The sequence below is a fragment of the Hippopotamus amphibius genome, chromosome 3 (assembly GCF_030028045.1).
Source record: "Hippopotamus amphibius kiboko isolate mHipAmp2 chromosome 3, mHipAmp2.hap2, whole genome shotgun sequence".
Classification (NCBI taxonomy): domain Eukaryota; kingdom Metazoa; phylum Chordata; class Mammalia; order Artiodactyla; family Hippopotamidae; genus Hippopotamus; species Hippopotamus amphibius.
Window position 1 is genome coordinate 153,189,729 of NC_080188.1, and position 121,896 is coordinate 153,311,624.

The following is a 121,896-nucleotide window of genomic DNA, read 5'->3' on the forward strand; positions in this document are numbered from 1 at the left end:
TTACTAAATGGAATGACCTTGTTTTGGTGACACATACTCATTATTTTGAATTGTCCGTTTTTATATAATGTTGAAAAGCCTGATTAATATTAATAAACAGTGTCTTTTTAGTTCTTGTGTCTTCTTTTAGGGATTTCCCCCCTCTTCTCTTCTTTTAGGCTATCAGCTGCCACTTCATTCTAATGTCCACATAACTATCCACAGCAATCTTCTGCATGTTGCTTGGCCTCTTCACTTCTCCCCAGCCACTTCACAATGTTTCCCCCTATTTTATTGTACAGAGCAATTGTGTTCTTTCTAACCCCTGCCTCCAAACTCAGCTTGTGTCTTCACTTTGAAAACCTACAGTATTATTCACATGCTCTAGTACTCAATGGGGTATCTCTTTTGACTTGTTTTCTTTTTCCTAGCAGTTCAGCAAACAGAAAGAAATGGTATAGAAATTTCTTTCCTTATTGATATAAATCATGCTACTATATTAGTGAGACTTGTGTCTGAGTCCTAATAATAAAGGCCCAAATTAAACAGCTTAATCTAATGAAAGCTTTTTTTACCCCCACATAAATAAACCTCATAGGTAGGCATTTTGAGGCTAATATTGTAGTTCTTCCGTCATCAGGGACCCAAGCATTTTCTATTTTTCTGTTTGGCTTTCCTTTACAGAAGGCTTTCAAACTCCCTTCATGGTCCCTTCATGGTTTCAAAATGGGTGCTAGATCTCTAGCCATCACAACCACATTCCAGCCAGGTCAAAGAGGAAGGTGGGAAAGACAAAAAGGTATGCCCCTTTAGGAGGAGTTCCCAGATACCTCACCTATTCCACTTATGTTTCATTGGCCATCCCTAGCTACAAGGGAAATATTTTAGTCTCAAATAAATTGAATATATTGCCTGTACACCATCACTTTTGGTTGCTCTACAGTGTACTTTAGCTTACAATGGTGGAACAGACTCGATTCTTTCCCTTAAGGCAGGGGAAATTATTTTTGCTCCTCTTTATGCTTAAGAGTATTAAGAATTTAGAGCTAATTTTGGCTGGAGAAGGGGAATGGGGCCAAAGGCAGGGCAAGAACTAGAACAAAGAGCAGTGTTGGATTGAGTATAGTGAAATCAGGAGGGCAAATTTGTCCTCAGGGTCCAGTAGTAGTTTTCCCTAACCCCAGACTGCCCCCTCCTCTTCCTTTTCCCCTTCCTCCTCCTCTTCTTCCTCCTCCTGTCTCCTCTCAGCCAAGTTGGCTTCCATTCAAACTTTCCGGAAATCCCCTAACCAATTTCCAGCTTTTGAAACAATGACTCTCTGGAGACTATTCCCATTGTCCTTGGAACTAGAACAATGAGAGAGTAGAGTCTCCTCTCTGGCTTCAGGCTACCTCCCTACTCCCAGCCTTCCCCCAAAGTAAAAGCTTCCTCAACTCTCCAATCATTCGTCCTCTTCTGTATAGAGGCAGGAAGTTGGGGGAGGTAGATAAAAAGCACTTTCTATCAACTGCTTCTGAAGCCGAAAATCAATGCCAGCTCCTTAAGGACAGCCTGGGGCCTGTCCTCTCTTAGCTGAAACTAAGGAGTCTCTTTGCAGGGCTGCAGTTGGACACCTGAGCATGCTGGGGGTTGGCGGGCAAACTCAGCTCTCCAGTTCTGTATTTTCTAAGTCTCTTTTGATGACTTAGTTTCCCTGTCATTGAATTGAGAGGACCAGAAGCCATTCTAAAGGAATAGGCAGTTTTACCTCACTGCCAGCCTCTCTTCTGCTCTCAACTCTGACCCTAAGAGACTCCATCCCCTTCCTTACCCAGTTCTGCCAAAAGGGCTGTTAGAGGGGGGAGGGGTGCAGGCGGGGCTTTTCTCGCACCATCCTGGCGCCTGACTGGATCGGGTTACTGGAGGCAGTCTGGATTTGAATGTGCAAATAAACAGAAGTCGCTTTGATCCACGAGGTTGAGAGGGAGGGGGAAGAAAAATGAGTGCCCTGGTCAGAGACGCGCACACAGGGCACTTGAGAGAGGGTTTGGCTGAGGTGGAGTGTGAGCATGTCCTTATTTCTTTGACTGGACCCAAAACCTATTTTTAAAAAAAGAGAACGAGAGAGAGAGAGAGAGAGAGAGAGAGAGAGAGAGAGAGAGACAGAGAGAGACAGAGAGACAGAGAGAGACAGAGAGAGGCAGGGACCTACTTTAGGCATTTCAGACTACCTCCTGGAACCAAATATGCCACTGGCCTTTCCTCACTGTTACCAGGAGGGGAATGAGTAGCTTGGACCCCACCCTCCCTCAAGGCTCTCCCGCCTTTGGGACATCTTGGGTGCCACTTGGGAGAGGGAGAATGGAATGGAACTATGGGGTGTGTGGGGTTCAGGGTGGGGACATAGGTTGGGAGTGGTAGGGCCTATTGTCTCCCTGGGCACCAATCCACAGCCACAGGCAGGCTTAGAGAGGGAGAGACAAAGGAGGGAATGGGAGAACACAAAGGGAGCAAGGAATGAAATGGTAAGTAAAGGCAAACAAAAGTGAACCGGGGGAGACAAAAGCCGGGAACAATATTCCCCAGGCAATAGGCTCGGGAACAATAGGGACACTGACAGCACCACAAAGACACCAGTGTCTCCAAGTAGACGTTATCTCAGGCAGTGGTTGGCAGCCCCGCTCTGGCTGCAGCTATTTTCAGTGCTGCTTTTGTGCCATGCTGAACAATATTCCTTGCATGGCTGCTGATAGAAAGATGAGAAGGTTTCTGTTTGATTCTCCTCTTCCTTCCCTCCCCCTTTCCCCCTTTCCAACCCCCACCAGCTCAGGCATTCTGAGCTCAAGCCACTGGCCTGGTTAGGGAGGTTTGTGCATGTGTGTGTGTGTGTGTGTGTGTGTGTGTGTGTGTGTGTATGTGAGTGAGAGAGAGACACACACACACTGAAAGGCTGGGGCGGGAGTGGGGAGGGTGGAGGGGGTTCTCTATCAGGCTTTCCAGTTGCCCTCAACCTTACCAGGGCCGCCATGGAGGGAAGAGAGTGGAGGTTAGGGCTGGGCAAGTAGGGACTGGAGAATTGGGGTGTGTGGGGAGGATTGTTCAGGGAAGTGGATTCTGCTTTCACCAACAGTCACAAGACTAGCCCAAGCGATTCACTGTAAAAAGGCCAACTCAGCAAGTGTTTTGCTTGCTGTGGCCAGCTATGCATTTCATAGCCAAGGCTATAAGGGGTCTCAGCTGGTCCTCCTGCCGCCTTCTCCTCTGGGCCAGCAAGTGTTCCCTGCCCCACCCCTCACAGCCATTGCATTCTCCCGTCTTTGTCTATAGTTTTACCTGTTTTTTGACTACGTCTCAACTCCTCCCTCCCCCACCTTTGCCACTCCAAGTTAAACCTGAGGGATCAAGGTCTTTAGCTTGAAAGGCTATTTGACAGCCCTGGACCTTCTGGAGGCCCCATGACCGTTCTCATCTGAGCACACATGACCCCAATCCTCAGTGTTAGCCGTTCCCCACTAAGGATCTCCCGTATTCCTTCTTATGGGAACTCTGACCCTAGACTATTGGGTCAAAGATGTCCTTTCCCAGAGCTACCTTGCGCAGAAGGCTGTGTACTCTTAGTTTTCTCAGGGATGTAGCCCAATACAGCTGACCTTGTGGGATTAAAAAGAACAGTACACTTTTTCATTAAACTGATTTTCTTCTTGTCCTTATTCTTATTCATCTTTTCAGGTTAGGTTTGTAGGTGGCTAAACTACTATGTTTTGGATTCCTGACTTCCTCAAAACTACTGAGACCAAACTTCTTGAGAAGGCATTGATATAAAAACTTCAGGATATAAAAACTTCAGGAAGAATGCCTTCCTAAGAGCCCAGACACTCAGAGGTGGACCCAGAAGTTTGAGCCATCACTTAATTTGTGAGACTGTGGCTATTTGTTCAGATTTCTCAGTATAAGTTAACACTTTGAAGGCAGGAAACACATTTTATACCTCTATTGGCTACCCTATAGCATCATGGCACACAATAAGTTCTCAGTGAACCCTTGCTGAGCTGGACCAAATTTTGAGAAACAGAAGGGACTTTAAAGCTCATCTAGTACCTTGCTATTCAAAGTGTGGTCCCTAAACCAGCAGCATTAGCATCACCTGGGAGTTTATTAGAAATGCAGAATCTCAAGCTTTAGTTCATGACTGCTGAGTCAGAATCTGCATTTTGATGAGCTACCCAAGTACTTCATATACTTTTTGAGAAGCACTGATCTAGCACAGCATCTCCTTCCTTGCCTCCTCACAACTGCTGCCCATTTCATGGTAGTATTGCCATCCATAGCCTACAATCACTGAAACTGTGAGCTACACCATGACATCCAGTCCACACCTATGGGAAGACCTCTGTAGAGGTGAGCTTATCATCTGTGGTAACAATCTAGTCCACATTTGGAATGAAATCAGATTGAACAGAATTAAATTGGCATTTAAAGAGTTTTAGGAATGGGACCTTGTACATAGCATATACTCAATCAAAGCTTATTAAGGGAAAGGTTTAAAAAGTCTATTATGACCTCCCTGGGTGATCCCTGTAGTAGGTAATTTTATGGACCAACTTGACTGAGACATGGTTACCTAGACATTTGGACAAACGTTATTCTAGTTGTGTCTGTGAGGGTATTTTTGGATGAGATTAACATTTGAATGGATAGACTAAGTAAATCAGATTGCCCTCCCTAATGTGAGTGGACCTCATCCAATCAATTGAAGACCTGAATAGAAGAAAAAAGCTGAATAAGACGAAACTCTTTTTGCCTGACAACCTTGAGGTAGGACATTGGTCTTCTCCTGTCTTTGGATTCGAACTGAAACATCAGCTCTTCTTGGGTCTCAATACTGCCAGCTTTTGGACTGAAATTTACACCATCAACTCTCCTGGTTTTCAGGCCTTTGGACTTGGACTGGAACTTAAGGGTGATTCTGGTGAGATTTAAGATGGAACTGAGGAACGTTGTTGGAAACTAGAGGAAAAGTTATCCTTGTTATAAAGTGGCAAAGAGCTTGGCTAAACTTATGTTCTGATATTTTGTGGAAAGTAGAACTTGTGAACTATAAAATTAGATATTTAACTGAGGAGATTTTCAAGCAAAGTATTGAAGGAGTGGCTTGGTTCCTCCTGACTCATAGTAAAATGTGAAAGGAGAGAGATGAATTGAAGAAGGAATAATTAAGCAAAAGGAAGCAGAACTTGAAGATTTAGAAAATTATCAGCCTATTCATATTGTAAAAAAATGAGAAAGCTTGTTGTGAAGAGAATACCAAGGGTGTGTGAACAACCATTTGATAAAGAGATCATGGGTGCAACTCATGGACTTAATCAGCCATCTCAGCAGAAGCCAAGAATACAGATGTGATTTTCTTTTTTAATTTTATTTGTTTTTGGCTGCATTTGGGTCTTCACTGCAGAATGCAGAGAGCTGGGCTACTCTTTGTTGCGGTGTGTGGGCTTCTCAGTGCAGTGGCTTTTCTTGCTGCACAGCATGGGTTCTAGAGCACAGGCTCAGTAGTTGTGGCGTGTGGGTTTAGTTGCTCCACGGCATGTGAGCTCTTCCTGGAGCGGGGATTGAACCAGTGTCCCCTGCATTGGTAGGCGGATTCTTAACCGCTGCACTACTAGGGAAGTCCCTACAGATGTAATTATACCAGCAAAGACACTGCCAATGTGAACTAAAGGAGGCAGAAAAAAATGAGACAAAATGAAGGAAGGCTGTTGGACTTTTTTAGGTTCTAAGAACAGGACCACAGAGCTGTTAGGCTGTAAATGTCTCCTATTCTTCAAGAAAAGAGAAGAATGACTACTCAGGTAATTCAGAGATCTTCAGGGCTACCTCCTTGGTTTCAAAGAGTGGGGTCATTGTCCTGGTTTCAACAGGCCAGAAAGCCTCTGACTGAGCCTTGAGGGTGTGGCTGCCCAGAGCCTTGGGGGTAGGATCCCCAGTAGCAGAGCTGTGGAGGTGGGACCACTGTCCTTAGGAGTCCTGAAGGCAGGACACCCACCCCAGTGGGTCTAGCAGTCAGGGCAATGAGCCAAAGTGGATTGTTCTCAAACCTTAAGAGCTAATGAAATTTACCTTGCTAGGTTTTTGTGTTTGTTTTATTTAGTTAGTTACTTAGTTATTTATTGGCTGCGGTTGCGTCTTCATTGCTGCCTGTGGACTTTCTCTAGTTGCAGTGAGTAGGGGCTACTCTTTGTTGTAGTGTGTAGGCTTCTCATTGTGGTGGCTTCTCTTGTTGTGGAGCACAGGATCTAGGCACGTGGGCTTCAATAGTTGTTATGTTATGGGGCACAGGCTTAGTTGCTCCGCAGCATGTGGGATCTTCCCAGACCAGAAATCAAACCCGTGTCCCCTGAATTGGCAGGCAGATTCTTAACCACTGTGCCACCAGGGAAGTCCCATCTTGCTAGGTTTTAGACTTGCTTGGGACCCATCAACATTTCTTCCTTTGGGTCTCTCCCATTTGGAATGGGAATGTCTATCCTATGCCTGCCCACCATTGTATTTTGGAAGTACATAACTTGTCTGGTTTCACAGGATTATAGCTGGAAGAATTTTGCCTTATGATGAATATACCCCTCAAATGTCATGCATACCTGCTTTCAATGATATTTAGCTGAGACTTTAAACTTCAGGGTTGATACTGGAATGAGTTAAGACTTTAGGAGCTGTTGGGATGGAGCAAATGTATTTTGCAGGCAATAAGACATGAATTTGGGGGGCCAAGAGTGGAATGCTATGGGTTAAGTTGTGTCCCCTCCGAATTCATATGCTGAAGCCCTAACTCCCAGAGTGACTGTATTTAGAGTAATGAAGTGACTAAGGTTAAATGAGGTCATAAGGGTGGGACCCTGGTAAGTTCATATAAGAGGAGACACCACAGAGCTTGTTCTCTCTCCCCACTCTGTGAGGACACAGTGAGAAGGCAGCCATCTACAAGCCAGTAAGAGAGCCTTTATCAGAAACTGACCCTGCTGGACCTTGATCTGGGAATTCCCAGCCTTCAGAACTATGAGAAAATATATTTCTGTCTAAGCTACCCAGTCTATAGTATTTTGTTATGGCAGCCCAAGCTGGTTAATGTAATCCCTACTGATGGGAGAAAGGAGACGTCTCTAGATCGGCACAGGTTGGACTGAAGGGCTGTGGAAGGGCCTCACACGGTAGAGGACACACAGAATCCCATCATTCCTCCAAAGAGAGATGGTAACATTCTTCCTTTCCTCTGACGTCCTTGGTGCAAACAGGACAACCACAAAGTGAGCCCATTGGGGCTGCTGCATGCCCTATAACTAACTCAAAGCAATTCCTGGGCAGGGCTGGACACTCAAAACCATGATGATTATCCCAATTCAAAAGTCTTTTCTTAGACTGAAAGATTTTGCTGCTGTTGTTCAGCCAATAGTGCTATCTTCCCAATTTGTGGAAAGTAACAAACAAATAGGAGCCAAATTTTTACAATTACGATTTAAATTTTTTTCTCCCATAGGTTAGAAAAAAAACCTCAAAACACCTTTAATGATGTCTACTTATAAAAAGCATTATTCGTGTGGTTGTTCTAATCCTAGTATATTAAATTTTGTCATCCTCTATACGGATCATCATGACTCCTATGTACTCAACCGATCTAAACAAATGTATAAACCATTGCAGAGGGTTTATTTGACAGTATTCCTTCACCAAATCAGTCAATTCCCTTCCATGATTGAATAACAGTGTAATTTCTGATCTGTGGGTTAGTCAAGTTTTGGGAGGAAGGGAGAGTGGCTGGGGCTGGCAATCTGCTGGTCAGCCAAACTGGAAAAATAGCTTTTCAGAAGTTTTCTCTTGACTTCTCCCAGGCCATTTATCTCAGATATCCTCCACCCCCACTCCCCAGATGAGGGGAGGGCAGAGAAGAGAAAAAATATTAACATTTGCGGTGAACTACCATTGAGCGTATTTATAATTAGTTCTGAATTCTCAGCAGCAGAGGGCAGGAATAGAGGCATGATCATTTTTTTTTCAACACTCAGCAAACGGCAGCAACCACACAGCAGCTGTGTACTAGCTCTCCTAATCCACACAGCACAGCCATCGGGCAGGACTGGGCGAAAACCTCAGGTCCTCTCTCACTCCTTCTGCATGTTCACATGTCTTCTGATATGATCCGATCATCCTAGACAGGCTACCTCTGGTATATGGGAAGGTTCCCTGGCCAAAAGTGTGAGCACAGAGGATGGCATCATCTTCCAGAGTCTGAGAACAATCCCGTATGATCAAGGCAGCTGGTGCTAGGCGAAGGCTCAGAGTCCCCAAAGAAGTTTAACGAAGTGGAAATTGTTACTACAGGGATGACCTTGGATGGAGAGCTGGAGAGCCTACTCACAGAGTGTTAGTGAAGGGTAGCAGAACAGGCAGCCCTTAAATACATCACCTTGGTGTAAGGATTATTTTGGGCTGAAGGCAATTGAGAAGAATCAGACACAAGAAAAGCTCTCTGCCCTCCCCTTATTTGCCTAAAACCAGGAGCCCCCACTCCCTGTCCTACCAAGAAGGACAGAGGTAAGTTACAACTCTAGATGCTGAAGAGCCCAGAGGTGGCACCAGAGGGATCTACATCACAAGATTTACTGAAATAACACCTATCATCCATTAGTTCTTCCATATAATTACCTTCCCACCAATTGCTGCCTTAGAAGCTCAAAGCCCTTTTCCTTTGTCTTGTCACTTCTTCAAAAATTTATTGTTAAAATGCGGTATAAGCCCAAGTTCTAACCACCTCTTTGAGTTACTCAACATTGAGGGCTCGCATGTGTATGTATCATGAACATATTAATAAACTTCTGTTTGTTTTCTCTTGTTAATCTGTCTTTTATCAGTCTAATTTACAGGGTCCCAAGCAGTGAACCTGAAATCAGTAGAGGGAAAACAGTTTTTCTTCTTCTATATTAGCGAAATTTGAGGGCCTCTGGGGTGCTTAGGGAGATGATGGGGTGGTGAACCTACAAAAAAAAAAGGCTTCTGAGTTGTGGAAAGTGAAGAAGGGATTTCAGCTTCTGCAGATGAATATGTAAGACACGTGTAAAATAATTGTAAACTTGAGCTCTTATTTTTGACTTTATAATGCGGGGTTTTGTTTGTTTGTTTATTTGCTTTGCTGTAGACCTTAATTAGACCCCTAGAGTGAGTTCTAGCATTATGTACTATCTGCAACATCCCTGGCCCCATGATCTCCCCACACCTGAAAGCAGACGGTTTGTCAGTATCCCTTTTAAAGATTCATTTCAAGTTGGCTCACAGGAGGTTCACAGAGACTACCATCTGAATGATGCCTCCTGGAATGAGCAATGATGTGGCCTGACCCATTTTTGCTTCTCAAATCAACGCCCCATCAGTGAAGCACCAGTCACCCCACTCACTTACCCAAACCATAACCTTTGGTGCCTAGATTGCTCTTATCGCCCATTTTGCGGTTCTGCCTGCTGTCTTTGGAGAGAAGTGTAATGTCAGCCCTCCCTTCACTTTTCAGGAGGTATTAATTTAGGCTGTGCTGGTGGACTAGGTGTCTAATACTAAAGACTACGTTCCTTCTAGGTAAGAAGTTTTAAATTCCGAGTCAAAATTATCCCTCTTTTCTTCAAAATTCTGTTCAAAACTCAGGCATTCTAGGATTAAATCCCTGATTAAACCAGATGGGTTGTGGTCACTGAACACTGCGGCTTTCTTGGGACACATTACCTACTTAGCATCACATTCATCTTTACTCTGAGATTTTCACTTCCTGTTCTCATTCCTGGTCTGAGTTTTCTTCCTGAGTGACCCTGCTGCTGACATTAGGCATTAAGCTATGAGTTGAGAGGCCTCATCTAGTCCTGCCTCAGGATCAAAATCAAATCAGCAAATAATTCTCAATAGCCACTGTATGCAAGACACAGTCCTAGGATGAGTTCTGGGAGATGAGAAAAGAGATACGAGTTGGAGGCTACCCCTGCCCTTACGTAGTGTATAGCTAGTTAGAGAGATAGACATAATCACATGTAGAGTGCACTGATATGAGATTTCAAGATGACAATAAAATAAAAGCATAAGAATATTCAAAAAAAATAAAGTCTATGTAGGTAATAAAAGAGGCAATGGGAAATAAACCTTGAAGTAAAGGTGGAATTGGCCAGGCAAAAAGGAGAAAGAAGACTATTATGGCCTTAGGAAATGATATAAACGAAGATACAGTCAGTTCTACTGTAAGGCTTATTTTGAAAACATGACTTCTGTTCCAACCTGATTCATATATTAGGAGCAACTTTAGCAGAATGCAAATCTTGGCTTTGCTTATGCTTGATCTTACCCTGAGAAACACTGGGTAAGTGGACAAAAATGCTCTTAACTGCACCAAGCAGGGTAGGAATATACAAAATGTATATAAGCACAGCCCTCAAATTTCTACCACCTACCTAAACTCACAGAGTGTGTTGTAACTTTCTTTCCAATTTCTTCCACCACTGGTAGTAATACACCCCTTCCAACACCCATAATACTGCACCCCTTCTGACACCCACTTCCATATGCAAAATTCAGGTCTGTTTCAAGATATGGTGCCCTACTTATTGTAGTATTCATGTATTTCTTAACCACTTAATATGCATAAATTGTGCTACCCCTTTATTAGGTTCTTGCTTTTTTTGTTGCTGCTACTGACAAAGTTAAAGTTTATTAAGTTTTGTGATTTCTAACTCCATTTCCCCCATAAGCCCTGTGGTTTTTATTTCATGGCTTTTACATAATGAGGTGATTTTTACAAGCACATATGTTATGTTATAGCAGAAATGACTGCAGGTTTTGGAATATAAGTGATTCTTGGAGAACTGTGAGTAAGATTAGGATCATAACTGAATTTATGTACAAGGATTTTCAAACAGAAGGCTGAAATCAGATTCATTGATTAATTTATGCATTTATTTGACAAATATTTGTTGAGTGCTAACTGTCTGCCAGACTGTTTTAAGTGCTGGGGACAGGCAGTGAGCAAAATAGACAAAAATACCTACCCTCCAGGAGTTTACATCCTAGTTAAGGAGGGAGAAAAAATTAAGATAAATAAGTAAAATATATAGTATGTTAGACTGTAATCAATGCTAAGAAGAAAAAAATAAAGCAGAAAGTCAGTCTGATGTGTCAGGCCTTGGGTTTGGATATGATGTCTATATTACTTATTGCTGTATAACAAATCATTCCAAAACTTAACAGCTGAACACAATAAACCTTTACCATCTCACACAGCTTCTAGGGTTAGGAAGACAAGAATGACTTAACAGGAGTGGTTCTGGCTCAGGATCTCTCGTGAAATTGCAATCAACGTATTGGCTGTGAGCTTCCACGCTCAACTCACATGGCTACTGGCAAGAGGCCTAAGTTCCTTGCCTCTTCCTAGGACTGCTCATGACACAGCAGCTTGCTTTCCCCAGAGAGAATAATTCCAAGAGAGATCACATGCTCAAGATGGAAGCCACAGGCTTTTATAACCTAATCTCAAGTGGCATATCATCACGTCTGCCATCACACAAGCCAATGCTGGTACAATGTGGGAGGGGACAAAAGCACAACACAAGAGTATGAATATCAAGATGTGGGAATCACTGGGGGCCATTTTGAGGCTGGCTACCACAGTGACCAAGGAAGGCCATCTAAAATGACCTTTGGATTACTTTTGAGGGAACTGCAGGAGGATGTCTGGGAGAAGGTCATTCTATGTAGATGGAACAGCATGAGCAAATATACACACCTGGTGCATTTGAAGGGCAGCAGGGTGCTGTGCGCTAGTGCAAAGTGAATGAGAGGGAGGGGAAGAGGAGATGTCAAAGAGATCATGGGGCATGTGCTGCTTTCTTCTTTACCTTCAGTGAAATACAAATTCTGAGTCAAGAAGTGACGTGATCTGACTTAGGACTTAAAATGTATCTGCCCTTCCCTGTAAGAGGATTATAAGTCCCACCCTTGCCCTGCCTCCTGGTAGGTGGGTAGAGTTCTCAGCACCACTGCCAGGCTCAATTGTGTGAGTTTCTCTGATCAATGCTTAGCACAAGCTTTGAACACAGTTGCATGGTTCAGCTTGCTCTCTTGCCCTTTGCCCTCTGCCATGAGAATGACATATCCCAGGGAGGAGCTGATCCTTCTGAATGAGAAGACACATAGAGCAATGATACTCTGTAGTATTTCTTAGGAGAAATAAAGATTTGTTGCTGGGGGATGGTGGGGGGGGGTTGTTTGTTTTACAGCACAGCAAAAGAACAAACAAACAAAAACAAAATGTATCTGGTTGCTGTGTTAAGAATAGACCAAAGGGAAGCAAAGGCAGAAACAGGAAGATAATTTAGGAGATTGAGACATGATGGTGGTCTAATTCTGGAAACATGCTGAAGGTAGAACAGACAGATTTTGCTGATGGGTTGGCTATGGAATATGAACAGAAAAAAAGTCAAAGATGACACCATTTTTTTTTGTCAAGTAACTGAAAAAATGGAGTTGCCATTTATCTGTGCTTGGTAAGGCTGAAGGAGGAGCAGCATTAGGGTAAAGAGCAGGCGTTCACTTTTGGACATGTTAAGTTTGAAATGCCTGTTAGACATCCAAGTGAAGATGTAGAGTAAACAACTGGATAATCAAGACTGGAGCTCTGGAAAGAGGTTCAGTTTAGAAGTCCAATGCGCTATCCGTTGCGCAACGGAGCCAAGAGGTTCAGTTTAGAGATGCAAGTTGGGGAACCATTAGATGTAGACAGAGTTTAAAGCTCTGAGGTTGAGTAAAATCCCCTAAGGGGTGAGTGCAGCTCAAAAGCTGTGAGACTCAAGGACTAAGCCTTGGGGTACTCTAACCTTTAGGATGAGCAGGCGAGGGTTGTGGGGGGACCAGCAAACAGGACTGCGAAAGGATGGCCATAAAGGTAGGAATCAAACCAGGTGAGTGAAGTGTCCTATAAGTCAAATGAAGAGGTCTTTCAAGGAAGACTTAGAGAGATCCCCTTTGTCAAATGCTGCTGAAAGGATGAGACATGACCACTGGTTGTAGCATGTAGAGGGCATTAGCTACCACGACCAGAGCAGTTCCGGTGGAGTGGTGGAGAGAAAATCCCTTCTGAAGTGGGTTGAAGGTAGAATAAAAGAAGAGAAATTGAAGGCTAAATATTCTTTCAAATAATTTTGTCTGAAGGAAGGAAGGAAGTGAATTGGGGTCATAACTGAAGGGGAAAATGGAGTCGAGAAGGTTTGGTTTTTTGTTGTTGTTGTTTTAATTTTTAATGTTTTTCTGTGTAATTTTTTAAATATACTTTATTTATTTATTTATTTGATTGTGCCAGGTCTTAATTCCAGCAAGCAGGCTTCTTAGTTGTGGCTCACCAGTTCCTTAGTGGTGACATGTGAATTCTTAGTTGCAGCATGCATGTGATATCTGGTTCCCTGACCAGGGATCAAACCTGAGCCCCCTGCCTTGGGAGCTTGGAGTCTTAACCACTGCACTACCAGGGAACTCCCAAGAGAGGGTTTTTTAAAGATAGGAGATATAACAGCACATTTGTGAGCTGAGAAAATATTGATAAGGAAACACTAACGATAGGGGAAACAGAGGGGAGGACTACAGGGGCAAAATCTTGAATAGGTCAGAGTAGATAGAATCTAGTGTATTATTGGAGGGGTTGTCCTCATCAAGGAGGATAGAATGTATACACAACAGCAGGGGCGGAGAAAGAGCTCATGGGCACAGGATCAGGGAGGTGGGTAGATGGGGGTAAGGTCTTAATTCAGAGTCAGGATGAAGGAAGAGGTGCTGGCATTTTGGAGGGCAGAGGAGAGGATGTGGAAGTGCTGTACAGGAGAGTGGGAAATATGGCATGACTGCCATACAGCATAAGCATTCATACAGTGAGATGAATGGTCATGAATTTAAAGCAGAGCAGGCAATGTAGTTGTGTGTTGTTCCCAGCCATGTTCAGCTGCATGGGAGTAGGCACAGAGTGGTAGGAGAGTTGGGTTTAAACAAAGCTGTGGTTTGGCTTAGCATGACAATGAGTAAGAGGTGTCATGCTTTTCCATCAAGATGTTCCCATAGTCATGAGAACCACATGTGCTGATTTCCTAGAATCCTCCTTGTTTATGCCTGGTTTTCCAAGGTGGCTAGTAATAGTGCCCCCTTTCACTTTCAAAACTATTGATTTGGGTAATAAATGAAACGATCATTCTACCTAGAGCCAACATAGAGTCTCTGAAGTTTTCTGAACAGACTTTTCATCATTGTTTGACTTTTTAAAACACTAAATAGATTGTAAATTCCTTGAGGTCAGTGTCATGTTTCATACGTCTTGTCCCCTGTTTCTAGCATAACTTTTATGTGTGGTCTTCTTGTCTCTCAGTTAACCCAGCAAAAGCACAAGTGATTCAGAACTAGAAAAGCCATTGAGGATAATCCCAACATTAGCCAAACTCTCCTAAATCTCAAAATAAAGGAAGGGGATTGAGGCAATTTACACACCAAGAGGACCATTCATAATCCTGCCCAGGAAGATTATGGGGGCGAAGTCTTGAGTAGGTAAGAGTAGAAGAGAGGCCAATCAAGGCTGAAAACCATGCGGGGGGCAGGCTGGCCGAAGGAAGGATTTCAAACGCAAATATTCTGCTTATCTGTTGCTACATAACAAATCATTCTAAAATTTAATGACTTAAAACCATAGCAATTGTTTTACTATCTCTCACAATTTCTGTGGGTTAGGAATTTGAGTAGGGGTTGGTTGGGCAGTGGTGGCTTGGGATCAAGTCTTTCAGCGTTGCCGTCAACTGGCTAAAGCTGGAAAAGTTTGGGGCTGGCAAGGCGTCTCACTCTCTTCCTGGAGTCACAGGGCCTTTCTATGTGGCCTCCTTGCTTGGACTGATTTCAGGTTGCTCCCAGTATAGTGGCCATGTAAATTAGACTGTTTACATGGTGCCTGAAATTTTCTAGGATGAATGTGCTGGTGATTTCGCCTTGAAAGTCAGAGTGTTACTTCTGTCACAAGTCTGCCTAGTGTCAGATGAAGAGGGCATGGAAATCACTCTTCAATGAAAGAAGTGTCAAAGTCACTTTATAAGAGGATCATGTGAGATGGGCAACATTGTTTTGCCCATTTGGGGAAAATATAGTTGTGACACCAAGTTTGGGTTCTTCTACCTTACTTCTTTCCAAGGAGTCTTGTTGGAAGACTCCAGACCCCATTTTTTTTTTTGTTTATTTGTAACTTTAACCACTTTTATGTTAAAGATGCTTCCCCAAATGGAGCTTCTTACCTAGCTTCTCTTCCAGATATGTGGTGATGTGTGTAAAGGGTTTGCTTAATGTCCCAATGGGTTTTCAGGATGAAGGTTGTAAGCTGTAGAGAGAAACTTGACAGTATAATATGAACAAACTGCTCCATTTCAGCAGTTCAAAAAAGTTATCAGTATGACATCACATGATATACTAGTTTTTTTATTGATGTGTATCAAATTACCATAAGTTTAGTGGCATAAAACAACACACAGTTGTCATCTCATAGTTTCTGTGGGTCAGGAGTCTGGTATGTTTTAGCTGGGTTCTCTGCTCACAGTGTCACAGGCTTAAACCAAAGTGTCAGCTGGCTTGTTCTCATCTGGAGGCTCAGCTATGGGAAAGTCTAGTTCCAAGCTCCCTCAGGTTGTTGGCAGAGTTCATTCCTTGCAGTTGTATAACTGAGGTCTCCATATTCTTGCTAGCTGTTAGCCAGGGACTGCTCTCAGCAACTGGAGGTTACCCGCAAGTCCTTTGCCATGTAGACTATAGGCTACTTAAACATGGCAGCCTACCTCTTCAAGGCCAGCAGCAGAATCTCTTTCATACTTCAAATCTATGACTTTTAAGATGGGCCCTGTCCCTTTTAAGAGCTTATATAATTAGGTGAAGCTTATCCAGGATAACCTCCCTTTTGATTAACTCAAAATCAACAAATCTGAAACCTTAACCACATCTGCAGAATCCCTTCATCTTTGTCATATAACATAAGCTAATCTTGGGAGAGAAATCCATCCTACTCACAGGTCTCACCACACTCAAGGACAGGGGATTATACAAGACATACACTCTGGGGGATGGGAATCTTAGGGACCATCTTAGAATTCCTCTTACCACACTTGATCTCGGGGGAACTGCTGGCTGGTGGGTGTCCTATATCAATCAGGTTAAAGTTTTTTGAATCAGGAAGGGAACGTTGGGCCCATTAAAGGAAGCTGGAAGGGTAAACTGAAGGGGGAATCCCTCCAGCGTCCTTAGCTTATGGTGTGGGTCATGTATAACATAGCTCACCTTAGAACTGTATGTATAACTCCAATTTAATAACTAACAGAAAAGAAGTTATTTTTTAAAAGCAATTAAGGGACTTCCCTGGTGGTCCAGCAGGGGGCACGGGTTCTAAACCCTGGTCAGGGAACTAAGATCCTGCATGCTGAATGGTGCAGCCAAAAATAAATTAATTAATTAAATTTTTTAAAAAAAGCAATTAATAAAGAGATAAAGAAAAAAGATAGAAATAAATGAAAAATTAGAACCATAATAAAAGACAAGATAAAAGAGTGTAACTATAGAGTTAAAAGTGATAAAGAGAAACAAACAAAAATGTAATCGAGAACAAAAAGTTTAAATGAAATGAAAGAGGTATAAAATAGTAAGAAAAGACAAAGTACGTTCAGAGCAATTAAACTGGCAAATCAAGTCCAAGTTAAAGACTGAATGATTAAAAGGACAAAATAACTTTTAAAAGCAAAAATGAGAAAAGTAAACAAAATGTAAGAAACAAAGAAGTAAGGACCTCATAGAAATATGTGTAAATATGGAGCAATGACACATTCAAAATTAGCAATCTCATGCTTGCTAAGTCAACCAGAATTCTTCAAGCTGAAGCAACCATGAAATCCAACATACCTATCTGAGTGTCTTTTTCAACCAGGGTTCCTCATCTGAACTCCAGAACACAGAAAATTGAGTAATGATTTTCTCAATTCTCCCAAGAATGGTACACAACTAGTACCATTTAAATGCAAAGGAGAGGGCTTAGGGAAGACCTGATGGCACAGTGGTTAAGAATCTGCCTGCCCATGCAGGGGACACGGGTTCAAGCCCTGGTCTGGGAAGATCCCACATGCCACAGAGCAACTAAGCCCGTGCACCATAACTAATGAGCCTGCACTCTAGAGCCCCATGTGCCACAACTACTGAAGCCTGCAAGCCTAGAGCCCATGCTCCACAATAAGAGAAGCCACCACAATGAGAACCCCATGCACAGCAATGAAGATGCAACACAACCAATAAAATAAGTAAATAAATAAGTTTGTAAATAAATAAATGCAAAGGAGAGAAGTTAATTTGTTGCACTCAGTGGGTGCCTAGAGCATTAGGGCTTAATTCTTTCACTAAACTGTCTAATCTATGTCAAAAAGTATGCAGCTAAGAAAGGATCAGTCTATTAGGCATAGAATCCTGTGATGCTTTGAGGGATAAGTTTTAGGTGAGAGGTGGAAACTGAAGTCAAATTCCTGGGACATTTTCCCCTCAAGAGCTGTTCATTCAGGTGGTGATTGACTAAAGTATCAATACAAGTCACTTTGGACCATTTACTGAAAATAATAAGGCCATCAACAGATGTCTTGACTTCACCCAGGGGAATTCAGAGAGGTAGCAGAGAACATTTATCTATTTGATTTTACTCTATAAGCTTCCTGGCCAAAGGCACAGAGCAGATTTGTAAGTTGGTGCCTTTTTTAAAAAAATTCACACTGTGATGGACCAAAGCTATCTTGTAAGTGAGGACTGATGCTAGACCAGCCTCCAGATGTTCCTTTCTTTCCTTCCCTTCCAGAAATATATCAGTGAAAAAACAAATGACTGTAAGTTTCCCACAATTTGAACTCATCACCGGCCAAGGTGAAACTGAGCAGGTCACTGTGGGGCCCTCCCAGGTACAAATCCTTTCTTGTCCCTTGTTTTGCCTTTGTAAGAAAAGGCTTCATTAAGCCTCCTTGACCTTCCCTGAGTTCCAAAGAACAGATTCAAACAGTTGCTAATCAGGGAAGGAAGGGAATGCAGAAAAAAAGGAGGAACAGTCAAGAAACAATAGTACAGCATAAAGCATGGTCCTGGTTCCTCCTCAAGGCATATACATAACAATTCCTTTGGGTTCTTCTGCAGGAAATAAAGCCCCCACCGAGGTGAAGGATGGTAACTTAAGGCTGAGTGCAAGATTCCTGGAACATCACCCAGTTTCCTTACCACCAACCAATCAGAAGAAAGTCTGCCCACAATGGAAGATAAGGAAAACTCTGACCCCATCCTCAAATGATTAACTGTAATTAACTTCCCCTTTCTCCCTTTAAAAACTTTCATGGTCAAGCAGAATCTTCAGAGTTGGTTCTTGGACACAAGTCCTCCTTATGCCTAGGTTGTTGGCCTCCTGAATAAAGCAATCTTTCCTTCCAACCAACACTTGTCTCTCAAGTATTGGCTTTGGAGCTGTGAGTGGCTGAACCTGACTTTGGGGACAGAGAGACTCCGACAAAAGTTAGTTAGCTTTCTTCAACTCTGGAATTTAGTACCTACCAGAAGGTAACTATGGGTACAACCTACTGATTTCTGCTTGACTTCTTTAGCTACCTGGACATGCTTGATCACTCGTCCTTGAAACATTTATTTCCTTATTGTATCTGTTCTCTGTTTTCATGTAACAAATTACTCCAAAACTTTAATCACCTAAAACAACATATATTTATTATTTCATGCTTTCTGTAAGCCAGAAATTCCAGAGCATTTTATCTGGGTGATTTTGTTCAAAGTCTCTCATGTAGTTGTGGTTGGGATGTTGGGCAGGGCTGCAATCATCTGAAAGCTTGACTAGGACTGGGAATCCACCAAGATGACTCATACACCTGGCTTTTGGCAGAAGGCCCCAGTTCCTCTCTGGTTCTCAGCTGCAAGCCTCAGTCCTTCATGATGTGGATGTTTCCATAAACTTTTGTGTGTCCTTACAACATGGCATAACTTCCCCTAAAAAGAAAGAGGAGGAATTTGCAGTCCTTTAATGACCTCACCTCCAAATTCACACACTGTCACATCCACTTAATTCTATTTCTTAGAAGTGAGTCAATAAGTCTAGCCCACACTCAAGGGTATAAGGATTAAACTCTACCTTTTACTCTTTCAATTTTATTTATTTATTTATTTATTTATTTATTTATTTATTTATTTATTTATTTATTTATTTTTGGCTGCACTGTGTGGCATGTGGGATGCGGCATGTGGGATGCTGGATCTTAGTTCCCTGACCAGGTATCAAATCTGAGTCCCCTGCAGTGGAAGCATGGAGTTCCAACCACTGGACCACCAGGGAAGTTCCTCAACTCCACCTTTTAAAGGGAGGAGTATTATAAGGGAGAAAAAAAACCTTCTTTCTCTACCCCCTTTGGTTGATTGCCTGGGGCCCTGAAAATTAGACTGACAAAAGACATTAACAAGAGAAAGACAGAGTTTATTAATGTTTGCAGACCTCATATATGTAGGAAAAACAGTCATGAGTAACTCAAAGGGGTGGTTAGAACTTGGGCTTGTAGCATCTTAATAAAAAAATAATAAATTTGTAGAGACGTGACAAGACAAAGGAAAAGGGATTCAAGCTTCCAAGAGTGGCAGACTGTGGGAAGGTAAATATATGCAGAAAATTAATGGAAGAAAGTGTTATTTTACTAAGATTTGTTATGTAGAGTCCTCTCAGTGCTATCTCTGGGCTGATAAGATTCTCTGGTAAAGAGTTCAAACCTGCTTTTAGGCAAATAGTGGGGGAGCACAGAGAGCCTTTTTTTTTTTTTTTTTTGGTGTTTGCTGTTTTTCAGTTGTCTGTAGCTCAACATAACCTTTATGCCAAAAAGGCATATTTTGGGGTGACATAGTCTGATTCCCTATAGTATCAAAGAATTTGTAGACAGGTTTTAAAACTGTCATACTAGTCTTCTGTAGCAAGACAACTCTCCTGGTTGTCTCCCTATGTCTCTGGCTACTGATTCTCAATGTCCTTCTATGGTTCCTTGTAGTATTCCTGTTCCTTGAATGCTGAGTTTCTCAGACCTACTCTACTATAGTAGGGTCACCACACTCTAACTTATGTCGCTCTCTTCAGACCCTTCTCCTGGACTTCAAATACATGCCCACCTGCCCTCGGCTGGTTCTTCTTAGATGTCTCATGGGCAGCTTAAACTCATCTCTCCCTGTTTTTTTCATCCCCACACCTGGTTTTTCTCTTGTGTTCTCTATCTTGTAAGTGACAGATATCCCTATCTGGTCAGTTCCTAGAGTCTGAACGTTAGAAGTGATCCCTGCTTATCCTTCCTCATCTCCCACATCCAATTAGTCAATAATTAGTATAATTCCTAAAGTTGTCTCAAATCTATCTTCTTGGCTCTGTCTCCATCGCTATTACTCAGTATAAGCTATTGTTATGTCCTGCCTGAAATTCCACAATAGCCTCCTGTGGTAGGCAGAACTAAGGCCCCCAAAAATGGCCATGCCCTAATCCCAGAACCTGTGAATGTGCCATGTTACATGACAAAAGGGACTTTGCAAATGTGACTAAATTAGAATCTTGAGATGGGAAGATTATCCTGGATTATCTGAGTGGCCCCAAAGTAATCACAAGGGTCCTTATAAGAGAGAGGCAGGAAGGTCAGACACGGAGATGGGATGTGACAATGGAAGCAGAGATTGCATGATACCCTTTGAATATGGAAGAAGGGGCCACAGCCCAAAGAATGCAGGTAGCCTCTGGAAGCTGAAAAAGAAAAGGAACCGGATTTTCCACTTGAACCTCCAGGGGGAACAATCCCTGCCAACATCTCAGCCTTAGCCCAGTGAGTCTGACTCTGGACTTTGGACCTCCAGAACTGCAAGATAATACAGTTGTGTTGTTTTAAGCCATCAGATTTGTGGTAATTTGTTACAGCAGTGGTAGGAAGTGAATACACATACTAATCTTTCCTCCAGTCTCGCTGCACTCCAGTCTATTCTCCATGCCACCCCAAACACAGATACCATCTGTCCACATCCCCGTTCAAAACACTTCCATGACTTCCCTGCATCCTTAGGATAAACTCCAAGCTCCTGATAAGACTGTCTCAGCCCCTTAGCAGTTTATGCCCCATACGTTAATATAATAAATTTATACCATCATGGTCTCTCCTCATTAGACTGAATGCAGTCTCTATTTAGGACCTGTTTTCTCCCCTCTCTCACCTAAGTCCTCCAAGTCAGTTCCCAGCTTAGACGTCACTTCCTCAGTAATGATCCCTGCCCCCATCATATGTTCAGGTCCTATGTTGGAGATATCTCCCTATCACACCACAACCCACTTTACTGCTATGACTTGTAAACTCAGAGACTGCACATCTGTCTTGTTTACCACTCTGTGCCCAGCACCTTGCGTGATGGCTGGCATATACTGGTGTGCAGTGAATACATAAATGAGTTCATGGTGGGTCCAGAGAGACTTAGTGGAGGTGGTGGTGAGGGGCTCCAGGACTGTCTCATCTCCCCTTAGAAAACTGGGGAAGAAAAGCCCATGAGGGAGAGAGATCTGGAGCTGACTGGGGAGCAGGTGGGAGTCTGAATTGCCCTCATTTCTCTTCCTGCTCAGCCTGGTGGGGAAGATGCTGGGAAGGGGAACAGGGCGTCACTGCCCTCCTGCTACAATTAGCTGAGCCTTTCATTCTCCCTCTACAAAGAGGAGAGAGCAAATCAAAGGAAGATAAAAGTGCACATTCCCACAAAGGACATCGAGATGAGGGGGAAGGAGGGGAGGGTGGTGGGAGAGAGAGGCAGAGGCAGAGAGAAAGCCCTGCGGCCCAAACAAAAGCCTAAAACCAGCCGATCCCAAGGATCAGACAGTGGAGACACAAGGACAGGAAGAGAACAGGCTGCATGGGGATCAGCAGCCCCATCAAGCCAAGGAGGAGAGGGAATGAAGGAAGATAAAACACCTATGTGAATGGCCAGGGAAGAGGGTGGGGACGGACCCCAAATGGAGCTGGGACAAAAGCATGAAAAGAGAAGATTGCCACCATCCCATGAGCCACTCCACCCCTGCGAAAGCAAAGAGGCGCTGGAGACAAAGGCTGAGAGAGGAAGGCAGAAAGGGAGGGAGCACAGCACCGGTGGCAGGGCTGAAAGCATGGGGGGACGTCACAGTGCATTCTCCGTGGAGGTCAGCCGAGGCTCTGAGGGGGAAGAAGTAATCAGGGTCCTGGCCTGTATTTGCTGAAAGAAATCCTACATCCTACCTGATTATGCTTCTTGTTGGAACTACAGATATAGATATAGATAGATATAATTTAAGAAATGAACAAATAAAAGCAAGTCTTGAGCCTTCCAACAGGTATGCTTTCATGTCTGGCTTCATTCTCTCAACGTGAGTTGCATGTAGTGAGATAAGCCATTGTCCTTGTTGTATAATATTCCACTGTATAAGTACACCACAGTTTATACATCCGTTCTTCTATCCTCTGGTGGAGGATTTTAATTCAGGTCCACAATCTCCTGCCTGAAACCTTGGGGCCAGATGTGTTTCAGAATTTTAGAAAGACAATGAGATGCATACATCCTATGTTATACAACTCCCTGTGTAGGGTCTGCAGTAGTCCCCTGTAATCAAACTCATCAATGCTTCTGCAAGGAAATACATGAATATTCCTCCTAGAAATAGCTTCACTTCAGTTCAGGTTGGGTTTTGCCACCAAATGAGTTCCGGACAGATCACGTTATGCCTCCAAGTAAGAGATGACAACATTCTCGGTTTTCAGGTCTTTTTGAATTTCAGAATTGAGCATTGAGCATTGTGAACCTATACTTTACTAGTTCCCAATAAAATTTGCTTTGGGAAACCCTGGCAGAAAAATAAATAGAATACCACCCTACAGATATCAGCAAGAATCAGGACAAAGGTCCAATGATGTTTAAACAGTAAGATGTAATTTAGAAGGGCTGTCAGGGTTGGCTAAATGGAGTTCAAACCCCGCCTCCGTGTGAGAGACAGGGAAGACTCCTGCTGGCTGGGTACATCCCTGATTGCCTTGGTCTGTTCGAACATTGTAAACCTTCTTTGTTTTTATAAAAGCTCCTAATCTCGTAAGTTGTTGATTATATTTTGCTCGTAATTTTAAAGCTCATTTCTTTCTTTTATCCTTGTAATCTGTTAGCCCTCTAGTTATCTTTTACTTATCCTGATCATTCCTCGTCTCTATTTTGCCCTTTATAATTTTATATTACATTCTTTTATCTCATCTTATCTTCTCATTTTTATTGTTATTGTGCTATTTTTTCAGTGATGAGGAAAAGACCCTTGGGGTTTGGAAAAGCAAGCAGTGATAACGTACCCCTCCGTCCCTCCCTTGAGGCCAGATTGCTCTGTACTCAGGAAAATTTCTTTTCCTGATGAGATTTCTAGGTGGTGGGGAGCCCTCAAAGTTTAAACTCAAGCCTTAACCAAGAAATTGGTCTCAGGATTTTGAAGCCTTGGAAAACACCTTATCTCAAAGCAGGAAGCTATTCTAAGCGGTGGGAATTTATTTCTGGGCAGATAGTTCTTTGTTCTGGAAGACCAGACCCTGGGCTTCAATAAGCTGGCATAGATACCCTTCACTGTCCCCACGTAAAGGAACTCATCATCATTTCATGTGCTGAGGATGAAGCAGGGTGTGTGTAATCTTTCCCCAAGTTGCCAAGTTTTCTATTGGGCTGTGGAAGGCATTGTTCCTGTAAATCAGAGACAAGTGAAGATGTGGCCTTTCTAGCTTTTGCTACATGGACACAGAGAGGAAGCCGCCAGAAGGAGAGCCAGGCATTATATTTTCCCCACCTGGCATGGATGCCTTTGAACAGCCAGGTGATCTTAGACCTACCCAGGGGATGGGGGGGGGGGGGGTGGGGAAGTCTTCTCATGGGGTTACCCCAGACTAAAGAACCTGACGCTGGGAAATGCATGAAATGGGGAGAAAGGCTGGTTAAACCCTTTCCTCAGAGCTAGGCCAAGTCCTCGACTAGCTCTTTTGTCCCAAAGCAGTGCATGTGTTGTCAGTTACCCAGGAATGGGCAGACCCCAAGAGGGAGACCTGGGAGAGTGGGCCTGAGAGTGCTTTGGGGCTCCAAGGATAAGAGATCCTCCCACTCCAGGAAGGAGAAGGCAGGCCTGGGGAGCAGGCAAGGGGCTGAGAATGGGGCTGGAGGCACTCAGAGAGTGTCCCTGCTCATTTCTCCACACCCCAATGCCCCTCTGAGGGTCCCAAGCCTTCATGCAGGTTTTGTCTGAACAGTCCCACCAGACGCCAGCTCAGCTGTGAGCAGTTAGGGAGCTGCCTGTGTCCTCACGCAGGACAGAGCAGTAGAGGGGAGACCCACGCCCCCAGTCCATCCTCCTGATCAGTGCCCTTGGGACAAGGGGGGCTCCACAGGACTAGTGGATGTACTCAGCAGCCTCAGGCCTGAAGGCCACTGGCGAGCTGTGGGCTGAGTTGGGGGTTATTTTTAGTTCATTTCATCATTTAGTTGCACACTGCTTTTTACATCGTCGTAATAACCTTTTTCTTTCTTTTAATGTACTTGATTTTTTTTAATGAACTGCTAGAATATTTTCTTTTCTCTTTGTTTTCTATTTCTTCAGCTTAATAAACTGGGTGCTGGGGGCCCAGGTCTCAGAGGAGGGCTGCAAGCAGCCCAAGCAAAGACGGCTGGAGCACTGCCCTCTCTGATGGAACCCCCAGGTCCCCGCACCAGAGGCCTCTTGTTCCCACGGGCCCCTCCTGACTCTTAAAAACTTCTGCCTGTGGAATTCAGGAGCCCTCAGGCCAGAATTCCTCACCAAGGCAGATAATAATACCTATGCTGATAACACCTCTGAACTAGAGAGAAGGTGGTGGCACTTATTATGTTGATAATTAGAAAGGTAATATGTGCTCATGATCAATATAAAAGAGTATGAAGGAAAAAAAAAATGTATGTCCCCCAACCCCCTCAAATTCTGCTCCAGACTAAGAGTAACTCTGTTAACATAGGTGTGGAAATATATCTGTGGCATATGCACCTTCTCGTTTAAAATTTGGTAGGTAATGTCAAATTGTTCCCCCAAAACCTCTAGGCCAATTTATATTCCTATGAGCAGTTTATCAGAGGGCCGCTCTCCCTCTTTGTCCTCACCCTCGCCAGCACAGCAGAGAGTCTAAACCAGACCTTTTGAAATTCTTTCTGTATCAGCCTTCCCCTGCCCTGCACCCCTCCTCACCCCTTTCTCAGGCTGTTTGAATTCAGGAAATGGGGTGGAGGTGAGCGCTTGTCCATTAATCACAGGAGATACAATGTCCTTGCTGGGTGAAGCTCCGGCTCCGGCTCCACCTCCGGGCAGGGTGCGTGTTGTCACCTTGAAGGTCCAGATTCTGAAGTGCTTGCCAAGGGGCTCCCTTTAGCTTAGCCAACGCAGTAACTTACCCACTCAAGCAGGGGACCCCCCAGGCATGCTTGAGGATGGGCCGGTGCCTAACTTCTTGTTCACGCAGGCAGACACCCACTGAGCACCAAGTGTGAGTCATACGTGACGGTCCATCTGGGTTCTTCGCAAATCCTAACCCTCTCCCAACGGGCGTGGGCAGAGCCTTCCCCTCCACACGCCCCCACCACATCTGATAGCATTGCATTGCTCTGGGGAGTGCGCCCATGCGTGTGTGTGCTCAGCATAAGACTGTGGCTAGGATGCTGGGTCTCCCTGCCAGCCCACCGCAGTGGGGTGGGCAGTAAGTAGGTGAGCAGGAAGGAGGTGGGTGTCAACATTGTCAGTTTCAGTGATACCCCATCTGCATGTGAGAGAGATGAATGAGAGGGCAGCCCGAACTAAGGTGTAGCTATCAGGTGGGACCAGGTGGCGGCAGAGCCAGAGATGAGGAGAGAGGGAAGAGGGCAGAGCTGGCTGGAACAAGGCCCTGATGTACCCCTGGACCTGGATACCAGCTGTCTCATCAAGGCCTAATGGCTGGTTGAAAGATGAGAACTAGTGGCCATCCCAGAGAACTGGTATGACTACTTCCTCTCTGAGTTAACTGAATGTGCATCTGTGACCTCAATAAACAGCTCTGGGACTTCCCTGGTGGTCCAGTGGTTAAGACTCTACACTTCCACTGCAGCGGGTATGGGTTCGGTCCCTTGTCGGGGAACTAAGATCCCGCATGCTGTGTGGTATGGTAAAAAATAAACAAAACAAAACAAAAAACAGCCCTAAGTTTCATTACTTGGAAGTTAAGAATGACTTCTTCTCTTGCAGTGGTGTGGCTCTGTGAGACAGGAACCTCCAGAGAGGGAGATGTTAGTGGGCTGTAGCCCATGGTGCCAGGTGCTAGATAGATCATCCAGGGTCTGCCTGTTGTGGTGGGACAGGGCAAGAGGTCTCTTATACCCCAGCTACCCTTGAATGGAACAAAATACTTCCTTTAAAAAGAGGTGATCTGACCAACTGTAAAATAGTCAGTGGGAAGTTGTTGTATAACAAAGGGAGCCCAGCTTGAGGATGGAAGATGCCTTAGAGGACTGGGGCAGGGAGGGTGGGGGGGAATCGAGGGGGGGGCGTCAAGGAAGGGAGGGAATATGGGGATATGTGTATAAAAACAGTTGATTGAACCTGGTGTACCCCCCAAAAAAAAAAAATAAAATAATAATAAAAAAAAAAAAAAAAAAAAAGAGGAGATCTGAGTCAACAAGCATCCCTTTAGTTACAGACTGGCTTATCCCACACCCATTTCAAACTTCCTTTCCCCAGCCAGCCTCCACTCTAGAGTCTGGAAAAACTAAAACCGTCTTCTTATCTTCTGTAGCTGTAGGTGACTTTTGACAATGTCCTAGCCCATTAGACATAAGCAAAAACCTGTTTGGGTTTTGGGGAACTCTTGTTTTTTAATAAATGGGATCGATATATCCCATTCTTTCCCTCTGTTGCCCACCTTGAATGGGGATATGATACCTGGAGCTATAGCAAGCATACTGTGACTCTGAGAAAAAGGCCAAGAAAAATACAAGATGTTATCCCTAATATTATAGTGCTCTAAACCAATGCCAGCTACTGACAACCTCCAGTAAGGAAAATAAATCCCAATTTATTTAAGCCTTTGTAAGTTAGCTTTTCTGTTTCTTGTTATTGAAAAGCATTCCTAAGTGAGAAACTTGTTTATGGATGTTCTCAAAGGAAGGAGGCTTAAAGGAGCGCCTCAGCCTTTACAGTTGAACAGGGGAGATGAGTCAGCACAGCCCTCCATCTAGGAGGAGAAATACCCGGAAGGATCTCTCTCCAGCATGACTTGGACATGCTAGCCCTGCTCAGGGCCCCTTGTGTGCCTCATCAACCTCCAGGTGACGGACCCTATGTTGTTCACTCAGCACAGGATAAATCTAGGCCCCTGGGCTGAATGCCAAAGAAGTGAAAAAGACAGCTTCACCCTTATTGTCCCTCTGCCCCTCTGTTCCCTGAGGATCCCACGTGTGCTCCTGAGACGTGAGCCAGGTCTTGGGCCTCACTCCCAGGTTGAAGGTGCAGCTGCGGGGGAGGCATGCTTTTGTTTGCTGTTTCCCCAGCCCTTCTCCCGGAGATCCTGGGAGCAACAAGACCCCATATCATGAGGTTTTCCAGGCACCACAAGGAATAAACAGTGAAACAAGAGTCTTCACTGTGCTATCACTTTACCACCTTTGTGAAGGGATGTTAATCCCCTAGTTAATGCTTGCTAATGGTTCCTTCTCTTTCCTTGGAGGGTTTCTCTGCTTTTCCTTCTGGGCCTGCCCTCCAAGTATCCTCCATCTTCTATTCTTCTCACTCTCATCCTTTATTCATTTTTATGGCTTCCAAATCTCCTGAAACCCCAGGTCTCTTTCTCTAGCTCAGATGTCCCTCCTAAGCTCCAGCCTCAAATACCCAGCTATTTCTTGCACATCTGCACCTGGCCTCTATAAACTTAATATAACCAAAACATAAATTTTTCTTGTCTCCAAATCTTCTCTTACCCTTTCATATTTTAATGGCACCAATACCTACTAAATTAATTTCCTGTTGCTGCTATAACAGATTACCACAAACCTAGTAGCTTATAACATCATATATTTCTCTTACAGTTCTGGGGATCAGAAATCCAAAATGGCTCTCACTGGGCTAAAATCAAGGTGTTGGTAAGGCTGCATTCCTTTTGGAGGCTCTAGGGGAAAACACATTTCTTTGCTTGTTCCAGCTTCTAGAGGCCATCTGCATTCTTTGGCTTGTGGTCCCTTTCCATCTTCAATGCCAGGAACTGTATGACATCTCCTTCTCCAAAAATCTTGCTTCACTCTTTCACTTAGAAGAATTCTTTCAATTACATTGGGCCCACCTGAATAACCCAAGATTTTCTCCCCATCTCAAATCCTTAATTTAATTACATCTGCAAAGTCCTTTTTGCCACCTAAATAACATAGTCATAGTTTCCAGGAATTGGAATGTGGAAATCTTTAGGGGGTCATTATTCTGCCTATCACATTCACCTGGGCTCTTCCTTTTAATAATAATCTCTGCCACTTACTGAACGTTTTTTGTAGTTTAGGCTCTGGCCTCTCTTTTTTTTTCCCCTCAAGTATTTGCATATACTACAGAGACAATACAAAATGAAACAAGGCTTTTGGACTCCCAAAATTCTACTGGTGGGAAGCAAGCTGAGGAAACTACTCAGCTGCAAACACATGCTAGCTTTCATGAAAGAGGAAGGATGACAAAGAGGTCAGAACCAAGAGCTCAGAGGGGAAAGCCAGCAGCCATGAAGAATTATTCCATCTGCCTGGCTGGATTTCAGAACTGCTTTGGACCACTTTCCCCCTTTTTGAATAGCTATTTTATGCCTTTCCCACATTGTATGTTGGGTGTGCATGGGGAGGGGGGAGGGCAGATAACTCATCTCTTTGTTTAACTGATCAAGAGGAACCTTTCCTGGGAGCTGTACTGAAGGAAATACACTAGAGGAGCCTCATCTTTATTTAGGTGATGAGATAGAGCTGATGCTATAATGGGGCAAGACTTTAGGGTCTTGATGGGGGGAGGTTAGCGTATTTTGCATGTGGGAGCGATGTGAACACTAGGGGCCAGAGGGCAGAGGTAGCCAGCCTCCACAATGGCCCCCAGTGATCCCAGTTTCATGAGAGTCACACCTTTGTGTAGTCCCTTGCACACTGTACCAATAGCATACAGCAAAATGATGGCATGCCACTTCTGAGATAGCTTATCAAAGACTGTGGCCATTGTTTTGGGTGTGCTATCTTTCTCTCTGTCTCTGTCTTGGATTACTCACTCTGGGCAAAGCAAGCTGCCATGTTGTGAGTAGCCCTATGGAGAGGCCCACGAAGTGAGGAAGAGAGACCCTAAGCTAGAAACACCCAGCTAAGCTGCTTCCAGAATCCCAATCCTAAGAAACTATGTGAGATAATATGTTCACTCTTTTATGTCACTAAATTTGGGGGTAATTTGTTATGCAACAATACCTATTTCAAGGGGCTAGAGAAGTAGGAATTCAGGGATCATTTAAAGAAATTCCACTGTTCAAATGTCCTCAAACAGCTCTGTTGACTGGGGCCTCATTTGTAGCTGATTCTGCTGCCTGGGATGCCTTATTTTCACATGGCCAGCTTTCTTATCCAGTTCTCTCCAGAAAGGTTCTTCTGGCTGCCCAACCCAAAGTAGTGCCTTCGTCACTCGTTTGCATGCCTTCCTGCAGTGACTCTCTGCTTGCCACTTATCACTCTGATATGTTTGTTTGCTTGGTTTTTACTGTCTGTCTCCCCTACTAGAATAGATGCCCCATGAGAACAGGGAGCTAGTCTCAAAACAGTGCTTGGCATACGTAAATGAGCCCAACCAGCTCTCATTTCCTGCCAGCGCTTCCCTACAGCCATCCCTCGTGTTTGACAGAACTGAACTGCTTGATATTTCTTTTCAGTCATTCTGTTTTACACACTGTTCTTTCTCCTAGAATGCCTCTTCCCTTCTTCAATTGACGAAAACCGACACATCTTTTAAGGAAGTTCAGCCACCTGAGTCAGGTGTCCCTGCTGGGCGCCCCGATAGCATCCAGAGCTTCCCCCACCCTAACATTTACCATCCATCAGGTGTGATCAAATGTGTCAGTGTCTGTGCCCTGCCAGAGGCTGAACTCCGAAGGGCCCGGGCTGCGTCTCCTTCACCATTGCATCGCCAGAGACCCAGCAGAGCGCTGAGCCTGCGGCAGTGCTCCGCAAACATTTGGCAAGTAGAGAGATGAATCCCAAGCGAGGGAAAAGCCCTGTGAGAGGTGGCTGGCATTGGCATGTACCCACACTGTGTCCTTGCTCCTAGGGCTTTGCTCCACCCAAGTGAAACTCACTGTGTTAAATGATCCTCGAGAGAGCCAGGTAAACTGCGGGCAATGAAAACATCCCTGGGGGTGGGCAAAGGAGCAACCTCAGTGGCCAGGCACTCAGACCCCAAGGTGGGATGTTGCTGCTTCACTAACTACCAGCCCCCAGCTCTGAATTGGATGGGTTCTGCGGAGCGTCCGGTGGTACGGAGACCTCAGTAGACTGACAGACTGCACTACTGTCTTCCCTGCTCTCCTACCACATAATGAATGATTGGAAGACCAAGTAGGGGGTGATGGCATTGGGGATAGGAGGGCAGGTATGAATTAGACAGAAACAAAGTGGGGAAGAAGAGAGGCAACTGCTGGCTTGGATGATTTAAGACTCTCCCACTTTGAAACTCCTAATAGCCCCGTGGATGTACAACATTCCTCCCAACCCCAACATAAAAAGCCCTTTCTCAGAACAAAAGCCCTGTCACCAAAAGCACTCATTTAACAACAATAACAGCGAAACACACAAGGTACAAAAACATTTTTCTCAAAAATTTTTCCACTTCAATTCAACAAATATTTATTTTCCTGAAAAAGCAGAGATATATAAAGAAATAGAAAAGTGTGGGGGTTTTTTTTCTTGTTTTTGATTGAAAAGCCTATTGGCACAACCAGGAGAACAACATTGCCCCAGTGAGCCAAAGCACAATGGGAAAGCATTTTTAAAATAGAAAAGAACTCTAATATATAAATATGCCAAGGTAATTTTAAAAACACAGTAGGGGATGCGTCCCATGCTCACAGGCAACTTGTGTCGTGACTCTCCAGTGGGCTGCTTGGGGATACAGTTTAATCCAGGGTGAGCTGCCACCATCACGTTTATAAGCCATATGATATAGGGGCACATGTAAAGCTATCAAAACAAAGATTATACCTAACTAGCAAAAACAATGTGAGATGTCATTTAGAAAGCAAGTGGGAGTTCAGACAGCCAGCTTTGGGTTAGGAAAGAACACTCAGTTTCCTCATCTGTAAAATGGATCTGGTGACCTTTACTGACACTTCAGGTATTAAGAGGCTGTGACTCTAAAAGGGTTACTCAGGAATCCAGGGGCAAACATGGTGGAGGGAACATAAAAACCCCGTTAGGGCCTTTATGGGTAACTCTGTTAGAAACAAAGGACCAGGCCGAATGAATTGCAACCCCAAAGTCCTATGAGGGAAACCCGTGGGCCTAGTCCAGATCTTAGCAGGAGTGTGTAGCCTGCGTGCCATGGTTCCATCACAGGCTTCAGTCATGGGTTCGTCTCTGCCACTGCTGCGGATATACACATATTTTAGTGATGTATGTCATGCAGAATGTGGAGGTGTGCAAGTTGTGTGAGACGGCACCAGACCTATTGCCAGGTAGAGGCTTTGTTGAACATGACAGAACTTTGCCAGGATGGTGTCAGAGAGAGAGATTGCCCCAATGGTGACAAGTCGGGGTGAGCAGGAGTTGACTGCGGATGCTTTCCTGGACTCTGTGTTGACATGGACTGCAGTGGTGAGTGCAATGATTAAGCTGACTTTAGTGCTGGTCTGAGTTCTCTCAGTCCCTTCAAGGATACTGACAACAATTGCAGTATTTGAAAAGGGGCCATTAACAGTGTAAAGAATGCCTGAGGCTCCACAGAGGGCAGCTTTCCGCAGGTACCTGCCTTACTGGGCAGAGAACAAGGACTCTGGGGGCTCACTCTGGTTTGCTTCCTGGCACGGGAGCGCTTGTTGGCCTCAGCTGCCTCTCTTCCTCTTCTCCAGTCTCTGTCCCCACCCCACACCCATCCAACACAGATGCACCGAGGGGGACCTGCCATGTCCCCTGGCCACCCTGCCCCACCCCACTCTCCACACCCACAGACACCTCTTTCGTGAAGACTATTCCCTGGCTTAATTATTTGCAGATGTTCTTTCTCTTTTGAGTCTCTCAAAGTCCAAAGACTCTTCAGATAATTAAACCTGGAAGGACAGGAGGAAGAGACCCACTCCCTGGGCCTTTGGAATGGGCTTGGTGATTAGGTTATAACTGATCTTTATTGTTGCAGCTGAAGATTATTTATCCCACTCCCAGAGGAGCGTGTGTCACCCGCCTGCCCCACCTGCAGCTCTGCGACACTGAAGCTGACCTGCCTTGGGCCTAGAGATCTGCCCTCAGCCTGCACTGAGACACAGAGACTGTGGCTGGCTTGTTTACTCATTTTCTCTCCTTGGGGTACTCTGCAGTTTTGTCCCTGCCCCCACCCCAGACTTGATTGTGTTTCTCTCTCCCCTTGTCACTGCCACACCTTTCGTCTTTCTGGCCATCTCAGCGCTGGGCCTCCTCCGCTGTTCAGCCCAGGGTCAGAGAGGAGAACTGTCCAAGCACATCCCTGCAGCAGCCTCTGAGCCCGAGTTCAGAGAGCTTTCCCAGGCATGCCCTGGAAAGGAAACCAGGGCGGGAGGAATGAGTTTCCCTAAAAATATATTTAGATTTCCCAGCGGAGGGACCAGTGGGAGGGTGGAAGACAGGACCATGAACTACACTGGACACTCGACTGCTCTCTGAACCCGATGTGCGGAGGCTCCTACTGGAAAAAAACCTCCCTGGAAAAGCACGGAAAGAGAAAAAATTCTTCTACCCACAAATAAATCTCCAAGGGTTGTCCTGGGCTATGGAGAGTAATTATATTATTATTTGTGATAATAATACACTTCACAGAGGACTCTAAAATATTTTTACTGACTTCGTTCTGCTCATCAGCATGACCTCATTCGTCTGGGGCGATGAGGCAGGTAGAGAGTAGCTCCAGGTCCTCAAAGAGAGAACTGGGAACGGGAGCAGCTCAGTGACTTGCCCAAGTGAAAACCAGAACCCTAGTGCCCTGCCTCTCCGCCTCAGATCAATTATGCAGTTTCCTTGTGACAATATGGGGGTCTTCCCTGGTAAGAATGCCTGGAGATGCAGTTTCACCTGACAGGGGATTCAAGGTCTCCTACTTCTTTTAAGTGGCAGGTCCTTCCTGGGCCCCCGCCCCCACCCCATGTCATCTTGCTTTAGAGAGCAGCAACCCCTAAGAATGAAGGACTGACTACGGCTGCCATTCATTCCTGCACACCCACTGTGTGCCACTGTCTGTCCAAGCGTTCACATGAATTATCCCACTTAATTCTCCCAAGTAACTCTGGGTTAACTCTGATGGGATCAGAGACGTCAACCTTCCCTAAGTCACACAGCTAGTAAGAGGCAAGATTTAAGCCCAGAGTCTGGAGCACATGACTTTACCTGTGAAAGATGTACTGCGGAGGACAGATGAGAAGGTGGAGGCCCACAGAGAGAGAGAGAGTTGCCGGAAGTAGAGCCCAGGTATCCTGGCTTCCAGGCCTAGAGCTGTCCCCTTGACCCATCATTGGCAGCTTCCTCCTCCAGTGTCGTAATTTTATCCCCCACCGCCTGCTATGTCAGATGATCTATGATCATTAGCTATTTTCAGTTTATAAAGAAACATCTTGCATTAAAAACTCAAGCCAACAAACAATTCCTCAAATAATTAATGAGATCTCTGAGTTGTGCTCCTGTAGGTGTCTGCAGAGATGTCTGATATGTTCAACTCACATGGTCTCCCAACCTCATTCCCCATCTTTGTTGTGTTCATACCAGGCTAAAGAAACACCCAGAGCAGGAGTGGTCCTCAGCACCCAGTTGGAGTTTTGGTTTGGCTCCCAGACCCTCCGAGCTTAGTATGGTGTAGAAGAGACAACTCTTCTCCTAGCTCCAGCTCTGACTCTAGTAACCCACATCTCACCGGCTGCTCCTGCCCCATTACTGCCTGGACAGGGGCCATTAACGGCTCAGGCTCCAATCTCCTGGGGCCTCTGTCCAGAGGGCAAACAAGCCATCCTTGCTCAGTGAGACCTGGATAGGGAGTGCAGTGGGGTCACAATAGCATTGAATAAGGCTTCCACAGACCCTGTCTGGGAAACCAGCTCTCAAAAAAATAAAATAAAATAATAACAATAATAATTTAAAACTCCTGATCTGTAGAGATTTCTGATTCCCGCTGTGTAAAAACCCCTATGGCAGCTGATTGCAAGTTACCATTGGATTTACACTCCTGAACGCTGAGCAGCTGGCTCTGGCGAGCCGGCGTGGGCTGGCTCCAGCACACCACTGGCCCCTGCTATGCTGCCCACCCTTGGCTCCCAGATGTCCTTGACGCAGGGGCAATTTTTATTTTTCATCTCAGTCTCTGGCAGGTGTCTGACAAGCAGTATAGGAAAACTGGGGCCCAGACAGGACATCTCCCCAAGCTCCCAGGTTCCAGCCACAGGGGAAAGAAGCAAACAGTGTAAAGCCTTGATGTCTAAAAGGCTTTTTCTTTCTTCCAAGGAGTTCAAAGCAGTCGCTGTGTCTGATCTTACCTTATCCTCCCAACACCCTGGGAAAGTAGAAACACAGAAGGAATGATTTTGGTATCCCTTCCTGAATGCTGGGGACACAGAGGCCCAGAAAGCTTAGCTTGGTCAAGGCCACCTGCAGTTTGGAGCAGAGGCTAGAAAGGGAAGCCCAGTTATGCCACCCATTCTCAGCCCCTTCCCCCCCTCTGCCTTCTCATGACTCCATAGCAGGAGGCAGATGGGGATGGAGAAGCATGAGATCTCCCTGTGGTTTTCCCAGACAGAACCCAGGTCTCTACTTCCCAGCTCTCCCAGTCTCAGACCACACACCCTTCGCGCCTCCAGGGGAGCTGGCCCGACAGGCTTCCCTTGGGGCTGTGCCAGCTCTGTCTCCGCTCATTAGCAGGTCTGTTTCCAGGTGGATTCACTGTGGGGTCATTAAAGCAATAAACAAGTTCCCGATTGTCGGTGGGCTGGACCTGGCACCCACTGATCCCTGCATTGTGCGGAGTTCCAGCGGGCCCACACAGCCCCCGAAACAATGCCTCACTTCCTCCCAGGAAGCCGCAGACCCGAGCCAGTCTCCTGGGCTCGCCCACGTGCTCTGGCCAAGTCATTGTCTTCAAGTCGGACGGGTCCAGCCATTCCCATGACCAGGGTAACTGCATCCTCTTTGCTGTCCAAAAGTAGGAGGAAGACAAGGGGCTGGGGCCAAGGAGACATAGCTCCGCTAAGGATGCTGTTGCCCAAACCCCCACAGTCTCTGGCCAGGAGGTCTGTGGTCCCCGCTGCCCACCTGGATTCCATGCTTTAGCCTCTCCCTGGAAGAGGGGTGTAAAGAAGACTCTAGAAACAAATGCAGGGCAGGAGCCCTAGCCAAGCCTCTCCGCCCTCCTGGCATCCTTTTTATATGTTTAGCTAGGAGTTTTTCCTATGTTCCCAAATGGTTCATATATATATCTCCCCAGGGGAGGAAGCAGTGAGTGGTGGCAGGGTCCACGAATAATGTGAACAAGGTCATCCAGCCTGGCAAGGAGTCATTCGCCTGGTGGGGAGGAACACTGGCCAGCTCAGGCTGTTCTTTCTCAAGGGATTCTGACGGGCGTCCGTGGGGCCCTAAGCCACAATCACTGCCAATCTGGATTTCTTTCTTTTAAACGGTTCTATTTGGGATTCCCTAGGTGGAATGATGTCTTAGGGGCAGGAGAGGACCTGAGACAGAGGGAGCTAGGATCCAAAGAGAGGATGAGACTCGGGTGGGGAGGAGTCCAAGAATCCTAGGCCAGGAACATCCTGCAAAGGCCAGAGAGTCTGGCCCTTGTGGTCAACGGGGTAAGTGTTGAGGACTGGATGCAGAGGTGCCAGAGACTCTACGTGCAGTCTCTCACCCTTGCCAAGACCCAGCAAGAGCTGGTGAGGCTGATGTGTTTAGTCGAGGGCCAGCTCTGCATCAGCTGAACACAACTTGCTAAGACTGCTCAGCTTTGGCCCCAAGCCCTTACCTGGGAAAACACAGACAGCTTATCCTTAAAGCCAGCTGGTTGGGGATACAGGAGGTTCTGGAGTGTGGAGGCTCATGAAGAAAGGCCTGGCTGGGGGTGGCAGGTGGGGAGGATATGCTGGGAAAGAGATCTTTCCCAGAGGAAGGAGCCCCTGCTCTAGGATGGCTTTGGGATAAAGATGTTGGAAATATGCTGACAGGGTTTAGGACCATGGAGACTGAGATCAGCCTCAAACTCCACTCCTTCAATGTAGGATGTGACCAACACTGCCTTTTTTTCTTTCTAAATTAACTTTATCGAGGTGTAACAAAGTAAAACATATCATTTTTAGGTGTGTAGTTCAATGAGTTTTGACAGATTTTTAAACCTATGAAACTACCACCAAAATCAAGATAGGGAATATTTCCATCTTCGCCAAAAGTTTCCCTCCAACCACTGGCCCCAGGCAACCACTGATCTGTTTGTTTTTGTTTTTTTTAAATATTTATTTATTTGGCTACATCAGGTCTTAGTTGCAGCGTGCAGGCTCTTCATTGCGGCATGCGGGCTCCAAAGCGACGAGGTTAGTTGCCCCACAGCATGTGGGATCTTAGTTCCCTGACCAGAGATCGAACCCACATTCCCTGCATTGGGAGGTAGGTTCTTAACCACTGGACCACCAGGGAAGTCCCACCACTGATCTGTTTTCTGTCACCATAGACTAGCTTTGTAAATTAAAGATTTTCATATAAACGGAACCATGGAGCATGGCCTCTTGTGTATGGTTTCCCCGAGATGTTGCATGAACCTGTAGTTTTTCTTTTCATTACTGAGTAGTATTCCCCTGTGTGGCTTCACCACAATTAATCTATTTATGCTTGTTCATGGACACCTGGATTATTTCCACTTTGGGGCTGTTATGCATAAAACTTCCTTTAATATTAGTATAAAAGTCTTTGTGGGTATATATTTTCATTTCTCTTGGGTATATATCTAGTAGGGGAAATTGAGGGTCATATGGTAAGATATTGAATAAGATGTATTGAATTTTTTTTTACCCCTAACATTCTTTATATATAACATTATGCTTATTTGCAGAGATCATTTGCAATAACCACTTACAGCAGTATTTACTAATATCCTCTGATGACCAACAGGCAACATATTACAAAGTGTTTTTATGTGTTCCCATAAATTGTTGAATAAAATTTATTGGCCATTCATAGATTTTCTTCAGTGAAGTGGTTGTTCAAATATTTTGTCCATTTTTTAAAAATTGGGTTGTTTGCCTTCTTATTGAAACATAAGAGTTATTTATATATTCTGAACACAAATCACTTGTCAGATACATGTATTGTAAATATGTTTCCCCAGGCTGTGGCCTGTGACTTCCTTTTTTGTTTTCCAAAGTTGTCCTTTGAAGAACAGAAGTTTCTAATTTCAATGGAGTCAAATTTATTGTTTCTTTTTTGGTGTCCTTAGAAATCTTTAATGACTCCAAGGTAACAAAGATTTTCTCCTATGTTTTCTTTTAGGATTTTATTATCTTCACTTTTATGTTTAGGTCTATGATCCATTTCTAGTTTATTTTTGTATGTGTTACCGTGTTGTGGTCAAGGTATATTTTTTTTTCCATAAGACTATACAGTTGTTCTAGCTTCATTTGTTGAAAAGATATACTTTCCTCTTTAAATTACTGTGGCACCCTTTGTCAAAATCAATTGATAAAATATGTGTAGGTCTATTTGTGGACTCTTTTATGTTTCACTGATCTATATGTCCATCCTTACACCAATACCACTCTGAGTTCATTACTATAGCTTTAGAGTAAGTCTTGAAGTCAAGTAATATATCCCATTATACTTTGCTCTTCTTTTTCAAGATAGTTTTGAATATTCTAGGTCCTTTGAATTTCCATGTAAATTTTAGAATAAGCTTGTCAATTTCTGGAAAAAATACTGGGTGATTATCTGAGTCCCTTGGGCTGCTATCATGGAATACCATGGACTTACCATAGGCTTAAACAACAGAAATTTATTTCTCAGTTCTGGAAGCCAGGCAGACAAGATTAAGGGACTAGCAGATTCAGTGTCTGGTGAGAACCTGTTTTCTGATCCATAGATATCCATCTTTTTTTCACTGTATCCTGACATAGCAGAAGGGGCAAGGGTTCTCTCTGGGAACTTTTTATAAGGGCACTAATCCCTTTTGTGAGGGCTCTGCTCTCATGACCTAATCATCTCCCAAAGACCTCACCTCCTAATGCAACCATTGGGATTAGGGGTTCAAGTGAATTTGGAGAGGGGAACACAAACATTCAGCCCATAGCAGTGATTATCATTGGGATTGCATTGAATCTCTAGGTCAATTTTGGGAGCATTACCATTTTAACAACATTGAGTCTTCCCATCAACGAACACTGCACATCTCTTCATTTAGATCTTCAATTTCTCTCAGCAATATTTTGCAGTTTTCCATGTAAATGTCTTACACAACTTTCATTAAATCTGTCTCTAAGTATTAAATGGTTATCGATGCTACTGTAAGTGGCATCTTTTCATTTCATATGCCAGTAGTTTGTTACACGTATATAGAAGTATAACTGATTTTTTTTAAAGAACTTTTATTGAGTTACAGTTAACAGACAATAAACTGCATATATTTAGAGTGTACAATTTGGTATTTTTTTCTTATTATTAATGTATATATGGCAATCCCAATCTCCCAATTCATACCTCCCCAACCCTCCCCGCGAAGTATAACTGATTTTTGTATACTGACCTTGTATTCTGCAACCTTGACTTAGTTCTAGCAGTTTTTTGGTAAATTCATTAGTTTTATACATACATATCATTGTAGCTGTGAATGAAGTCAGTTTTATTTCTTCTTTTACACTCTGTATGCCCTGCATTCCTGGACTATCCCACTTGGTCCTGTGTATTATCCTTTTGTGTATTGCTGGGTCCCATTTACAAAAATTTTGTTAAGTCTTTGTGTCTCTATTCAAGGGATATTACTCTGTAGTTTTCTTTCCTTGTAATAGCTTTGGTTGTGGCATCAGGGTAACACTGGACTCATAAAATGAGTTGGGAAATGTTCCTTCTTCCTCTGTTTTCTGAAACAATTAATGTATTACTAGTATTATTTCATCCTTAAGTGATTGATAGAATTTTGCAAGTTTTTAAAAAAATTATGAACTCAAGTCTAATAGATGGAGGGCTATTCGGATTTTCTATTTCTTCTTGGGCCAGTTTTTCTAATGTTTTTTTCAAGTAATTTGTTCATTTCATGTAAGTTGCCAAATTTATTCTTAAAAGTTGCTAATAATACTCCCTTATTATCCTTTTAATGTCTACAGGATTTGAAGTGATGCTCCCTCCCTTTTATCCCGATGTTGGTAATTTGTGCCTTTCCTCTTTTGTAGTTGATCAATCTAGCTAGAAGTTTATCGATTTTATTGATCTTCTCAAAGAACCAGCCTTTGCTTTCATTGATTTTCTTCATTGTTGGTCTGTTTCCTATTTCACTGATTTCCACTCTTTATTATTTTCTTCCCAACATTGCTTTTTGAAGGTCATAGAAGGGCAAAGGTTCCCACTGCCATTTTCAATCATAAATCATGAAAGTTCTGAATGGAAAGGGGTCTTAGTCATAAACTTGTCCAACCCCTTCATTTTATAGGTGAACAGAAATCTGAGGGGGAAGGAATTTTCCTCAGGCTACTTAGCTTTCTTCCAAGCCCAACTCATTTATTCATTTATTTATTCCTTCCTTCATTAATATATTCTTATTCATTCATGTATTTGTTGATCTTGTAGTATCAGTCAGAGACTGTTCTGTTCTAAGAACAAAGTTGAATAAGTCACAGTCTCTGCCTTCAAAAATCTCCCAGCCTAATGATGGAGATAGCAAGTAATCAGACAATTACAATGCAGTGCCAAGTGCCATACAGAGGTATTCTCAGGGTGCTATGGATGGCTGATGTGAAGATAAGGGTAGAGGTAGGGGGTGGTCAGTAAAGACTTCAGATAAGACATTTAAAATGGATTCAGCAGACAAAATAACTCTTCTTCACTCCAGCAGGAGCTTTGTGAATCTACTAAATATTTGTTTTAAGTAAGGCAAATAGAAAGCAATGCAAATCTCAATAAGCAGTCATCAGTTAATCAATTAGCTAATTTTGTGTCCAGCATCATGATATGATGTTTGGGAAAATACAAATTATGCAGATGATTCAATCATGCTTTCCAGTGAATATTCTCTCCGATGCCTGTTTTCATACTGATTTTCTTTTTTGCAGGTGGCTGATCCCATCCATAGAAGGTAAATATATGTAGAAGCTATGAAGTTATCTTACTGATATTGACACCTTATCTCCCTACCTATTGCTACATAAAAAATCACCCCCAAACTTTGCATCTCAAAATAATAAACATTGTTATCTCACACAGTTTCTGAGGTTCAGGAACCCAGATGTGCCTAGATGAGTGATTCTGGCTCAGATTCTCTTAGGAGGTCTCTCAAGAAGTTATCAGCCAGGGCTCTAATCTCTGAAGACCTGACTGGCTGGAGCATCTGCTTCCAAGCTCACTCACATGGCTGGGGGCAGGAGGCCTCAGTCCTCACCACATATGCCTTTCCACAGGGCTGCTTGACATGGCAGGTGGCTTCTCTCAGAGTGAATGATCCAAACGCCAATCTGCCTTTTATAATCTGGTCTCCAAATCACATATTGTCACTTCTACCTTATTCTGTCCATCAGAAATGAGTCACTAAGTCCAGCTCATACTCAATAGAAAGGGATTACAGCAGGGCCAGGGCATGCACACCTAGATGTGGGCATCACTGGGAATCCATCTTGGAGACTTACTACCACAGATACCCTCACAGACTGACTACAATTTTAAGAATCTGGAAGCTTAGTGACATTGAGATTGAAATGGCCAATTCACCTTTGCCTCATCTTCCACATAGAATTGTAAAAAAAAAAAAAAGGACCTGATTCTTAGAAATGAAATTATTTCATAGATCTAGTCCTCTTTATAGATATTATACTATTACACCCTAAAATAAATAGTAATGGGGTCTAGGGCCAAGATGGTGGAGTAGGAAGACCCTGATCTCACTTCCTCCCATGGGCACATCAAAATTACAACAATTTACGGAGAAGCTATTAATGAGAAAAACTGGAAGACTAGCAGAAAACAGCTTCTGCAACTATAGATATAAAAAGGAACCACAGTAAGTTGGGTAGGAGGGTAGAGATGTGGTATAGTCAAGACCCATACCCTGGGTGGAGCGGTGGGTGGGGAACAGCTTACAAACAGGAGGATAATCACCATTGCAGAGGTTCTCCCAAGGAGCAAGTAATCAGACCCCCATGTCAGGTTCCCCAGCCTGGGGATCCTACACCAGGAAGACAAGCCCCCAGAATGTTTGGCATCGAAGGCCAATGGGACTCATTTTGGGGGAGAACCAGGGGGCTGTGGTAAATAGCAACTCCACTCTTAAAGGGCACACACAAAATCTCACATGCTCGGGGACACAGAGCAGAAGCAGTAATTTGAAAGGAACCTGGGTCAGATCCACCTGCTGATCTTAGAGAGCCTCCTGAAGAGGCAGGAAGAAACTGGAGCTCAGCCTGAGAACAAAGACACTGGCAATAGCCATTTTGGGGAGTTCGTTCTACCATGAGTATCCTGGTGCTCGGTAAACACCACTTAGGAATCCTCCCTCTAGCCTATTAGGGGTGGGATCCAGTCCTGCCCACCAGCCTGTGGGCCCCAGTACTGGGATGCCTTAGGCCATGCAAGTAGCCAGGCAGAGTCACAGCCCCACCCACCAGCAGGCCTACTGCCTTAAGGCCCCCTGAGCCCATAACGGCCCTGGGACCTGGACCTGTGCACCAGAGAGCTCAGGACCCAGCCCCACACACCAGTTCACCAGCAGTAGCCCTAGGACCCCTAGGGTCCTACAGCCAGGACTCAGCTCTGCCCACCAGTGGGCCAGCTCTAGCCCCAGGACCTGGCCTCACTCATCAATGGGCAGATACCAACCCTGGGATCCCATGGACCCTGCCCCCACCCACCAGTAGCAGAAACCATCCCTAGGACTACCATAGCCCTGCAGCCTCCCAAACCAGGACTCAGCCCACTTACAAGCAAGCCAGCACCAACTCCAGGACCCCCTGGGCCCAAGCCCCACCCACCGGCAGGCCCATACCAGCTCCAAGACACCTTGGACCCCTCAGCCAGCTTCCCCAGGATCCAACCCCACTCACCAACTGGCCAACACCCCAGACCCTGCAGCCAGCCATGTCAGGAACTGGTCCCGCCCACCAGCAGGCTGCCACTAGATCTGGGACTCTCGGACTGACAACCACCCACTACAGACCCCAGGTCTACTCACCAGGGGGCCATCACTAGCCCCAGGATCCTTCAGGGCCCTGCAGCCAGCAACCTTGTGACCTGACCCTGCCAAACAGTGGCCAGCAGCCTTGTGACCTGACCCTGCCAAACAGTGGCCAGCAGCCTTGTGACCTGACCCTGCCAAACAGTGGCCAGCAGCCTTGTGACCTGACCCTGCCAAACAGTGGCCAGCAGCCTTGTGACCTGACCCTGCCAAACAGTGGCCAGCAGCCTCCACATAAAAGAGGACTTGGCAACCAACCAGCCCAGGGGCCAGCCATGCCTACCAGACTGCCTACAGTAGTCAGCAGCCCAAACATGGGGTACCCGTAGAACATATAGCTCTGGTGACCACAAGGGAGAGCATTGCTGGGATGTATAGGATCTTCAAAAGGCCATTTCTCCAAGGTTGGGAAATGTAACCAACAGATACATAGAAATAAAAATAGCAAATTAAGCAAAATGAGGTGACAGAGGAATATCTTCCAAATGAAAGAACAAGATAAAATCCCAGAAGAAGAACTAAGTGAAGTGGAAATAAGCATCTACTCAATAGAGAGTTTGAGGTAATGATTGCAAAGATGTTCAAAGAATTTGGAAGAAGAATGGATGAACAGAGTGAGAAGTTAGAAGTTTTTAACAGAGTTAGAAAATAGGCAAAGAACCAAAGAGAGATGAAGAATACAGTAACTGAAATTTAAAATACACTGGAAGGAATCACCTGTAGATTAAATAAGACAGAGGAACAGATCAGCAAGCTGGAAGACACAGTAAGTGGAAATCACTGAAGCTGAACAGGAAAAAGAAAAAAGAATAAAAAGGAATGAGGACAGTTTAAGAGGTCTCTGGGACAACATCATGAAAACTAATATTCACATTATAGCGGTCCCAGAAGGAGAAGAGAGAAAGAAAGGGACAGAGAGCATATTTGAAGACATAATAGTTGAAAACTTCCCTAATCTGGGAAAAGAAACAGACATTGATGTCCAGGAAGCACAGAGTATCCCAAACAGGATCAACCCAAAGAAGTCCACACCAAGACACACTGTAATTAAAAACAAAAAAAAAAAAATTAAAGATAAGGAGAGAATTTTAAAAGTGGCAAGAGAAAAGCAACAAGTTACATACAAGGGTGACTATCAGGTGACTTTTCAGCAGAAACTCTGAAGGCCAGAAGGGAATGGTAGGATATATTTAAAGTGATGAAAGGGAAAAAACTACAACCAAGAATGCTTTACCTGGCAGGACTTTCATTCAGATTTGATGGAGAGATCAAAAGTTTTATAGACAAGCAAAAGCTGAAAGAGTTCAGTACCACCAAATCAGCTTCACAAGAAATGTTAAAGGGACTTCTCTAACCAAAAAGAAGAAACAGCCAAAAGAAACATGAAAATTACAAATGGAACAATCTCATTGGTAAAGGCTAATATACAGTAAAGATAGTAAATCTGCCATGTATAAAGCCAGTATGAAGGACAAAAGATAAAATCAGTAAAATCAGCCATATCCACAATAAGTAGTTAAGGGATACACAAAACAGAAAGATGAAAATATGATGTCAAAAACATTAAACTTGATGGGGGTGGGAGAAGTAAAACTGCAGGGTTGTTAAAATGTGTTTGAATTTAAGAGATCAGCAACTTAATAATATATATTAATATATTATAGATATAATATATATTTTATATAATATATGCTATATATTATATAAAATATAATGTTAATAATATTATAATAAAATATAATAAGATATATAGATTGCTATGTACAGTGTGGAGAATCTAGTATATAACTATGTATTATATAGTGATGTATCATAACTAGACTTATTGTGGTGATCATTTTGAAATATACTAAATCACTATGTTGCATCACAGGAACTAACACAGTGTTGAAGGTCAATTATACGTCAGAAAAAAAAGGCAGGGGCAGAGGGATAAATTGGGAGATTGGGATTGACATATACACACTACTATATATAAAATAGATAACTAATAAGGACCTACTGTATAGCACAGGGAACTCTACTCAATGCTCTCTAAGGGCCTATGTGGGAAAAGAATCTAAAAAAAGAGTGGATATATATACATGTATAACTGATTCACTTTGCTGTACACCTGAAACTAACATAACATTGTAAATCAACTATACCTCAATAAAATTTTTCTAAAAAGCAGACAAATTTATAGAAAAAGAGATCAGATTTGTGGTTACCAGAGGCAGGGGTGGCTGTGGGGGGTAATTGGAAAAAAGTAGTCAAAGGTACGAACTTCCACTTATAAGATAAATAAGTACGAGGGATGTAATGTACAGCATGATAAATGCAACCAACACTGCTGTATGTTATATATGAAACTGTTGAGAGTAAATCCTAAGAGTTCTCATCACAAGAAAAATATTTTTTTCTGTGTCTTTAATTTTGTATCTATATGAGATGATGTATGCTCACTAAATTTTGTGGTAAGCATTTCATGATGTATGTAAGTCAAAGCATTATGCTGTACACCTTAAGCTTATAAGTGCTGTATGTCAATTGTATCTCAATAAAACTGAAAGGAAAAAAAAAAAGTAATAGTTTTTACTGAGAAACCTATCCAGAACCAGGCTGAGAGAACGACCTTAGATATTTGGGGAAAACTTCAAGGAATCTCCTCAAAGGATGTAACTATTATCTTTTGATAGTTTAGAATTATGCAGGATTATGACAATTTGTTTACTTTAATTAAGGACTAAAGACAGAAAGGAGTGGGGATAAGGGGTATTATGGACTGAATGTGCCCCCCCAAAATCCACATGTTGAAGCCTTAACCCCCCCCAGTGTGATGGTATTTGGATGTGAGATCTTTGGGAGGCAATTAGGTCTAGATGAGATCATGAGGGTAGGGCCCCCATGATGGGAATTAGTGTTCTCATAAGAAGAGGAAGAGAGATGAGCGCGCTCTCCCTTCACCAATTGCAGATACAGGGAGAAGTCAGCAGCCTACAAGCCAGGAAGAGAGTTCTCATGAGGAATTCAATTGGCAGGCACCTAGATCTCAGACTTTAAGCCTCCAGAATTGTGAGGAATGAATTTCTGTTGTTTAGGCCACCCAGTCTACAGCATCTTGTTACAGTAGCAGCAGACAGATATAAGAGGTTACTGTCACCTGATTGAGTAGAAGTAAGATGAAATTCACAGTGTTAGGACTGTACTGAGCTTTCAGTGGTGGAAGAATCTGCAGGCTTTCACAGCAGCCTCTGTCTACAGAGGGGCCGGACTGATGGCAGGGAGCTCCAACAGCTGGAGAAGTAACTGAAAATGTGACCAGGGAGCATGAAAGTAAACATTTTAAGCGCCAACTTTGAGTTCTAAGCCAACAGTAGAAAATTTGGAGAGGAATCACATTGCTGGTGGAGGGGTGGGGTCAGTATGGTCATTGATGTAGATTCCTCTGATGAAAGACTGTTTTTAACAGAGTAAATTCTTCTCTTTGCACAAATCGTTTTGTCATGAAAAGGATTTTTAAAGTAGGAACGAGAGCTAAGACCTAGCTTACTTTTCCAAGACTCAAGAGAACAGGACACAGCGAGGATGCTTGTATAGTCATGAAATGTGGCAGCTCATCCACCCTCATACATCCTTGTGACAAGGAAGGGTTCTCTCTCTTGCCTATAGGAGCAACCCAGCATGGATATATCTAACTCTTCTCTAAAACTTCTCAGAAGAACATGATTCCAGGCTCACCTCAAGAGAAGGGAAAGTTTGGGGGGAGACCTACATGCTAAAGAGAACTGATTCACTGCTGATTCAGCCAGTGTCACAGTGGCTTACTCAAAGTATCAGTTTATTAGGTTCTCCTGTAATTGTCCAAAAATAAGCTGTACAGAGCTTCCTATAGGGCAGAACCTAGACACATGGCCGTGTTTAGCTACAAGGGAAACTAAGAAATGCAGTCTTTTGACTGGCAGTCAGTTTCTCAGCTAAAACTTGTATTACTCTAGAAGAGAAAAACAGATCTTGTGGGACAACTAGCAGTCTCTGACACAATAACCTCTTGTAATCTTGCATGGAAGGAGGGCAAATCAGATTAGCCATAGGTAAAGATCCTTTTATTAAACTATAAACTATGACAGCAAGGAGCCTAGCTCTTTTTGCTCTTCACTTTGTCATCATTGCCTAGCACAGCTCATGCATATAGTAGGTTCTCAATATTTACCAAATACACGAATGAATGAGAGGCAGCTAAGATGTAAGGATTTTAGAAGACCCTCCACGGTGCCTCTTCCCAAGGGCTTTTGTTGCAAGGTTCCAGAGAACTTGGTTTCTTGTCAAAATTAAACCTGAGGAGTTATGTTGGGATTCCTTCCCAAAATGAAATTTCCTACCCAGCACAGACACCCTTACAAAGAGTATGGTTTCTTTACAGCCTTCGTCTAACATCCAGCGATGGTTAAGTGTTTGATGCCGCAGTGCTCATGGCGCAGTCTGATGGCATATGATGTGAGCAAGCTCGGCTCTTCCAGCAGTTCTAATGTGCTATTACTATAAGCAACCCTGATATCTTCCTGGGAGAATTTTATACCAAGGTATCCTATATTACACAGATTAATTCTTATAGATGGGAGGGGGCAGCTTTGGAGCAAACAGGGCATCTATTGCGAATTGCTGGGAGGGTCAGCTCAAGGAGTGAGAACCTCCAGCTTCCTCAGCTTGGGGACTGGGTTAGCCTCCCAGCTCTCCCCTGAGGGCTGTGTTTCCAGCCTCGGCATTTAATAAGCTGAGAGAATCGAAAAGAGTAAAATATGGAAGATAATACAACAGTCAATAAAAAGATAAACTAAGAAGAAATAAAAAGATGGTAAGACCAGTTTTTTTTTTTTTTAAGGCAGCAGGCAAAGTGATAATATGAACTAAAAATAAACCAAATAAACTAAAAAGAAATTAAAAGATGGAACAAAGACACGATAAGGCAAAGGTTAGAAATAAAAGATGGAAAATACAAAGATAATACAATAACAATAAATCTAGAAGATAAGATGAGATAAAAGTAAATAGTATAAAATAGCTAGAAGAAAGAAAAAACAGAGATTAAAAATGACTGAGATAAGTAAAATCATTAAAACCAGAAAAATAAAAGACTAAAGGGATTAAAACAATAAAACGTGTTAAACCAATACCAAAAGAAATAAAAAATTTAAAAGACTGGGCCATGAGGGAGGAGAGTAATAGATCAATTTTGTTTCAAGTTAAAATAAGGCTGCAATGCAAGTGCAAAAGCCTTCTCCCTCATACAGAATCATTCTTTGAGTACCAGCAGCCTCAAGTTTGTGCTCCCAACCCCTAAGCATCCGTAGTAATTCACTAGAGCTGCTCTAACCAAGAACCACGGCGTGGGTGGCTTAAACAGCAGAAGTTTATTCTCACAATTCTGGAGCCTAGAAGTCCACAATCAAGGTGTTGGCAGGCTTGGTTCCTTCTGAGGGCCACAAGGGAAGGATCTGTCTCAGCCCTCTCTCCCTGGCTTGTAGATGGCCATCCTCTCCTTGTGTCTGTGTGCGAATATCCTCTTCTTATAAAGAAAACAGTCCTGTTGGATTACGGGCTCACCCTAATTACTCCATTTTAATTTAATTGCCTCTGTAAAAACCCTGACTCCAAATATGTCACATTCTGAAATATTAGGGGTTAGGATATATGAATTTGGGGAAGGTCCCAGAACAGCATCGCTACAAGGAGTTCCTGGGAAGATACCCTCCAGGCAGAGAGAGAAAAGCAGAGAGCAGAATCTTTGACCTTTTGCCTGGTTCGGGGCTTCTAATGGAGTTGAATTTTTTTCTCCTTGATTCGGGTTTCTGATTAATATTCTCCATTTCACTTGGACCCACAGGGCAGTAAGGCTGAGCCCGAGAAGGATAAGGCTCTGGAGTCCTTGACCCATTTTCTCTTATAACATTAGGGCTGCTGGGAGCAAGAAGTGTCCTGGCAGGCAGTCTCCTGTGCCTAATGGAGAGGCCCACCCACGAGGCTGGGCTGGTGTGCCTGGTTGTCCTGCCAAGACACTTCTGCTCCAGCTACAAACACCTTGTGAGATCGAAGGTGCTTTCTAATTCCCCGCAAACCCACAAAATGATCTCTGGCCACGTTCTGGCACTTGTATGTCATTGTCCTCTGGCTTTTTCATGCAGGGAAGCCTGGGAGAGCTGGGAACTGGAGCACCCCACTCTTAGGAATGAGTGTTCTGTACTTAGTTTCTCTCTGAGGTGGAGCTCAGAACTGTGTGCAGTGGAGAGAAGCCTGGAAAGTCCTTCTCCTGGAGAAGAGGAAGCCCTGATGCATAGATGACCTAGCCCAGACCACCTAGTTCAATCTCCTTGTTAATAGTTGAGGAAATAGAAATCCCAGAAGGAAAGACTTGCTCCAAAGTGTTCTCTCCCTCTCCCACGCGCACACGCGCGCGCACACACGCACACGCTCAGGCACACGCACTGAGCAGGCAGGCAGAGCCCAGGCCCCAGGCCGCCTTCTGACAGGGCCTCCCTGGGCCTTCAACCTGTGCATCTGTAGAGGGCCTTGCACTCAGAAGGGACCTGTGCTTGATTTAATGCTCTGCTATGGCCCTCTTGATTCTTAATACTTTGAAACAAAAGCACCACGTGTCATTTTGCAGTGGGCCCTGCAAGTTGTGGCGGCCAGTCCTGCCCCTCACCCCCACTTCCCACTCATGAGGAAGGAAGCACAGGCCACTCAAGCTCTTTTTGGTTATGAGCTGTCTGGAGCAGAGACTTTGGGTACAGTTCTTAGCACAAGATAAGCCTTTCAGAGAAGGAGGAGGAAGGGAGGACGCCTTTGCTTCAGGCCCAAGGCTGTCCCTCTGTCCTCAGTTCCTCAGTGCGTCCTCAACTGGGGCACAAGCCTCAGTCACCCACCTCGAATCTCCAGCCTGAGACTTGGCCTGTCCCAGTCCTGTTCCCTTCAAAATCCCTTCAGTCTCCCTGGCAGAAACCCAAGGGGGCGGGAGAGGGGAGGGATGAAAGGAAAGTGAAAGTATCAGCCTCTCTGGATGGCCCTTCTCCTCCTCCTCCTCCTTCCTCCCCCCACCCCCGTTGCCATGGAGACCAGAACAAAGCCTCTCTTTCCCCTCTTTTCTGGATTGTTAATTGTCTTTACTCCATGGTGCCTTTGTTAATTGTTGCCAGTCCCTCCCAGGATGAGGATCTAGGTCTCCTCAAGACAAGAAAGAGAGTTAAAAAAAAAGTTAGGTGGTGGGGGTGGGGCACTACCCACCAGGGGGTGGGGGTGGAGGTGAAGAGGAGGAGACTGCACGATGATTTTCTAAATTGCCCAGGCTTCTGGGATGAGAACACCCTCCTTACCTCTTTCCCTCCTTCCCTCAATCAACTGCCTTTTCAGGTGGGGCCCAGTGGGCCCCCTCTGTGGGAAGGGATGGGAAAGAATAGAAAGAGAAAAGAAAAGAGCCAACAACCATTGTGTGTATGTGCACGTGTGCGTGTGTGTGTGTGTGTGTGTGTGTGTGTGTGTGTGTGTGTGTGTGTGGCAGGTGCCCTCTCAGAGGGAGGTGGCTGTCTTCACACTGCACTCATTCCAAGTTGACCAATGAGATGTGTGGCCTGATTTTTATCCCCAGCATTTAGGACTACTAGTAATTACATTTACAGAGGGAGAATGCGTGCTACTTTTGGAGGTGAGAACGACTATTTCAGCCCTCTTCCCCCTGCTCCATTCCCTATTGTAGCTGCACATGTGAAGAATAGAGCAAAGACGTTTAGAAGCACACATGTGCGTGTGTGTGTGTGTGTGCATGTGTTTGTGTATAGAAAGGACTCAGGTCATCAGTATCAGTGCACTCAAGAGCACATGCACTGAGTGGGGTCCCTGTGTGTGTGTTTGTGCAAGTGTATTGGGGACGGTGCTATGGGTTGAGACCTTTGTCCTTCCTTGGGAGAAAGCCCTCCATTTGGGGGACAGGAGGTTGACTGTCATGTAAGAAGCAAAGAGCTGTTTCTACTTATAGGGTCTAAGCTAGAATCTAGGCTGTTAAATAATACTCAAGTGTTAGTTTGTATGGTTCAGAGTCTAAGGACACCATTAGAAGTGAAGCAGGGTGGTATAGTAGAAAAAGCATGGATTTGAGGGCCAGAAACTTGGATTCAAATGCCAGGCCTTGCCCCTTCACTATGTGGTCTTGGAAACTTCCCTTCCCCTCCCTGAGTATCACTTTCCTCATCTGTAAAATGGAACTGTCCCCATCTTCTTGGAGTTGTTGAGAGATTAAAGGAGATCACGAGGGACTTCCCTGGTAGTCCAGTGGCTAGGTTCTGTGCTCCCAATGCAGGGGGCCCGGGTTTGATCCCTGGTCAGGGAACTAGATCACACATGCATGCCACAACTAAGAGTTCACATGCCACAACTAAAGAACTCACATGCCACAACTAAGACCTGGTGCAGCCAAATAAATAAATATTTTAAAAATAAAAATAAAAAATAAAGGAGATCACATGTATAAAGTACCAGCCTTGGGCAAGATACCTCTCTGTTCTGTGCACAAAGAGAGGGGCTGAAGGAGATGGTTCTGGAAGCCTGATTCCTTCCAGATCTTATATTCTCAGTTTCTGATAGGCAAATGAAACCTCCTATGAATCCACCTGTTATCTTCCTGATTAGTTTCCATACTAATCAAGACTGAGGGTGACTCTCTGGAAAAACTCAGATAGAACTGAGTAGAGCGTCAGCCAGAAGGGAGTGCTTGCTCTGAAAGCCAAGGCCCACCTGAGCAGAACTCTCCTGACTCACTCCTGACTTGAATGTCTGACTATAGGGATCTAGAAATGCACTTCCTCAGCCAGCAAGAGGAAGAGCTGGTGCCCAGACAAGCTCTGCTAGGCTGGGCCTACGCTGAACTGACCCAACCCAAGCAACAAGCTCCCTCCTCTAGGCCGCACAGAGGACATGGCCCTTGGGAGGTGCAGGTGGTCTGCGGCAAGCAAGAAGGGTTTCAGGTAAAGCAGCAAGACAGGGATTTCCATGTGCTCTCAGCTCACTTCCTCTCCTGGAGTTTCTCTCCCAACCCTGCTCCTATAACAGTGAGGAAAGCAATTCACACCATTCTGTGAATTTAATCCTTTTATTACTTCTCCCACATTCATCTGCATTTTACACTTTGTCTCTAACCTTGGAGGTGAAGGCAGTGTGGGGAACCGCAGCCTCCCTGGACACTGCAGCCCCCACCAGTGTCTCAGGAGCAGATTTGCCGGCCACATGAAGTTGATTGGAGACCATACTCACTGAAGCCAAAGTCATTCCTTCAGCAAATATTTTCTGAGCATCTCCTATGGGCTCTGGAAATTAAATGGAAAGTGGAGCAGGCAAGTTTCTTCCCTCAAATAGCCTACAGTCTAAAGGGGAAACAGAAAAGCACAGGACGACAGAAAACTGGTAAAATTATAAGTTATCAATTGTTGTAAGTGATATGAAGGAGGCAAATGGGGCCTAGAAGAATAAAGGTGGGAGATGGGGGTAGGGAATGACTGCAGGTGGGGAAGGAGGAAAGATGAAAGAAGGGACATTTGTGTTGAGACCAGAGAATGAAATGGAGCCACTCTGGAAAGGGCAGGGTCTGGGGAAGCACTTTCCAGGTAAAGAGATATTTATAGGGTTTGAGGTCTGGTTTAAGGCCGATCCTTTAATATGGAGATCTGATTGAGATTGGGTAAATTTTGTGAGATAACAGTTCAGGATTGGAGGACACAGTGAGGGGAGGGTCTTGAAAAATAAACAATTGTTTGATAAACTAGTGGTTTGCCAGGTTAAACAAACTATTGTCCTGAGAAGGGGGCTGTTTGAGCAGTCTATTGTTCAGATAAATTGGTTTTCAGGAAATTCCTGAAGCAAATAATGAAGTTATTTACTGGTTTACGGTCTTATCTTCCTGGGCAAGAAATTTCTGGAACAAATATTAAAGTCATGTCAATGTAAGCAGTCTTAGTTAAATTATGTGGCTGCAAGTGGTCTCAGTTCTCAGAGCAGCAGTGAGGCTGTGGTAGTCTAGCTGAGAGACGATAATGGCCTGGGCTAGGGTGGTGACAGTGAAGACAGAAAAGTAGATGAATTGGGATATAATTTTGGAGACAGATCAACAGCATTCACTAAGTAGATTAGATCAGAAAGAAGGAATCAAAGATGATGCCTAGGTTTTAGGCTCAAGCCACTGGGTAGGTGGTGATACCATTTAATGAGATGAGAAAGATGGTGCAGGGTATAAACAGGCTTGGGGGGTGGTTATAGCCTCAATTTTGAATATGTTAAGTTTAGAATGTCTGTGAGTTCTTGCGTAGAAATGTCAAGTGTATGGTTGGATACATGATTCCAAAGTACATTAGACATTCCGGGAGATTTAAATAAAAAATTGGGAGACTCATCAGTACCTTGTTGGTATTTAAAGTTATGGAAACAGTTACAATTTCATCCAGGGAGAGAAAGTAGAGAGAAAGGAAAATGGGGTGCAGGAGAGCTCAAAGGACACAGCCACTTGGAGACAAGAGTGGAGGAAGAGATATAAACAAGGGAGGCTGAGAAAGGGCAACCAGCAAGGTCAGAAGAAATTCAGGAGAGTGTGGAATCCTGAAGTGAGGGATTTAAGGAGGGAGTGGCCACACTGCGTTAAATGCGTCAGTGTGATTGGTGTTCCCAGGAAATAGTGTGGTAGTATAGAAAGACTAGAATCTTCAGAGTCAAATAACTTCCTCCCATCACTTACTGGCTATGACCTTGAGCTTCATTTTTCTTATCTAAATGGGGATAAAGATGTCACCCTCACAGAATTGGGATAAGGTGCAATAGATATTATATATGAAAACAGTACTGTGTCTAAGTCACAGCAGGCAGGTACTACAAAGATCCCTATTCAAGCGGCAGTGATTGGGAAGGGTGGACACCAATGAATTGAGATATGGTGGGCGAGGGTATTGCAGAGAGGAAAGCTCACTTCCCACCTCTCCTTTCTTCCTATCTCAATTTGCCGAGGCTAAGGATAGCTACAAGAAGGGATCCATAATGAGGCTGCCCACTGAAGCTGATTGGGGCCAGAGAAAACAGCCTGATACGTGGAAAACACAGGCATGCTGGCTGGGAGGAGGAAAGGCTTGGTGGCACCTGGCTTCATAGTTTGTGAAGGCTTCATCCACAGTCGTCCAAAAGCTGGACTCTGAAGAGTTAATGTTGGCTTCTCTCACCTCCTTACCCCCACCTGTTTCCTCCTTTCCATTCCCCTTACCCCCTAGCTTAGCTCAGGCCCACATTATGTTTACCCTGGTTACTGCCATAGTCTGGTCACTGGCCTCCCTGCCTTCAGTTAGACTGATCTCATCAGAGGCCCTGCTTAGAATTCCTCAGTGACTTCCTATTCCCTGCAATCAGCCAATTGGTGGACAAATATTTATCAAGGGTCTGCTCTTTGCCAAGACCTGGCTAAACACACACGATCTAACAGTGAGCCAGAGAGACAGATCCCTGTCCTTGTGGTGCTTACTGGGGAGTCAGAAAAATGAACAGTTACCATAATATCTATGATGGGGGTGGGGGGCTTCCCGAGCCCATACATAGAGGAGGTACCTGACTCAGATTTGGCTATCAAGAAAGGTTCTGGAAGAGTAGATATCTGGGCTAAGACCTAAAAGATGAATAAGAGAAGTTAGCCAAGGAAGGTGGTGGGGAATGATGAAATCCAAAGCCTTAGAAAGTCTTTTTTTTTTTTTTTTTTTTTTTTATTTTATTTTATTTTATTTTTTTTGGGGGGGTACATCAGGTTCAATCATCTGTTTTTATACACATATCCCCGTATTCCCTCCCTTCCTTGACTCCCTCCCCTCAAGTCCCCCCCACCCTCCCTGCCCCAGTCCTCTAAGGCATCTTCCATCCTCGAGTTGGACTCCCTTTGTTATACAACAACTTCCCACTGACTATTTTACAGTTGGTAGAATATATATATGTCTGTGCTACTCTCTCGCTTAAAGCCTAGCTGACCATCACCTGCTGAGATGCTGGCCACCTGCATGGTGGGTGCAGTGTTAGTTGCAGATCCAAGATTGCCATGCCTTAAATCTGCTCTAATTTGCAAGACACAGTTCAGATACCACCTCCCCCCAGAAGACTCTGATCTCTGTCCCAGACCCTAGTGCTCTTGATGGTCCCCATGCCCCACATGCCTGGCTGATCTCAGCACTCTTCCACTTCACTGCAATCATATGTTCACTCATCTGTCTCCTTCCAGAAAGGCAGGGCACTTTCTCATTCATCCTGGTATTCCCAGCACCCCCACCCCCATGTAGTACAGGTCAGGGGGAAAAAATAAGAAAGGACTTGAGAGAGTGCAAAATGACAGGACTAGAGAGTGGTCTGACATATTAGGAAGCAGTCTAGCTGCAGGTGGGATCAGGTTCCTAAGGGAGGTTCTGAAACAGGGTTTTTAAGAAACCCTAAATCCAGGTTATCTGTCTGGAGGGGTTAGGAGACTGGGAGTTGGACTGACAACTTCTTGGGTCTTGCTCTAAAGAGCAGAGATTCTCTGTGACGACCTCATACCTGGGCAGTGAGAGTGGGCAGAATCCATCTCTTTCTTCTATTCTTTCCATCCCCTCACTCCACCTCCACCCATCCCCGCCGCCCAGGAACCTTAAGCTCTTCCCTTTCCAACAGAGGTTTCCAGCTGTTGATGCCTGGAGGGACCTGGCTGCAGGGAGGAGGAGAGAACTCTCTGTCCCTCCCTCCTTCTCCATCTCCCCACCCTTCCTCCCTCCTCCTCCCCCTGCCCGCTCTCTGTCTCCCTCCCTCTTTCTCCTCCGAGGCTGTGGAGTCGCCTCTCAGCCGCGAGCAACGAGCGCCCTGCTCCCAGTCCCGGCTTGGAACTGAACTGTGTGAGTGCGGGTCCTGGAGCCCCGGCCCGGGAGCGGGGAGCCCGGGTCTGAACCTGGGGCGCAGCGGTCAGCCTCCGAGGCCCTGATCTGGGACGGAGCCGAGGCACGGAGCGCGGAGCGCGGAGCGGGAGAGCCGGGAGGGCCGGCGCAGCAACCGGCGAGTCAGGGAGCAGGACCGCGGAAGGCAGGGAGACGGCAGCGAGCTGAGGGCAGAGGGCAGAGTGCAGAGAGCGGCCTGGCTCGGCGGAGGGCGCCGCCCGGCCGGAACCGAGCTCTCCGCCCGGGACGGCGGCCCGTGGTGGGGTGCGGACTCGGGGTCGCCACGAGTCCCGAGCGGCTCCCAGGACGACGGCGGGAGGCGTGCCTCCTCCCAGCCCAGCCGCCCCAGCCCCGCGCGCCTGTCCGCAGCGTCGCCGGGGCATGTGAGCGGGAAGCCCAGGCTGCCAGCTGCGAGGACCGGGACGGAGGAGGAGCAGCAGCGCGGAGCCGCGAGTCGCGAGCCCAGCGCCCGGCTGAGTAGTAAGTGCGCCCCCTCGGTGACCCGAGCGCGCCGCCGCGCCTCTCTCTCCAGACCTCCGAAGTTTTGACACTCGCGACCCCGCGTTTCTGGGCACACGCCGGCTCTGCTCTCTGCGAGTTTCCATCCTTTGCAAAGTTTTGCAAAAAGGAGCGGACCCCCACCTATCCCCCACTACGCCGGCAGTGGCGGCTGTTCGCGGGCAGACCCGGGTTCTTGTGGAGAGCGATGGCAGCCTGGTAGGGCCGTGGGTGGCTGTGTCTGTGTCTGTGTCTGTGTGCGCACCACAGGAGCCGGGCTTGGGGTGCCCCCCTCCCCCACCAACGCCCGCCTCTCGGGCCGGGAGCCCTAGGTCTTTCTCACCAGCCGGTCTGTGCGCCCAGTTCAAGGATTTCCCAGCGGGAAGCCGAGGCGACCAGTGCGCGCCTGGCGTGGGGCTCCGGTGCCCGGAGGCACAGATCTACCCCTGCCCTGGTTGTGTAGGGTGCGGGGGGCAGCCATGCAACCCCTCTCACCCTTCCAGGTTCGTGTCCCGGCGGACCAGCCGGGCGCTGCATCCTGTTTGCTTTCTGCTCCGGCTGCTCCAGTTTCACGCCCCTCTCTCCTCCCACCCTAGCCTTCTTCTTACCACCCCCCACCTCCCGTCTATGGATGTCGGAGGTGAATCTTTTCATCCCTATTTCACTGCAGAAGCAAATCGTGCCTGAGGGTAGTGGGGTAGGGAGGTAGGGAGATGGGAAGGGGGGCCAGTCTCTCTGTTCCCAGCGGCTCGCCATTGTTTTCCCACCCCGCGCGTTCTGTACGTAAACACACACACACACGCACGCACACACACACACACACACACACACACACACACGTGTGCGCGCCGGCTGCTTGGAGTCCCCAGACGCACAGGGATCGCCCGCGGGATTCTCCCATCTGCCCGCCTGGTCTTCCAGGCTGGAGGTGCTCCATTACTTAACCAGAGCTGGGGAGGGCAAGAGATGTGGGGGTTGCCGGAGAGTCCCGGGCGGAGCCGCGAGCCGGGCCTGGGCGGGAAGTGAATTTTGAACTTCAGCCCTGGACCTTTCCGGGAGGACCCCAAGCGCACGAGCGGCGGCCTCCCGCCCTGGAGGGCCGACGGCAGCTGCAAGGACTCCAACTGCGCTCTTGGCAGCCGTCTCCGTGACAGGGGCTAGGAGGAAGCCGCGGAGTTTTCCTGGGAAGTTTGCTTCGACTCTGTGGGAATTTCCGGGCAGGGAGCCTTCTCGCTGGCGCTGGTGAAGGGGTCTGGTGAAAGACAGCCAGAGAAGATGCTGCTGCTCTGGGCGGGGTTTCCAGAGACCCCGCTTGCTCCAGCGCTCCCTTGGGAAGTGGCACTGGAGATGCTGGCGTTCAGCATACTTTGGTCCTACTTCGCCGTCTATGGACAGTGTGAGCCTGGGCAAGTCCCTTAGCTTGTCTAGATTTTCCCCTATGCAAAATGGGCAGAGTTATGCACCCATCTTTGAAACTGGCATCTAATGATCAGTTAAGCGATGCTGGTTTGGAAGGTATGAGCTCCAGGAGGGTAGCTGGATCACTGGAAGCCTAGCTTAGTTGTTAAGAGACAGGGCTCTGGAGTTGGATCCCAGATACTTTCACTGGAGACATGATCTTGAGAAGTTTAACCTTACTGCTCTGTATCTGCTTGCTCATCTGTAAAATGGGTTTAATATGAACAGTACCTACTTCATGGGGTTGTCTTGAGGATTAAGTCAATAAAAAAAGAGAAGCTCATACAGCAGTACCTGGCGCATAGTCAGTGCTGGAGAAATGTGACCTGTTATTGCCATTGTTACTTAACTGACTTTGTACGGAGTCCAGAATCGCATTTGGGAATTGTGCTCATTTAATCAATCATAATAATTTCCCACTTCTGGGAAGGAAGAAACCTCACACTTCTTCCCACTCTTTCCTGATTTTAACACCTCCCTACTCCTTGTATTGTTCCATCTTGTGAAGTCTTTTTTCTTTTTCTTTTTCTCCTTCCTCCCTTCTTCCCTCTTTTCCCCCTCCTTCACAAGTTTTGTGAAAGGGTTTTATTCCCTCCTTTTCCTCATTCTTAAAAATCTGTCTTGGCCCAACTGCAGGGTTCTCTCCGTGGAAATCAGGCCCCAGGAAGGGAGCATATTCCTAAGAGTGTCCTGACCTGGACTGCTGGCTCAGGATTGGATGCGCATTTGTGTCTCTGGGGCTGGGTGAACTTCTGGAGAGAGGAGCCCAGGTGTCTGAGGCCCTGGGGAAGAGTCAGGTGGGATGGGCTAAGGCTGTTCCTGGGGGAGCTCTGCTCCCAAGGCGGCATCTGTGTTGCCTGCTGCTGGGGCTCACTTGGGAACCTGGAATATCCCAGCTTCTGGGCAGACTGGATGTGGGATTTGGGGTAAGGGGCAAAAGTTTCACCTTCAGTTTTCCACTTGCAATTGGAGTGTTTACTAGGAATTTGGGTTTGTCATCAGATCCTTGTCTGATTCTGGACCCTGCAAAGGCATAACACAAGTAAGGGGTGAGCTAGGTGACAGTGAGGAAGGGCAGGCAGCTGCCGCCACCCACACAGCCTTGGACAGTCGGCTCCTCTCTCTCCTTTCTGAGCCTCTAACCCCTTCCCCAGTCATCATCTCAACTCAGATGGGAGAGGATGGCCAGGAGATTGGTTCTTGGTGCTTGGAGAGCCTGCAAGTGGACTCTCGGCGATGAGAGCCAGCATTGCAGTCACCCTCATTCATCCCTTTGACAGAAATTTGTTGAGCTTGTATTATGTGCCAGGCCCTGTGCTAGGCAGCAGGGCTTCAGGGGTGAACAAGACAGGTAGTGTGCCTGCCTTCAGAGAGCCTTCTTTCTAGAGGCAGGAGACTGGCAGTAAATAACTTGAACTAAGTAACCAAGACAATATTAGATCCTATGTTATGTTCAGAAATACAACACAGTGATGTGATAGACAAGGTATGTGTGGGGACAGGCAGGGGCGGTCCTAGATGGGGAGGCCAGTGGAAGCTGCCCTGGGGAGAGACTAGTTCAGTCCAGGCCTGAAGGATGAAAAGGAAACCAGCTGCACAAAGACTTGAAGGAAGGGGATTCCAGGCAGAGGGAACAGCAAAAGAAAAATCCCCACAGCCAGAACAAGGTTTGCAGCAGCAGTGCGGCTGGAGAGGGAGACTTGGAGAAGCCAGGAGGGCCAGAGCCTGGTCACATGGGACCTGGTTAGGAGCCTGGATTTTTACGGCTGGGGCCATGGGAAGCCATTGGAAAATTTTAAGTAGGGGAGTAACATGATCTGACTTATGATTTTAAAAGATTATTTGGTACACAAGAAAAAAAATAAAAAAGGTTATTGGGTAGTCAGAGTTGCCCCAGGGGAGGGAAATGGTGGCTGAGGGATGGCATGAAGGAAAGATGGTATTTTCAACGTAGACTCTTCTGTCCTTTCTTAATGTTGTACCATGTGCATGTATCAACGAAGCCAAAACAACAACACAAAAAACCCAAACCAGCAAGCATAGTTAAAAGAGAATAGGACTTCCTAGGTGGCGCCGTGGTAAAGAATCCGCCTGCCAAAGCAGGGGACACGGGTTCAAGCCCTGTCCTGGGAAGATTCCACATGCCATGGAGCAGCTAAGCCTGTGCACCACAACTATTGAGCCTGAGCTCTAGAGCCCATGAGCCACAACTACTGAGCCCATGTGCCGCAACTATTGAAGCCCATGCGCCTAGAGCCCGTGCTCCCCAACAAGAGAAACCACTGCAATGAGGAGCCTGCGCACCACAATGAAGAATAGCCCCCACTCGCAGCAACTAGAGAAAGCCCTTGTGCAGCAACGAAGACCCAACGCAGCCAATAAATAAATAAATTAATTAATTAATTAAAAATAAAATGGTGCGTTTAAAAAAAAAGAATAGCTTAAGCCTGGAAAATGTATATAATAAAAAGTTTAAAAAAAGAGATCTAAAACTGTATATTATAGTATCAATTTTGTAAAGATAATGATATGTACATGCATGTCCGTCACACATACATAGACGGAAGACTAGATGGCTACTTCGATGTTTACAGAGATTAATTCTGGACACTGGACATATGGGTGATTTTTATTTCCTCCTGTATCTTCTGTTGATTTTTCCAATCTTCTAAAATGGTCATGAATTACTTTTATAAGTGGGGAAAAATGTGAAAAAGAGACATCGCTTCGACTACTAAGTAAGGAATAGTTTGAAGGGGAGCAGGAATGGAAGAAGAGAGACTGGCTAGGAGGCAGATCCTGAGCTGAGATGATGACTTGGATAAGGTGGGCCGGTGGGAGATCATTCTGGAGGTAGAGCCGACAGGTATCACTAGCACACCTTTGCCTAACATGATGCTCTGCTCTCGCCTAGAGAGGGCATTCCGCTGCCAGCTCAGATTTTGTACTCAGTTGTGCTGGGATCGATAATGGTGACAGACAATTTCCCGTGCTGCCTTGGCTTTGGAAATGTCCTGGGTTTCATCCACATCCTTATTCCCATCTTTCCTCCTAATAGGGAGAGCCGCATCCTGAACATTTCGCTACTGTGATAATCAGCAGATTCAGGGAAACATGATATATACAATAAGAACGATTTAGAGCCAGGAGAGATGTTCATCACATAACATCTCTGAGCCTCCAATTCCCCATCTATGAAATGGGACAGCAGCAATACTTACCTCTTAGAATCTGGGAAGCTCATGTCTGATTAAGTCTGCAGCAGTGCTCCATGAATGGTAGGGGTCTGGGTTTGCTCTTGCCAGACAAGTGTTTGCTTGAGTGAGGCCTGCTGCTCCAGAGGATCTAGGTGTTCCTATCCCTGATGGGCTGACACCCGATTCTACACAGGTTTTCTCGTCTCTGGGCGTGCTTTGAGATTGGCGCTTATTGGGCAGCTCCCTGAGTAGGTCACCAGGAAGCTGATGCCACTGGAAAAAGTGGAATTCAAATGCAGCTGTGCCTGTACACCCCCTTCCCCAGCCTTATTCAGGGGTGAAGCTGAGTGTTTGAAAAGGGCTCTGTGCTGGGAAGGCCTGGCCAGGCGCACAGTAAATCGTGCTTTGAATGGGAATTATTTCTGTGCTCTGTGTTTGGTTAAGAGGGCCACTCCTGCCTGAACTCGCTGCAGTCCTCACCCTCTTCTAGTCCTCTTCTTGGAACTTGGGTATGTTAGCCAGGAAGGCTGTCACAGTGCCTGTCACCACGCGGGGGACCAGGACCCATGCAGGGTTGCTTTCACATCTCCTGTTATCTCCCTGTCTCCCCATTCCCAAGCAGGAAGGCATGCCCTGGGTGGGGTTCTTTGCCTGGGTGACCCCTGTTTTGACTGCCCTTTCCTTGGTGCTCCTGACAGCTCCTTGGGAAAATGCAATTAGGAGATTTGTTACAGGCTAGCTCAGCAGGGCCACCTTCCGCCTCTGCAAGCTTCTCTGATCAGGAGCGACGCTGTTCCTTTTAAAAATTCAAATACTTTTTCTAAGCAGCAGTGATATGGTAGTTCCCTCCTAAGCGAGGGGTGGAGTAGGGTGGATGGGGCATTCACTTCAGCTCCAGTGCCTGTTACATCCATGGGCCTAGCCAGAGACCCCTGAGACTGGCCCTGCTCAAGCCTCATGGTGGTGAAGGCCCTTGTGGCTCCCCTAGGAAGAGGTTTCTGTCCAGAGTGACTGGTCAGAACTCTGAGAGGCTGTGAGGTGAGGAGGAGGTGGCTGGGGTTTCCCCTGCCTGCTCCCAAGGTCATCAGTGGATGAAGCCAAGGCCTGGGCACAGTCCAGGATGTGCTATGTGTGCAGCATCTTAGAGCATCTCAGAGTGTGCACATGAAGACGGGCTAGGAGAGCAGCAGGGGCTGATATTTGTACCCCAAGGTTGACTCCAGCCTGGAGTGTTTTTATGGGGAAGGGGTGTGTTGGGTGGTAAAGGAGAGGAAGGAAGAAGTGGGGACAGTATCTCTAGCTGCCCCTTTTTTTTCATAAATAGCATCACTACTCAGGCCCATTTGGTCACTCTGGGAGGCCTGACACTTGCCATCAAATCTGAATTCAGTTCTCTTGATACACACAGCAAACTCCCCTCCCCCCATCAGTGGCCTTAGCATTTAAATGGCCTTGCCACAGCCCCATAAGCAGCCCCAGGGATTGTGGCCAGGTTGGGGGGGAGGGTTTAATGTTGTCCCTCTGTGTCTTCTGGGGACATGTGCAAGGTAGAGTGTCAGTGTTTTGGCTTGAAGAGAGAGAGGGGCATGGGAAGGGGCCACAGATGGGGCAGGAACAGGCAGGCTCCCTTCTCCCCTCGTGCTTTGGGTCTGTGATCCCTGCCAGGCCTGGAGCTCCCTGGGGGATCCGCCCCAGCGGAGGCCAGACTGTTCTCCTGCCCTCGGCCGTACCTCCCCCAGTCCCCGCCCCCTGCTTGACTCAGAATGGAATGTGCAGCCTGTGGAACAGGATGGGGTGGGAACTAGTTCCCAGAGGGCCTTGGTCCCCGTCCCCTCCCCTCCCCCCACAAAGGGGGTAGGAACCTCTGGGCTGGGTCCTGCTTCTTGGCAGGGCTGGAAGCGCTCCTCTCCAATCCCAGGCCCTGTGCAGAGAGGGGGCAGAGGCGAGTGCCACGGGGCCCCAGGTCCAGCCATTGGAAGCAGCAGCCAGGGTGGGGGGGTTTCTTTATAAGTCCAAGATGAAGGTGGGCGGCCAGTTAGAGTCCAGCAGGCCCATCCCCATCTCCAGGAGCTGGGGGTGGCCTACCCCAGACCTCCATCCTTTGTTGACTTCTGTTTTAATTGCAGCTTATATTTTCTTATTCCTATATTTCTGTAGTTTCCAAAAGTAGTACAACAATGTGTATTGCTTCTGGAATCAGAATGGAAAGGATTTAAAATATATGTAGAATTGCCAGACAGTGAAACAGAAAAAGTAGCAGTGTTTCTTCTCTGGAAGACTGGGAGTCAAGGCTTGACCAACAGTAGACTATTCTGCAGAAAGAGGGGTCCCTGGCAGAAGGGGCAATAGTTGGAAATAGGATAAGAAGCCTCTAACACTGGACTGATACCCATTCAGGGTGACCATTGAGTAGGCCCATGAATCCCCCCTGGTGGGCTCTGGGCTGGGGTGGGCTGTCTAGGGACTAGGCCCAGAGGCCTCCTGCATTGGCTCTGGTACCTGGGAGGAGGCGGGAAAGGGAGTGAGCTTTGGCTTAAGCTGACTCAAAAGAATTAACTCCTGCCTGGCCACGCAGGCAGGTCCCACGCCCCCACGCCCCCCCCCCCCCCCCCCCCCGAGTGGAGAGTGAGGCGTTTTCCTTCTCAGTGTGAAGTGAAACCTTGCTCCCCCACCCCCACCCAGTCCTACCGAAGGAGCCTGAAGTCATTCCCCCATTCCTGTGAGGCTTTGGTTCTGGGCCTGTCCCTGGAAGGGTGGGGTGGGGTGGGGTGAGGAGGGAAGGACGAATATAAAGGTTAGCGGGGAGGGGCTGGAAGGAAGCCTGTGTGCAGGTACAACCAGGCTGCCCGCCAGTGGGGCAAGGAGAGTGGGGAGAGCACAGGGGAGCTGTTGAAAGCAGAAGGGAAGGGCCCCTCCAGCGCCTGCCATTGCTCTGGCCTGCCCGGCTCCCCTTTCCATGGTGGAGAGGGAGTGTGTGTGTGTGTGTGTGTGTGTGTGTGTGTGTGTGTGTGTGTGTGGAAGCACGTGGAAGCGTGTGTAAGTGGCCAGACTGGGCCTATATTCTGCAGAGCTTGGTCAGCACCCAGGGGACCAGCCCTAGCCCCCTCTGGCCCCCAGGGAACAGGCAGTGGCTCTAAGAGCCCCCAGAAGACAGTGGGGACATTAGACCAATGTCAAGAAGGCAAGGGGAGAGTGGACTGGGAGGCAGAAAGAGAGCCCGGCGTGGGCTGGTCCCTCCTCCCTGAGCTTCCGTTCTCCAGAACCTCCGGTGCCCCACACAGCCTGGAGGTTCAATTCCAGTCTACCTGGGGAGGGTGGGGCAGTGGGTGATCACCTTCCACCCTTCTTTCCCTGTACAGAGACACAGTCTCCTCCCACTGTGTCACTGTGCGCATGGGACTACAGTACCACCAAAAGGCCAGGGTGAGGGCAGAGTGGGTAGGGGAAGAGCTCTGGAAAGTCAGTGGGGTCCCCTAGCTGGGGCTGGTGGGGCAGAGAGAGGGAGCGCACTCCTTTCAGTTGGGGTGAAGCGCTCTGCTGTCACAGGTACCGGAGCCTGGAAGCGGGGCAGAGAACAGAGAAAGGGGATCTGTCACATCTTGCCTGGGTTAGAGGTAGGCAGCAGGAGAGCTTTCTGTTTGGTATCTGAGGAAATCAGGGGATGAACTTGACTGTCAAGTTGGAATAAGTATACAAGTCTAGGTGAATGGGCCTCTTGGAGTTGTGCAGTGCGCAGTCTGCACAGCTGTACATGCTGGCCCTTTTGGAACTGGATCAGCGCATCAGGTACCTGTGGTTTTCACATGTAAATTCCTTTTTCTTCTACCAGCTCTGCCAGGCCTTAGATCCATAGTCCTCAACATAAGACCCCCAATTTGGAGGTGATTTTTGGCTATTTGTTATCCATTTCTAAGTGCTGATTGACTTGGAGTTTGGGGAGCCAGAATGAGGAGAGGGCTTGTGTGTGAGTATGGGCATGGGTGTGTTGGACAGTTCAGAGATTCTCTGGAGAGCATGACTGCCACCACCCTCCTTGTGGAGTCAGAGTCCTGTGTGGATAATCGGCCACAGATGCAGCGAAACTGCTCTAATTCCTGAGTCAAGGCTGGCTGGGTTTAGGAGCTCTCAGACGGGGCAGGCAAGTGGGGAGGAGAGGAGGTTCCTGCCTCCATACCCCTCCCCACCCCCACCCCCAACAGTAACCCCTCCCCCAGGCACCTTTGCTGGCCTTCGACCCACTGGGTCTTCTTTAGGTGCCTGCCTTCCTCTCTCCCTCTCCCATCATCAAACTCACCCATTCCTTGTCCTTCAAGATCCTGCTCTTTGATCTCTGAGGAGATGACTGGCTAATCAGATTGACCAATCTAAATTCATGTGCTGGTGGCAGGTTAACAGGTAATTCCTGAAACGCTTTTAACTGGCCACCAGGCCTTATCAATCCAAGAAGTGACTGTCCAAGTGGGAACCTGGGGTGGAGGGGGGGTGGTAACTGTTTGAGCCTGAGGGGCTGCTCCACCGCCCACCCACTCAGCAGCTGGGAGGGGAGCGCCTGCCTCAAAGCTGTGCCCTGCACGCTGGCACGGGGAGACCAGTGCAGCCCTTGCACAGTTTTGAGGAAGGTAACAATTAGATGCCCACCGAGGAAAGTGAAGGTAGGGAGGTGCAAGGGCAGGGCTGCGGAGCATCAAAGCATCAGGGAGGGGCACCACAACCAGATTCGGACAGTCAGAAAAGGCTCCCTGGAAGAGGAAACATAATGATCTGGAGGGTGAGAAGGAGGCAGCTTGTCAAGAGCAAGTCAGAGAGAAGAGACGGTTGTAAGGGCAGATGCCCCCCACGTCCCCCAGGGGCCCCACCTGGGTCTCCAAGGGCATATCAGACGGTCCTGTCCCTCACCAGGGACCCTGGCGCGTCGTGACTTGCAGGGGAGGGTGATGGGTGGGGGAGCTCCGGCAGCCTGGTTCGCCTGTGACTTGTGTATGGCCACATGGGGCGCGTGGGTTTGGGGGTGCACTAATATCCATGGGGTGTACAGGGGCTGCCCGTGGTGTGTGGCCCACGTGACCCGGGGACTGGAAGCCCAAACCTCTCCCAGGCCGCTGCGGGAGGGGTAGGGCGTGAGGTGAGGGGGCAGGGGCTGGGCGGGGGGTGGGGTGCTGGATCGCTGGGGCCAACTGCACATTAGCCAGGCTGGCGTTAAATGCCTTTGCTGCCTCTCTCCTCCCCTCCCGTCCCTCCCTGCCCTCCCAAAAATCAACAACTGTGTCCACAGCAGGGTGATTGTGCCTGGCCGGCAGCCTCTGGGGCTGCCAGGACCGGGCAGGTGCTGGGAGCAGGCTGGGTCTGGCTGCCAGGGCTGCAGGATAAACAAGGCCGCACACAGGCTGGCTGGGAGGGAGGGAGGCCACAGGCAGGCGGGAGGGAGGACAGGTGTCTCAGGAGCATTGCAGACACAAAGGGCCTCTTGTCTCCTCCTCCCTGGCCCCAGGGAGCAGCCCCCTCCCCCTCTCAGGCCCAGCCCCGAGACCCGTGGCCAGGTCAGCCAGGGGCTTCTGGAAATGAGGGAAGGGCAGGTGCTGACCTCCAGACTCCCCTGCATCTTGGTGCTTGTTTTTTCTTGCTTGAGGCAGAGGTAAAACTGTCCTCATGCGACACTAACCCTGGAGGCAGGATACCCGCCTCTGAATAGATCCACTGGCCACGAGGCCTCTGTGGGTCTCCGTTTCCCCCTGGAAAGACAGAAAGACCCTCACTACTGCTGGGGCACCCAAGGAAGAAATGGATGGGAGATAGGCAAAGGACCTGGAGCTTTTTGGGAAGAAAGAAGCAGCACATGTCAGGAGTGATGAAAGGTGGGACAAGAAGTAGGGAGACCTGGGCCCAGGGATTCCAGGTGGGATTTGGGGTGGGTGTGGCCGGGGTGCAGCAACGCCCTCCTCCCTTCATACCCCTTAATGAAACAGACCTTTACGGAACCCCTGCCATGTGCCGGCACTGCACTAGGCATGGAAGAGGCAGGGAAGAATAACATAGTACCCACACAGACAGGTGGAACTCTGGAGCCAGACTGCCTGTGTGGTCTTGAGCAAGTCTCAGTTTCCTCATCTGTAACATGGGGGTGATAATAGCCTCTGCCTCATGGGCTGTTGTGTTGATTAAATGTGTGAAGAGATGCCTGGTATGCTGCCTATCGTATAGTAAGGGATACATAAGAGAAGGCCATTATCATCCCATTGTTGTCCCTGTCCCTGAGAGAGGCTCAAATCTAGCCAGAGCACAGAAAGCAGACAAGTAAACAAATAATTGCAGTCCAGTCAAGCCAAGTACTAGAGACTAGGGATGTCCAGGGGCTCTAGAATGCCCTGAAAGAACAATCAGCTCTTCTAGGATTATTAGGGAGTGATTCATAAAGGAAGGGCAACATTTGAACTGGGCTTTGAGTGAGGTACAGGAGTTTTCTGGTCAAGACTGTAGAAAGGGACTTCCAGGCAGTGGCACCCTGTGAGCTGCAGCCCTGAGGTGTGAAGGCGCCTGTTTTCACCTGCATTAGCGTCTGTGAGCCGGACAGCTGTTGGGGCTACTCTCTGTGTGGTCTTGCTGATGCCATAAACCTTTCTGGGACTTGGTCTCTGTATCTGAAAGGGGGAAACAGTGGTCTGTCTACTTCCTTCCATGATTTTCCAACTGGTAAGGGGCCAGGCTGCCCATTCCCTGGGTAGATCAGTCAGGCCCAAGACCCAGGACCAGAAGGATCAGCCGGCAGCACTCCCAGGGCACCAGCTGGGCCTGCTGGACTGAGTGGAGGGAGCTGACCTCTGGTGCTCCAGCCCAGGTGCTGCTCCCTGTGCAGCAGGCAGTGGGGCTCCCCAGCCCGCCTCTTCCACAGGGGTGAAGCCCTTCAGGGTTCCTGTAACAATGGCTGTGCTGGTGTTTGAGGGGCCAATGAACAGTAGAGGACAGTGGGCACCAGAGGAGACCAAGGCCCTGGTCTGGACTGTGTGTCCTCAGATCTGTCACTTTGCCTCTTGGAACCTTGCTTTTCCCATCTGCAACTTGGGAAGGACCATTTGGACCCCTCCTGGGATAAAACGAGAATGCTGTGTTGCGGTGGCAGTAGAGTCAGATGAAGATGATGACAGCTACCCTGGTAATTTTTGTTGCAGTTCCAAAATCCAGATGTGGTGTCAGACACTTAGTCATAACCCCACATCTGTCCTTGGTGTTGCCCTCCACGGTGCGCCTCCTTCCAAGCAGCTCATCTCAGGGGTGCCTCACGAAACCTTGTCAGTTAGGAAGGACAGAGTCCCTAACCCCCCATGTGAGTCTGAAGGGATGAGCCTGGTCCACGTGACATGTCTGACCACGTGGGATCTTGCTGCAGGATCCCCTGGCCTCCTGGCCTGGCGTGCTGCCGTTGGTTTTGAGGAACTGGTGATAGGAAGGGTTAAGGGCATTGAGGAATGCCTGGAGTCCAGTGGGTCTCCTGACAGTCGCAGGGAGCTCACCCAGGGTCCAGATCTGGAAGGGTGGTTGCCTTGGCAGAGGCTGCCGTCTTTCTCTCCTCCCTCATTTGCTACCTTGGCCCTGCCCAGTGTGGGCATAGCCCCATTTTCTCTTCCTCCTCTGTACTCACGTTTCTCAGGTGGCCTCAAGGTGAGGTGAGGTCAAGGAGAGAAGCTGATGCAAAGGGGAATGCGGGAAGATGGGGCTGGGGCAGTACTCTGGGGTCCCCTGGCAGGTGGTCAGATAGCTTCCTAGGCAGCCCTGGAAACTGCCTGCGTAAGAGACAGGCAGAAAGAGCAGCAGTGACACTCGGATTTTTCCAAGGGCCATGTACATATTTACATATAATTTGCATGTAACCAATACACTGAACGCGATTTTATGATCTATCCCCAGGCACATTCAGATTTGCCTTTTACTATTGTTCTTTTCAAAGCTGGCTGCTCCTGGCTTTTTACTCTTGTCTGGCCTCACTCCTGTTCTATTCTCCCCACCCCTCTCCCAGAGGGCAGGTGGGGGAGGGGCGGGAGGAACAGAGGGTCAGCTTTAGGTCAGCCCTGCTATCCATCCCCCTCCCTGGGGTGAGCACAGAGGGCGGCTTCCACCACTGAACCCACAGGCCTGGCCTCCCCGCCACCCCCCAGCGGCCCCCTCACCTGTGAATGTGGCCGAGGGCACCTTCACACGCAACAGCACAGAGCTTGGCACTTAGCAGGTGCTCAATAAATCTGAGGGTAAATCGAGATTAGAGATAGGGAGGAACCTTGGAAAACAAAGACGTATCCCATTCAGGCTCCTTGGGGCCCGGTTTTTTTCCTGCGAGGGACGAGGTTGATAGGGAGAAGTAAACCTCTGAGGAGTAGATTTCTCTCCTGACTGTGGCCAAAGGAGGCATTTCTTTCTCTTCTTGGCCTTGCCGGAAGTAGTGGTGGGGATGAGAGGAGCAGAAAGGAGGGGCCAGGCCTTCTATTATTTTGTTTTTCAGATGGAGAGTCTGTTATTAGCAATTTATGACGACCAGGTCTGCAGCCAAGCACATTCAGTTCTCCAGCGTCGAGGGGGAAGCTCGCAGGGCCGTGGCAAGCGGCTGGACAGGAAAGACAGTCAGGTCAACAGTTTTGTGATTGACTATTCAGTGCCTCGGCCTGTGCCAGGGGCAGCTTTAGCATGGGGCCAGATTGAGCCCAGCCCTGTGTGGGGAGACACCCTTCTGGATAGCATGGCCTCCCCGTGTGAGCCCAAATGGCTTCAGTAAGTGGGGTGAGCTCCCCTCCCACATCGTGCCCACTGGGCCTTGGGCTGCAGATTGCTTTCTGTGAAATGGGGTCAGGGCAGTCACACTCAGAGCAGTGTCACTGTAGAGTTTCTTGAGACGGCAGGGCCTGGGAAGACCCCTACAGAGAAAGGAGAGCAGCTGTGTGAGAGAAGACCCCGGAAGAGGGGGAGTGGGCAAGGTGACCACCCTTGTGGAAAGAATGGTGCACAAGCAAAGCAACCCCCTCTCTGCAAAAGCGCTGAGCTGGTGGAATTTAGCTCGGCGGCCGCGAGATCGGGGCAGTAGATAGAGCTCTGCGGGCGCCTGGGCTGTGTGTGTGCAGGTTGTTGTGTGGGGGTCCAGGAAGACGATGGAGAGGGCAGGAGCAGCACGCGTGGCGCCCCCTCTACCAGGCTGGCCTCCACGCTTCCCTGGACTCATTACCAGTCCCCATTGCTGGAAGCAAACCCCCTTCCTCCATCCACTCCTCATGTAAGTTGGTTTCGTTCTTCCCTTGATTTCCCCTCATTCCTCTCCCAACTGTTTCGCTTCGACTGGAAGTAGCTACATTAGCCATTCTTCAAGGGGTCAGCGTCCTCCAGGGGGCCAAAATGCCACAGGGCAGAGAACTTTGGCTGGTGGAGGTCTTCTCAGGGTTAGGGACGGTGATGTCTGATCCCCGGAACTCTGTTTCACGGCTGGGAGGAGCCCAGGCTGCTTGGGGGAGAGCGACCCTCTCAAGTGGCTGTTTCTCGCATCCCAACCATGTCTCCAAGCTTGGTGTCCTTGGACGGTTGTTGAAGGGCAGACTCACAGGAAGGATAAGAAGCTTTTGCGGGACTGTGGAAAGAGCCAGGGCAGAGAATGTGATGCGTTGGGGAGTCGGGGAGAGCCATGTTGGGCAGTGAGAGAATGGGCCTGGTTTCCAGCTGTGAGGATCTTCTTATTATCTGCGCACAGCTGACGGCCACTCAGTCCTGAGGGTTTCTTGTCCTCTGTCCTCTGAGTTGACATCCTCTTCCCTGGCTACTTCAAGGCTCTTGCCAGGGGTTCACAAAAGAAACACCTCCGAGATTTGACCCAGTGTGGATAAGTTCATTAGGTGTGTAGGGAGCAAGTACTCTGGGCCCAGCACCAGACTCGGGGCTCCGTTAGCAACCCCTGTGCCCTGCTAAGACAACTAGTAGGGCGCAGCTGTGCCAGGTTCTGTAAGGAACAACAGTGACTAAGCTACCAGCCCAGAGGCTGAGGAGCCCTGCTGCAGTAGAAGGGGGGTTGGAGGGGGGTGGGTATTAGCTTAGAGTGCAGTTAGGAAGGGATCTCCAAGGTCAGAGGGAGCCTTGAATGCTGGCCAAGGAGCCAGGACTTTGTTGACAGCGAGGAACCCGAGAATGTCTCAGAGAACTTTCAGAATGGGTGGCTCATTCATTCAAGCTGAGATTTCTCTCTCATTGTTCTGCAACAAAATTCCAACAGAACCCTGTGCTTTTTCTTTCCATTCAAAGACATTTTTATTGCCTTCAAATTGTGTTGAACCATGTGGTAATCGAGACAACTTTCCTTCCCCTGCAGGGCTGTGGGCTCCCAGAGTGTGGGGCCAAGCCTGGCAGCCTGCGGAGGGGATGTTCCTTTTCCTGGTCTGCCCTGACTCACACTCACCCCGGCTTTGGTCCCACAGGGGCTCAAGTGAGTGAGTGTGGCCAACTCTCCTGGGATGCTTGATGAATGAGCACACCAATTTTGTTCAGGATTGATGAATGTTAATCTCTGGATGTCTTTTTAAAAGGCAATGGTTTGATATATATTTTTAACAGATAAGATATTCAGGGGATGGATAAGCTCCACCAATACCTCATTAGGTGAAGGCACTGGGTGAGGCAGGAGGAGGAGACCAGACCCTGCGCACAGGGAAGCTGTAATCTGTCTGAGGAGGTGAGGCTGGATCATAGGAAACAGCTGCGTTGTGGGAACAGAACCTTTCAGCTGAATTGGCCTGAGCGCCAGGACTGTTGGAGATGTTTCTGTCTCCATGGGCTTGGTTTTGGAGCCTGGGTGCAAGGTGGAGTCAGACAGATCCCATTTTGAGTCCTAGGTCTGCTTCTTCTGAGCTGTGAGATACTAGAATTTTGTCAGAGCCTAGTTTTTTCACCTACAGAGTGGGAAAAGAATAATATCTACCTCCCAAAGTTAAAAGGACTTAGTGACGTGATGTCTATATTACAGCACTTAGTATAGGGCCCAGAGTATAGGAGATTCCAGTACGTGGGAGCTGATATTAGCATGGCCATTGTGGTGGTGGTTGTTGGGGCTTGTGCTGGGAGCGATGGTGCAGCTCTCCTGGGGCCTGTCTGGATGTGGGGGCAGCCCCTCCCTTGGGTCATGAACATGGCCTCTGTGGGGTTTGGGAAAGGAGGGGGAGCACCTCTCCAGTGTGGTGGTACAGACTTTGTCAGCTATGACACCTCTTTCAGCCTCCCACAGTATTCTTCCTTCAGGTTTGATATATAGATGTGTTATGTGACCCTGGCCAAGTTACTTAACCAATCTGTGCTCCAGCTTCTGGAACTGTAAAATGCTGCTGACAAACATACCTGGTACTGAGAGGATTAAATAAAAAGGGTTACGTGGAAAGTGGTCAAAGAGCGTCTGGCACGGGGGGATCTTATCCAGGCATTCGATGCTGTTGTAATTGCTGTGGTTATTCTGTTAAGGGAGTGACCCATGCACTCAAAGAAACAAGGGCATGAGCTGCTGCCCCACGTGTTCCAGGAGCTTGGAGCAGGGGTGGGGTGTGGGATGGAGGTGGGCCAGGGCATGGACCCCAATGTGTGGACTCCACTGTGCTGGCCCTGGGGAGCAGCCCAGAAAAGGGGGTGAGCTTTCTCACACACTAGCGACAAGCAGGGTGTTGCCAGGTGGAGCAGAAATGATAGTTTGGCTCGGAGTGCACTGCCTCCTGTCCTTTGCCCGGTGTTGTCCCTTAAACTGGTCACTAAGGGGAACAGTTCTACACCAGGTAGAATGGATTTTTGCAAAACTGGTGAAATTCACGTGTAAGTTGGGATCGCTTGGAAGCATGAAACCACCATATTCACCAAACCCAACTGCTGGCAGATTTTAATAATTCATAGTAATATGAATGTCTATACAGCTTTTAACTAACCTTTGGACTCCGGGCGCTTGGGAGCTGCCTGCAGGAACGTGGCAGGAAGTGGAAGCTGCCCCCCCCCCCCCCCCCCCCCCCCCCCCCCCCGGCACCCAGCCCCACCGTGGAGATGGCTAATTGGGTTGAGAGTGCCTGCAGGGAATCGGCCTTTTCTCCGAGGTCTTTGTGCTGTGGTTTTGGCCTTGGGGCCAGGTGGAACTTCAGTGGGATTTTGCTTCCACCCCTTAGCTTCAGGTGCCTCAACTATAAAATGTTTTTTTCCGCTTGTTTCATTGACTTTTAAAAAAAAATAGTTATTTATTTGGCCATGTTGGGTCTTAGTTGCGGCATGCTGGATCTTTCGTTGCAGCTCATGGGCTCTTCATTGTGGGCTCCAGAGTGTGCAGGCTTATTTGGCCCACGGCATGTGAGATCTTAGTTCCCTGCCCAGGGATCGAACCCACGTCCCTTGCATTGGAAGGCGGATTTGTAACCACAGGACCATCAGGGAAGTCCCTATATGACGGGTTTTGTTGCTGCCAAAAATATCTGTGAGGTGCTTAGCTTGTGCCCACTCGAAAAATGGCAGGTACCGTCACTATCTTTCTGCTGATTTGGGCTGTAGCCTGAAGGTGGAAACCAACGCCTTAGCAGCGCTTATATTTCTGCAGCATCAAAGACTTTGGAGCCCTCCCCAACTTAAAATTTTATCTGAGAGAAGAAGTAATAATTCATTCCATGTGCAAATGGAAAAACTGAGACCTTGCAAGATTTAGTGGTGTGTCCCAGGCCCCACAGTGAGTTACAGGCATCCAAATCCCTTACACTTATATGGGGCTTTCTAAACCATCAAGTGTATTAAGTGCTTTGACATTTAGAAAATCTCTATGCTGAGGCTCCCAGCAATCTGGTGGGGTGTATTTTGACTCCCATTTTACAGATAGGAAAACTGAGGCTCAGAGAATTAAGACTTGCCCAGGATTGCACCCTGATTGTGTGCCAGAGCTAGGGCTCAAACTCAAACCTTTGGCCTCCAAATCCAGGGTTCATTTCCAGTGTGCACTCAGAATTATCACATGGGCCTGTGTGATCCTCTCTGAAATAACTTTTTTCCTTCATGCAGGTAGGTCTGTTAAGGTGGATAGTCATGAGCCAGGAGGGAGAGGGTTAAATTCCTTCCTAAGCAACAGAGCTGGTTTTGAGCCTGGCGCCTCTAGTGACCCCATCATTGACCCTCACCCCCTGGTCAGGGTGACTGGCTGTGGGGGAAGGGAAGCAGAGCAGCTCTAATGGCCCAATGGGGGCAGAGGGAGGGCCTAGGGAGGCAAGAGCAGGGGAGGGGACACTCTTCCCTCTTTTACTTTGGACAAAGATGCACAGAGATGCCAGTGGCTTTTTTCGGTTTCCATAGAAAATCCCTAAGATTGTCTTGTGGTGGCTGGCCATCAGCATGGCCTGCACTCTTAATCAGGCCATGGAGCACAGGCAGCTCTTAGAGACACTAGAAACCCTGTGATGTGTTCTTGGGTAAATGGGAACTGGGATAGTTTTTACCACTAAAGGCACCAGTGATAGAAAACGGAAATATCAAATGAACCTTAGGGCTGGATGGGACTTTGGTCGCAGCCTGTCGTTCACTGAAGAGGAAAAGGATGATTCAGGCGGCCCACAGAAACCAAAATCTGTGGAATGAGTGGGTGACTGAGAACTGGGAAGGCTGCTCTGTTGCCTCCTTCTCTCCCCGGGTGGCCCCCACCCCAGTCACCCCCTCTGTCCGCGCAGACCTTCTGCTTTAGAGTGTTTGGATTATTGTCCCTCTGTCCTCCCCAGATGGCCCTCAAGGAGCTCCAGACCTGTAGAGTAACTGCACAGGGTTGTTCAGCAAGTTAGGGGTGAGAGGGTGAGGGGAGCGCTATTCTGGAAACCAGGGGTCAGCCCAGTGCTTGCCTTGAAGCTGCCACCCTAAGAAGGACAATTGAGGAGCGGACTTAGAGGAAGCTAGTGAAATCTCTTCCTCTGTCCCCATCTTCCTGCCCCTACATCCCTTACCCTCCCTGCTGAGGAATCCTAAATACACCTGTTTCTGCATGGCAGTTGAAAGCTTTTAATTGTTCCTAGAGGTGAGGGAGGCACTGAAGGGAAGGCCTTCTAGCTGGTGGGGCAGGTCTGGCATTGTCTGGCTCTGGCCTTTTTAGACACGTCAATTCGTGACGTTAATTATGGCTTTGTGAGCAAGGGGTTCTTCAACGGCAGCTGGTCTGCAGCCTACGCGCTCCCTGACACCCGGCCTGACATGAGCCCCCCAGTCTGTGAGTCTGTGTTGTGCTCTCACCTCTGCCTGTCTGTGAGATTAAAGGTGCCATGAAAGTGTAAACTCTTAGCAGTTTCATGTTCTCCATCTTTTTTTTTTTTTGTGGTAACATATACAGTAATGAAATTTACCATTTTAATCATTTTTAATTGTACAGTTTGGAGGCATTAAGTACATTTACATTCTGCAGCTGTCACTACTGTCCACCTCCAGAAGTTTGCATCATCCCAAACTAAAACTCTCTGCCCATTAAGCAATAACTCCCCTTTTGTGGCTCTCCCTGGCCCCTAGTAACCTCTATTTTACTTTTTTTTTATAGTATTTTTTTTAATTTATTTTATTTATTTATTGGCTGTGTTGTTTCTTTGTTGCTGCACACAGCCTTTCTCTAATTGCTGCAAGCAGGGGCTACTCTTCATTGTGGTGCGCAGGCTCCTCATTGTAGTGGCTTCTCTTGTGGAGCACAGGCTCTAGGCACGTGGGCTTCAATAGTTGCAGCACACAGCTCAATAGTTGTGGCTCACGGGCTCTAGAGCACAGGCTCAATAGTTGTGGCGCACGGACTTAGTTGCTCCGTGGCATGTGGAGTCTTCCCAGAGCAGGGCTCAAACCTGTGTCCTCTGCATTGGTAGGCAGATTCTTAACCACTGCGCCACCTAGGAAGTCCACCTCTATTTTACTTTTGGTCTCTGTAAATTTAACTGTTGTAACTACCTCATATAAGCACAATCACGAAATACTAGTCTTTTTATTATTTCATTTAGGCTTATTTCACTTAGCATAATGTTTTCAAGGTTCATCCATATTGTAGCGTGTCAGAATTTCCCTCCTCTTTAAGGCTGATAATATTCTGTTGTGTATATACATATATATATACACAACAGAATATATATATATATATATACACATATATATACACAACAGAATATATATATATATATACACATATATATACACAACAGAATATATATATATATACATATATATACACAACAGAATATATATATATATACATACATATATATATACACAACAGAATATATATATATATACATACACACATGACATTTTACTTTATCCATTAATTCCTCCACAGGTGCTTGGGTTGTTTCCACCCTCTGGCTATTGTGACTAATGCTGTATGAGCACGGGTGAGCAACATCTCTTCAAGACCCTGCCTTCACTTCCTTTGGGAATACACCCAGAAGGGGAATGGCTGGATCTTATGGTTATTCCATGTTTAGGGTTTGGAGAAACCACCATGTTATTTTCCACGGCAGCTGTTATCGGTTTACTTTCCCACCAGCAATTGTCTGCATCCTTGCCAACACTTCTTTTTATCTTTTTCTTTTCTTAAAAAATAATCGCCATCATAATAGGTGTGAAATGGCATCTCATGGTGGTTCTCCATCTTTTTAAGGGGAAGTCAGGCCCTGAGAAACACTGACACGTGTCCTCCCCATTGTAGAAGCAGTCAGGCCCCGGCTCCACGCTTCCAGGTCTGTGTCACAGCCTCCATACTCCGTCCTCTACTCCTTTTGCTACATACTTGTCCCATCAAGAGGAGGCAGGTGAGGGGAGGGGGTATAAATTAGGAGTTTGGGATTAACATATACACACTACTATATATAAAATAGATAACCAACAAGGACCTACTGTATAGCACAGAGAACTGTACTCAATATTTTATAACAACCTACAAGGGAAAAGAATCTGAAAAATAATATGTGTGTGTGTGTGTGTGTGTGTGTGTGTGAGAATCATTTTGCTGTACACCTGAAACTGACACAGCATTGTAAATCAACTATACTTCCATAAAAATTTTAAAAATAAAATAATAAAAAAAAGGAGGAGGCAGGTGAGGTCCTCTGTTCCCTTGCTCTGTCTGCTGATTGTCAGGGCCCTTTCCTTCCCACCTGTCATAGGAGCAGAGTGGCCCTAGCTCACCAGAAGTGTCTGGAGGGCGGAGGACCTTGAGCGTGAGGAAGAGATTTCAGTAATATGAGATTTAAAGAGTTGGATTGTTTTAACCCTGGGCATTGGGTAAAAGTAAATTATGGTACAGCCACTGAAGAGATGTACACCCATTACAAATGACTTCATAAAGAATTTTCTTTCTTTTTTCTTTTTTTTGGCCGCACCATGTGTGGCTGCAGGATTTTAGTTCCCCGACTGGGGAGCGCAGAGTCCAAACCACTGGACCACCAGGGAATTCCCTAAAGAATTTTAAATAATTTCCAGTTTTCAGTAACATGAAAACTTCTCCTGATATACTAAAGTGTGTGTGTGGTGGGGGGCGGGGAGGGGAGGAGAATAGTATAAAAATTTGCTTATGAGCTGAATGATGAAAAAGAAAACTATACACAGGAAAAAGACTTGATGGAAATAGGCTAAACTGGTATCAGTTGTCACCTCTGGACTAATGGGAAATAGGTGACTTTAATTTTTTTTTTTTGGTCTTTATTATTCTAAATTTTGCAGGTTTCCTATGAGTACACATTCCCTTTATAATCAGAAGAAAATTGATAAGAAAATAAGAATGACTGCAACTCTTCACTAGGCACATATGTGGGGGGGGGTGTATGAAGTGCACAACTCCGCTAGATGCTGTTGGTGAGAAGCTAAGGGAGTGGGAGTAGAGGTGTGGGGGTAGAGGGCAAGGAAGGATGGCCAGGAAACAAAGGAGAGGTGATAGCTTAGGGAGGTCAGAGACTGGGGCAGCCCTGGGCCAGCCCTGGGCCCTCCAGTGCTGCCCGGAACTCACTTGGAGGATGCTACATTAGGACTCTGGCTCTGACTCATTTGATATTTACGTGTGGCATTTGCCTATGACTTTTCTAACATCTACTGAACTAGGACCTGCCTGGGTCCCTTGACCCCCATCATGAGAGCAGCAGTGGCCCAGCAGAGGTCGGGGTTGAGGGGCGGGCAGGTGATTCAGGCTCCAGTAGTTGACTTCCCGTGGCTCTTGGGACCTCAAACAAGTGGAAGCAAAGACAGTATAATCCAGTGCTTAAAAGAAGGGAGTCGACAGCCAGTCTCTGAGTCAGTGTCTTGCTCACCATTCACTGGCCATGACCTTGGGCAGTTGCTTCGCCTCCTTAAGCCTTTGTGTCCTCATCAGTAAAACAGAGACGATAATAGTAACTGTTTCACAGGGCTGTGGGACATATTAAAAGAGCTAATGTCTACCGATGGCCCTTAGCTTATTGTGTGCCTCATTCCTGTTGTCTGGTTGAGAGGTAGATTCTGACGCTAGATGGCCCAGGCGCAAATCAATTCTGTGCCTCGGTTTCTCCATCTGCAAGATGGAGATCATAATACCATCTACCTCAGATGTTTATTGTGAAGATTAAATAAATTAATATAAAGAAAAGTGATTCAAAGAGTGCTCAGCACATAGTAAATACCCAGAAAATGTTAGCTATGACCAGAGGGGTACACACCAGAGGGGCAAACAGTTGTGTGTGTCTGGCATCTGCCAAGTCATCTCCTTGTTCCAAGAGTCCCATCTCACTGATTAGTGCCCATCATTCAGCTGTTAAATACTTTGAATGTCACAATTGTTATTTTTTGTTATTATTACCATTTTGGGCTCCGGATGTCAAGATCCCTCCCAGAATCATACCTCATCCCACCCTTTTGCCAGATCTGGCTCTTTTCTTAGTTGAGATGGTCCTGCCTCAGTTTCCAAAGAGTGCTGGTGCTGGAAGTTGGGGTCCCAGGCAGACTGGGGTGTAGGCTGGCTGCTTTGGAGATTGTTTGATGAGCATTTTAGATGAAATGAGAGATGATGAAACTGTTCTCCTCCCCTTGCTCCCCTGCCCTTTTGAAAAGGAGCCAAAGCCAAGAAAAAACAACTACTCATAAATAAAGGGGACCATGAAAATAACAAAAAGAAAGAAGAAATCTTTTGCGGCAGGCTTGGCTGTCGATGCGGTAGATAATGGGAGAGGAAACATGGCCTTTGCAGAGAAACAGAACGGAACACTTTGTTCACTGGAAGAATGAACGCTGCTTGAGCAAGAGCTGCTCAGTTGGGGTTTCCGATGAGGTTTTCACACGGCACGAGTGGCGTCCCACCCAGAAACCCTGGGGTGGGGGAAGCAGAGGCGATGGGGGAAGCAGCAGACCTAAGCAGGATGCCCAAAGGTGAGGCCAGTGCATCCCGATTCAGCCCATGGGCCCTGGCCGCCATGACTGCAGTGCTGCCAGCTACCTTGTTTCTCCATTGTCTGCCCAAGCAGGGGAGCTGGATGCTCAAGCCCCTCTGGAGGCCCCCAGACCTTCCCTTAAGCTGTATCTTTTATGGAGCCTTAGGGAGGTCCATCCCAGGGAGGAGAGGGTGAGGCCAAGTGCATTTGCTGATGATTTGCATGCTGAACTTCTGGGTCAAGACCGTGTCCTGTCAACACTTGCCTGGTAGCATTTACTGACTCTTCTTTCTTGTACCACTTACCCATCTTGATCGCTGCCCCATTTCCCCTTCCCCTGCAGTGGCTGGCTGAGGCAGGAAGAGGGATAAGAACTAGGGAAGGAATCAGATACCTTTCCTGAGCCCTCAGGGACCTGAGGATGTGGCGTGAAGGTGCCCTCTTTGAGAGGGGGCTGTGGGCTCGCAGATGTGTGGAGGCTGATATTTGAAATACCTTTAAGAAGAACCTTCAAAACGTTCACTGGCTGGAGACTGGGTGCTCTGGCTGGCAGAAGTTCCCCGGAAGCACAGGCATTCGTTCATTCATTCGATCACAGTAACACTCCTAAGTGCCAATCTGCTTTGTGCCGGGCATTGCACTAAGTATTTTATATACAATACTTATTAATTTTCCAACAACCATGAGAAGTAGTTATTGTTGTCCCCCTTTACAGATAAGGAATCTGAGGTGCATGGAGGTTAAGTCTCAAGGATTCACTGGGCTCCCACTTGGAGCAGTGAGAAACTGGCTGACTCTCCACTTCTCAGCCTTCACCCCCCAGCTCCAGATTACAACAATTATACCCGTGACAGCTGTTTAGCACGGCAGTATTCAGGCACTGGCCTTTGCCTGCGTTATATTGTTTACTCCTCACAACCACACTGTTGGGTATATATTACTGATCACATTTATAAAGAAAGCGGTAGGTTTGGAGAGTTGAATAAGTGGCCTGTCCATGCCACTAGTTAGAGGACTGCTCGGGTTTGAATCAACTGTGCATGTCTGCAGAGCCCTCCATATCACCACAGACCCCGAGAGCTTAGTCACCAAGTAGAAGCCAAATGCGGCCTGGCCTACGCCAGCCCCAGCAGAAGGGATGTCTGCAAAGATGAGACTTCATCCAGCCTGGTGTTTGCAGGCCATTCCCACTTGTCCTCTTCCCCTTCTGTGGTCATCCCTCTAGTCTCCACCTTCCTGTCCCCTCCTGGGGTTGACAGGGGACGGCAGGGGTTAATGGAACAACACTTTACCCTCTCGCTTGGCCCTGGAGGAAGTGAGGGAGCTTGTGAAGGGCTGCAGAACTTCAGTGCCATCAGGAGCGGAAGACACGAGGGGTTGATCAGGCAGGCCGCGGCACTGAGGATGTGGGGTCCTGGGCAAATCCGGGACCTTTCGGCCTGTCTGCACTGTGTGGGGCCTGGGAGTCTGGCTCAGTGTAGGCACCAACCAGGGGAGATTTCAGGGAGGTTGGGGACCCCCAAAGAATACGCAGACAACCTAAGCAGGGTAGTGAAACAGCACCAGAGAGGGGGTTACCTACAGGCGACCGGTGGAGAAGGGAGAGGACGACAGGCCCAGTTGTCCTCTGGGTGTGGGTCTTCTGCATGTTTGGCCATGCAGGGTGGGGGAGGCTTCCCCAAAAGGTGATGAGAGAGTTCAGTGTGCAAACATTTTTTTGTTTTTTACAATCATCACATTCAGTCTTCTCAATAATTCTATGAGATCGTTATTATTTGTTCCATTTTAGTGATGGAGAAACTGAAATTCCCCTATAGTCACACAGTAGTATATGGTGGAGCCAGGCTTCAAACACAGGTCTGGGTGACAATAAAGCCCATTTCTTTCAGCTGATTGAGGGTGCCTCCCAGCACTGCCAGAGGGTCACACCTACTGGCCAGCCTCTGGAAAGCCAGGGACATGCTGTGGTGGGGGTCTCACCCAGGGTGCTTTGGGGGTGGGGAGGGAGAGACAGCCTCCTTGCTTTAGGTCTCTCTCCCTCTCTCCTTCCCTGAGCATATATTCTGTACAGATTCTCTAAGCTTGTGATTACCTTCTCATCACAAAGTAGGTATTGGAATTTCCATTTTACGATGCGGAAACTAAGGTTTTGAGAGATTGAATCTTTCCCCCAAGTTTCCAAAGTGGCCTTGGTTTCTTTTGATCAATTCTTCCTTGGCCATAACTCAAGTCAAAAACAACTAGAATCCTGTAAGCAGTGAAGACAGTGGCATATCTGTCTTTGCTGGGCCAGATCCTGTTATCTAGGGTAGAGGAAGAGCAGTCAGGGCACAGGACGTGGGTTTGGGCGTCCGTGAGGCCTGAGTGCAGATGCCTCCACTGGGCCTTGGGTGGGTTGGAGAAATGAGTGGTGAGCCCCTTGCCCAGTGCTCTCAGCCAAGTGGGAGTTCTGTCATTGCATGCTCCGTTCCCTTTGGTTGACGTTCAGGGCTATCCCAGAAGGCAGGCCTTTGACGAGGCCAGTCAGCCCCAGCTGCACCATTTGTGCTGTGTGCCAGCTCTGGGCCGGGCACTGCTCATGTACAAGACCAGACACTCCCTCATCCAGGACATAGGCTTGGACCTGGCCACGGGAGGTAAGGACAGGAATTCGGCTGCCTTCTAGCATTGTGGGTGGGCTGCTGATGGGGCTTGGGAGGGACTGGAGACAGCATCCGATCCTGAGGGCAGGAGGGCCCCCAGAGAAGGGACTCCTGGAGACACTGTTTACCTCCTCAATCTTACCCAGGCCTGTGGGGCAGGCACCCATCCTGCTGGGAACCTCAACAGCCCTTCCGCGCTGTCCTGTCCATCTCTTCCTGGATGAGAAGACTCAGATAGGGCTGTAGCTGGGAACAGCACAGCTAGTTTCTCCCCAGCTTCCTCAGTCCTTCCTGCCCTTGGGCTGGGGGTCAGCTGAATCTTGGCAGCTGCCAAAGCTCTGCCTGGTGCTGGACTGGTGGGCAAGGAGTGCGGGGGAGGCTGCTTCCTCTTGCAGGCTGGGAGGACAGGAGCTCTTGGGGGTTCAGCTAGCCTCAGTCTAGCCGGTCTTGGCTGCTCTACCAGGTGACTACTACCTTGATCAGCCAGGAAACGGTCCAGGGACTGGGGGTATTGGCTGCGGCCTCCGCCTGAGCTGGGCTAGGCCAGGCTGGGCTATGCCGTGGGTCTGAGAGCCCCAGGGCCCACAGAGCCGGAGAGGCTGAGGGGGCCTCTCAGGAAAGCTTTGTTCCAAGCCTGCAGCCAGCCCAGCTCCCAGCTCTGAGTAAACAGCAGAGATAGGATCGGGCGTAGCCAGGAAGGGTGGCAGGGTGCGGCCTAGGAGAAGAATGGCAGGATGTGGCACAGGGCACCATTCTGGGCACCCACGCCTTGGGCTATTGTTTGGGGCTGCCTGAGGCTCTCGACTCTCTGGGGCTTTGAAAGGAAGTGACATTCCCCTGGGACTTGGGCCCTGCCCCACCTCTGCCACGTGGTTCTCTCCCTGGCAGTGCCCCTCGGCACCACCTCCTCAGGGTCAGCTTGGGAGTGGGAGTCTCAGTAGAGGGGTTAGGTGTGTGCCCAGGGGGGAAGTGTCGTCACTGGCCCTCCTGGGAGGGTCTGCCTGTCTGTTCAGGCTGTCTTCCTGTACCCCTGGGTCTGAGTCACCCGTCATGCTCCAATGACTGGAATTTATCTCTATCTTTATCTGTATCTAGATATTTTTTGGGGGGGGAAAGGGCTGTCGTTGTGGAGGGAGGAAGGTCTGAGAGTAAAAATTTCTTTGATTCTAATCCAGCTGAGCTGGTCGTTGGCTGATTGGGAGAGGAAGTGGCTGGTGATTTGTTTGGGGTAGAAAGGGGCTTGGTGTGTGTGTGCCTGGGGTGGGTGGGGGCCAGAGAGGCTGGCAGAGGGTTGGTTGTGGGGAGGAGAAAAAGGAGATCAGAACCTGTAGTCTGCTTTGTCGCATAAGAACCATGTTCTGAGCCTTTGGCCCTCTGTGGAGGGCAGGCGTCTCTCTATGCCTTGTCCTAGGCACTGGATTTGGGGGCCCAGGGCCTCACAGACCTCAACTCAAAGACTCAAGACTGCAGCATCCAGGGTGAGGCTGGCCGGAGCCCTCTCCCCCTAGAGGCCTTCACCTCTTACAGATGCTCAGGTGAGGTAAGGCCAAGGAGAAGAAGGCAGCAGAGGGTCTGTGAGGTACGTTCCCCAGAAGGGAAGGGACGGCAGAGCAGGAATGCTATTCCATGTACCAGCTGGTTGAAGGTCCTCTGACTCTATTCCTGAAGGAGTGCCGCCCAAACAAGTCATGTGAACTTGACCTCTCTGGGCCTCAGTTTCTCCATTTATAAAATGAGTACGGCTGGGTGAGAGGGAGGAGATTGAGTACATGGGAGCACTTCCACCCGAGTGAGAGTCCCACTGGAGTATCCTGTGGGCTTGTGGCCTCTGACCAGGACCTAGGTGGGAACTGGAAGAGCCCAGTAATTCACAGCTGTGTACTAAGAGAGTCTTTGACTTCTGGGCATCTGGAAAGGGGGGATGCTGACCTTAGAAACCTGGCTGCTGACCTTCAAAACCTCCTGAAAAACCATGTTTATGATTGAAGCGTGGAGCATGCTCTGTAGAGAAGGGGTAATAAGGATTTTTTTTTTTTAAGTCTCTGGAAGAGACTTAAGGGATGACTCCAACAGGGTCTTTAAATTCAAAAGGTTTGGAAAATGCTTCTTACCTGTCCCAAGGTAGGAACAAAAGGAAATGGACTTGCTTTGCTACTGGGGGATTTGGGTCACTCTTTAGATGCAAGGAAGATGCAGCTGAGAATAATTGAGTGTGGGAGGTGGAGGTGTGTGAAATAAACCACAGAGAGCAACATCTCTCTAATAATGGTGATAATAATAGCTGTCACTTATTTTGCATTCAGGTCTGCCTTGTACTATGCTGCTCAACTGTATTAAACTCTGAGTGTTGTACAAATGTTTATTGAGCACCTGTATGTTCCAGGCACTGTGCTACACTCTGGGGCTACAATGACAAGCAAAAACAAGCACATTTCCACAGTGTGAGATTGGATGGGTTCTCAGGCTACAGGGCGAGTCAGAAATAAAACATGTAAAGGCACCATTACCAACTGTGAAAAGTACTTTGAAGGCCAAGTTCAAGATGCCAAGAGAATGTAAAACAGGCACATCTTATAGTGTCTGGAGTGTCAATGGAAGGTTCATCCCTTCATATTGGGGGTTTTTATTCCCATTTCACTGAGGAAGAAACTGGGGTTTAGAGAGGTTATGTCACTTGCCCAAGGTCGCACAGCAGTTAATTAATCAGAGTTGGGATTCAAATGGACTCAGGTCTATCTGACCCCAGAGACTTTTCTCTCAGCCTCATGGCTCTAGGAGCATCCTGGGCTATTTGACAGCAGAATGGATGCTCACCCTGGATTATGTACTTTTCATGGACACCTGTGACATATGGATTATTGTACCCATCATACGAATTAGGAGATGGAGGCTCAGCGTTAATTAACTTCCCAAGGTCACACAAGTCAGCTGGTGGCAGAGCAGGGATTTGAATCCTGATTGTTGAACCCAAAAGCCTGCACTCTGCCTCAAGCCTGGGCTGTTGCTTCTCCATAAACCAATGGGTCCAGGGAGGGGACCAAAAGAGAGCCAGTGCCAGTGCCTGAAGGAGAGCCAGACGCCTGTGGGAACGAAGGGCCCTTGTCTGGGCTGCTAGCAGGATCTGGCACGGTTATCTGATGGGTACCACGCCCTGGTGCACAGACTGACACCTCCAAGCTAGCTTGGCTGGCCACCAGGAGCCATTTTCTTTGTTACCAGGCGCTGTGCCAGAGCCAGGATGAGCCGTTGGGAGCCCCAAGAGGCAGGCTCCCCCAAATACACATAATCCCAGTACCCAGCTGGAAGTACTCTTGGGGGTTAAGTGTGGGTAGAAAAGGCCATCAAGCTCAAAGGGAGGCGATGTCTTAGTGCAGCGGGGGCCAACAGAAATACAACGGGAAACAAATAGACTTTTAATGTTTTCTCATAGCTACAAGTGCAAACAGAAACAGGTGAAACGAATTGTAACAACGTATTTTATTTAAGCCGACAGTATCCAAAATATTATCATTTCAACGTGTAATCAATAACCAGTTATGAATGAGCTGTTTTACATTCTGTTTTTGTACCAACCCGCCCAAAGCAGGGGTGTAGTTTGTACTCAGCACGTTTCCACTGGGACCCGCCTGTGGGACAGGTGCTCAGCGGCCGCGTGGTGAGTGGCCACGGCGCCGGGCTGTGCGGTGCTGGAGTTCATCAGGACAGATCATCACCTCCTGCGCCTCCGCCTTCAGCTGGGGCGGGGTGGGGGGCATGCACCGCGGGGCCGCAGCTCTGGGTGGGCGGCCGCGGCTGGCGGCCCAGCCCGGTGCCCCGGGGCTCCCCCGCAACTGTGCGCTCTGCGGCTGCCGCCGGGGTCTCTGGGCTGCGGTGGGGAGACAGGCTTTGAGGTAGGCGCCGGAAGGCCACGACGTTGGGACCGCCGGGAGGAGAAAGCCCTGAGGACCCCAGCCCCGAGCGGGGAGGCCACCCGGCGGCGGGCCCGGCGCAGCGGCGCGGTGGGTGTGGGCCCGCGGCGCGGAGCCGGCCGGGGATCAGAAGCCCACAGGCCCGCATTGTTCGCCTGTCACACTTCCTTTGGCTTTATTGCCTTTGTCCAACACCCTATTGTCTGGTTTCCTTTTGTCCCCCTTTCAGCGCTGCTGTCTTTTATTTTCCAGCCAGCCTGGTTGTTTTCATTTCTTTTGTCTGAAGTTCCTGAGAGGAAGGTTTTATTTTCAGCGGTTTGATTAATTCACAGCTTGAGCCCTGGGTTTGTTTGTTATGTAATTGCTGCCCTCAGCTTCAGGATAATGCCCCTCCCCGACTTCCCCTCCCCCACGCCCGGCCCCCTTGCGCGGGGCCTGGCTCTGTGCCCCTCCCTGCGCCCGGATGGGCCGAGCGCCTGCTTCCTGGCCACTCTCCAGGTCCCTGGGTGATGGGAGGGGACCCAGAGCTGCACCCCAGAGCCACGGGGGTGAGCTGGGCAGGGGTCTCTTCTCTTGGGCTGAGGTTATGCCCCTCTCTCCTCACCCTGCAGTGGGCACTCTGCCGTCCCACGCCAGCCCGCAGGGCACCCTGCCCTTTGAAAGTGGCAGCAGAGTCTAGTCTGGTTCGATCTGTAGGATGGCATCAAATCAGACACATACATCTTATTCGACTAGAATGCTCTTTCAGTTATTTCATGTAAAATATTGTACTCATCTATTGTATATGGTACATTGCATCGTTCATTGTACATTACAGGAAACATTTTATTATACAGAGCTGATGTAATATACAAATATTATACTGCACCTGCAATTTAAGGGATGTTTTACTGTATATAATTTTAGCCTTACACTCCCCTCCCCAAGATTTAATGCCCATGCAAACAAATTTTTTAAAAAATTTATTTAACAATGCTTTTCAAACTAGTATGTGTCAGAATCACCAGGAGGGCTTGTTAAAACAGATCCATGGCCTCACTCACAGAAATTCTGATTTGTGGGTGACCCATGACTTTGCCTTTCAAACAAGCCCCTGGGCTGTGCTGAGGCTGTGGTCCTTGTGCTGCATTCTAACTAGTAGTGCTTTAACAAAGGCTACTTCGATGCTTACTAGTACCAAGCATTAGTCTAAACACCTTGTAAATATCAATTCATAGCCCTCACACTGCCCATTTTACAAATGAGGAGACAGGTGTGGAAAGGTTATGTCACTTGCCCAACATCAATCAAGCAGCTAGTGGAACAGCTGAGGCAAGACCCATGCCTATCTGGAACCTGCGGTGTGTCCCCACTGGTCTTGTCTCAGTGACTTTGGAGGATGAGCAGGTGAGCTCTCGGCATCTGCTACTCTGGTCCTGAGCCTGGCGTGACCACTGAAAACGACTCCCAGGATCCTGTTCATCTGCTCAGTGATCCCACACAGCGGGCTGTCAGCGACAGGAGGCAGGCATGCAGGGTCTGCTTATGTCACACCAGGGATTGCAGAGGCCCACAGGGGCCAGACTCTAATTGAGAGACTATAACTAGATATAAGAAAATATTTTCCTGAAAGCCACTCATCTCTCAGCTTACTTCAGCCCTCCCTTTTAGCAGATAGCTACGTGGATATAAGAAATAGTTCTAAATAGTTCACTTTTATCTTGCCTGTACTATAAGGAAAATGAAGAATAAGTGTATAGCGTAGTTGATACTTGGTTTCCTTTTTGGGAAGTGGGAGGGAGTGTTAGAGAGTAAAGCAAACAGGCCTGTGCATGGAGAGTAAGTGCTACTCAATCCCAGCCAATTATGGCCACAGGCCAACTTCAAGGGAAGTTCAAATCCAGATTTTTATGTGATATCTCTTGATTTTTAAATGCTGGTCAACTAATTACAAATATGTACAGACACAAACATACACAGACACATACTGTACATATGATCTTGGCTTTACTGGGCTCAAAAACAGCCAGTTAACAATCTCTAGGCTTCTCGGGTGAACCTACCAGCCCACTAGTCCCAACCTGGCAACAGGCAGGGTGTGCCAAATGTTGGCCCAGTCTTCTCTAGACCTTTCTATCTCAAAAATAAAGTTAAAAAGGGACATGAATCTTTGCTAGTTTGTCACAGTGAGTTCCAAACAGAAGCATGAGTGTACCTGTTTGCGGCTGGGGGAACAGTGCCTGCCTTGGGACTCAGTACTCACCTCTCTCACTCTGCCCCTCCTCCCTCAGGATGTCCATGAGGAGCCCCGGCTCTGCCCAGCTGGCCCTGGATGACGTTGGCACCATGGTGAACTGTACTGTCAAGTCAGAGGGGAAGAAGGAGCCCTGCCACGAGGCCCCCCAGGGCTCAGCCACCGCAGCTGAACCCCAGCCTGGAGACCCAGCCCGGGCCCCCCAGGATGGTGCAGACCCTCAAGCTCCAGCCCAGGTGCCCAGCACTCTCCTAGGGGCTCCTGGGTCAATGTCCCCACCCTGCCTCTGTAGTTCCTACGCACGTGTCCTTTCCCCTAGTAGATAGGGCAGGCACCCACCATGTGTAGCTGGGCAGAGGGGCGGGCAGAAGTGTTCTTCTCTGCAGCAAGACTGAGGTGGGTGGGTGGATCAGGCTACCTGTCTGAGCAGGACATGGACTCACTCCTGCCCTCACTCACCTGATGTTAACTGCTCACCTGTGTATGACCAGTCCTTACCCTTGAGGACTAGGTGAGAAATAGGATACATACGCTTACAGTCTGGCTTAAAGATAATCGACTAGCTTTTTCATATGATTCGAGAAAATCAGTCTTATGACCCAAACCTGAGTTAGATCGCTATTAAAGACAATTCCTCATCCTTAAAATGAAGGAACTGAACTACATGAGTGGTGAGAATTCTTGCAAGTCTTAAAAATTCCATGATTCATGCAAGAGATGTAAAGAGGGAATATATAGTCAAAATGAGTGAAAATGAGGAGAGTTTTAGGGCACTGAGGAGGGATCTAGCCAGGAGGGGTATGTGAAAGGGGGCTAGGGGATAGGGGATGTGGTCAAGGAAGACTTCCTGGAGGAGCAGGGCTTTAAGCTGTGCCCTGCAAAATGGAGAGGACTCAGATGAGAAGAGGAGAGGGGACAATGTCTTAAAGAGGGTGGGGTGGGGGCCCTGAGAGTAACCGGCTGGGCTGGAGAGGTAGGTGTGTGCAAGGGAGTGATAATTAATAGCTGGCTTTTGGCCTCTGACGCGGCAGTGGCAAACCTCATTCACATACATGATCTCCCTTGATCCCAGCAACAATCCTGTGGCAGGGGAGGTATTCGTATTTCCACTTTCAGAAGAGGGAGGTCAGGTTCAGAGAAGTTCGGGGACTCATGTGGGATCAAGCACCTTGTGAGTCACCGAGCCCAGGTCTCTTGTCTTTAAACCTTTTGTTCTTTTCACCAAATCTCTCAAGCCAAGTCAGAGCAGAGGTCGGGAAGGTGGGGGAGGAGGGCCCTCCTGGAGAGTGGGGGCTGGGTAAATTCTGGAGTTCCCCCAGGACACACGTCCCTGGGGTGCTCAGCGCCCCGCCCCCACAGTCCGCCCCCATTCTCTTGGGGGCGACAGTGATATTCAGTGTGTCTTGCAGGACAGCAGCTCCCTGGAAAGCAATGGGTCTCCGGAACCCAAGAGACCAGGAGGCTCTGAGACTGCTTCTGGAAGCCAGGAGAAGCTGGACTTCAACAGAAATTTGAAAGAAGGTAAGACGTCTGCCCTAGTTAGAGACGGGGTCTGGGTGGGGAGATGTTAGGACAGTTGCTTCTCAGTCCTTTGGTATCTTCCAGTTGTGCCAGCCATTGAGAAGCTGCTGTCCAGTGACTGGAAGGAGAGGTTTCTGGGAAGGAGCTCTGTGGAAACCAAAGATGTCAAAGGTGAAGGCCTGTGTGGGTGGGCAGGGGACAGATGTCTGAACCCCTTTCCCTTCTCCAGGCCTGTAGGGCAATTTCCGGGGCTCTTGGTGCCCTCACACCTGGCCTGTGCCACTCTGGCTCCTGCCTGGCCTTGGGGGTCAGCACTGTCCCTCACCTGGGGGGCCCAAACACTAGGCTCATTCCCGCGCAGCAGAGGCCTGGTGGGAATCAAATCCCCTGGGACCCCTGGGACCTTGGACATGTCATTGCCACTTCCCAGATCTCACTATAAAATGAGCTGAACATTCCCTTTCACTGCTGGAAATTAATACTAGGCCACCAGGACCTCACTAAGCGAATTCAAGTGCTGTTGCTTGGGTTCATTAGAGTGATACGTTTCCCAGTGTGGACCTTTAAAATAATGCAGATCCCCAGGTTCCACCCCCACCTACTGAATGAGAACCCCGGCAGATGGGGGCCTGGGCATCTGTATTTTTCAGAGGGTCCCCAAGTAATTCGGATGCAAATGGTCTGCATCCTGGCCCTTAGGAGTAACTGCTACATCTGACAGGAACTGGATTGGAGACAGGGAAGCACTGACACTGCCAGTTGAGGACGATGTGCCAGATCTGGGACTCAGCTTTCCGTCCAATACCTCTGACCCTCACAGCAGCCCTGTGACGTGACCATCATTGTCCTCATTTATAAATTCAAAAAACTAAAGTGCAGAGACGTTGGTAGCTTGCCCAACAGCTCCCAGGAGGGATGGGTTCAAAGCCTGAGCGTGTCCCTCTGGGCCCTGCTGTGGGATAGTTATCCACCCTGACCCAGTGGCACTGGGCACTTGAGGACATCCCAGAGATGGGCCAGGGCTGAGACGCCCCACCATCAGCATTTCCAGGGCCTGGAATCAGTGGCTGACGGTGGGGACCTTCCAGAACAGCTCGTTGTCAGATGACAAGATGCGGCGGCCCCTCCGGGGCAAGGATCGTGTCTCAATCACCTCTGTGTTCCAGCCCCTGAGAGGCCTGGCACATAGCAATGGCTCAGTGTCGTACGGATGGGTGGGTAGACAGGTGAAAAAACAAAAACTCTCAGTGGTGATTGTCTCACTGTGGAGCAGGGACCCAGGAGAGCCTGGCAGAGAAGGAGCTCCAGCTTTTGGTCATGATCCACCAGCTGTCCACCCTGCGGGACCAGCTCCTGACGGCCCACTCAGAGCAGAAGAACATGGCCGCTATGCTCTTCGAGAAGCAGCAGCAGCAGATGGAGCTGGCCCGGCAGCAGCAGGAGCAGGTAGGCCCTGCTTGGTGTCTGGTTTTCATTCCAGGAATGAGGATCTGTCGGGGCATGGGGGGGGGGATGGGGGCGTCCGGCCCCGCTGGTCCGCTGGTGCGGGCGGAGGCCTGGGGGCAGGTGGGGAGGGCGTCGTGGGCAGAGGCTGGGAGTTCCCACCTCTGGCGATTCAGCAGCCCTTGTGAGGGGTCGGGGGGTGGAGGGGGGGCTGCGGGGCTCTGAGTGAAAGCAGCCGGCTGCTTCCTGCCCGGCCTCCACCTCTGCTCTCTGCAGGAAGGGTGAGTTCTCCGCGAAAGGAGAGTAAATTCTCAGGGCTGGCTGTTCCGCTTCTTGCCCCGTCCAGCTGTCCTCCACGTCCTTCCACTAGCGTGGAAGGCAAGGTGTGGAGGGGGCCGTAAAGGCTTGTGGGAGGCGGGCTCTTGGGGCCTGGTGGACACGCTCCCATCCCCCTACTCTGTCTTCCTGCCAGATCGCCAAGCAGCAGCAACAGCTGATTCAGCAGCAGCACAAGATCAACCTCCTTCAGCAGCAGATCCAGGTAAAAGCCGGGGAGGGCTGGGCTCTGGGAGAGCAGGCGATTGAGGGATTGACCCTAGTGTGGAGAGGTACTGGGGGCAGGGAAAGACAGGGAGTGGAGACCAAGCAGAACCACTCAGGCATGACCCTAAGGAGGGAGGCTCATTTCTGCTCTAGCCCCTCCCCTGTTTTCATCCCCTGTTTCAAGGGCAGGGCCCAGAATATCTTTCTCCCAGCTGAGCCCTGAAGGCAGGAAGACAGGGGCCTACGGAGGGGCCGTGGGGTCAGGTGGATCCTTTTGAGAACTGTCCCTGCCCCAGGCCCATGTCTCTCATCCCTGGTTCCACCCTCTGTGTCCAGGCTGATCACAGCTGGGTAGCTGGTTGGGCCCCCCCAGGGACTCACACAGGGTTTCTTTGCCCTCAGCAGGTCAACATGCCTTATGTCATGATTCCAGCCTTCCCCCCAAGCCACCAACCTCTGCCCGTCACCCCCGACTCCCAGCTGGCTTTGCCCATTCAGCCCATCCCCTGCAAGCCAGGTGAGTGGGGGGGGGGGGGGGGGGCGGGGGGCTGACCTGAGGTCAGGGAAGGAGCCCAGGAACCACCATCATCCATTAATTTGCAGTGTGACCTTTCTGGGCCTCCGTTTGGGATCTTTCTAGTCAAAGAATAATCCCTCCTTTCTGAATTTCACTGGGAGAATGAAAAGAAATAGCACATTGAAAACCATAAAGTGCTTTCCAGACATAAGTAGATGTCACTAATCTAGGTCTAGTCTCCCAGTTCTGGGACAGTTCCTGTACCAGAATATTAATATTTTGAACGTTAACTGAGATTGATACATCTCCCAAATTCATGTTCCTGCTCTGCCCTGACCATGGCACTGCTGCCTTCTGCCCTGTCAATGAGACTGGGCGACCACAGACTGGGCACCAACCGTGTGTCAAGTGCTGACTTGTTGTTGGGCAGTCATGAGAGTGATAAAGTGCAGACTTTGAGCTCAAGGAATTTATGGTCTGGGGAGGGAGGTAGAAGGATACCAACAACTGGAACCTGAGAAGGCTTCTTGAGGAGGTGGTGCTCCCTTGGGTCCTGAGGAAGTTGACTTGTGAGGGTGAAGCTGGGAACTGAGGGTGGAGGGCAGGGACCTGGATCCCGAGGCAGGAAGCCCAAGGGGGTGTTGGAGTTGAGGGGAGCACATGGCAGCTAGTGGCATATGCCTCGGGAGGGCAGTTGGGGCTGAGCATGGACTTTGGAATTTATTTTGTAGAATGTGGGATGTGCACGAACATTTTAGTAGAGGATGTGTTGTCACGCTGGCTGTGGGTGGTAGGGAACAGAGGGGTACCAACAGGAGGTAAGACAGTGTAGGGGGCTGTTGAGGGGATTATAGAGATGAGGGGTGACAGCCTGAGCTAGGGCAGTGGCAGTGGCACGGAGGCAGAGATGGAATTATTAGGCTATGATCATTGATTCCTTGAGAGAGGTTCTGTGGACAGGGCAGAGGTGCTGCCCATAATTGATCCAGGAGGGGAACAGGTTTTAAGTCAACTCCCTTTGGTTGACACTCCCTGTTCCATGTGAGAGAGGAGGCAGGGGAAATCTAGCCGGGTGAGTTCCTATGGGCCCACCAGCAAGGACTTTGGGCTATGAGCACAGTTCATGGGGTCAGCCCCACTGACTCCAGGGTGGCGGAAGGGAAAACACAAAGGACTGAGAAAGTCAGGCCCTACTTTGAAGGCAGTTTTCAATTTGGGGTGAAGGAGTGGGGACTGTAAAGGGGGAGGACAGGTTGCACAAAACCATTGCACGTCCAGATGTTCGTGGAGACAAGCTGGAGGGGTGAGGAGGGCAGGGAGCTGGTTGCAGGGAGGGGGCCACAACCTTGCTGGACGAGGGGGGCAGGAAATAAGTTGTGGAAGACCTGGACTGGCCAGACTGCCACCTGCTTTGTTTGCTCCTGAATCCTAGTAAGCAGGGGGCCTGTGGCTGCCAGGTGCGCCCCTCCCCCAGGCTGAGTATGAATAACACCTCTCCCCAGCTCACAGGGCACCTTAGTTGGTGCCCTGTTGCCTATAGGGTAGGGTCCGAACTTTGGGGCTCAGCCTTCACAGGCCCCGAGCCCTGCTTGCCCATCAAGTGCCAGCTTCATTTGCTTCCACTTTCCCACCTGCCCGCCTGCCATGCCCGCTCACGCCTCCCCTCCCCCCAGGAAGCCTGCTGCAGTCACCCCAGCTGCACAGAGCTCTCTGGCAGGCCACCCATGCAACCCATACCACCGCCGGCCATGTGGTCAGTGGTTTGTCTACAAGGCTTATCTCTCCACCTCAATTGTCAAGTCAGTGATGCTGGTCCTCCCTGAGGGAGAATGAGGTTGGCCAGGTAGGAGAGAGAGAGTGCATGTAGAGGGGAAATGTTTAGCAGATGCGGCTGGGTTCAGATCACGGTGCTCCCATTTATTAACTATATGGGCACCCATGTAACTTCTCCTGGTCTCAGTTTCATTATCCGTAAAATGGGATGATGTACTGAGTACCTATTATATGCCACACACTAGGAATTATCTTGAGATAATGCACACAGACAGGCTACAAACAAGGGAGCTACTTCTGTACCCTGCACGTAGTAGGTACAAAATACACGTATCCGTAGAAAGAGTAGATGGTGAACCTGATCTCAGTTCACCACTGGGTGGGAACTCTGCGGTCAGTGGGCTAGGAAGGGCAGGAACAGGGTGAAGATGCCAATCAGTGTGCCTGGCAGTGGGGGACCAGGGCATAGGAGGTCCTCAGCTGCACTTTGGGTCTGGGAGGGCAGTGGTTGGAAGCAAGCTGGGCCAGCTCCGAGCCTCTGCCCCCTTGGTGCTGCTGGGGCCTCGTCAAGTGGGGTGTCTGCTGTTCTGTGCGCATCCAGGACTTTTCTCCTTGCCGCCTTTTCCATAGTGGAGTACCCGCTGCAGCTGCTGCACAGCCCCCCTGGCCCAGTGGTGAAGAGGCCTGGAGCCTTGTCTGCCCACCACCCCCTACAGGTACTGTCCCACCCACTGGCCTGGGGCTCCCTCCCTCACCCGCAGTGGCTGGCTGCCCGCCTAGGGGACTGTGGGGTCCTTTGTTCTTGTTCCCCTGCTGCTTCCGTCTGCTTTTCCTGCTTCCTTGTCTCTTCTGGGTATGCTTGTCTCCTCTGTCCCTCTATCACCATATGTCCCCCCAGTCCCTCTGTGGAGGTGTCCTTTGGTGTCTCTCACCCTCTGGGTCTCTCTCAGGAGCCCTCCCAACCCCTGAACCTCACGGCCAAGCCCAAGGCCCCCGAGCTGCCTAATGCCTCCAGCTCCCCCAGCCTGAAGATGAGCACCTGTGGACCCCGTCCCTCCAGCCATGGGGCCCCCACGCGGGACCTGCAGGCCAGCCCCCCCAGCCTGCCTTTGGGTAAGCCCCCCACACCTTTCCCTTCAGCCCTCTTCTTGGTGAGAACTAAGAGGGCAGGATATGACCCTGAGCATGTCCTTTCCCCTCTGGGGGTTACAGTTTTTATAAAACAAGGGGTTAGACTTGCTCCCTTCAGCCCCTTTTACTTTCAGCACTCAGTGTCCTGGAAAGATCCCCTTTTCCTTTCCCCACCATAGCTGACTGGGCACCCGGATTCAGAGATTCAGGTCACTCTCATTTCCAGTCTATTGGCACCATGACACCAGTGTAAATGGCACCCCCTCGGGGATGTTCAGTGCAACAGAGGCGAAGAGAGAGCACCTCCCTCAATAACCCCTCCTTTCCCTTCCTTTCCTCCCCTGTCCCATAGGCTTCCTTGGTGAAGGGGATGCTGTCACCAAAGCCATCCAGGATGCCAGACAGCTGCTGCACGGCCACAGTGGAGCCTTAGAAAGTTCCCCCAACACCCCCTTCCGTAAGGTATGGGCTCCCACTCCCCTGCACCTGGGTGGCCAGGAGTGGAAGACACAGAGTTTGAGGCTACCAAAGGGAAGAGCAGGGGAGGGGAGTAGGGTGCTGCAGAGGGAGCTGATGTACAAGTTACCCTGTCTACCTAGGACCTCATTAGCTTGGACACATCCCCAGCCAAGGAGCGGCTGGAGGAGAGCTGTGTGCACCCACTGGAAGAAGCCATGCTGGGCTGTGATGTGGACGGTGAGGGCTCTGGGTATTGGGCTGATGGGCTGGAGGGCCCACCTCTGCTTCCCACTAGGGCCAGGGTGGGTCAGGTTGTGTCTGTCTCCAAGCCCTTCTCTCCTTTTGTCTGTGGAGTCCCCTTATGTGTCTGTCCCTTGTCCGTCTCTGGGTCCCTGGCGGGGCCCCTGCTGGTCTTACTCCTGGCCATCCCTGGCTGCTGCGGGAGCCTCCCAGCGCCCCCTGGTGGGATGTCTTTTTCTGCCAGCCCTGAAGGATTCTCCTTACCCCCCCACTGGCTGCCCCGCCCAGCTGACTCCTCCCCTGCTCCCCAGGCTCCCGCCACTTCCCTGAGTCCCGGAACAGCAGCCATATCAAGAGGCCCATGAATGCCTTCATGGTGTGGGCCAAGGATGAGAGGAGGAAGATCCTCCAAGCCTTCCCAGACATGCACAACTCCAGCATCAGCAAGATCCTCGGTAAGGGCCAGTGGGTGCCGTGGGGTCTCAGGTGGGCTGTAGGGGCTCCACGAGCCATAGTCTGTAGGATCTGGTTGCAGGAGTCAGGTGGGTCTAATTGGGGCTTCCTGGGTGATAGTCCATGCCATGGGGAACTCCAGTGGAATCTGAGAGGGTGTGGGAGTCAGGCAGGATGTGGGGCAGCTGGGTCCTAGAGCCACTGTAGGGCTCTTCTGCTAGCACCTGTGCCCAAGAACGCAGGAGGGAGAGATAGAGTGTGTGTACATTCTTTAGCCCTCACCCCCACCCTCTCTCTCCCTAACCTGTTCCCCTGTTTGCCCAGACCCTTGGAGAGGCTCTGGGAGGAAAGAGGAGAGACTAGTATTCTTGGGGATCCGTAGAAAGGTGTTTGAAATTATATGTCCTCATTGGAGGCCAAGGAGGACATGTATTGCAGGGCAGGTGGGACTAGAAGAGGGCAATTGTTTTCAAGCCTCAGCTCCTCTAGTTCAGGTCTCTTGTCAACTGAGACACCAGGTATTTTGTCCTCAGCAGGGAGCCTCTGGGCATTGTTGGGGGCCTGGGTGGCTACTCTTTTGTTTAAGCAAATCACACAGGCCAGGGGCCTCCCAGAATTGCTGGGTAGTTTGGGTGGGTGCTGGGTCTTATGCTGGCAATTGGATATCGTTATACACGCCAACCTCATTCATTTACTCAGTGTCCATGAAGCACCCACATGGGGCCGGGCCCTTGCTGTGTATATATGCTCGCACATACATCTGGGGACCAAAACCTTCCCCGGGCCTGCAGGGCACTGGGGGTGTCAGCAGAGCCCAGCGCTGACTGCCTGCCCCTGGGGGCTCGGCCAGGCTCCCGCTGGAAGTCCATGACCAACCAGGAGAAGCAGCCTTACTATGAGGAGCAGGCGAGGCTGAGCCGGCAGCACCTGGAGAAGTACCCTGACTACAAGTACAAGCCGCGGCCCAAGCGCACCTGCATCGTGGAGGGCAAGCGGCTGCGGGTGGGCGAGTACAAGGCCCTGATGCGGACCCGGCGCCAGGATGCCCGCCAGAGCTACGCGACCCCGTGAGCCGGCCTCCCCAGCGACTGAGACTGAGTGTGTGTGCGCACATGTGTGTGCGCGCGTGTGTGTGCAGCTCTTGTGAGTGGTGGGGGTTAGTATGTGGCCTGACTTCGTGTGGGATTCCAGGGGAGCTGTGTGTGTCCTTTGGTTGTGTGTGCACACATGTGCATAGGTTTGTGTGGGTGTTATCTGCATGTGGCTGGGCCTCTGTGTGTGCCTGTAGTGGTGACTGTGAGTCCCTGGTGGCTCAGGATATAGATTGGTGACTGATTGGGGACTAGAGTGTATCTGGTGAAGTGTGCCTGTGGATCCCATTTCTGACAAACTCGATAAAGACTCGGGGGCTAATAATCACACAGAGGATCCCTGGCTTGACCGAAGCAAGCATCCTAGTGGATTCCTTTCAATAGGAAACTCCCCGGGACATACGAAATATACAATTTCCAAAAACTGGATGTACACACGATCTTCCAGGAATGTCTGGACCCGCGGCCCTGTGGCTGCATGTGGCGGGGCGGTCGGTAGCTGACAGTGAATCTGCCATCACAAAGCAGCCAGGGAGCAGGGGGTGTGTCTTGGAGCCAAAAGGGTGGGAGCTGGGAGGGCCTGCCTGGAGGCCTGGAGGAGAGGGAGGTGGAGGTCAAAGTGAGGGTGCATCTGCAACCATGCCTCTTCCCTGCCCCACAGCCCGCAGGCCGGCCAGGTGCAGATGAGCCCCTCAGATGTCCTGTACCCTCGGGTGGCGGGTGTGCCCCTGGCACAGCCCCTGGTGGAGCACTATGTGCCCCGCAGCCTGGACCCGAACATGCCTGTCATCGTCAACACCTGCAGCCTCAGGGACGAGGGCGAGGGCACAGAGGACAGGCACTCAGTGGCCGACGGCGAGATGTACCGGTACAGCGAGGACGAGGACTCAGAGGGTGAGGAGAAGAGCGACGGAGAGCTGGTGGTGCTCACAGACTGATCCCGGCTGTGTGGGCCTGGCCCTCCTCCCTGGAGAAGACCTGGCCCCAAGCCAGCGGGTACAGCCACCCCACCTGGACGATGTTGGTACTTGGACTTGGGCATGCCCAGGAGATGGGCACAGCTGTGCATTTGTAGATACATTCATGATGGGAGAGGCCCCCTCCCCACCACACCTGTGGGCACACCTGAGGAGCTGATGGCCTAGGTGGGTCCTGCATGGTGGTGATAGGCTGAGCTGGCTGAGCTTCGTGGTGGCCCGTGGGGCTCATGGCCGGGGGACACTATGTGACCCTCCCCTCCTGCAGGTCTACCCATTCCAGGGGTATGGCAGCTACAGGTCTGTTCCCCTCGGGCCTCAGGCTTTGTTTCCATTCTTGTCCTGGCTGGACCAGCCACCGTGGACCAACACGCACCCCACCACCACCATCACCACCACCACAGTACCCCAGATCACTCCTCTACACCAGGATCACTTTGTACTTTGTGCAGAAAGGTTTGGCTGTCCTCACTGTCTTTGTCTTCTGCCAAGCCTTTTGTGCCTCTGGCTCATGTGTGCATGTGTGTATACACATGTGCGCACGTGCACATGTTTTCATTTGTTCTTTCATTGCACAAGGTATTTATTGAGTGCCAGGCACTGTCGCTGAAGTCCTGTGGGTGTGTCTCTTGATGCCATTCTTGCTTCTCTGGGGGGCTCTTTCTGTGCTTCTCTTTGTCCCCAAATTGCTACCTCTTTGTCAGTCTGGGTGTCTCAGGTTCTGTGTGTCCTTGGTGCATTTCTCTGTCCTTGTCTCTCTGCAGGGCCTTTTTTTGTGTCTCTCCCTTCCTCGGTGTCTGCCCTTGCCCCTTTGACGCCCGCTGGGTCTTTGTAGGCCCCTGGTCTGCCCTGGGCCCCCCCAGCCATCCTGACCTCCCCTTCCCACCCCTTCACTCTCTTCCTAACTCTGCCTGTCAGTTTCCATGGAGCCATTTTTAGCTCCCAGCAGCACGGGAACGTGCTCGGTCTCCAAAGGGCTCTGTCCTGGTGTCCCAGCCCCCGGTCCCAACCTGAGTGCCAGAGTGGGGGGCAGGAGGACTGATGGTGCCCCTTCTGTAAGTGACAAGCCCTGGAGGGGGGCTTTCGTGGCAGCTGGTCTCCACTCCTCCCTCTTGAGCAGGGGGTGGGAGGGCCCCCCTCCCCGTCTTGGAAGATTTCATCCTCTCCCACCCAGCTCTGTCCCTCCACCTCCCTGCTCCTCTCCCCTCCTCCACTCCACACAGGGAACTTGCCTCAGCTCCTGATCCCTTTCACAAGTCTTTCCCTAAGAAAATCAAATCCCGTTGGCACCTGACTCCAAAGATCCAAAACAGCCCTGGGGCAGGGTGGGAAGGGAACCCCAAATCCCACAGGGACAGACGTGGAGTCTGTGTCCGTTTCCCCGTCTCCCCTTTGACTTCCCCAAGCCCAACTTCTCTCCAGGCTGTTTCTTTTTTTTTAATGACTGTAAACATAGATAGTGCTTTATTTTGTTAATAATAAGATAATGATTAGTAACTTAACCAGCACATTTCTCCTGTTTACACTTGGGGGAATTTTTTTGTCTTCTGTTGACATAATAAAAGACCATTTCAGAATCTGGCCCTTGCTGGGAGGGGGTGGGGTGCGGGCTGGCCCACGCCCAGAATGCCTAAATATGCCACCAGCCCAGGCACCACTGCCCCCTGGTGGCAGCCCCGTGGAACTTCAGGCATGGAGCCAGAGGAAACATCCTAGGCAAGGGAGGCCCAGGCTAGATGCCACCCCTAGAGAGAACACTCGAGTAAGACAGCACCCCTGCTTCAAGGAGGTGAGCCAGACCTCACCACAAAGTGCCCACCCAGGTCCTAAGCAAGAAGGCAGTGGTAAGAGCACTGTCAGGAAGTCAGGAAGCTCGGGTTCTCCCCAGAACCAGCCACATGGACTTGTGTGTGTGTTGGGGGGTGGGTGTCAGGTCTCCCATTTGGGCCTCATTATCCTCATCTGAAAACAAGGAGGTTACACCTTAGCCATGGCTCTTATCCTCTTTTGGAGAAGGAGCTCTTTGAAAATCTAATGAAAGCCATGGACCATCATTCCAGAAAAGGGCTCCTGTGGACATCACGAGCCCACTTATGAGCCCCCCAGGATACTGACTAATGAAGCAGGGTCTCTGTTTATGTACTTCAGGGCTCTGTGACCTTATGCCTTGAAGTGAGGATTTCAAAGACCTACGTATCACAGTAAGAAATAATAGTCCCGTAGACCTAAAAGAGCTGGATGACTGAAACTCAAAATGCAACAAGAGTTGATAAAAAGACCAACTCTTGTAGCTGAAAAATTAATCCCATTAATATGGAATGGGGGCAACAAGAGTTAGACTTGGGTTGGATTAACAGAAGCATGTGTTAACAGCAAGGGAGGGGATGGACCAGTGTACACCACACAGTCCTGGTCTCAGGTGCATCATGCTAGTCCTAGGCCCCTCAGAAGAAAAGGCCATCCTCACACTGGAGGGGCCCAGAGGCAGGCATCCTGTACAGAGGACTGGAGGGAGCCTAGTGGACGGACATGTCCTTTAAGGAATGGTTGAGGGCCAGGGATGTTTAGTCCAGAAAAGAGGAGACTAGGGTAGGGCAGAAAGGACAAGATTGCTTTCTTCAAAGCACATAGATATCTGATGTAGTTCATGAGGTAGCACTAGCACTTGGCCTTTTGATGAAAGTCTCAAAGGTCAACATTTTTGGCTAAACAAACTTTTTGACAAAGATGGTCAAAAGTGGTAGTGAGTTTCTCAACACAGGAAGTATTCAAGCAGAGGCTCTTGAATGCTGGGAAATGGACTTCTAAATTTGAGAGGGTAGTGATGAGAGATGGTAGGTATGGTTGATTCCAGAGCCAAAGACTTGGGAGTCAAGACACCCCAAGAATTAGGGGCCCAGTCTTGATCTAGGGAGTGTCCTGGCAGCTAGCCTTCGCTGGTTTTTCCTAGCCCAGCCTCGCAGAGCTTTGAGCCTCCTCTCCTTTGCCCTCCCCACTCAAGGTCGCTGGCAGGGCAGTGGCAAGCAGCAGAGGAGCCCAGTCTCTTGGGCCCTTGAGGAAGAGATAGGTGATCTTTAGGAAGAGGAGCTTGGCTAACTGTGGCGCCTGCCCCCTAGTGGTCACGTGGGAGAGTTGCTCATTTCAGCTTCACTGTCCGTCTCTGCAACCCTCCAGTCCCCACAACCACCCCTGTGTTCCACAGCAAATCTGGGCAATCTGGTCAGGACACTCCCGGCCAGGCTCAGCCTCACCCCCTGCCAGTCCTGAGTTCCTCTCACTCCCCTATTCCCAGGTCCTCTGTGGCCACAGGGGAGCCTGAGGCCAGTAATGTCCACCTCCCACTCCAGCAACCCTTGTCCTGTCCTCCTCATTCCAACTGCTGAGACAGAGTCACATGCCCTGCATTCTCTTAGGGTGGGAAAAGCTCTGCTGGGAACCTGTGGTTGGTGCCCTGGAGCCCCACCCCCTTGGCCCCAGGAGAGGGAGGACAGGGTCAGAAGGGTTGAAAGGCCAGGAACAGAGCATCCTGGACATTACAAGGAAGGCTGGAGCACAAGCTTGTTCTCTGCCCTCTCTGTACCTCTCTGGAGGCCGAGGGTCAGAGCCCAGCCGAGATGAACCTCTGCCCAGGAATGCTTTACCCGGAGCACCAGCCTAGTGTCAAGAAGGGGCCTGAGGGAGTGGAGCCAAGGCCACCCCTGGAGTCTCCAAGGCCTGGTGCTGAGCCCAGTGGGCGAGGGGCGGGGAGGGGTTGATTAGTGTGGGGTGGCCGTGCATGGAGGGATGGTGGGACTCCAGGCTTTGTGGGGGAGGGGGTGTGCCTAAACTCCCCACCCCCCACCCCTGCCCCCATCTACCCACTGCCCTGGAGAATGTGGAGGAATGAGGATACCTTCTCAAAGGTGGTAGTGGGATGGTGCCTGCAGCTTCACTCCTTTGGGGCAGGGGGTGGCCGGGCCACAGGGGCACAGGGTGATCCCTGGGAGGCCCTGTCCCAGCCATTCCCTGCTCACCAGTGTACCACCCCCTCAATGCTGCGACATCAAGGCCCCAGGAGGCTGGAAACGAAGCTGCCTTCACAGTGGTTATTTCTGCCCTCAGCTCCAGAGGTGGATCTGAGAGGAACAAGGAGGGTGGGGCACTGCCATGGAGTCCACAGGAAGGCAGCGCCCATGAACACCTGAGCCCACACATGACCTTCAGAGGCCCTACCTGCCCAGCCCTGCCACCCTCCCTATGCCGCGGCAGACCTTTCACCCATGTCCTCCACTAGCACCCCTCGCAGGCGTCAGGGGCCTGGCGCCTGGATCAACATGACCTTGAACAGGGCTCCAGCTGCCAGTGCCAGCTCAGCTCCAGCGGTTGCCATGGCACCCTGGTACTTTTGCAGGCAAAAGCCAAACAGCCAGAGTCCACCTGGAACGCGGCCGCTGCTACTGCCGTTGCTGCCACTAAGGGTACCAAGCACCTTCTGGGGGCCCCAGAAGTGCAGTCTGGGCTGCTGGGAGGGTGCCCCACTCTGCTTTAAGCTTCCCTTCTCCCTCCCTCTGGCCTTCTGAGAAGGTGACAGGTTGGGTCCAGAAATCACCCTTGAGTCACATTCTACCAGCGGCATTCAGACACAGAGTGGTCCGTAAATGGTCATTTTAATGCAGAAAACCATAATTTACAAATGAATAATTTTACAGGCCAGAGCCAGAAGGGCCAAGAGGCTGTGGGGACAGAAAGGAGGGGGAGGCCACTGAGAGTCGGGGCAGCAGCCCCTTCAGCACCTTCACAACTGATCCCACCCAGGCTCCTGCAGGCCGGGCAAGCCCCGGTGGTCCCTGGCCCCTGCCCTTTGACTCCTGCTAGTCATTCTCCAGTGGGGAGACTGTGGGCCAACTTCAGCACAGAAGGTGGACATGGAGAGACTGTTCCTTGGAAGTGAGGGCCTGGAGGGCAGAGGAGGGAACACAGCAGGAGGCTGCTGGCTGCTGTCCAGCCACCCCACTCTTGGCTATGTTCCCTCCGGCCAAGCCACAGCAGGCAGCAGAGCAGCCTTTGGTGGCCCATTCCCTTCCTTCCCTCCCAGCAAGCAGCAGAGGGACAGAACACAAGCCTGGAGTAGAAATGGCCCTGGAGGAGAGCGCGTGTCCTCGGGCTGAGGTTTGGGAAGGGGTTAATTGGTTGGATCTGGTTTGGAGAAAGGTAGTGATCTCAAATGAGGCGGCTGCTGGGAGAGCCATCACACCCAATTCTAGCCACCCCCCACCCCCCCGCCCCGGATAAGTACATCCATCTGCCAGAGTTGGCAGGATGCTGGTTTGGGCTCAGCACCTCCTGCATGGGGCATGCAGGGGTAGACAGGCTGGAGGCTCAGGGCACTGGAGGTAGAAAGGAGCCCTCCCACCTTCCCCCTTCCCCAAGCCAGGAAGGTCAAAGACACATCTAAGGCAGCTCAGATTCCAGGATGGCCAGGGGCTGGGAATGCTGGACTTCCCAGGGTGGTTGTGGTCCGAGCCCTTGGCTGGCTGCAGACACGCCCTGCCACCAAGTCTGGCAAGGTGAAGAGGACCCCCCCAGAGCTGGGTCCTATCAGCCCCTCCAAACAAGCGTCACTGGGGGCTGGCATCGGGGACAGAGCCTTCTCCCGGGACACCCACCTGTCCCCTCGCCCACCTCGTCCAAAGGGGCAGACCCCAGAACAGAGTCTAGCTCTGGAGAACAGGTCTGGCCAGGCAGATGGAAGGGGAGAGATGGGAGAGCGGGTCACTTTGGCATCTCCAAGGCCGACACTTGAGGCTTCACCTTGAAATACTGGTTGAATCGGATCACTGCATACCTGCCGGAGGATAGGAAAGGGAACCGGGGGTGAGAAGGGAAGCCAGGCGAGCCCTGCTGGAGGCGCGCGCATCATGAGGACAGTTTCTCAGCAGCTCAGCCCATCTAGGTCTGAGCGAATGGACCCTAGCCCAGGCTGGGGCTTTTTGTTTACTTTGCTTTGTTTTGTTTTGACTTCAACTATAATTTTATTTTTCTTCTTAGGTCAGTCTAGAGCAACCCCTCCCCAAATGTGTGTTTGTCAATTCTTTACAGCTCATTGTGGTCAGTACATTCACCTTGTTGAGCAACAGGTCTCCAGGACTTCTTCTTTCTGTCAAACAGGACTCTATCTCCCCCACACAGCAACTGTCCAGCCCCTAGAACCCACTGTTCTACTTTCTGTCTCTATAGAGTTGACTACTTTAGTTACCTCATCTAAGCGGTCTTTTTGTGACTGGCTTATTTCACTTAGTACAATGTCCTTAAGGTTCATCCGTGTTATAGCATGTGACATAATTTCCTTCCTTTTTGAAGGCTGAATAACATTGCCTTGTGTGTAGAGACCACATTTTGTTTATCCATTCACCCATCAATGGACACTTGGTTTGCTTCCACCTCTTGCTACTGTGAAGAATGCTACTATGAACACGGGTGTGCAAATATCTGTTTGAGACCCGGCCTTCAGTTCTTTGGGGTACACACCCAGCACCGAGATTGCTGAGTCATGCAATAATCCTATGCTGACTCTCCGAGGAAGCATCGTGGTGTTTCCCACAGAAGCTACACCATTTCATATCCCCAACAGCAGTGCCCAGGGCTCCCATCTCTCCACGTCCTCACCACTTGTTATTTTCTGTTTACTTAAAAGTAGCCATCCTAATGGGCATGAGGTGGATGTGATTGCGGGTTTGACTCGCATTTCTCTAATTTTTATGAACACTTTGAAGCCAGCATAATGATTCCTTTCCAGGCGGGGGCGGGGGCGGGGTGTAGGATAAAGACAAAGAGGCCGGACCAGAATGGAGACAAAATGAGTCCTGGTCCTTTAGGGACACATGTATCTTGCACGACAGGGCCGCCTAAGTAGTCAGTACTCAAGTACAGTCTCAGTACAGCCTCTAACGTATCACTAGGGGCCACTAAAGGAGCAGTGGGGTCTGATACCCCACGCAGGTAGGCAGCGTAGTCAGCGCTAAACCACCAGGCGACCTCGGCCCGTCATGCCATCCTCTGGAACTCTGTCCCCTCCACTATAAAATGAGGGTTGGACTCATGATTTTTCAGAGCAGTTTCCAGCAATTCCCTTCAGCACCAGGCTCTGTGGGGAAGAGCACTGGTGGAAGAGCCGGGCAGTGGGAGAGGTGGCAGGCTATCATAGGGAACGAGGAATCCACCAGGTAGGAGGGCTTCTGACCACTGTCAGAGAGGGATCCTGGGCACATGTGCTTCCCCAGGCGTCCCTGGAACAGTGACCCCCCCGCCACCCCCATGGGCTGGCTGGAATGGGGATGGCGAGCGGAACAGAGGAATGAACTTCGGACGTCCTATTTGGGGTGTCCTTTACCCCCACGTACTGGGCTCAAGGCTCTTTCTTTCTTCCACCACCTCCCACCCCCACTGCCTTCAAACTTGCTCCCTGCACTCACCTGAGGAAATCAAAGTCAATGGTGGAGAACTGGTTCTGGATGAGGGCCCAGAGCGCCCAGAGGAAGTGAGATGCCTGAAAAACAGATCAGAGAAGATTAGTATGGTGAGTCCCCCAAACCTGTCATGAACCCCCACAGCTGGAGGGACACAGTCACTGTGGAAGACACAGAACTAGGACACTGGCAGAGACACAGTGGGGTCTCCCCAACACAGGCGGGGGATACTGCAGGTCAAATCACTGGACGGCATGTGGGGACTCCACACCTTCCAGAAAAAGGCAAGCAGAGTAGGTTCTATCTGCCCTCAGGCTTCAGCAGACTTTCAGCTTTTTCCCCAGCCAAAGCCAGACCTGAACTCCAGCCCTGGGCTCTCCCCTACCCGGGAGAATCTTCAAGGCCAAGGTATCCAGGACAAGAGAAATCCCTAAGGCACAGCTCAGGCTTGGTCGCCAGTGGAGGAGCTGGCACCCCATCTGCAGTGCCCTGGCCACACAGGCATCAAAGGCCCAGTGGCTGGAAGACCTCTAAGCTGACCTCCTTCACCCCTTTCCTTCTCTTCTATCATGAGGTGGGTGAGGTTAGAAAATGAGTGTAGATGTGAGCTGAGCCACTGCCCAAGGGTTCAACTGCCTCCCCAGAGCCAGACGCCCCCGGGGCTCAGGCCACCGCAGGCTCAAGAAGCTAGAGCACTGTGGTTCCTGCTGCCCCAGTGTCCCCAGGCCAAGGCCCCCACTCCCGTGGCTCACCCCAAGCCCTGCTCACTCTGGGGTTGGCGCTATCGTACCTCCCCCCACTTTCTTCCCTTTTCACGACTTAAAAGGGGCAGAGATCAATTAGCAAGGGGGAATGGTTACTAAAAACTTAGTAAGAAGAAGGCATGGGCAGAACAGTTAAGAGGAAGAACCTGAAAAAGAACCACTTGTCTGTAGAGCAGAAATGAACACAATATTGTAAATCAGCTACACGTCAATAAAATAATTTTTTTTTAAAAAGAGGAAGAACCTGATGAGAATCTGTTTTACACCTATGAGGAAAATATTGATAGAATTGGCAATTCAAAATTACAGGTAATTAGAGATTTTATTTAAGCTCTATGACGTATTGTGAAATTCACGGCAGCTGCCTTGTCTCCTTGCTTATGCATGGCTGACATTAGTAAGACTAGTTAGCGATCCCCTTGGTGCACACTAGCGGAGACCTGGCATGAACCGTGTACCTTGGATAAGCAGCACTGAAAACTGAGAACGGACAGCACAGTAATTTGAGAAGAAAGAGTCTGTTGGGAAAGGCTTACATAGAGTTCTGAGTCAGGGGAGATAGTTAATGTGGAGGATTAGAACTGACATTCTCTATCTTCTCCAAATTCTCCAAAGGCTTAAAAAAAAAAAAATTAAGGGGTGTGTTTAACTGTAGCATGAAAGGCTAAGGTCAGACAATAGAAAGAACTTGTCCAAATGAGAGACCTGCTAAAACAGGAAGCTGGGATCTTTCTTGGAAGCAGTCTTCTAGGAAGAAGAGCACCTGGACTTGATGGAACAGAAGGTAAGCAGGGAACAGGGCCTCTCAGGACAAAGAGGATGCCCAAGATGGCTCTCCCCAGACCCTGCTCTATGGTGGGGCTCAGGAGCACATGGTGGGACTCCCCAGGACCTCACCCCTGATCCTGGGCTCTGCTTCTTCCTCCACCACGAGGCTGGGAGAAGGTAGGAGCTGGGGGTGGGCCCTGAGTCCCTCCTCCCGGGTCCTCCTTCCCCTGCCCCCTTCCAGTCACAAGCACTCACCAGGGAAAACTTGTTGACTTGCACATAGAGCCTCTCCACCTCCCTGGGGGTCACAGCCATCCCCTTCTGTGCCTGCAGGTAGTAGCGCAGCCACTGCAGCTGGGTCTCCCGTGCCGGGTACCGGCAGTAATCAACCTCGTTCACACCTGATGGGGAGGCAGCCACACAGAAGTTGCTGGGAGACCGGCCCACCTGGGGGTCTCCTCCAGCTCCGTAGGTGTTCCCTGATCCCCTTAAAACCTCCATCTTCTTTGCCCTGTGGGGCTGTGCCAAAGAATGCAGCTTCTTTGACCACTGAGCTCTAACGTGTGGAGGGTCAACCCCCATCCCAGCTGGGGGCCCTGCTCTCGGTGGGCGGAACTGGAGGAAAGCACAGAGAGAGGCAGACTCGAGGGGCAAGGCACAGTCCTGGAAGTGATGGAGACCCCCTAAGACAGCACCACTGTATCCCCGAGCCCTACACAAAGCCACAGCACATAGGAGGCACTGGGTCAAAGCCCTGAACCAGGAGCCTAGTTGTCTTAGATCTGACGTTAACCACCAGTTAACTTCAGGCAAGCCCTTTCCTTTCACTGGCCAAAATCTCATTTGTAAAGCAAGGGAGCTGGACATAACGCATCTCAAACACTGCTTCCTGGACCAGGGTTGAGCTGGTTACCTAAAAACATCTCCTGGAGCGCTTGACAAAAATACAGATTGCCAGGCACCCCACGCCTGGCCAACTCTCCAGATGATTCAAAAACGCAGCCAGGCTTGGAACCCCTGAGCTAAACAGCCTCGACTCCTTCTAGTCCCACCCTTCCTTGAGTCCTCCAGTTGCCAGCCCAATACACACCAGCCACATCCTGGGCATGGTGGCAGAGAGCCTGGCTTCAGAGCTGGTACAGAAAGAAGCAGCTGATTAAAGACAGGACCAGGGCTGGGACACCTTGCCCGGTCTCTTCCTCCCTCTTCTTTTCTTCCTATCCTTCCTAAGCTTCCCTTATATCCCTGGAGAAACACACTCAGTTTTCCGGGCCCCCAAGTGTATGGCTGGAGAAGAAGCTCCTGACACAGACGTAGACAATGAGGCCCAGAGAGAAGAACGCTGTTCAGGGTCACACAGCCAGTTAGAGGCTGGTTCTTAGATCCCAGCAGGGGGTCTCCCTGCTCCCGAGAACCCAGGAGGTACCTCTCTCCTCTACTGCCCTCCTCCTTCCCCCGTGCTAGGTTCCTCCTCCTTCATTCTCAGCTTGGAAGCAGGATGCAATCTGCCCCCTTGGAGAAATTCCAGCTGGACTTTGCTCTGTGCAGTGGGTGAGAAGGACTTAAAATGCTTAAAAATTATCCCTTTTGAAAAGGCCAGTGGGTCTGGCAGCTGAGCAATCACAGGCCTAGTGCCCTGCAGGCACCAGCCTCTGCTCCAGGCCACACTCCACAGCTCAGCTGCTCTGCCCAGCTGAGGCCCCATCTGGCCCTTGGGTTCCTAGATGTAGCTGGTGGCCACCCCGGGGAGTCATACCCTAAGGTACAAGCAGTGCTTGACCGCCCTGGTCACCTGGGGTTCCAGAAGAAGCAAGATTGGCCTGGATTGGCCTGAGGAGTGCCTGAGGCTGGGCCAAGTGCCAGCTCTACAGCTGGCCTGGGCATGCCTCACCTATCCCAAGCTGCAGGGACTGGCCACATCACACCGCGCACCCCACACTGCCAGCAGGGGGACGTCCCTCCAGCCTGAGTGTCCACCTCCATCCATCACTTGCCTCTTCAGCCCCATCGAATTGTTTCACAATTAAGCCCTCAAGCTGGAAAAACCTGCCCTGCTTCCTTTACACAAATGATTCTATTGTACACACCTGCCTTTATGGACGACAGCCTATGCCAGGACACACCCCTCATCCAACCTCTTCCATGGCTGCTCCAGCCTCCCTCAGAAGTGGAAGAGCGCCCCCTGCCTGACATCAGCAGCAAATACCAACATGGAGCTTAGTATGTGCCACGCGGGTGTGTGCATCACATACCAATACTATGAAGTAGGCACTACTATCATCTCCATTTTACAGAGGCATAGAGAAGGTAAGTAACCTGCCCCAAGGGTCATGCAGCTAGTAAACAACAAAGCCAGGATGTGAACTTAGGGAGTCAAGTTGCAAAGTACACACTTTTAGCTAGTTCCATCATGATTAATCTCATCAGGCCACCAGGCAAATAGCTACTTGCAGCTTGTTCTGCCCCTTATCTGCCTGCAGGGCTCCTATTTACGATTGCGTGGGTTGTACCAGGCATAAAGGAGCTTGGACAGGGGGTGAAGGGAGGCTGACATCGAGCTGTGCTGGCCCAGCTGTCGTGGGCTGTGTCTGTCCAGAGGCAGGGGTCTCTTTCTAACTCATATGCCAAGCCGAGTGTCCTCAGGGATCCTACAGAGGGCACATTTTCCTAATTTGTATCAAAGTACCATACCGGCTAGCAGGGGCTCGCTCTGTGTATGTGGGTCCACCCCTCACCCCATGAGACCCGGAGCTTTCTCAAGGCAGGCTGTGCCTGGCCCCTCCCCCAAGTTATGATATCTTGAGGACAGGGGTGTCCTGCCTCCATTCCCCAGGCATAGGACCCCCTCCCACCCTTTCCCTGGACCTGGCCCTCCATCACAAGGAGGACACAGGCTAAAGAGTAATGCCCTTCTCACCTGCAAACTCATTGAAATGGTTGCCAATGTCAAAAGCCTGGTAGTTGTAGCCAGCATATTCATAGTCAATGAACCGTACATGACCTATGAAGAAAAGGAGAGGCAGTGAGGGTTGGCCCCAGATCTGGAAACAGGGCTTGGTCAAGCTTTCACAGACCTCAGGAATGCACCCACTGACTCTCACTGGCCTCTGCAGCAACCCAGCCTAACCCAGCGTCTCAGTGGCAACCTTCTAAGTTGCTTCCTTCCATCTGTCCATCCGCCCTTTCCCCAGCTCCAGCTGTGCCTCTGACAAAGCTGTGTCCTCAGGTTCTCCCCGTCTAAAGACATCTGTCCTCAGCATGACTGAGGACCAGAAAATAAAGCTAGGTACCCCATGAGGGTGAAGGGCTCATCAGAAACACAGGGGAGGCTCAGGGCAGCCAAGACCTCCTCACTGTCAGGGGGAATGGCTCCACAAAGCACGATTTTGAGTTCTTTCTTGGCAAAGGTTTTTCTAAGTAGGAATTTGTTTCTTTCTCATTTCTCTCCTACAGATTACCTTGAGACCTACACTAGAAGGTCTCACTTTGCTTGTCCAAGTACTAGCCTGAGGAGTTGCACCCTGAAGCCAGCTGATCAAGCAGTCCGAGCCCTGCTGCTGCTGCCTGGCCAGGGAAGCTGTACCTTTGGTGCTGTCATAGATGATGTTCTTGCAGAGCAGGTCATTGTGACAAAACACCACAGGGGAGTCCAACTGAGGCAGGTGCTCCTTCAGCCAGGCCAGCTCCCGTTCCAACACCTCGACCTTAGGGACATCTGCAGAAAGGCTAGACAGTGGCAAAAAAGGCGGCTGGTGGAGGGAAGGCTGACAGCTGACAGGCAGGTGCCTGGCCTCAAAAGCCCCGGGCTCTAGGCTCCTCAATACCTCTTACGGCAGAGGGACCTTGGACAAATGGTTGACCTTTCAGACCCTCACTTTTGTCACATGTAAAATGGCGCTAATGTTTCCTGTCCTTCTGATTTCCTGTGGTTACTCTAAGAAGCTGATTAAAATGGGCATAAAAGCATTTTGCAAAGCATAAAAGTCCCTGACCCAACAGCATCCTGCTACTTCGTGAAAGGGAGAGGGAAATAAGGACGGAGGCACAAGGAGGTGTCAAGGGAGGGAGAATGCGTGTCCGAACTCAATTATTTCAGAAAGGAGAACAAGGGGAGCAGAGGAGGGATGCAAACAGACCTGCTCTTAGGATGCTCGGAACACCTCCTAGGGTGAGGTGTAGCTCTCTACAACCAGACCCCAGAGCTCCTCCTGTGGGAGGGTGACCGTGCCCTGGGAGCGGCAGGAGCACTGGCTCCCACTGGAGGAGATACAGGGATGTTCCGGCGAGTCTCCCTCCCACCCTGGCAGCTGGCGTTACAGTCGGAAAGGACCAGAGATCATTCTAGACTAGCTTCCCATTGCACAGCGAGACCACTCAGGTCCACACAACAAAGCAAAAAAATTGCTTCTTGGGTGCACTCCTACAAGGCCAAGGGGATCCTAGGGCCTTTCAATTGAAAAGCATTTGGTCTGTTGTGCCTCGATAACTCACCTCTTCCCCCCTTGAGCTGTGGGTGGGTTTCCCTGCCCTGGCGCCCTGCTTGCGTGTGGGTAACTCCAGGGCAGGAACAAAGATGCACGGAGGGCACCTGTCCCTCAGCCCACCCCACCCTGTGGTCCACGCAGGCATTTCTGCTAAAAGTACATGTTGAGGAATGAATGAACAGGTCAGTCAACAGTGTTGTCAGAGGGCATAGGAAAGTTGGTGAGGGTGTACTGTGCTCCGATGCCCTGAACTTTGGTCCCAGGAAGCACACAGGTCTGTGTACACTGAAAAGCCAAATAGTTAGCAGAGCCCTTAAAACCCTAGCCTCCTCCCCTCCACCCATTGGTGGTTCTGGGGTTTTATCTCTATTCATGTGACTCCTGTTTGCTTTCTTGTCCAGGGCTGTGAGGATACATGCAGGAAAATGAGAATGAGACACGTCCTCTCTGACCCTCCCACAAGACACCCCATTGCCCCTCACCCAGCCCAGAAGCCAGAACCCAGGGAAGAGTATTCAGTGACTAGGCATCCCCACGTCCCCCTGGAAAAGGACAAGCAGCAGGCTCCCTCCAGGCTTTGAGAAGATCAAAGCTAAAGAGAATCTTGGGTCTCCAGTCCAACCCCATGGGGAAACTGAGGCTCAGGGAAGGGCAGAGGCTTCCTCCTGCCTCCAGATATGTCTTACAAAGCTAGATACTCTACTCTCTCACCTAAACAAAGCAGTCCTCTGCCTGTCCAAGAATCCAAAATCAAGCCAAGCCTCTGAACTGAGGGGGCCTCAGTGCCCCCTCAGAGGCTCTGCACAGGCCACTCTGAGTCTGGGAGCCTACTAGGGGTAGGATGGGGGAGACTTTCCCTCACCACTCACTGGAATGTATGTATGTTGGCAGGTCTGCCCCAGATGCATTTCAATCTTGGCTTTTCTTAAGAAACTACCTTTTCTTTTAAGATTCTTATTTTCCCCCTCAGACTGAGACCATCCAAAGGTAAGAATTAGGTTTCCTTTGGTTTACCCAAGTCTTAGCCTGAAAAAAACATGTCTTGGACATCCAAGATGCCTGCTGCCCAGGCCCTGACCTCTGTCTGACCCCTACCCTACCCACCCCAAGGCCACGCAGCTGGTTACGGTAGGAACAATCCAGGCCTTCTACCTCCCTGGGCAGCCTCCCTCGGCTGCCTTGCTTCCCTCCCCTCAGCGCTTGACATATCGCCGGCTTCTCTACCTTAAGCCCTGACATCACTCGAGTCTCTCAAGGCTATGGGGGTGGCAGACTAGCAACCACCACCGCATCACAGAAACGTCCACATCCCAGGCAGAACAGCTTCTCCTACTCCTCTGTCCCTCAGAGGCAGCAGGGGGGTGGTGAAGGGGCTGGGGGCCCTCCTCAGGGAAGCCTGGGTGTGCCCCTGAAGAAGGGACTGCTGCCTGGCAAGGGCCCACTCATCTCTCAGGATCCAGGCAGGGGAGAGGAGGGGAGTACCTTCTCCCCATAAGGAAAGGACTTCCTACGTGTTCAAACTTCCTGACTCACCTTTGCCCTCATACCAATCAACCCATCTGAATCTTCTCTTGATGCCCCTGAAAGCTGTGGTCAACCCCACTTTCCCCAGCCACCCTGGGGTTCTCCACGCCCCACCCAACATCCAGACCACCAAATCTGTTTCCACAAGGTCTGACTCAGCCCCCTAGTCTCCATCCCTCCATGAAGCTTCCCTAGAGCAATGTTCCTCAGAGCATGGTTCCTTGATCCCCTGCCTCAGAATTACTGGAGAGCCTGTCAAACTGCAGCTTCCTAAGGTCTAATGCAAGACCTCCCAATCAATCTCCAGGGTTAGGCTCAGAATCTGCACTTAGCAAGCACCCAGGGGAATCTCATATGCCAGTTTCGGAACCCTACTCCTAGCTGTTGCCCATTGAATTATAAGACTCCCCCAGCTGGCCTCCTTGCCTCAAAGCCCCCAACTCCCACCCAAATCTGTCCTTTACAATGAACCCCTGGCTCCAACACCTTCATGATGACTCTCCACTGCCAGAGGAATTAATCTGAGTTCCCTAACCGGCCACTGAAAGCGCCTCACAATCTAGCTCCAACTCACTTCTGCAGCCCCACCTCCCACAACCCACCCCCAGTCCCTCCTGAAGATCTGCTCCAGCCGCCTCCTCTACGCATCACCCCCAGGCAAGCGGTGCTCACCGACTCCTCCAGCCGGAGGCCTCCCTTCTCACCTCTGCCACACTACCTCTGTCCAGAAGACTTTCCCTGGTGCTCCCACCCCTGAATACATCACACACTCTGCACAGGCAGGCCCTATTTACACGGGTGGTGTCTAAGCTCCTTGAGAGCAGGGCCCACATCGCCTTCAAGTTTTTTATTGTTTTAAATCCCAATCAATCAGTGTCTGTGAAATGAAGGATCGACTCAATCAGGGTTATTAGGCAACGACCGGAGCTCAAGTGCTTCATCTCACCCGCGCGGTGGCTCGTGGCGTCCCTCCTTGCGGCAGGTTAGAGAGTTTAGGGCAGGCATCATCCCCTCAAGAGGCTCAACGTAAGCAACTTGATTTGCCCAAGGTCAAAGGTGTGACAAGAGAAGAGGAAGTTGCCAGCTCTTCTTCAGGGTGCACTCCCCTCCCAACAAGGTCAACCCCCAAGGTTACACAGTGAGAGTACAGTCAAAAGAAGCTCCAGTAACAAGGGTCATGCCTGAGCCTCAGGTCTGGACTCTAGTCCTTGAATTGCCACTGATCAGTAATAACCTTGGACAAATCCCATCCCTCCTCTGGGCCTCAGTTTTTCCATCTGTCAAAGAAAGGTGGTGGGTTGGATGATCAGAGGGTCTTGCTCTCCATGTGCTATTCTAGTCCTAAGGGGGAAAGCAGTCCTTGTCCCAGAGACATCTGACATAGAAGGTCTGAACATGGGCCGTGCTAGACAAACAGTCCCAGAGCAGCGCTTACTAATCACCGAGAGGGAGGATCCAGATAAAGCCATGTGTGCGTGCGTATGACAGAGACACGTGATCAGGATGCTTAATTACTGTCATCTTAGATACCCTTCCCCCAAACCTCTTCTGTGCCCTGCTCCCATGAACATTTGGAAAAGAGTGACGTTCCACCCAGTGGGGAACATGGAGGGATCAGAGACTCGGTATGGCCTTCTGGGGAGGGGGCAGGGATGACCTCAATCTTTTCTCCAGGCCACCATCCTTTTCTCAGCACTTAAGGGTATGCTGGGGAGTCAGGTATCTGAAGGCTACGAGGGTTCTCAGGTTGCCGGCAGCAGCGTAAGGAAAGGTCCGGGGAACTGCATCTCACTCAGGGAGAGGCAATGTCAGCATGGGTAGAGTGCACCCCTCCCGGGGAAGAGCAGTGAGGAAGCAGCCAGCTCTCAGTTTGAACAAAGTGGGGACCCGGGGCCCCAGAACCATGTGGGGACCAGAAGTGCCCAGGCAAGTCGCAGGAATCTCGAAGTCCCAAGGGCTTGTCAGCTGATGAGCTGAGTTCTTCTGTCTGACTCTGAACTCAGCCCCACCCCATTCTCAAGAGCGCGGGGCCCTCCCTTCTCAGTGCTCAGAAGCCAGCTCAGGTAGGAAGGGCCCTGTGTGGAAACAAAGGACCTGCCTCTGCGGCCCTGTGACACTGAGCAACGCTTAGTCTCTGAGCTCAGTATCCTTCACGTGAAATGGGGAGAGGCTGACCCTAGTCCCTGCCACAACCAGAAAACTGAAGGGAGAAATAAGCACACAGCTACAAACTGCGGAAACAAGTCCCTGAGATTTTGTCCATCGGCCCAACTCTGCTTGGAGACAGAGGCTTAGGAATCAGGACTGAGGCCACTAAACCTTCTGTTGGGCAGGCTAGGGAGGGCAGGTCACATTAAGGCAGCAGAGACAGTGGTAGCCTTGAACCTTCTCAGATCTTTGTACCTGGGATTGATCTCGTTCTTCACGAGGGTGAAGTAATTGCGCATCTTGTGCCAGAGGATGGGCTTCGGCAGGCTGCCATTGGTGTGGATGGTGTGAATCTTCGCCATTTCTAAGGCGATGAGCCTGCAGCAGAAAACAGGAAGAGCAGAGGATGAGTGTGGGGCAGGCCCTCCTCAGCACAGCCACTCCTGACCATTACGAACCGGCCCTATGTGGCCCCTTGGGGCCAAGTGCAGGACTATCACAAATCTGTTAGGAGCTCTCGGTCCTGCAGAAGGAAGCTCTCAGCAGAAGGCATGAAAAAGATAAGGCCTTCAGCCCAGCAGCTCCCCTTCCAGAACCAGAGCTGGGGCAGCTCCAGGGAGTGAAAGGGAAAAGCAGTGGGCCATTGGCCACAGGCCAATGACCCTGCCTCACCCCAAGGCTGAGTACCTACAGCGACCCCTGAGGCCAGAGGGGTCACCCGGGGATGGGAGTCCCACTCCCCTGCCCCCACCCCCTGGGACTCAGACCCACGCCCTCAGGGGGGTGTAAACAGGGCACCAAGCAGTCAGGGGGTGGTAGTGCCCGGCAGGGAATAAATGTTTGTCTCTTATCAGCCTGGCCAAGGTGGGGAGGGAAGCAGGCAGGCCCAGGGCAGCCCCTTCCTCTGCGGCAGGGAGTTGATGCTGGCGGCTGGGTGCCAAGGACGCAAAACAAACCAGCGTTCTATTTTCAAGTTCTCCTGTGGACATTATCCAAGGTCCCGGGAGAGAAGGAGGGGGACGTGGGGAGAGGAGAAAGTGGAGCTGGGGAAGGCTGCTGGAAGAGGGCGGGGGTGGATGGAGGACTGACCGGTCAGAGAGGGAAGGCCTTGATAAGGACCCCAGCGTCTGAGGCCCTGTGTCCCAGCTGGGCTCCCCCAGTCCTCTGCCAGCTCTCCCTTCTGGATCCCCATCCCCCACCCAGCTGCCAAGCCTCCAACATTCAAGCTTCCTTCGCCTCTGCCTGTTGCTCGAATAATAATCACTGGGAAAGACAACAAAGGCATTGGCTGTTCGAAACCTTGTTACGAAGCTGTTCCAGGGACACCCCCTCCCCTTGCCAGGTCCTTAGAAGGGGCAGCCATTACCCAACAGGATACCGGGGCAGTCTAGGGGCTCCTCCAGAAGCCCGAGGGGCTTCCACCTCCTAAAGGGTGACGGGGGCAGGGGGCGTGGTAGCAACCTAGTGGGTGAGAGATGAAGGCTGTGCTTTCAGAGGCGAGAGGCCCTGGGGCAGGAGGGAGCCCACCAGGGCTTGGGCAAGGCAGGGAAGCGGACCTGAGACCCGGGACTCTCCTACCCAAAGGAAGATTCCGAAAAGAGCCTGACTAGAGCATTTCTTTGACTATCAATAGGGTTGTTGTCTGGAACAGCAATGAAAGTAACCTCAACACTCAGCATTTTTATGGTGCAAAGCCTGAGGTTCAGGGGAACCTGGGGAGGTGGGTCCTGAAGCCTCTTCCTCCCTGTCTTTCCCTCAGAGATCCACCATCATCCCAGAAAGATAATGGTCTATCCTGGGAAAATCATCAAGGAAGGGTCTAACTCCTATACCTATCCCAATCTCTGGCTCTCCCCCAAATGTAAAGTTCTTCTTATCACCAAACCTGAATCCGTCTTCAATCTTCCTGACACTGGTAATTGTTTCCATGAGAGAATGAGTGACAGCATCAGATTCCCAGAGGTGGTGTGAGACTGGGAGTGGTGAGGACCTGCCGATATCTGAGCTTCTCTGCACAAGACTGAGGGAGAGCTGGGAGGGGTACTGTGGGCAAAGTCAGGAGAGGGTTCCCCCTGCCGGCTCTGACCTCACATCTCCAGCTGGGTGCATCTGGAACTATTACCTAGGGTCTGAGAAGATCTTTGCTCAGGGCTGCATGTCCCACCTCCACCCTGGACACACACACATAGCTACAACATACAACTGAATGTTATATGAACGTACATGAATATCCTGGGCCCAACCAGCCCGAGAGGCAGTGCTCTCGGATTTCCTCCTTCTAAGTCCCTAGATGGTCTGCTAGGGGTTCTCTGCAAATAGGGCCAGGTTCACTAGCTTGAGGTTAGCTGAGTAACAGGTGATGAAGCAAAGAAGCTTCTTGGTCTCCTCCCTACATGGGCTTTCCTGTTTCCCTTTGAGATTTGAAAGGCTCCTTCCCCTTAGGTGGGACAAGACAGATCCCAAGGGTCTCAAGCAGACCCCCGTGCTGCTGTTCCAGTGTCAGGGGTAAACTTTGGCTGGCCTCAAGCCTCACTACAGTCTGAGTGCCCTGCACGTGGGCGTGGCATTGTGGGGAGGAAGGAGGATCCTGCCTGACATCCCTGCTCAGCATGGTCAGAGGAGAGCACAAAACGGGCTCTTCTTTTGTTCTCCCCTTCCAGACCCCCAACAGTGGCATACACAGGGATTAAAGGTTAAGTCCAGTTTCTGGGTCCTACACATCCAGGCATTTAAAAGGAGGAGCTCCCCAGGGGCCATGGGTCCTTGCGAGCTTCTGGAAGGAAGCCTCAGCAGTTTCCCAAAGCTGGGCTCCCACCTTGTCAGGAAGCCCAGAAGGAGCTCAGACTCGGGGAGGGATGGCATCTCCCTGGGTTGGTACAACCACGCTCACCCTGGATAATGCCCATTCTCCAGGAATGCCTGAGCCCTCGGCAGGAGGGGAGGAGCAGAAAACCCTCAGCACTCTGGGGATTTGGCTAAGACGTCACTTCCAAGGCTCCAAGATGTTTCCAGGTCAGACTTGGGGTGGGCGGAGGACAGAGGCATGGGCCAGGAAGCAGATCCCCCTTTGGTCCCATGTTCACCAAAATTCTCACTTGCCTCCCCAAGAACACATTCTTTTAGCAGACCCCACTGAAAATCTACACAAAGCTATAGCTCCTCTCCGCAGAGCAAGGCACATAAACACACACACACACACACATTCTTCATGCAATTTCAGGAAGTTCACAGATCTTAAGATTCTCATTCATGGATTCCACTCCACCAGGGAAGCTGGCTAAGGATTTCAAAGGCCAAGGCCTATGGAATCATGGAGATGAATGGTACCCTGGGCACCCTCCTCACCTGAAGAGCCGGGGCTCACGGATGTGCTCTGGCCCCAGCGCCATGCCCCTCATGTACTCGTAGCACAGCCCATTCTGGAAGGTGCAGTAGAGTTTCGGGGCACAGCCATGTGCTCGCAGCAGCTGGAAGTTCCTGACCTCATTCTCCCGGTCCACCAGCAGCTCCGTTCGCTCCCCATACACCCGGACCAGCACACAGTCCCTCATATCCTCCTCCACGTAGCAGGCCACCAGCTTGTTGGTGATGCCATCAGTGAAGCGCTGGCATGGGAGAGAGGGCAGTGCAGGGGTGTGTGGGGCAGGGTGTCTCTTCTTGCCCCGTGGCGCCCCAGCTCCAGCACGGGGTGCTCGTTTGAATGCTGAGCACCGTCACGCAGAGCCCCTGTCCTTTAGCCCTCTCACTTAGTTAAGAGCTCAGCACTGCTCCTGACCCTCCACCCTCTCCCAACGCTTGAGGTAGACCAGAGAGTTCAAGAAAAAAATGACAGCTCGGGGTCAGCCCAGGCACACTGTTCCTGGGTCTGCCTCCAGTGGATGGGATTTGGCAGTGGAGGGATTTTCATACCACTTGGTGGGTAGAAGCATCCCTCCCCCCCGCCCGCTGCTTTCCACTCTCCCATCAGGCCCTGCAAGAAACCTCCATGGACCAGAATGCGCCAGAGGAGGGCAGGGAGTTGCCTAGGACGGGTACAGCCTGACCCAAGGTGCCTCTCACCGCCTGCCAGGAAGAGGGCTCCCTGCTGTCCCCCTTGCCCCATCCAGTGGCAGAGATACAGGAGGGTACTGAAGTTGGCATCCACCCCAGGGCCAGGTGGTCAGAGCTCCTCAGGGCCAAAAGAGACAGACACAGTAGATCCGGGCTGGGAGAGCAGGTTCTCTGGGTAGGGTGACGAGGAGGAATGAACCATGGAATTTATGGGGCTCTCTCACAGTGTGAGGGAGCTGGAAGGGGCCTTGGGGAACACATGAAGCAATAAAAGGTGAGGAAACTGAGGCCCAGAGAGGGGAGGGACTGGAAGACAACATGTTAGGTCAGTACTGGAATTAACCTCGGGCTGGCTTGATGCCCTGACGGTTTTACCCCAAAGTGGTCTTTTATTTTGAAAATGTTACCCACTCATCCTTCCCCCCCAAAAGGGTCTGTCAGCCTCCACACGTGGTCCTGAACCTCCCCCCTCCACCCCAGAAGGCCCACCAGCAGGGAACCCCTACCACTCCAGCACAAGCTGCAGGGCCCACTCAGGGCAGCATATCCTCCACAGGCAGCTCCCAGAGGGAATGGGGCAGCTGAAGACTCTTCACAGAGGAGGCAGGTCTGCTGGGGAGTCTGCCTGAGGCTCCTCAGGGGGAGGCTCTGCCCACGTCTGCGTCCCTGCGAATGTGCCCAGCAGAGCGAGGAGGTGCCCTGTGTAGGGGGTGCGGAGCCAGAGTCCAGGCAATGGTGAGGTTCCCCCCCACCTCCCCAGCGCAGGGCTCAGGGCTAGCTGAAATTCCACAGGGTGGTTCCTGGGACCAGCAGGAGCAGCTCGGAGCCCGGAGGCTTCGCTCTCACTGTGGGGTGGAGAGGAGGGGGCATTAATATGTGTGTGGGGGGGGGGGGAGGGGGGGCCCTTAAAAGTTCCTGCCTCCGCAGGTTTCAAAGCCGGATGGCTACTTGCTTCTGTGCAGAGAGGGGCACCAGCACACAGCGACAGGGGGTGGGGCCCGCACGCGCAACGTGCTGCCAGTGGGCAGGTGGACCTCCGGCGCGCCCGGGTGTGTGTGGAGGGCCGAGGGAGGTGGGAGCCTAGCTTTGCTTAGGAACCAAAACAGATGGAGAAAGAAATGCATACGCAAACCACCTTTTCAACCCTCTCCTGCGCAGCAGCCGCGCACCCCCGGGACCGACACCCGGAAGGATGCAAGGACAGACGTCCACGCATCCCCGTTCCAGCCCCGGCGGGGCCCCATCCCTGGCCCCGCGTCCGCTTGGCTACCTTGGTCCGAACTTGCTGGGGCTTCCAGTGCGGCCGCAGCTCCCGGATGAGGCGCAGGGCGCCGGGGAGGATGTCGTCCTGGTCCACGGATATGCCGAAGCACGGGACGGCGGCGGCCCTCGGGGGGCCCTGCGGCTCCCGGCCGCCCGCGCCGGCCGCCGCCTTCTCCTCCATGCCCCATGAGCACTGCGGGCGAGGCGCCTGCCTCCTCAGGTAAAAGGGCGAACACGGCAGGGGAGCCGAAGGGGGCACAGCCATTCCCTGCAGCCCCACCCCCTCGGAGCAGCGGCGCGGACGCTAGCCCGCGCGGGGGGGCCCGGCGCGGGAGTGGGAGTGGCAGAGGAGGGGCCAGGGGAAGTCCATGACTCAGGAGCCCGCCGCCCGCTTCACTCGCCGCCTCGCCGCCGGGCGCCCCAAGCCCACCCCGGCACGCCGGGGCCAGCCGCGATTGTGACATCACGCGCGGCGGGCCGCGGGGCGGGGGCCGCGGGAACGCCCCCGCCCCGGCCCGCCCCGGCCCGCCTCTGCCCGCCCCGGCCCGCTGGCCGCGGGGGTGCGCCGCCTGCCACCGCGGGCGGCCGGGGCCGCCGCTACCTGGAGCGCGGGGCGGGGTGACGCCCCCCGGGCGGCCGTGACGCAGGGGGCGGGGCCGGGGTGGGGCCCCCGCTTCGCTCCCCCCTTAGCTCCCCCCTTCGCTCCCCCGCTTCCGAGGCGGCGAGGTGGCCTCCTCCTCCTTCCCACCTCGGCTGGGGCCGCTCTCCCTGGGGAACCTGAGGCAGGGCCGGGGAAGCCTCTTCCCGCGCCCCGACGCCATCCTGGAGTGTGGAGATTTCTCTGGTCCCAAGAGGTCAGCTTGGGCCGGACTACCTGTGCCTCGGCTTCCTGCCCCCAATCCCTGGGCTCCTGGAAGAGGTGCCGCTGGAAAAGGCCTTTTCCTCTGGAGAGGGGTCTGTAGGGGATAAATTTTGGGGGGTGGGTGTGCCAGTGGGGACCTCACTAGTCACCAGCCCGCGTGGGAGAGCTCTCACTGCACCACCCAGAAAAGTGCCTGTTTCCCCAAGTCGCCCCTTTCACTTATTGAGGAACCTCTCAACCACAAGGCTTCTGTCGTGATTGCCGTCCCGGATCCATCTCTGCCCAGTGGAATTTCTGTGATGATGGACATATTCTGTATCTGTTCTGTCCAGTGAAGCGGCCACTAGCCACATGTGACTATCCAGCAATTGAAATGTGGCTAGTGTGACATTTAATTCTATGTTTAATGTAAATAGCTATATACTGCTATCTTATTGAACAGGGTAGGAGATGATTGAGGGGGCCTGC

General features: G+C 49.8%; 2 protein-coding genes across 6 annotated transcripts; one reads left to right on the forward strand and one right to left on the reverse strand.

Annotated features, from left to right (window-relative positions):
* The first annotated feature begins 55,528 nt into the window (after positions 1-55,528).
* Positions 55,529-99,795, forward strand: SOX13 (SRY-box transcription factor 13). 5 transcript variants are annotated; one of them, XM_057729136.1, is made up of 14 exons: positions 55,529-56,148; positions 88,010-88,208; positions 89,382-89,493; positions 89,578-89,664; positions 90,767-90,939; positions 91,409-91,477; positions 91,882-91,996; positions 94,400-94,485; positions 94,720-94,882; positions 95,253-95,362; positions 95,500-95,596; positions 95,911-96,054; positions 96,903-97,119; positions 97,805-99,795. In XM_057729136.1, the coding sequence occupies exons 2-14, from the start codon at positions 88,011-88,013 to the stop codon at positions 98,079-98,081; spliced, it is 1,848 nt and encodes a 615-aa protein (XP_057585119.1). In that variant the 5' UTR covers positions 55,529-56,148; position 88,010; the 3' UTR covers positions 98,082-99,795. The 5 variants fall into 5 exon arrangements, with proteins under 5 accessions (XP_057585119.1, XP_057585120.1, XP_057585117.1 ...); XM_057729137.1 differs by lacking the exon at positions 55,529-56,148 and adding an exon at positions 83,142-83,371; XM_057729134.1 differs by lacking the exon at positions 55,529-56,148 and adding an exon at positions 83,142-83,366.
* Positions 99,796-102,755: 2,960 nt separating this feature from the next.
* ETNK2 (ethanolamine kinase 2) lies at positions 102,756-120,901 on the reverse strand. Its single transcript, XM_057730112.1, has 8 exons — positions 120,574-120,901; positions 118,599-118,858; positions 115,509-115,631; positions 110,681-110,823; positions 110,015-110,098; positions 107,353-107,498; positions 105,572-105,645; positions 102,756-103,944 (listed from the first exon to the last, which is right to left on the reverse strand). Exons 1-8 carry the CDS (start codon positions 120,829-120,831, stop codon positions 103,872-103,874), a joined length of 1,161 nt encoding a protein of 386 aa, XP_057586095.1. The 5' UTR covers positions 120,832-120,901; the 3' UTR covers positions 102,756-103,871.
* Positions 120,902-121,896: the final 995 nt, after the last annotated feature.

Excerpts from the sequence above, each read along its gene's own strand:
- ETNK2 (XM_057730112.1), bottom strand. The coding sequence starts at position 120,831 with ATGGCTGTGCCCCCTTCGGCTCCCCTGCCGTGTTCGCCCTTTTACCTG. Across the intron at positions 115,632-118,598 it reads CGTGAGCCCCGGCTCTTCAG|GCTCATCGCCTTAGAAATGG; the intron begins GTGAGGAGGGTG and ends TTTCTGCTGCAG. Across the intron at positions 105,646-107,352 it reads AAGTCAACAAGTTTTCCCTG|GCATCTCACTTCCTCTGGGC; the intron begins GTGAGTGCTTGT and ends TCTGTTTTTCAG.
- SOX13 (XM_057729134.1), top strand. Across the intron at positions 94,883-95,252 it reads CCCCCCCAGCCTGCCTTTGG|GCTTCCTTGGTGAAGGGGAT; the intron begins GTAAGCCCCCCA and ends CCTGTCCCATAG. Across the intron at positions 95,597-95,910 it reads GCTGGGCTGTGATGTGGACG|GCTCCCGCCACTTCCCTGAG; the intron begins GTGAGGGCTCTG and ends CCTGCTCCCCAG.